Source organism: Schistocerca gregaria, chromosome 4 (assembly GCF_023897955.1).
Source record: "Schistocerca gregaria isolate iqSchGreg1 chromosome 4, iqSchGreg1.2, whole genome shotgun sequence".
NCBI lineage: Eukaryota > Metazoa > Arthropoda > Insecta > Orthoptera > Acrididae > Schistocerca > Schistocerca gregaria.
This window is the reverse complement of record NC_064923.1, coordinates 382,631,521-382,775,699: the sequence shown is the minus strand read 5'-3', so window position 1 is coordinate 382,775,699 and position 144,179 is coordinate 382,631,521.

Here is a 144,179-nt window from a genome sequence, read left to right as displayed (position 1 = left end):
TGAATGTCGTACACGCCGCAGTACATCTGGTGTAATGGCACCGCAGGCTGCCACAATACGTTGTTTCATATCCTCTGGGGTAGTAGGAACATCACGGTACACATTCTCCTTTAACGTACCCCACAGAAAGAAGTCCTGAGATGTACGATCAGGAGTACGGACTGGCCAATTTATGCGTCCTCCACGTCCTATGAAACGCCCGTCGAACATCCTGTTAAGGGTTAGCCTAGTGTTAATAGCGGAATGTGCAGGTGCACCATCATGCTGATACCACATACGTCGACCCGTTCCCAGTGGGACATTTTCGAGCATCGTTGGCAGATCATTCTGTAGAAACGCGATGTATGTAGCAGCTGTTTGGGCCCCTGCAGTGAAGTGAGGACCAACGAGGTGGTCGCCAATGATTCCGCACCATACATATACAGTCCACGGTCGCTGTCGCTCTACCTGTCTGAGCCAGCGAGGATTGTTCACGGACCAGTAATGCATGTTCCGTAGATTCACTGCGCCGTGGTTTGTGAAACCCGCTTAATCGGTAAACGGGTAGAACTGCAACGCATTCTCTTTTAATTCCCACTGACAGAATCGCACTCGATGATTAAAGTCATCACCATGTAATTGCTGATGTAGCGACACATGAAACGGGTGAAAGCGGTGACGATGCAGTATGCGCATGACACTGCTCGCCGACCGTGGCCCGTGTTTGTTACAACACGCAACTGAACGTCGGAGGTTTCAAGCGTCAACTTTAGGTTACAATATCTCCGGATGTATTTAACATTTTACAATGCAACAAACGGAACTGATTACGTATTTGTTTATATGATCAGATGTGCTAACAAAACTAACGTGGTTCCATTTAGAAAAACGTAGGTTTGTGTTAAAAAACATACTTCCGTGCATTTTTGTATGGTTTGTATTAAACAATTACACTAGCCCCTCTCCTCACGTTCGGTCTGTGGAATCTGTTCGTCAGTGTTTGATGTGGTTTACGAAATATATCCAGCGGTAACGTTAGGTGACTCACTCTGTATATTTATAGAGCGATCTATTTTCACGATCTACTGCACATCTTAATTCTTCCTCCTCTGAATTAATGCTGAACATCATGCAGTATATCCAAAAATGCAACCTATCACTAATGAGTTGTTCCATGGATTATGGTTACATTTACATCTTCGTTTAGCTGTATCATAATTTTACCAAATTGTATCCATTAGATTTCATTGATCCACTTATTGGACACTCACAATATCCGGTAATTGCATTTTACACATTATTTCACTATCTGACTACAATCTCTCCTAATCGCCCATATTTCGTCGAACAATCCTTTTTCACAGCTATTAGCGCAACAGCTATGATATGCTTTTCAATGGACACTTTTCCCTATCCATGTACATAAAGTAAAAAGCCTTGAACTGCTGTCTCTCTCTCCCTCTGTCCAAGAACAGTTTACAAACAGAAACACAAGGTTAACATTTGCATTGAAATTTTCTATTTAATTTTGTACACATTTTCATAATAGTCATACCTGGAAACGATAAATTACTTTAGTGGTTCCGAGCTACATAGTCTATCCAGATGACTACTTCATTTATGCTTTGGCATCTTGATATATTAAGTCAAGAACAAGAACATTGGGACGGCCAGCGGAAATCTGTTGACAGAAAGAAATAATTAGCGTTTTGTAACTGGTGGTGCTATCGCCGATTTCTTTCACCTGTAGCAGATATAGAGGCATCTCTCAACGAAACTCACGCTACACAGTTCTAGCAGCACTGCACTTGTTTGAAAGCGGGACATAAAACACCTTTTTCTGTGTTATGGCCATCTTGACGTGAAGCAGTCGAATTAACTACACTTGAGAGACCTCTTTCGGCAGGCTCATAAGCCCCAGACTAGGGCCATAGTAAGCTTCTAATTTCGACGAGTAAGTTGAAGGTTATTCTAGGTGTGTCTGTCCATGCTAAAGATACAGTGATGCGCTAAAACACTATCGCTATCTGCTTATTGCCGTGTTAATCCACATTTCGAAGTATGTGCAGCAGTAATTCCGAGTCGTACGAATACGATACCTTCTTAGAGCTATACCGGAGGGCAATGACACCTGATGTTTACGCCATTCCGGTAAATTACTGTATTGCTGGTCTTGGGTTTCAGCATCTAGAGACGGATATCGTACCAGACAGAGCCGGTCATCTCAGTCTTCCCACTCTCTTATAGTCTTGTTGCCGCTGTGTGGCAGACTCAGAACTATGAAGCCCATTCGTGCAGGAGCCGGCGCTGTGAGCTTACAAGTATCCGCTGCTCGAGACTCGATGACACTCGGGTGCCGTTCCTCACAATGCTAGTAGGGGTCAGTGAAATTAAATGGAAAGAACACAAGGATTTCTGGTCAGATGAGTATGGAATAGTATCAACAGCCGCAGAAAATAGTGTGACAGGAGTAAGATTCGTTATGAATAGGAAGGTACAGCAGTGAGTGTGTTGCTGCGAACAGTTCAGTGATATAGCTATTCTTATCATAACTGACAGCAAACCAGCACCGACAACGGTAGTTCAGGTATAAATGCGACGTCGCAAGCTGAAAACGAAGAGCTAGAAAAGTATATCAGGATATTGAAAAAGTATCACAGTACGTAAAGGAGAAGATAGTCATGTGGCACTGAAATGCAGTTGTGGGAAAGTATGGGCTTAGTAGTAGCAACGAAAGAGGAGAAAAACTAGTTTTCTTCTGTAATAAATTGCAGCTATCAGTAGCTAATACTCTATTCAAGAATCACGAGAGGCGAAGGTGTACTCGCAAAGGCCGGGTGCTACGGAAAAATTTCAGTTAGATTACATCATGGTCAGACAGTTTCAGGAATCAGATTCTGGACTGCAAAGTGTGCCCAGGAGCAGATACAGACTCAGATCAAAGCATGGTGTTGATGAAGAGCAGGCTGCAGTTTAAGAGATTAGCCACCAAAAATCAGTATACAAAGAAGTGGGATATGGAAGTGCGAGGTGTAAGTAGGCTGTTTAGGTTTTCTTATTAGTAACACCACGTAGCGCTCTGTATGAAAATCACTGGCTGTGCCGTGTGCAGTCTGTGGCTGGTTTGCATTGTTGTCTGCCATTATAGCGTTGGGCAGTTGGCTGTCAACGGCGCGTAGCGTTGCGCAGTTGGAGGTGAGCCGCCAGTAGTGGTGGACGTGGGGAGAGAAGTGGCGGAGTTTTGAAATTTGTAACACTGGATGTCATGAACTGCTATATATATTTTGACTATTAAGGTAAATACATTGTTTGTTCTGTATTAAAATCTTTCATTTGCTGACTATGCCTATCAGTAGTTACTGCCTTCAGTAGTTTGAATCTTTTATTTAGCTGGCAGTAGTGGCGCTCGCTGTATTGTAGTAGCTTGAGTAACGAAGATTTTTGTGAGGTAAGTGATTTGTGAAACGTATAGGTTAATGTTAGTCAGGGCCATTCTTTCGTAGGGATGTTTGGAAGTCAGACTGCGTTGCGCTAAAAATATTGTGTGTCAGTCTTGTATAATTTTTCTAAGGGGACGTCTCAGAGGGAATGACGAGATACTCTTGATGCTCTGTAAAGCTATACATACAGCATAAGGAATAGCTCAACAGACAGATAGTTGAAGAAATCGCTAAAAAGACATCACTAATAAGGGCTCTCACAGAAGTTGGAAAGAAAAAACAGTTACAAGGAAGTTAACTGCAAAGGAACCATCAGTAATAGACAAAATAATTCAGTTGACCGACGAAAGAAGAAAGTACAAAAATTCTCAGGTAAATTGAGGAATACAGAAATATAAGTCACGAAGGAATGAAATAAATATGAAGTGCAGGGAAGCTAAGACGAAATAGCTGTAGTATGAAGAAATCGAAAAAGAATTGATTGTCGGAAGTACTGACTCAACATATAGGAAAGTCAAAACAAATTTTGGTGAAATTAAAAGCAAGGTTGGTAACATAACGAGTCCAAAGGGAATTCCACTGTTAAATGCAGAGAAGAGAACAGGTAGGTGGATAGAGCACATTGAAGGCCTCTATGATGGAGAAGATTTTTCTTATTGCGGATATTGAAACGAATCCAATGAAGTGTAACAGTAAAGTGTTTGAATGTCAGCAAAGGTCACAAACGTGTCGTGAAAATCCATTTACAGAATGTGTTAGAAGTGATGACCATTGATATCAATGCAGTGCGGCAATCTTCTTATTACGGATTGGGTGGTATTCCTTATCACATCAGCACTTATCGAAGTACATGCTCTGACAATTCTCTCTCACATATCTTCTGTTGTAGTTGGAACGTCTTTATAAACAATGTCTTTTACGAATTCCCACAAGAAAAAATCCATGGGCATCAAGTCTGACGAATGAGGCGGTCACGACCCATCTCCTCCGCGTCCAATCCAACGATTTGAGAATCGTCTCTGTAACTCATTTCTAGCCAGCAGCGAAAAACGTGCCGGTCACCCACCGTGTTGATACCACATTTTGTTCCTTGTTCCTAGAGGTATTTCTTTCAGTAGGCGACCTAATGTTTCTTGCAGGAATGTGGTGTACTTCCTACCATTAAGATTTCCCTGGATGAAATAGGGGCCTATAATTCTGTCCTTCAGAATCGCACACCATACATTCACCGCCCACGGTTTTTGGAGTCCAACGTGCCGCAGCCAAAATGAATTTTTAGTTGCCGAGCAAGGGATGTTATGCCAATTAACATTTCAATGTTTCTTGAATGTAGCCTTGGCAGTGAATAAAATCAAATTAATAAATGTATCATCCGTCTGAATCTGAAGTTCAGTTCATTGGCAGAACGCAATGCAACCCATATAATCCGTACCATATATTTCTTGGTAGAAACTGAGAGGATATGGATGATATTTATGGCGATGCAGAACACGTACAACAATAACCTAGCTCATGCCCGATTTGCTTGCGATTTGACGCGAACTAACACAAGGATCTCGAACCACGGTGGTAAGAGTACCAATTTCTGTTTCCTCGTTGGTAACTTTCCTTTGCCGAATATGTTTCCGATACGTGAAAGATCCAGATGTTCTCAGTTTATCATACACATATTTAAATATATGACGTGTTAGGTGAGTACGTTGAGGATACCTTTCAGCGTATAAGTCTCTAGGTCTCGCTGAATTTTGATGGCAATGAGAAACGTATCAACTTGTTCTTCGAAGGAATACATCATTCACATTCGCTTGATTCGCGATACTAGTCTTATCATTTCTACTGGTGTTACATTGCGAAACCATCGAATGGTGTTTACGTGTAAGGGCACGTTAGATGGATACGTCTATTCGGCCAATATATACTATTTGTACGATATACTATATCTTTATTATCCAATGTTTTAATATACTATATCTACCATATGTAATGTTTTAATCATGTCACCTGAAGATGTGGCTTTAACGCCACTAAATGTATTTCAATTAATAATACTGAAGATGATTAGTAACCCCTGTTTGCTGGAGAGGAGAGGGAAGAACAGGGAAGAGAGAACAGGAGGAGAGTGTGAAGGTAGGGCTACAATGACGTCATTCAAGCAAAGCCCAGTCCCACAAGAAAGGCAGGCCGCGGCCCGTTTCCGTGACGTCAGCAATTCGGGCAGGCCTCGTGGCTGACTGGATGGGCATTGCAGAGACTTGTCATTATGGTTGCGATTCACGTTGGCCGATAACAGTCTTTCTGCGCTAGTCTTCAGTGAACTGCGCTGTATGGTGTGAGTTACTTCTACTAAATACTAAATTTCTTACTGTTTATGGAACGAAGTCATCCAACGATCACACGAAATATTATATGCAAAATTCGTGCTAACCATGATACGAAGCACGCATATTAAACTCACAGATTTCACGTAGCCATTTATTTTATTTCAATAAAATTTGGAATTCCCTGCTTATACAGTTCTGTGGTTACAGTCGTCGCGAGGAAGCAGTAAAATAAGCCTTGATCAAACATTGTGGTAGTTGCTTGCAAGAGATGTTAATATACGTTTCGTTTATTTATAGATTTTGATAAATTTCGATACGCAACGAAACTGTAATGACATTAGGTGCAGATTCAATAACAAAAGGGAAACTGAAAGGACATCAGTATTTTCATTGCCGTCGGATGAAAAGCGTCGTAATGTTTGGCTTACACTCACTCCAACTGACTCTTCCAAAGTGAAACCACGAGGTGTTCGGATAAAACATTTCGATCAGTCACATGTAATTAGAATGCACAAAGTTATGGACAATGAAGAGTTTTCCAAGAGTAATTTCTAAACTAACAGATGATGCTGTGCCCACAATATTTCCAAACACACCATCATAGTGTTCGAAATCTGTTCCTAGAGTAAAACGTCGTGATATGCAGAAGACAACAACATGCAAAAGGCAATTTAGGAGAGCAATGAAATCCATAAATGTTATCTTTACCAGAATTCACTGGAAAGTCTTGGTGACATAACTTCACTTTTAGAAATCAGAAAAAGATACGTGGTCTGTGATCAAGGAAGATAATAAAATGCCTGTTTGTCCCTTTGGATTTGACAGTGGAGTTCCGTGTGTCACTTCTGTCATCACAATAAATTCTGATTTGAATAACAGTGTCAATGTAAATGCTGACACCAGTAAACTTGTTGTCAAGTTCTTTTCAGATAATCCACAGATACTTAACTCTGTAAACACCTTAGAAACTGTAATGTAAGGAAATGAAAAAAAGGAAATAGTTGCAAGTGTAAAAAATAAGTTAGAATTTGCTACCCTCTGTCTGAAACGTATATCCAATAATGAAGAAAATTAATCCTTAACATTTTGTGAAGAACAACTTAAACCGTCACAGATGCCAAAAAACCATTATACTTGCTTGCTGATAGTACATTCATTCAGTTTCTACTAATAATTCTCTCTGAAAATGTGATGTTAGTTTTCTTCCGCATCCACGCACCCTTCAGAAGCTTATTTGCAATTACCAGCTAGTCAACTCACCATTAGAAACACGTCAGTACCTGAAAAACAGAATTAATTATTTAAAGCCACGTGAATTGTCTCTCTGTTAAGGCATGAGGTTTATGTTCAGCGACAGATTTTCTTTAAATGTGTTGAAAAATATGGAAACAGTGTTTTTGATGCTCAGATATGTGCTAATGGAGTGCAAGTACTTATGGTTTCCTCTCTTTTGTCAAAATATGTTACTGCTGTAGCTATTTACCATGGTAGGATGTACAGGATTCAGAGTTCTCAGCTTTGTAGCAGATAATAATAATGTTAACAGAAAAGCTTATGTACTCTTCAGTCCAAACAATCTTGCTACCAAGCGTTTTATATACTGTGGATGCTTCAAATCAGCTTGTTTTTATGTTTGACACCACGCATATCCTGAAATCCATCAGAAATAACTGGGAAACAAAAAGTAGTGTGAACAAGACACTGTATTTTCCTGACACGACTAACCGATCTGTCATGTTTTCAGTACAGTACAAGCATAAGGAAATTCTATATGAGAAAAAAAAAACATTGGTCACTTGTGGTCACACAGCTCCAACCAAGGATTTGTGTACTTCATCTATGCAAAAGCTAAATCTGAAAATAGCTCTGAAACTTTTCAATGTTAATAATGTAATAGCTTTGAAACATGTAGTTAAAGACCCCTCTAACATTTCTGAAAAGAAAGTAGACTGTTATCTTCCTTCAAATCATTGTAAACTAGTCGTAAATTTGTAACGTTAAAAGTGTATTTGAAGCCCAAAGGCTCAATTATCCAAACAGAGAATCTTTAAAAATCACCTCTGTTAATAAGTTGGAGTTTTTTAATGCTAACCATCATTGGCTTAAAATTTGCAGACAGTCTGTCCCATTAAATGCTGCTTTAACAGCACAAAAATTTCAGTTTTTTATTTTGGTTACAGAATCCTTCCTGGAAGTAATTCCCTACTTATTTGACTAATATCAGACGGATTATATCCTGGTCACCAAATTTTAGTCTGGTAATTTAGAGAGTCGTTTTGGATCCTACTGAAAACTGAGTCGTGTTCATTATTACATTAGTTATGTTCAGATTTTAAAAAATGAGAGGAAACTTAGATTCAAGAATGATGTACTCTGCCAACAGTGGAAAGGTGCTTCTTATAATCTTAATTCCTGTCAACAGTGTAAAGATGAGAATGTTGATTTAGATGTTTTCAGATTTCAAGAATTTAAGCTGTACACTGGATGACATACCCTCTGATTCTCCGCCTATTGCAGGATATGCAGCTGTGAAAGCTTTACAGAAGTAGAAGTCTGATACATGCTCTACATGGGCGCAGTTTGATGAAGAAATCAAAGTAGATCCTTGTTATGATTTTGTAAAAGTGTTGAACAGAGGTCGACTAACCTTACCCTCTCAGAAGGCAGTCTTTACTATAGCATGTGAGAAGCAGCTTTCAGTTGCTTATAGTTTAAGTTTCGGAAGATTAGTTAACTCTGCAATCATTGATATTAAGTGTAAATAAGTTTTATATAACACTCCATTATGTAAATTAGAATACACTCCTGGAAATTGAAATAAGAACACCGTGAATTCATTGTCCCAGGAAGGGGAAACTTTATTGACACATTCCTGGAGTCAGATACATCACATGATCACACTGACAGAAACACAGGCACATAGACACAGGCAACAGAGCATGCACAATGTCGGCACTAGTACAGTGTATATCCACCTTTCGCAGCAATGCAGGCTGCTATTCTCCCATGGAGACGATCGTAGAGATGCTGGATGTAGTCCTGTGGAACGGCTTGCCATGCCATTTCCACCTGGCGCCTCAGTTGGACCAGCATTCGTGCTGGACGTGCAGACCGCGTGAGACGACGCTTCATCCAGTCCCAAACATGCTCAATGGGGGACAGAACCGGAGATCTTGCTGGCCAGGGTAGTTGACTTACACCTTCTAGAGCACGTTGGGTGAAACAGGATACATGCGGACGTGCATTGTCCTGTTGGAACAGCAAGTTCCCTTTCCGGTCTAGGAATGGTAGAACGAAGGGTTCGATGACGGTTTGGATGTACCGTGCACTATTCAGTGTCCCCTCGACGATCACCAGAGGTGTACGGGCAGTGTAGGAGATCGCTCCCCACACCATGGTGCCGGGTGTTGGCCCTGTGTGCCTCGGTCGTATGCAATCCTGATTGTGGCGCTCACCTGCACGGCGCCAAACACGCATACGACCATAATTCGCACCAAGGCAGAAGCGACTCTCATCGCTGAAGACGACACGTCTCCATTCGTCCCTCCATTCACGCCTGTCGCGACACCACTGGAGGCGGGCTGCACGATGTTGGGGCGTGAGCGGAAGACGGCCTAATGGTGTGCGGGACCGTAGCCCAGCTTCATGGAGACGGTTGCGAATGGTCCTCGCCGATACCCCAGGAGCAACAGTGTCCCTAATTTGCTGGGAAGTGGCGGTGCGGTCCCCTACGGCCCTGCGTAGGATCCTACGGTCTTGGCGTGCATCTGTGCTTCGCTGCGGTCCGGTCGCAGGTCGATGGGCACGTGCACCTTCCGCCGACCACTGGCGACAACATCGATGTACTGTGGAGACCTCACGCCCCACGTGTTGAGCAATTCGGTGGTACGTCCACCCGGCCTCCCGCATGCCCACTATACGCCCTCGCTCCTAGTCCGTCGACTGCACATACGGTTCACGTCCACGCTGTCGCGGCATGCTACCAGTGTTAAAGACTGCGATGGAGCTCCATATGCCACGGCAAACTGGCTGACACTGACGGCGGCGGTGCACAAATGCTGCGCAGCTAGCGCCATTCGACGGCCAACACCGCGGTTCCTGGTGTGTCCGCTGTGCCGTGCGTGTGATCATTGCTTGTACAGCCCTCTCGCAGTGTCTGGAGCAAGTATGGTGGGTCTGACACACTGGTGTCAATGTGTTCTTTTTTCCATTTCCAGGAGTGTATATATATGAATGTACATACAAAATTCTCTTAAATAATTTTGAGAAAATGTGCGATGACAAAGACACACATATTAAAGGCAACCAATAAAAGTGAAAAGATTTAGGATATGTATCCACATAGGAAGTTATAAAATTGTGTACTCATACTGTATGTATAACCCCCCCCCCTCCCACACACACACACACACACACACACACACTTTCTCATGCAAGGAATGCTAAACATTGTATACTGTCTCCTGTTCAGGAATACATACAGTATGAGTTGTGCAGTTAAAATTATTTTATTTCCTTAGAGGCATCACTTATTTAGGCCACTGTTTTACACTATTTAACACATACCGCCTGTTTTGGCTCTTTTTGTCATTATTTACTAACGGATTTTGGTAGATGCAGAAGAGCATTAGCAACTAAAGTCACAGTTTCTGCGTCCATACAACTCTGTCTAAATTGCTTCAATTGTTGGCTTCTTAATCAAGGTCAGTTTATGGCTCGTATGATCCTGAAGTGAAATTATGTTGGATAACTTTACTATTTTGAGTTTTGAGGAACTGTAGTTAATAGGCTACTACATTATGCAGGAAGAGCTACAATACTGTCGTAGATTCGCCCAGTAGTAACAGGATAGGTGCAAACTACAGAAGATGCTTTATAGAAAGGATTGAAATTAAAAAGTACAGAATTATGCAGATATCTGGTTGGTTATGTCTGTTCCCTAGTGAGAAGGAAGATGAAGATTAACATAAGAAATGATGTATAATTTTTGTTAAACAAGTGTAAGTAACAACAGTGGCCTCATGCTCAGGAAACAAATGGACGCTGACCTGCCATGTTACCGACAACTCCTCCTCTTGTGACTATCGGTGTACTGATCCTTAACTCCATTTGGTGGTTACTGTTGCTCACGAATATGGTTTAATTTATTTAGTGGTCTGCTACTACCGTAATGTGTTAACCCAACAAAGAATCTCCCGAAATGTTGGTTAGTTTGCTTTATTTTGACTAAGAGCTCTCTCACCCTCTGTGTGTGTGTGTGTGTGTGTGTGTGTGTGTGTGTGTGTGTGTGTGTGAGCTTGTGTATGTTGTGTATGATAAGAGAGAGAGAGAGAGAGAGAGAGAGAGAGAGAGGGGGGGGGGGGTGAGAGAGAAGGCGAGGAGGAGGAATTGCTGTTATTATATAATTGTGGCAGGTTTTACAGTGATTCATTTCATGTAATGGGGCGATTTTAATTTATCTCGTTCGTAGCTTAATATAGTAAGTAGTAGTAAAGGTGAGAATGTCATAAATGTAATATACATCTTAAATACGTCCTACATTGAACATCTTGTATGAAATAAAAGACTGTGTAGCAGAACAGCTCCTCTCCACCTAAGCCCAAGTAAAATGAGCGTTTATCTGACATTTCCCTCCGAACTTTCGCGTGTAACTGCGGTATAATTGTAAGCTACATTTAAGTTTTATTAATTTGGAAAACTATCTTGGTACACATTTACGAATGCTAGTAGAAGATACAGTTCGTAAACTTGTATTAATAGCCGATAGCAAAATGTTGACTCAGCCAGAAATGCACTCTGTCTTGAAGACGGTTCGTAGGTCTTGTAGCTAAGACGCACTGGCGGAGTTCTGTACTCGGCTTTTCCCGGTCAGCAGATGACGTATGAGGCTCGGCCTGTCTTTCTCGTCGGCTTCAACGGAAGCATAGCTTTTCATGTGACTATGATGACGTCACAGTCAAGGAGGGCCTCGTTTATGATATTATTCCCCTACATGTAAGTAACCAGCGAGACTTTTGAAATCGTAATTTTATTTCTGCTAAAGTATTTGAACAAATCAATGACAATCCTGCAGCCGACAGTACTGATCTTAAAGAGATTCTACAGCTTTAAAGAAACTACTTACTATGCATGGGTTACAAGCCTAATACAGCAACCTCTCCATGCAACTTGATACAAATGAAATCTTTAAAGGGCGTTATATACCTGTAGAGTAATCCGTCACGATTTCAAAATTTCAGTGTATATCGTGAGTCACATATTGAATTGTAAAGATTTATTTCAATTACATTGTTTATGCATTGGAATTATTATTATCTGTAAACTGTTGTCACTGAAAAGTTGAAAGTGAGAAGCTCTTAATCATTGTATTCGTGTCACTCCATTTGTACTAGTGCGTGACAGGAGATGCAAGCAGTATTCATGTCCGATTGTGATATCCTGCACTGCTCTTATCTGAAAGATGCATAGAAAAGTTTTTAATGGTAATTGAAAGTGTCATTAGATGGTGACAACCAATATCTGTTCTGTGTCAAGAACCATAACTTTTAAACTGTGGATAATCTATGTGATCACCGTCTAAAGTGGTTAGGAACTAGTTTTACACATGCAACCTTATTTATTGTTTAAACAGAACTGTCATACTTTTAAGTCTTTATTTCTATTGGGTTGTGGTCAACGAGTTCAAAGTCAATGGTGGTGCAAGTTGGCTTCTTATCTGGGCTGCGCGTGCCTCGCTGAATCCTCCATTAACCAACCAATTTTTTTATCGGAATTTCGTTCCTGAACGAACTTGATGCACTTTCCAGCTCATTACACGCGATCCACATTTCATCACATCAGGTCCGGTACACAGGACACATATTTTTATGTAAACAACACGATAATTACAGGATGTGCTGAATATCGGTCATATCCAGATTGCTAAGTTATCGAAAACCAATATGTTGCATACTTCTACAAAATTATCATACACAATGTCTTATAAATTGCATAGTAAATTGTTTCATGAGAAAAGCTGATTATGTGTTATGATTTAAACTTAAATAATGAAAAAAGTTGAGTACCCGCCAGTATTCAACGCATTACAAAAATTAGCTGGAAAAGAAAACACAATGCTATCTAAGAGACTGAAATTTAACCTGACTTGTCTGTCTTCTTTTTGGACATGAAACGTCGCAAAAGGGTTAAACCTTCCTGCACTGATTTATACACACACATAAAAAAATGTTTTACATCACCCCAGTTCCCAGAACTCCTGAAGATAGACGTCGATTGTGGATATTGAAACACAGACACAGTCCCTTTGACTGTACAGAGATGGCACCAAACCTTCTCAAAGATGTAAACAACCATGTATGATCAGCGCCTATTAGACGGATGGGTTCCGACTGCTGATCAGTTCCAGACATTCCAAAGGAAGGAGGTATTGCCTGTAGTTCTAGCATGCCTAGACGGTCAATACCGCGTTTCTATCGCGTCCGCATTGTTACTGTGTGCCAGAAAGGGCTCCCAACAAGGGAAGTGTCTAGGCGTCTGGGAGTGAACCAAAGTGATATGGTTCGGACATGGAGGAGATACGGAGAGTCATGAACTACCGATGACATGTTTCACTCATCTTGTGGTCACACCTTACCTTATAAATACCACATAAAAAGAAATCGGGACATGTTAAATTCGACGACATAGGGGGCCCATTAATAGGGCCACCTCGACTCATCCAATGACCAGTGTAAATGCGGTCTAAAACCTCCCGTGATTCACTTGCGTAATGCGCTGAAACTTTTATGCTGAAATCAGATACGTTGTCGAATTCCAGGGCAACATCTTTCTGTAGTACCGGTGGTTCCTGTTCCAAAGTGGCTTCCCCCGTCGGAGGGACCGATGACCGCCGCAGTTAGTTCCGATAAGACCTCACCACAAATTTTCAGTTTTTTCCTCGTTCACATGGCTCTGAGCACTATGGGACTTAAACACCTGAGGTCATCAATTCCCTAGACTTAGAACTACTTGAACATAACTAACCTAAGGGCATCACACACATCCAGAACCAAGACAGGATTCGAACCTTCGACCGTAGCAGCAGCGCGGTTCCAGTCTGATGCGCCTACAACCGCTTGGGCACAACAGCTGGCCTTTTTTTGTTACAAAAACATTCGATATTTGCGTCCATTCAAGATATCGTCGATAAAATACGGACCGATGAGATTGTTCCCAATGATGCCACACCATACACTCCACACTGCAGTAATGCACGTTACGTTAGTTAACGCTACCACGGTTAGTGAATGTAGACTCATCGGAAAATTATACCTCGGCGAAGAATGTAGGGGTCGTTTGCATTTCTTGACTTGACTATTCAGAAACCACTGCGCTGTTATGGAAATCGGCGCCAAGAACATGTTGATGCAGTGACACGGAATATGGATCATACTTATGACGATGCAGTATCGTTACAATACTACCTCCTTATAAGCCGGAATTGCAGTGGAACTGCCTTGCACGTATCTGTGGGTTGCGTTGCACTGCCGCTAATACTGTTCTTTCATTAGCTTCTCCCGTGACACCTATTCTTTGTTTCCCTTTGCCGGTCCGTACGCTGCCATCAGACATAAAGGCGTTCAGAACATTGTAAAAGAACAATCTAGAACAAGCTTTATCTGGGAAACACTCGCTTACAAGGCAACAACAGCCTCAAAATTTCTTCTACATTCTCCTTAAATCAGGCTCTGAGGCGTAATAGTTTGCTACACGGCCAGGGCGAAACGACGAATAGTCCTCTGTTCGATATGTCGGAGGAACGCAACTTTGACAACGTTGTTTCCAATTAGTAATTATGCAATACTGGCCTGTCCTAGCCTCGCAGCATGGAGGTGGGGTCCCACATGCCATTGGATATTCAAGAACCATTGAGTAGCTTGTCGTAAATTACTATTGTGTATCTATTACTATTCCCCCGATTACAGTGCCATCTGTGACGAAACGAGGAAAATGTTTCATACAACCTCTCTGTAGATTTTTGCCCTATAATAGTAATCGGCAATGAAAAACGAGGAATCCCAACCACGCACGGGATGGGGAGATGAGTCATATATGATATCGCTTGATGCCGGCCTCCGAGAGAGTCATATTGTATTTCTACCTTTTTTGATTCGATGTGTGATACTCGAGGTATTTAATTGTCTTATGTCAATCTGAACACGAATATATCTTTCAGTGCAAAGTTGCAGAAACATTAATATACTTTTCAGCTTAGCTACTACTCATAGTTGTTCACTTCTCTTACACTTTGGTTATATGTAATACATTATTTAAAGTATGTTGTGTGTGTTTCATTATACCATACAGCTGTGACACTAAATGTGCTTTTCCTGAAACGAAATAAAATTATGAATACAACTGCCGAGTATCAAATGAGGCGGAGTCGTTTCAGTTCCTATAATATTCAAGTATATTACGTACAATTTGATAGGTATATAGCGACTCGTCATCCTTTCCGAATGTATAACAGTTTCTTGAGAGTCGCACTGTGGCCATGATAGAGCTTACATAGCCCAGTAATTAGCTGATAATAATACTTTTGTGTATCATGGGACCTTTTTGAAGTGAGATTTGCGTTCCTTGGACCAATCACCAATCAGACTCCATGGGGTTTAGGAGGCATTTGAGCGGTTATGACCGGGAATAGTTCCTCTAAGCCTCCGATGTCGCACGGAGTCCATGCACAAGAAGTTCCCGCCGTTATCAGGGTGTGTATACGCTGAAACATAAACAGAGACTATGTAATTCTCTGAGAACCGGTTTCACTAAGGAAAGATAAGCTCAAATGTTCTTTGAAAGGTGATGCACTTGGGGCATCGTATTACAGTATTAGCTGAGTACTTGGTGGTGTTACCCTGGTACGTATTTCCATTCTATTAGTCCACCATCTGTCTCTCCTTCTCTCTGTCAATATCCTCTGCCCCCTCTCTGCCCATCTCCTACCACCCCTTCTCTCTGTCCAAGCCCTCCACCCTCCACTCTCTGTCTGTGGCCTCCTGTCTCTATCTGCCCTTCAGCTACTCTCCCCACACCCTATCTCCTCCTACCCTTCTCTCCGTTGTCCATTTCTTCCTTTCCCTTATCTCTGTTCATATTCTCCGCACCCCTCACACTCTCTGTTCATTACTTCCTTCCCAAATGTCTTCTTAGTTAGGGGTCGTACAACGATACAGTTTTGTAGGTGCATTCAGCAGCATATGTGGATACAGTCTGTGGTGTCACCGCCAGTCATCACACTTGCTAGGTGGTAGCCTCTAGATCGGTAGCGGTCCGTTAGTATTCGTCGGACCCGCGTGTCGCCACTATCAGTGAACTGCATACCGAGCGCCGCCACACGGCAGGTCTAGTCTAGAGAGAGACTCCCTAGCAATCGTCCCAGTTGTACAGCCGGCTTTGCTAGCAATGGTTCACTGACTACATACGCTCTGATTTGCAGAGACGACAGTTTAGGACAGCCTTCAGCTAAGTCATTTGCTACGACCTAGCAAGGCGCCATATTCAGTTACTATAATGTATTCTGAATTGATAATATTGTGAATCGTTTACCCTCGAGAGCGACTTTCATCATTGATGGATTAAAGTTAAGTATCAAACTAATTGCGTCCGCTTTCTGAATTCTAATTCCTTGTCATGTCTCAGACGTCACGTCAGTATAGTCCTTCCCTCCTCACGCCAAACTGCGTGAGCTAAAACGCGAGCATTTCGGCGTCCTAAAGTAACACTGTGTTGGTTCTTCAGCCAACACAACACAGTCTGCTTAATGCGTTGTGAACAGTGTAAGTAGCAAAAGAACAATAAATGTAAATATCATGGCATCATGCCTGATGCGGCAGTATTACTACATGAACAGCAAAAATGTAATAAGCGATTAGCTTTTTCCCTTTCATCATTCTTAAAATTGTAAAGGTTTGAAATTACGTGTAAAGTTTGTTGCAATTCACGGAGTGCTCTCGATCTCAAGTACGGGATAAATGGAATCAGGGTATTCGAGCGTTGTGGCCAACACTTCTCTTTCATTACCCCAACAGCGTTTCTTTCCAGACCGTAAGTGATATGTGTACCATGTTTGGCTGAAATCGGTCCAGTGGCACCGGAGAAGATGTGGAACTTGCATACGTACTTGTCTACATATGTATACACTTTTATAATATGCATGAATGTTTTTTCTTCTTCCGTGATCAGATTTTGGTGGATTATGGCCTATACGGTGCGCCTAAATGATCTGAATTACCGGTGGAAACTCCATAAAAATCGTCTAGTAGTTTTTGAGGTCAGCGTGTTCAGATTGACAGACAAGCAACTTTTAGCCAAACTTTAAACCAAGATGTGCTGCGCTTCAGTTACTTACGAAATTCCATGAAACTTCGTCCGGTAGTTTTGAGTATAAGCGAGTTTAAAGATAGATAGACACGACGGTTTTACAGATTTATTATTAGTGTAGACATAGATTTAGAGCTTACAAAAACGTTACAATAGTTGGATGTCGATACGTTCATTTCATGGGCAGTTTTAGAAACGGAAGCGATTATGATGCTGTAAGCACTGATATATACATGTTTGCTGCCTATAACACTGGCGTAGTCCATTTACAATTACAATGAGCAGCTATAATTCATGGGGATCACTAGATGTGATGTCCAGTCATCGGTTGTGAGAGCCCTTACCATGCATTTTTCAGCGTACAGCCCTCGCAAAAATGGATTTCCCAGTGCCTCTCACCCATATCGATGACGACCTGACATCAAACGAAATGAAAATCCTTTCAGATAATACTACACTGCTTTGATACGAAAAAACGTCGTGAAATTAATTCTTGGAGGAGTCATAACGATATGGTTCTCGGCAATCTCATCCAGCTAATGAAACATAATCTCCCCCGAGGGAGCATGAGGCAGGCACTTTATTTCCGCTCAAAGAGCAGCTAGCTATGTTTTATAAAACACAGTGCCATTAGAAAGTATACTAATTAGAATTTAATTTCTTCATTTTTGTGGCCATAGTGTCCTTAGTTGCTTTATAATTCTTTAGGGTATTTCTGTTCTGTCGTTGCAACTACAAAATGGGTGAAATTTTTCACCACACGCATTTCGCTTCGTTGTGGTAAAGCAACATCAGTGGTCTATAATTAAGTTATTTGCATTCTGATTTGCTTTTAGATCGAAAAAGAGTTCGTTAACAATAAACTGATTTGTACTTACGGTGATTTTTGGATAATTTCTCGCTTACATCTGCAAATGCCGTCGGCTACCACACCGTGGTTTCTCTTCTTTAGACACTGATAACTTTGGTCTAATTTTTAGATGTTTACAGCACACTGCATTTCTTATGTTTTACACAACACACTTTTATGCACACAGCTGTATTCAGTTTGTTTTTGTACTTTTGTATTTAAATGCGGTACAAATCATTCAACATTTGCGGATCATCTGAAACAAAAACACCATAGACCAAGCAATATTGAAAACAATATGAATATCATAAAACTCAGTAAAGACATACACTTCCTCCATTTCCAACAAAAATTTCTACATACAAAAAGCATTATCACAAAATAAACAGTTGCTCAATGATTAAATAAAAATTGGAAACCAGACTCTATGTAGAATAACTGATGAAATTACGTGATTAACAGCTGGTGCTGGCGGAGGTTCGAATCCTCCCTCGGGCATAGGTGTGTGTGTTTGTCCTTAGGATAATTTAGGTTAAGTAGTTTGTAAGCTTAGGGACTGATGACCTTAGCAGTTAAGTCCCATAAGATTTCACGCACATTTGAAAATTTTTTTACGTGAAAAAGAAAAGAGCCTTTGAGCCTTTTCCATCCTTCACCACCTCCCACTCTCCTCCCCCCCCCCCCCCCTCCCACCATTCACAGATTCATTTCACTTCTCGCTCCTCACCTTCTCCTCTGACTCACACTCCATCACACTGTTGTATACCATGTCCACTCATCACGGTTTCCCCCTCCCCTAAAGAAAAGAAAACGAAAAGTTCCTCCATTGCTATTCCTTCTCTACTCTTACACAGTACATAACTACACAGAAATATTATCAAATAGAATCACACACATACAATAATCTAATTTAATAAGAAAATGTAGGCTATAGACAAAGTAGTGGAAAGATTATTTGTTGGTAACACTACAAAACACAGACCGCAAGACATGGTTGAAGTACAAAAGCAAACAGAATATAGTAGTGTCCATAAAAGTTGTTGTGAAAAACATAAGAAATGCATACTGTTGCAGAACATCTAAAAATTGGACCTAAATTATGAGTGTCTTACCCAGAAAAACAACGATGTGCTAGAAGACGGCATTTCCCGGTGTAAGCGAGAAATCAACCGAAAATCACCGTAAGTACAAGTCAGTTTATTCTTAACGAACTGTTTTTCGATCTAAAAGCAAATGAGAACGTAACCAACTTAATTAGAGACCACTGATGATGCTTTACCTCAATAAACCGAAGCGCGTCTGGTGAAAAAAAAAATCACTCATAATTGGAATTTGAATAAACGTCATCTTATTAAAAAACATTTGTCAGCTGTTAAGAAAGGTTGCTATAAAATTAAGTCGTTTATAAAAATTAACTACGTAACTCTTAACTGATTCATGTACTTCGAGACATAATGTTAACACCGCATTTGACTTTTATCGAATAGATTCAGCGACAACACTAAGGGCCTTGCCGCAGTGGTAACACCTGTTCCCGTCAGTTCACCAGAGTTAAGCGCTGTCTGGCTGAGCTAGCACTTGGATGGGTGACCATCCGATCTGCCTAGCGCTGTTGGCAAGCGGGGTGCACTCAGCCTTTGTGAGGCTAACTGAGGGGCTGCTTGATTGAGAAATAGAGGCTCCGGTCTCGGAAACTGACATACGGCGGGGAGAGCGGTGTGCTGACCACATGCCCCTGCGTATCCGCATCCAGTGCCACCTGTGATCTGAGGATGACAGGGCGGCCGGTCGGTACCGTTGGGCCTTCGTGGCCTGTTCGGGAGGAGTTAAGTTTGCCAGAGACAGCAGGTAGATGACTAACTTTCTTTTATAGATAGTTCATAACCTTCAGACCGTATTAAGCTACAAAAGAGCACTACAGACAGAACTTTACCGAAATGAAATCATAATCTGAAAATGACCAAACTGTGATAATATTTTTGGCTTGAAGTGGGTCTCAAAGGGAAAATCATTTGTAAAATGAAAATAAAATCATAAAAAATGTCGGTACGTTAAAGCGAGTTTCTAATAGTGTTTATGTTATGGATTCCATATCGCAAAAATATATATTTAATATTTTTACTATTGCATTAGGCAATATTAGGGGAAATGCTGCAAATTTTGCTAGAGTAAGACCTCTCCAATTATTTGTTCATTATTCAATTTCAAAAATATGTGCTCCCCTTGCTGTTACGAAAGATTAAAATTTTCAATTATAAGTGACTAATTAATATCTTCGATTATATGGTCAAACACTTCCCGTGTGTCATTAATGGACTGCCTCAAATGCATTGGCAAATAAACATATCTATTAAGTTTTATATATATGTGATCCGCTTTTGGAACGAGGCGTTATTTTCGATTGGCCAACTATCGGTTAACTACTCAATCGCCGTCGATAATTTCCTTTCCTTTTCACATAAAAGGTAATTTTAGTTGTGCAATTACTGTATAACAAGATAACAGTTCAAACATAGGAAACTAAAGATGAGATTCTTAAAATACCTTTCTTTATGCTTTGAGTCCATACACCAATATTCATAATGGCAAGGGCATCCGGCCACCCATTCGAAATTAACCATGCGAAACCCGTTAACAACCTTGCCGACCCTGCGTCGAAGCGGAACTAAGGCAAAAGAAAAAGGAGAAGGCGATACGTCAAGCATACAGCTGCATCATTTACACACGAATATAATAATAAAAATATTGTTTCGCGCTTACAGCTTTTAATGTGTCATGTGAATAAAGATACTGGTTTTTATCGGCAGAGTAATTATTAATCAAGACAGATAATATCAATCAAAAATTAAAATTTGGCTACACAGTGGACAAGAACGTGGCATAAAGTGAATAACTGCAAACTGGATCATGCAGCGTTAGCATGCAGAATTCACGTCAGAGCGAAACGCATTAATTGTACACCACACCATATAGATTTTCCCATTAGTCTTGACACCCGGAAATTTCTTTTTGTCCAGAAGCAAAAAAAAGTGTATAGAGGAAATGATATTTTTCTATCGAGAAGGACATTAGCCAGCATAACTGCTTGTCTGGTTTCTTCCTTCGTTGTGAATATATGAACAGCAGCTTGGCTCAAATGGTTTAAATGGCTCTGAGCACTATGGGATTTAACATCAGAGGTCAGCAGTCCCCTAGAACTTAGAACTACATAAAACTAACTAACCTAAAGACAGCACACACATCCACGCCCGAGGCAGGATTCGAACCTGCGACCGTAGCGGTCGCGCGGCTCCAGACTGAAGTGCCCACATCGGTCGGCGAACAGCAGCATGTCTTTTTTAAATAGCCCCACGTATTATTGTATATGGTAACTCACTTTCTTTCTTCAAGACATTGTTAAAAACGTATCAACATCCACAGAAAGGTAGCAATGAACTTAATAAGAAACAAAAACTGGGCTGTTTAGTACCAATTTGTAGTACTGTATACCACTGCGGGTGGAGAAATGGGGTACAACTTGCAAATATGCTTGAAGTGGTAACCATGGACATGATCGGCTGATCCACGTCCTATGAAGGAGTTTACCATTGCTTCCAGCTTTGCCTGTTATGGTGTACATGGTAATAATAGTTCTGGCAAAGGTGTTAGGTTGCGATGTGTACTGGTTTTAGGATAGTCAGTCTCTTGTTCAAGTTATTGTGTGTTCAAGTGCGTATTCATTGGAACTGAAACGACAAGAGCAACTCTGACGGCTTCGCCCGTGTGAGTTCTGTGGCAAATGTGTTTCCTTCTGTTGTAACTTCCCGTTTCCTGAAGTATAACAACAAGACATGAAAACATCTACCAGGACGGTGCAACCTTGTCAGGATATCCCTGTGCATAAAACTCCTATCCCAGAAAACATGCCCTTTCGTCGACCATAATAACAAAACAGTAATAACGATACAATTTTTATTCAAGGACTGCCTTTGCTGCTCACCTCGTTTAAAAGTATTGCACTACCGCATTGCATGTAAATGTATTGAAAATAAGAAGACACTAATGCAATTACTTGTGTGATAACTTGCAGTCTCCATACCTTACCATCGTTGGTTTGCGTTATACTCACACAAACCTTCAACTGATTAATGTTGCTTGAATGAACGGTGTGCAACATACTTGAGTTTCCACTGGTTCACTTTCAATTCCACCGTGTTCAAACTGAGGAGAGGCGAAGTCAGTTTTGGGTTATGTTTCTAAAAACGTCATGTTGACGTGAATGCTACATTGTGATACATTTTTGAACAGGTCCTTAAGCGGAGAAGTGGATTACGTAATTTTAAAAAAATGAAGACGTACCGCTGTCCTTATACGCGTAAAGAACATATATGCAAAAAAAGGTAAACCTGTTGGTTAATTGGCCACGCGGGATTAGCCTAGCGGTCTAAGGCGCTGCAGTCATGGACAGTGCGGTTTATCCCGGCGGAGATTAGCGTCCTCCTTCGGGCATGGGTGTGTGTGTTTGTCCGCATGATAATTTGGGATAAGTATTGTGTAAACGTGGGGACTGATGACCTTAGCAGTTAAGTCCCATGAGATTTCATACACATTTAACAATTTTTTTGTTGGTTAATTACCCAGTGGTAGATTAATTGCGCACATATTTTTTAAATTTTTTATCTTGTTAAAACGTTATTTTGGGTGATCAAGATAATTGGCACACTCCGTGTCCCTAATTAGAGCATTATTTGTGTATTTGCAGTAAAGAAAGACCTTAGAATTCTACTTGTGAGAAGACGATCGGAACTTTGTTGCAGAAACTAGAGACCGACACGGCAGTTTGCTGCTTTCTGCGACCCCGAGACGCGGTACGGTGACAGAAGCCTCGAAATATCCGTGGCTGCCATACGAATTACCAGAGTCGGTTCCGAACATCTCCCGGAGAAATATATTTCGCGCAGGCCACCGGAATAGAATTCGGCACGGCCGGCGCGCCGCATCCCTCGCGATCGAAATATTACTTTGTTACGCGCGAGGGGCGTGCGGCGGCGGCGGCGGCGGCGGCGTCTTATGAATATATGCATGGCGGTATCGGCGGGCCGCTGTGCACGTGCGGCCGATTCGTCAGGTCGCCGCGTCCCGCCTAGACAAGCTGGCTGGCCTGGTACTCGCCGCGACCACGGCGGCTGCAGCGGGCCAGGCGGGCAGCCTACTACGAGGCGCCTGCAGGGTTACCACTAGAGTTGTACAAATACCGCAGGCTTCCGAAGACTACCACGGGGAAGCGTGCCCTACGGTAGTTTTCCTAGTAGCTTTGGTCACTATCGTACCCGCGTTACCTGTACGCCGGGTACTCGCCGCGACCACGGCGGCTGTAGCGGGTCAGGCGGGCAGCCTACTACAAGGCTACTGCAGGGTTACCACTAGAGTTGTGCAAATACCGTAGGCTTCCGCAGGCTACCACAGGGAAGCGTGCCCTACGGTACTTTTCCTAGTAGCTTTGGTCACTATCGTACCCGCGTTACCTGTACGTTGGATGTGTTGCGTACCACTCTGGCGGCAGATGATAACGATCGCTTTCTTTACGTATGCGATCAGTGACTTCCTAGGCTCCTTTAAAAACCGGAAGCGATGAACCATCTAGACACTGGATTAGGATATATAAGGAAGAGGGTAACATACGGAACATTTTGTTCTACATAGATATCTTCTGGTCTGTTACTTAAGAACGAACAGTTTATATAGCACAACTGAAATTGTCAATGTTTAAGTTTTATTCGAAAATTGTTAATTTGTAACGTGGAACAGAGGGATTTTGTAGGAAAAATAAAAGAAAGCAATACAGATTTTTCATACACTTGTAAGGAGTGTGTCAAAACTCACCATTACAATGATTAATATTACATTGAATATCGAAAACAATATGGCCAACTTACGGCGTTTCTTTGCTTTGTGTAAGATTAGCAATAAATAAGCACGCACATATCAACAGTAACAGTCTGAGGCCGAAACATCGGAGCGCGATTCTAAGAATTTTGGTGAGACGTGTCGATAGTGTTGGACGAGAGCTCAGAGACAGAAGACGTGTCACGCTGCCCTCACGTCGGTGATGGCAGATCTTACCACATTCATGGAATAGCCTTAAGTTGGCTATATTGTTTTCGATACTCAGTGTAATAATTAATCAATGTAATGGCGAGTTCTGACACACTGGCTATATTGTTTTAGATGCTCAATGTAATATTTAATCAATGTAATTGAGAGCTCTGACACACTCCTTACGCAGTACTACTTGCATTCTCCATATATGGGAACTATTTCCACCTTATCTTTGTTGGTTTATGTTATACTCACACAAACCTTCGACTGAAGATTGTTGATTAAATGAATGGTGTCCGATATCCTTGTGTTTCCGTTTGTTTACTGTCAATTACAAGAAGTGGTCGATTTTGCTCCATCTACCTGCACCATGTGCAAATCAGGAGAGCCGAAATCAGTTTTGGATTATGTTTCTAGAAACGTCATGTTAACGTTTTTGAAGAGGTCGTTAGGGGAGGAAGTAGATTACTCAATAAAAAAATATGTTGGGTAATATGTAGTAAAGACTAACTTTTTCTCATATTCGTAAAGAACACAAATGCATGAAAGGTAATCATGTTGGTTAATAACCCAGAGGTAGATCAACTTCGCACTAAAACATATCAGACATCACTTCAATACTTCGTCCTTAAATATATTAAATATATTTTTATTATTCATATATAACTTTAAAATTTGCGAAAATTAAAATATTAATAAAATAAAAACAACAGTCATACAGATCATTCTGTTTTTCTGAATGTAGACTGTGTAACAAAGAAAATGCCTATAAAACACCTTCTGCACCATCCAAAATTTTTAGGCGTTTAATATCCGTTGAGAACTTGTACTGTACTTCTTAATTCTGAATATACAAGCTTTGTTACAGAAAATATAGTTAATATGTAATAGATGTAATAGTGTATTTATTTCTGACCCTATATAATTGACTGTAATTATAATTTAAATGCTGTAAATTGCTCGGTAATAGCCAAGAGACTTTATTTTAATTGCATCGATAGGGATGACAAAGTGGCCGTAGCTGTGCCGTTTTTTATCTTTGCGTATGGAGAGTATCTGTCGCGCTGCGAGCAGAGAGGAAAGAAGTGCAGCTTTAGCGACGAAAGAGTGCGGGAGCGTTTGGTGGGCGCTCCCGCAGACGCGGTGTGCAGCTGAGACCGTGCCAGTTTATGCTCACGTAATTCGTTAATCCGCGAGTATAGCGAGCATGGTTGTAGTGGACAGGCGGAGGAAGCCGCAAGTCTGTTGGCTATCCTATAAATATTCGTGGCTCGGGAGATGAGTCATGGTTCTCAACCATCGGCAGCAGCTCAGCATTGCAGTCGGGTACATTCTTCATCCTCCGCAAAGCTAAAACATGTAAGACTGTTAAGTGAAAAAAAGATATATAACCTTATAATAACCTTATGGACGAATTATCCTGTGGGGTTTCTCTCACAAAGCATGAATAACTCTAACAATAACTTGCAACAGTTAAAACTTGCAGGGCATCTGTGTTGCCATTGTCCTCACATTTTTGCAAATGAGCACTTTCGGTCTAAATTTTCAGCCTCGGTAACTCTTCATTCTTATACAGCTTAACAGAGGCTTAACTAATTTGCAATTTTGAGTATTAATTTCGTTCACTTAAAGTAACGTAAGATTTCACTATCGAAACTAACAACTAAAGATACAGCACAAATTAAAAGTATGAGTTTTCATTCATGCTGTACTTACTTTCGTGAGTAGCCTCTGCTAGGTTGGTATGTATTTTTTGTTGTTTATTAAAAGTAAAGTCAATTGCTCATTTGCTTGAAGTACATTCAATTCAGTCTCTCAGTAATTAAAAGTAAATTGGTTTCCTTTGTCCAAATTTTAAATTTTCATTACGCTGAGGACACTGAAAGTCATTTCTTTGCATAACAGAAGTTTAGTTAGATTTATTGAACCAGTAATTTCATTTAACTTTACTGTCAAAATTTAGTATTTCGGTATAGTTAACTACAAACTCAGTGCTTTCTGTTTCATTTTTTTCTCATGTACTGTTGTGTTGTGGGAAAGCGTAACAAACGTCTGTAGCACGTCAGTGATTATTTCCTTAAATATAATTGCCATTACCTTTCTTAATATTCTGGAGATTCGTTAACCCAGTGGGCTGGCGATCGTTTGGTTATCCCGTTTTTAGCTAATCAATATTTATTTGTAGTAACAGTTTTTTTTTGTTTTAAATATTACGTCGTACCCTTTCCTCCCGGTGTGCTTCATAAGGGATTGCACTATATTCCACCCATTTCAAAATTATCACCACTTTCCACGGTATTATTTTCCTTCGGTAACGATAGCCTTACTCAGTGTAAAATTTCATTACGCATACACTATAATGGTCAATTATATCGCAGTCCAGTAGGGCGATTAGGAAGGGGAAGGTTACAGCTATATTTACATCAAAAGTAATTGCTTCCGTGACATAAAAACGTATATGTTACCCCATCAAGAAACTTTTATTATTTGCAAAATGCAATATGTATTATGTAAGGATATAAAATACATAACGGACTAACACTAAATGAAGTCGGTACTAATTATGTGCAAAACAAACAACCGAATAAACACAAAAAACAAAGCGAAGTCATTGGCTCCTTGTTCCTGTCTTACATATTCAGTTGAATTTCGTTCCCTGCCAGTGCCACAGATACTACCGGTAATCCTATCATTTACTCCGTCATTTACTTACTGCGCCAGTACTATCGAACCGTAGTGATGTTAGAGCGCTAATATAGCTGCATCTAAAGTTCAGGAGCGCCTACGTGAGCGACAGCAGAGCCTTGTTAAAATGTCGAAGTCATGGTGATTCGAAACGATGACTTTGTTGCTGTATTGAACGATTCTCTCACTCCCTACAGTTGATTCTGTGGTGTAGTTCAAACAGAAGAATCAGATTTCAGGAACAAAGCAGTCCTAAAGCGACAAACGGTCGAAACACAATTCCAATACTCCTAAACAAAGAAGAGTTCTTAGCGCAAGATCTGGGTGGACTGGGGTTCGGGCTGCCGGTTTTAAGGACGAAGGGCTAAATTTCACAATTATTCTATTAAACATACAATACTTTTAGATAACCAGGTATTAATACAGTGACAGTATAATTCCTTCAGCAGGGCTCAAACAAGGAACACATCTATTACGAAATATCTTACATATCTTGGTCCAGCGTACATAACAGGGGTAAAATAGTGACAGTTACAACACATAACCCGAGTCATTGACAGGATATGTAACATATACAATTTCTGCAATGAAATATAAGATGGCAAAAGCATTCTCAGACTTAAAATCATTTATGAAGGTCAGTCAAATTGAAACGAGGCAGATGGAGAAAGGGAGTAAACTGTTTATCATTCCGAAAGTATTCGCCATAACTGATAATACGTTTATCCTACTGTGAGACAATATGGTCATTGCCTTCATGGAAATGTGTTTGCGATTGCCTACGAAATCATGAACGTCCCCAGGCGTGCCCGTCTTCATCAGAAGCAAGTCGACGAGTACGAATGACTTTCTTCAGGGTTCCAAAAATATGGAAATGGCATGGCGAGACATTGGGATTGTATGGAGCATGTGGACGCGTCTAAAGTTGACAAATTCCTTTCGAGTACGCTGCAGAAGTTTTGCTAGGGAGCACTTAACCACCTACCATATAGTCCCGGTTTCTCCCAATGGGATTTCCATACTTTTGGAACTCTGAAGAAAGACTTTCATGGCCGTCGTTTTATTAAAAAAGTGCTCGGTAGGGTTCCGTAGGCAACTGCTAACATTTTTACACGAATGCACTGACAGCACAATGAGAAAATGTATAACAGTTTTGGGGATTACGTTTGGAATAAAAAACAATATGCATAGTGTTTTCCATCTGCCACGTTTTCATTCGACTACGCCTTATACGTAGAAGAAAACAGCATATTGGTCTACTACTACACCTATCACCAAGTACGAGGGCGTATTTAAAAGTATCACCTCCCAATTTTTTATGTGAAAACCCTGTAGCTGTTTAAATAAAATCCCCCCTATTAACATTCTACATCTTTATTCGTGAAGTCTACATATTTGCTGCCTTCGGCGGCAAGAAGGCTCCGAATTTTAGAGTGTAACATGATGATGTGCAATGTATCTATCTCGGGTCGTAAGAAACAGTGTTCTGTAATCGACATTCAACGTACGGAACACCCTCTCCTCCAGCATGCCAATGCCAGGCTACACACAAACACTGCGATATCTGCAACAGTCCGACGTCTTGGGCTCAGTGTCATCGATCGTACTCCATACAGTCCTCACTTGGCCACTTCCAAGTTTCGTCTCCTTCCAAAACTTAAAGAACACATTCGGCCTTCACTTTGATAGTGATGAAACCGTGCAATCACAGGTAAGGCTGTGTCTCCGCCAACCGAGTAAGACATTCTATAGCGATTTTATCAACAACGTGGCCAATCATTTGGAGAAATGTGTTCCTCGCCAAGGTGACTACACTGAAAAATAAATATATAGAAGGAAAGGATAAATATCGTAAATTCAAAACGTTTGAATTATTTAAAAATCTTTAAACGTTTTTGGATAAAATATTCGCAGGCATTACTACTCAGCACGTCCTAGTAATCACTACAACAAGCTACCATCATCATTGCTTCACTAAACTGTTTACGGAATAACTCCTACACAATAAGATGTCCAGATTGATTCCTAACACAGAACGTATAACAAGGTGATATTACTATTAGAAATAACGTCAATACATCAGTTACGAACACAGTGAAGATCAAACGAAATCACTTCGTGTATAAAGCAATTTAACAATCTGACGACGTATAATTTAACAACTAAAATGGTTCTCTCTCACGGAGAACACGCCGCTACACCCAGTGTGCCATCAGTCAACAGCCACACATTTTCATGCTATTCCCATGGACTTCAATGCGTAAAATGTTTTTTGCCAGTCAGTACACCCAAAGCACCACTCAAGCCCAAACTGCTGCACTATACCATCAAGGTGTAACCATCAGCGCTGAGATGCTTCGTCAGCGCTGGTATGTTACTGAAGATCAGATACGTGTCTCTTACCCTCCCCAAGGAAAAAGGCGGTCTCGGCCTGGTTAACGTCCATGATAGGGCTATTGCCCTCTTTGTTAGCTCACAGTTATGTCTGCTGCGCCGTTGTCCTACAAGCCTCACGAGTCTGCTTCTGAGGGCGCTACGACCTGCTTCACTAAGATCGCCAGTGCCATTGCAGGACATTCCAGCGCCCCTCTTTTATATAGGACGTTTCTATTTAGGACAAAGCTATTGCTGTGTAGCGCTTACTACACTGCGAATGGACTCAACTCGACGCCTATATCACGACATGCTGCTTCGCCGCCCCGAAAATGTGGTAGAACTAAAATATCCTCACGTACGCTGGCGCGTGGTGTGGAAGACTGTACACGATGCCACGCTTGATTCCGATGTTGTTTCCCAATGGTACGTAGTCGTTAATGGGAAGCTGGTGACGCAAGAACGTCTCTACTATATCCACATGGCAGAACCTCCCAATTGTGTGGGTTGCAATACAGTAGATTCTGACGAGCACCGCCTCAGCTGTGGAGAGGCGGACCCGGTTTGGCACCTTGTGCGGCAGATGCTGGCTTATCTCTTGCGAGTTAGGCCGGAGCATATATCTGCACGCACGTTATTGTTTCCGGATGAGACATTTTACCTTACGACTCGAACCAACTCGTCACCTGGATACGTGGACATGCGGTCAATTACCTCTGTCCCGACGGACACAAGAACTTACTTGACTTCTGGCTCTGTTTGCAAGAAAGACATCATGCTATTTCCGGGCATACCAGATATCGACAATGCTTCGCAAACTACCTCTGGAGTGCCTTTCACATCCCGCCGTGTAACTGGAATGTTCCAGGTAGTGTTAGATGAGGTCAGACCGAACTGCAAACGATCATCTATTGAACAGTCCTTATCAGTGGGCGCAGTCGCTGGGAATCCTAACTACGAAGTGGTGGTTTTATTTTCATGTTATTTATGTTTACTATCTTCAATGGTGTCTTCATTCTGATTTAGTTTCCCAGGCTTCATTAACTATGACTGATCGCACATTGATATCTATATATATATAAAAAATGAAATAAATTAAAATAAAACTAAAAAACAATAAAAATAAATTTTTAAAAATACCTTCCGCACCCTACTCGAAATACCCTACCCCCATTCCTTTCATCGTGCTTTTGTGAGTTTATGGACACAGGTTAGTCCCGTATAGTGCAGTTTCTTCACAGTTTCGGTGCGGGGGGAGGGGGGGTGGTTACATATAGTTAGGAAGGCAACGCCAGAAGAGGTAAGAGTTCATTTTTGTCTGGCAGGGACACAAGTGGCGGTGGCCCGTAGGGATGACTATGATTTTGTTTTATTCCTTTTGTTAGGAAAAACAATTTAGAAAAGAGGTTTAGCGGTAAAAAAGCGGTAAAAAAAGTGGTAATCGTCGTGCATTCTATACTTGTAGTCGCCTATTTGCGTCCACCTGTATTCATTTTTTTATTTTTTTTTCTACATTTCAGCCTTCGTCTCAGGTTATCAGTCTGATTGAACATCGAAGATAATTCGCTTGACATTCTACCCACCAGCAATAGTAAGTATTCCAGAAACAATTCCGCAGGACAACTCGTGCCAACGTCGCTATCAAAACATACACTCCTGGAAATTGAAATAAGAACACCGTGAATTCATTGTCACAGGAAGGGGAAACTTTATTGACACATTCCTGGGGTCAGATACATCACATGATCACACTGACAGAACCACAGGCACATAGACACAGGCAACAGAGCATGCACAATGTCGGCACCAGTACAGTGAATATCCACGTTTCGCAGCAATGCAGGCTGCTATTCTCCCATGGAGACGATCGTAGAGATGCTGTATGTAATCCTGTGGAGCGGCTTGCCATGCCATTTCCACCAGGCGCCTCAGTTGGACCAGCGTTCGTGCTGGACGTGCACACCGCGTGAGACGACGCTTCATCCAGTCCCAAACATGCTCAATGGGGGACAGATCCGGAGATCTTGCTGGCCAGGGTAGTTGACTTGCACCTTCTAGAGGACGTTAGGTGGCACGGGATACATGCGGACGTGCATTGTCCTGTTGGAACAGCAAGTTCCCTTGCCGGTATAGGAATGGTAGAACGATGGGTTCATTGACGGTTTGGATGTACCGTGCACTATTCAGTGTCCCCTCGACGAACACCAGAGGTGTACGGCCAGTGTAGGAGATCGCTCCCCACACCATGATGCCGGGTGTTGGCCCTCTGTGCCTCGGTCGTATGCAGTCCTGATTGTGGCGCTCACCTGCACGGCGCCAAACACGCATACGACCATCATTGGCACCAAGGCAGAAGCGACTCTCATCGCTGAAGACGACACGTCTCCATTCGTCCCTCCATTCACGCCTGTAGCGACACTACTGGAGGCGGGCTGCACGATGTTGGGGCGTGAGCGGAAGACGGCCTAACGGTGTGCGGGACCGTAGCCCTGCTTCATGGAGACGGTTGCGAATGGTCCTCGCCGATACCCCAGGTGCAACAGTGTCCCTAATTTGCTGGGAAGTGGCGGTGCGGTCCCCTACGGCACTGCGTAGGATCCTACGGTCTTGGCGTGCATCCGTGCGTCGCTGCTGTCCGGCCCCAGGTCGACGGGCACGTGCACCTTCCGCCGACCACTGGCGACAACATCGATGTACTGTGGAGACCTCACGCCCCACGTGTTGAGCAATTCGGCGGTACGTCCACCCGGCCTCCCGCATGCCCACTATACGCCCTCGCTCAAAGTCCGTCAACTGCACATACGGTTCACGTCCACGCTGTCGCGGCATGCTACCAGTGTTAAAGACTGCGATGGAGCTCCGTATGCCACGGCAAACTGGCTGACACTGACGGCGGCGGTGCACAAATGCTGCGCAGCTAGCGCCATTCGACGGCCAACACCGCGGTTCCTGGTGTGTCCGCTGTGCCGTGCGTGTGATCATTGCTTGTACAGCCCTCTCGCAGCGTCCGGAGCAAGTATGGTGGGTCTGACACACCGGTGTCAATGTGTTCTTTTTTCTATTTCCAGGAGTATATTACGCTGTAGCGTTTCCTGGCGCTGCAGCGGCTACCGGGCACCGGCCAGACGCTACCCGCCGCCTGAAATCCGGTGCCGCCCATGTGAACGCGGAGCGACGTTGTCAGTGTATGTGTCAACTGTCATTTTCGGATTTGAAGTTCTAGTTACCATCTTGCAGTTAAGCATTGCATTTTGCATACTTGAAAATCATGAACTACGGTTAATCATTGTAAAATTTAGTCGCAATTGGAAAAAGGTGTAACATCTGCAACACAACGTTTGCTTTTGGTATAACAAAGGGGTAAATGCAGAGGAGGCTGCTAGAAAGATTTGAACTGTATGTGGAGCGAGTGCTTTTGGGCAAAATACACCAGAAAAAGATATTCTTATATCAACAAAGATCATTCTGGCATAAATGATTTTCCACATTAAAAAAGTCTCGACTACTGATATATGTGATAGATTACCATTTCACCATCATGCGAAATTTGCATTCAACAGGCCAAGTTCAGAAGTCTGGCTTAGGAGTACTGCATGCTCTAATTCGAAACAACAAAAATCATGGAGTGACTACTATTGAACGTCATGAGGTCACTCATTGAGCATTCGTATGCAGTACTGTTATTGGTGACGTATTATGATGCCTTTATCGTTAACTTCCTAAGAAGAAATGAAAGGCTGAGGCCCTCAGAAAGACATAAACTCGAGCAAAGAGTAGTGTGAACATAATATTTTACATTTGATAGCTCCAAAAGTGTGTTTTGGGCTACGAATTCTGCCCCAAGGGGTGTGTGCAACACAGCTGGAATTTGTTGCCAACAACTGAGACACCTCTCGGTTGCAGTGTAAGAAAATCGAGCAACAAAACTACATAACCTGTGCTACTGCATGATAACGCCCTGTGTTCATTTGAGAAACAAAACTATCCAGGAGATTGACAGGAAAGTCGTCTCTAAATGATCTGTATGTAACGCAGTAATTACACAACCAGGAAGAAAAAGGCATCTTGTGACACCTAGTTGTAGAAGCCTGAGAGCAAACAGTGGTAAAAAAAATTACCGGCACACCTTGATCAGTGCATAAGCGTGGAAGGAGAATGATATTAGTTGATATGATCAGCCACAGGTTCTGAAGCATGGTTCTCAGCATTTATCAAGTCAACATTTTTCATTACGTTTGATATGACAGCCACACTTCGAAAACAAACACTGGTGTACACCAAGATGATGGCCTACCACAATTCTCTTTAAATGTGTTGCAGGAAAATCAGTGAGAACTTTGGATTAATACTGAATGAATATAAGATTTGACTAATAAGTTAGGGAAGAGGAGACGAGAAGAGTGGAACGAAATGTTTCGCATTTGTGATGGTTTTTCTATACTTTTTGAAAATATAACGTACGTGTAATACGAGTAAAGATTTCAGAAGAAACGAGGAAGAGTACTGGTTTAACAATTTATGCAGAAAAAAGCAAACCTTTAACAGACATTACAAACGCACCGAAAATCCTGGAAGCAGATGTTGGGTAAATAGAAAAGGTTACAAAAACTCAGTATCTAGGGGAAACAACCCAAGGAAATGACTTGGAAAGAATTGCTGTAGAAGGAAAATTATAGAACAATTGGGACATATGGTCCAATTAAAGACCATTTTAATAAAGAAATTCCTGTCTTAATGAAAACGTAAATCATTAAAATGCAGCAGTAAGGCCAGAATGCCTATGTTCAAGCGAATGTCTAGCATTAAACTACAGTGAAGGCAAACTGAATATAGAAGATCAGCGATTCATGAAAATATTACGATCAAGGAAAGCTAAGGAACGTTGGAAATTATGAAGTAACGATGAAAATTACTGACAGAGGGAAAACATACCAGGAGTAGTGAGAAAAATAAGACGTATGTTTTTGTACATTAATACCGAATCCAATAATGTAGATTAATCAAAATAATCTTCAAGTATACGAGAGATAAGAATCAAAAACAAGCTTGATTCACGAAGTAGAAAGTATTTAGAAAAAAATGATGTAAACGCTGAAGAATAAATAAGGCTGTGAATGAACAGTTGAAAGAGTACTGGAAGGAAAGAAGAGAACAACGAATCAGAAACTGAAACTGAGCTAACTTACGGATAATAATTCATACGATGTCACGGTAATACTTAGGTATTATGTACTGCATTTTGTTGTGGGATTCGTACAATGCATATTTATTTATTTAGCGTACTGCGCACTACATTAAGAGAATTAATGGAATATAAATAGTCTAATATTTATACATTAAATATGCATACAAAGCGTACAGATCGTACAAAAGAACGAGAGGAACAATAATAAAATATTTATAGAACGACAAAATTTACCGAAACACTACAGCCGAATGTCCATTTTGCTGATACATTCCACCACCTCTCCGTAAGCATGCAGGAATTAACAGCGGTTACCAATGCTGAATGTCAATGAGCAATTTTCGACTATTTGTTTAACAGTGTGCGTGCCCTGGCAGTTCCATAGTCGCTTTTGGGTGAAACTATATAACTGTTGTATCATATGTTCCCAGTGCCGAATGACGAATACTCACAATTAGAGTTGCAAACAATGTTAGTTAGCACAGCTTTAAATAGTTCGTACCACGTGTGATAACTTTTTGTAGTAATGCTTTTGTCTAATGCAAAAATTTTAATATCATTGTTCTAATCTCGTGTTGGCGTTTTCACGTACTTCGGGCGCTGAAAAATTCTCAACGAAAGGAGACAGTGTAATCACTGTAACACACAATAAAAATTCGAATAGAAGTAATCATGTTACCATGTGTACTCCTTAATATCAATATGTGCTCATTCGCGACTTCATTAACTGTGGATCTGTGTCCCGGGCATATATTTCTATTGCCCCCAAAAATCTATTTCTGCAGTCCTCTGATGGAGGGATGAAGATTTGGTTTAACGTCCCGTCGACATCAAGGTCATTAGAGATGGAGCACAGGCTCGGATCGTGGTAAGTTTTGGGAAGAAAATCGGCCGTGACCTCACAAAGATGCCATTATGGAATTTGCCTTGAACGATTAAAGGAATTCACGGGAAACCCAAATCTGGATGGCCGGACGTGTGTTGAACTGTCCCCCCCCCCCCCCCCCCCCCCCGAATGTGAGTCCTGTGTGCTCCAATTGTTCCACTTCGCTCTGTAGTTCTCTGATGGTCAACACTTAGTTCTACTTGGGACGTAATTACTGATTGCACTACATCTGTTACATGTCAGTTTCGGTAGCAAAAAATTGACGGGATGGTGTCGTTCTCCATGTCAGATTAACTGCTGAAGATTCTGTCGTAATGTTCCCTCATAAGGGAACTCTAATGTCACCATAGAATTATGAAAATATGTATGTGTGCTACATATTTCTATCGTTAATATGAGATATCTAATACCGTGCTGAATAATACTAAGAATTAATGTGTGTTGGTCTACTACTCCTGATTTGAAAGCAGAATGAAACGACAAATGTGATATGGTTCATTTTTATACCTTTAGGTAAATTCCTAGCTTATTTATAAAACGCGTGTATATTGCCTATATTGCCTATGAATCACAATAACATTCAATTTACCAAGTCATTGTTCGTGAATACGTTGCAGCTAATGCCTTATCATTCAAAGGATTTAGCTATATTTACGGACGTGCTCTATCACCTACGTTTCGTAACATTAGATTACCACTTTGGAGCCCAAAATATATTAACTGTTTAGAAATATAATAGCGAAAGTATGAAATACAAACATAGTTCCTACGGCATGTGTGTAGTTCATTGACGGCCTAATTTCTCGCCGCTTGGAGTGCTGATTTCGCTTCAGCTGCCAAATTTCACAGCAGCAAATGTCGTGGGCATATGATGTAAGACTGTGATAACAAATTATAATACCAGTACGTTCTTTTCAGAGATTATAGGAAGACAAAGATCGCTTTAAAGATCTCTGCTTTGCTCACTATTTTTAGCAGCCAGTGTTAAGTGCTGTAGCTTGTCTTAATGTTTTATCTGCCGTAAATACTTAGTGTAAATGTTTATGGTGGGATACGAACCAAACGTGACACAACGTTTCAGGCAAGGAAGGCCTTGAGGCTAATGGTCCGTGTTTTGTACGGGAACATTCAGTTCCGGGATACCTGAAACTTGAGAGCATTCTTCCCCCATTTCCGCTCTCTTCAGATGCGAGCGTGCTCCAAGGCCGGAGCGTTTTTACTGGACGATTTGCGGAAGACGGAACATAAGAAATGTCCTACATGACAAGTCCTTGATATAAAACGCACGTAAAGTATCTCAGTAATTGGAGAGATGCAATTTTGAGCGAGGGGAATGGCTGGCATTGTCCTCGAAGTTTAACAGCACCGACTATAAGTGTGCTACTTCCAGTCGGGTTTCGAAACGCCGTATGCTCTCTTCTTCTTCCCTATATGACTTAAAACATATACTCCTACGTCAATGAATATAGACTACAAGTGTCTGGTTTAACCTGCACTATTATAAGTTCGTAGGCTCACAATGTGAAATTAGTACATTGAAGGACGAATCTGAAATACTGACATGAGCCACAATCGAGCACTGAAGTAAAATTCAATGACGACAACTGAAAATTTGGGTCGGATCGGGAGTTGGACCCGGGTATGCCACTTTACACAGGCAGCCACTTTAACGGCTTCGACTGTCCGAGAAAAATTCCCAAAGTGACACACACTACATACGTAGCTTCCAGTGCCTGTTACCCTCACGGCTAGCACCCTCACGCTGATTCACGCAAGAGGTTGGATGAAGAGTGCATCCGCACTGAATGATCATTAATTGCCGCCACGATATATGTATTTATATATGTGTGGGGTCTGTTCTTTTCAACATGTCCTAAAGAACAGGCAGCACGTATATAAAATACTTCAAATGACTGAACTATTTGTCTACTTCGTTGTACGGCCTCTCCTTTCCGCAGTTGCAGATGCACAAATTATATATACTGATACCGCCTCCTGTGAGTGTAATAAAAGTATTATTGAGACCAAATGGATTTCAGTTTATTTCAAAGCTTCTTCAATGGTAAGGGTTTCTGCTTCGTACGTCATTCTTCACATTCTTCCAGGTATACACGGTAGATTTTAGCATATAGCACTTTCACTAACGATAGATGTCTTGATTTTTTTATGTTGCTTTGAATGACCACTGCTATCTAGCAGATCCATGCACATAAAATGGCGAGACGGAAACGGAACTTCACAGAGGTAGGGAAGATATGTAGCGTTAGTGAAAGTGCTAAAATCTACAACATACTTGTAGAATAACGTGAAAAATAATGTAAAAGAAAAAATTATCTGACTACTGAAGATGCTTTCAAACAAAGCGAAACTCTTAGTCTTAATTACATTTCTATTACCATCACAAAAAACTGTGTTAATTTTCTATCTTGGGTTGAAATAGTCGCTTGTAATATTCTTAGCTCACATACTCTTTACAAAGCTACTTATTATTCATGAGGAATCAATAAAATATGAATATTTCTCTAAACTTTTATTTAAATTTATCCATTGACATATTATGAAGTAAGAATCGAATGGTTTGGTTTTGATTGTTGCTTTTGAGTAATTACGATATTCTATCATTTATCTTTTAACCGTCATATGAATTAAAAATGAACTGTATGCAACAGCTGCATTTATGTATTATATTTTCCGTTCGTTTTGTTAGATGTGAAACGTCCCCTTAGAAAAATTATAAATGACTGTGCTTAAAATGACACACAATATTTTTAGCGCAATCTGACTTTCAATAATCCCTACAAAAGAATGGCCCTGACTAACAATGACCTATACCTTTCATGAATCACTTACCTCACAAAAATCTTCGTTACTCGAACTACTGCAAAACAGCTAGCGCCAATACTGCCAGTTAAATAAAAGATTCTACTAAAGCCACTAACTACCGATAGGCATCGTTAGCAAATGAAAGATTTTGATAAAGAACAAACAATGTATTTACCTCAAAATTGTTCAAAAGTCATAATATATATATATTAGTTCATGATATCCAGTATTACAAATTTACTGACTCTGATGGACATATATCCAGATCATCCGCTCTCAAAACTCCGCCATCTCTCTCCCCACATCCACCACTGCTAACGGCTCACCTCCAACTGCGCAACGCTACTCTCTGTTAACATCCAGCTGTCCAACGCTACAATGGCGAATATTACAACAGTGCTAACCAGCCACAGACTGCACACAGAACAGCCACTGATTTTCATACAGAGAGCTACGTGGCGTTACCAATAAAAAAAAACCTAAACAGCCTACTTACAGATGCTTTAACTTGTCAAACGTGAGATTATAAGAATACGTAACTCTTCATATGTGAGCATAGATCACCAAACGCCAAAGCTAAAGTATTACTATATCTTCGTGAAGTATACTCAGCGAGAACGTTGTTTTTAATCAATCGGAAGGGAATAATAGCGTATGGCAATGCGTATAATTCCATCATCATACGTATAACTGTCTATTTGTCGGTAGCTCCCGTCATTTATAACTATCAAAAGTAGCTGCTTGCTGGAACCTTATAAAACGCTGTCTTGTAGGAACTTCGAGCGAATATATACTGCTCACAATCCAGCTATAAGAGAAGTTTGTTATTAAGGGTCATCTAATCTCGAAAACAAAAACGTTTAAAAGTTGCTACCTGAGTCGAAAGGATGAATGGAACAAAAAGCAAAACACAGTCGCGCTGTGTACGAAGAAATATGTAGGTCGAATGTTCTACACCTAACAAATGCTTCTACCCGCTGAGTAAAAAAAATATGAAGTAAACAGCAGTAGTGATTTCTGCTGCCAGTCGTAACCCACAGTAAAACTGTGTAGGTACTATGATTCTAAGTTCACGAATCGTTTAATTTCTTGCTGCTTAGTGGTATTTGACAAAACCAACACCGTTAACGGATCTGATAGTGACAATGGAGGTTTCCTGGAAGCTGTATAAATTGTCAGAACATTGGAGTTATTACTCGTAGAAGGTGTCAATGGCTCTTACATTGATAGACTTATTTCTGCAGTATGATATCCTCCGCTGTGTTACCGACTTGGGTTTGTTGCAACTACTATATTGGAAAAATTGTTTTCCCTTGTGGTTGTAACCCGTAAAATGATTCACATTGGTGCTTCATGGGATCTGATATGGCATCACCTCTGACGTGACTAATATATTTCAACTAAAGTTTAATTGCTTCCACTATCACCAGATTCTTTCGGGCTGTAGAATCCCTCTGCGGTCAGCTTCAAATGACGGTTCTCACTAGTGTTCCTAGAAAAGAACATCGTCTTCCGTCTCCGGATTCCCATTTGACCTACCTGGTGAATGTAATCCGACAACTGAAAAAAAGTCCCGCCATGCAAACTGCCTCTAATGATCAGTTTCTTTACGTAGCCTATCAAATTGATATCAATGAAGTGCCGCCTGGTATCTGGAGGATATGGCTAGGAGAACACAGAGTAATTATTGACAGGCATCTCTATCTTTTTTTCTTCTTCATTGTGGCAGAATCTTTTCAACGAAATTTCAATCTCACACCTACACAGGGCGAGACAGGCTCTCACGATTTGTTTCGTAAATGCTAGTATGATATAGCATTGTATTGGTAAATGGGGGTCTGTCATAGTATACAAAACAGCTACTTTCTCTTAAATTATAGATTGTTGTTTCTAACGTAACATGAACGTGTTTTTTAAGATATATGAGCCAATGTGTGAAAGATTATCTGAAATGTTTGTAAAACGCACGTTCATTGCGGTTTATTTACAGACAACGTACGTGTGAGACTCTCTCAGGTCGTTTAATTTGTTCAACAAGCTGAAAGAAATTGCTTAATATAGATTATTATTTTATTCTTTGCCGTTTAAATTCTCGCTTTTTCTTTACCCTGATAACGGTTTCGAGATAGTGAGGAGATTTACGGTTATCAGTAATTTCCGTAGTAAAGCAATCGATGTATTTTTCCTGTTTTTAAACATTGTGGAAATGTCTCTGCTGATCATTGGTGATCGGTGCAAAGCACTTCATTGGATATCACAAAATAATGATATGCGAATTGTATCCTGCAAACAAATGTAGAAACTATATCGAATTTGTTCATAAAACTAAAAGAAAATGGACTTTGAATATTTTCGTGGTAAGGGTACATTTATTACCGTCGCGATCGTGCTTTCCTTTTTTAATAGTTGTCAGACGCCCGCTGAACCCGATGGGCAGAACAAGTAACAGGATTGTGGAAACGGCCAAGAGTTGAGGTCAGTTTCTGCTTCTAATTGTCATTTATTGTAATGTAGCAACTCTTTCACGGCTGAAGGCCTCCAACAAGAAATCTTCACGAGATAAATTAAAATGGCAACAGAATAAATCAAAAACAACGTAAGCAAAGTGCAATACAAATGGCTGAGGGTCACAATTAATTTACAAAATTTTAGAATATGTTACAATAGACCTTTAAAGGCTGGAGGCCAACAAGCAATCTTTAAAAAATCAAAATTCAATTAAGATAGCAATAAAATAATTTAAAACTCAAAGGCAACATATGCAAGGTGCAACAAAAGTGGCTGACAGCCACAATTAATCTTCAAAATTTCAAAACATATTACCATAATCTTTAAAGGCAGAAGGCCGCAGTGTTTAAGCTTGAAAGATAAAGATAAAAATTAATATATTAAATTTTTAGGAAACAAACAAATCACCATAAGTCTAAAATTGAAAATAGCTGACAACAGATAACTCAACACCGGTGGCACTCAGAAGGCCTCCAGGGAGGTCCGTCTTCCCTCGTTCACTTAGGTCAGACAGGTGGTGAGCTCAACTATACTAGATCCGTTGGAACCCACGCAGGGGGCAGCCACGGACCGACCGACAAAACTTGGTGGTGGTGGTTGTTGGGATGTTTAAGGGGGACTAAACGACACAACTTGCCCTCCGTCAATCAGTACATGAGAACCCCAACCGGCAATGTTACAAACGTGATAATCCACAGTGGAGTACGTATTAGCTGTCAAAATTACACACCATGTTTGACAGCGACAACAGGAGAGGGAAGGACGCTGAATGAAATTACGTTAGTGGCCAAGTCAGGTAACCGGAACACTAACGGCCACAAGACAAAAAAATTCCACTGGTGCACTCACATCGTAATCGACCAAAATAGTTAACTGCACCACATGGCGGCTAAATTTCAGCAGTAGAACGACTCGGTGTTGCTCACCGTATAACCTCCACAACAGCAAACCACCAAAGTGAACCACCAGAACATGAAGACGTGGCTTGGGTAGTTGAAACCACTACTGAACTCTGACGCTCTGAATCGGTGAACCACGACGCTCGTAGCGATCGGACAGCTCCACACATGCTCCGACACCGCACATGGACTGCCAACGGCCCCAGCCGACTGCACCGCGCGGAGAACTTACCTCGTCCTCAACATCTAAAATAGTCGTCAGTGTAAATAACGCTCTCTACACACACAACCCGACAACACTTGCAGGAAGACCTGAACGGAAGGTCTGGACTGCGCTCCAACCACGTTCCAACTGAAAGGGAGACAAACTCGCGACACGAACTCCCGACGCCGAGCTCGCGACGCCGAACACACTATCCGAACTGTCTTACAACAGACAACGCCCGGGAATTAATAGCAGTCAAGCAAAGATACTACGAGAGGGAATATATCGATACGCGCTGCTAGCGCCGGTCACGGTCAGGCAAACCAGCAACTCAGTGAGAGTAATTTAAATTAACGTAGTGAGGAGGAAGTACGATAAAAACAGGGTGTAAAAAACATGATGGCGGGAACACGAGCCACATACGACTCAAGTTGCTTTATTATACGAGTCACGTTGATGTTAAATAGTCCAGCGTGGAACGGAGAGGTGAGAGCTCCATGAGACTTCGGGGCTGGCCCCTTAGACCTACAACCCGCAGTCATTTATCAGAGTTTTGTTCTGATGAATTCCATCATCACCCTTTTTTCTGAAGATATTGCGGTGCGCGGTTGCACTCAGTTTAGGCGGAAGGGGCTTCCTGTTCTACAAGCAGCAGACTTTTGAAAAAGCCATCTGGAGGGTTCTCCAGATGGACGCAGTTGTGCTAACTTCCCCTTTTGTATTGTCTAGGACCGCCGCCTCAATGCATGCCATGCAAGTGACCGCAGAGATCCTGGGATGAGTCCTGCGGCCATAGAGGTGTCGTCAGTTGAGCCACAAAGAAACAGCTTCGTGCACGCGCTGCGAGGCGGTCTGCCAAGCAGCTTGCTATTTGAAAACGCATGTGTCTTCCCCATAGGTGGAGGGAGGGCTGGAGGCAGGGGCGAGGGCCTCAGTTTTCGGCAGATTGTGATTGTACATTGAGGAGGATGCACGTTCAACTACCGTCCACTATGCTGTCCTTTAGGTTGCTGAGTTTCCCAAGTACATATGCTGCATCATGATCTTTTCATATGATTTGGTGATTGCCATACAACTTCATTCGCCTTTGGTTATCGAAATTTTCCCTGATAGATATTAATCTGATGGACTGTTAGGGTCAGTGTAAATCTCTGATTGATCTCACAGTGCTTCCATGACTTGAGTAGCATTAGTAAAACTCTGCTATAGAGACAGAATTTTAAATCCAGGAGTTTTGCCATAGCATTAGGGCAGCTTTAGAACCTTCCCAGAGCAGCAAGCCAGTCCGCAGATTCCTTTGGAGTCTCCGAAACGGGCCGTGGGCAATGGTTTAAGGGTCCGCCTTTCTAGTCAAATGGCACTGAGCACTATGGGACTTAACATCTAAGGCCATTAGTCCCCAAGAATATAGAACTACTTAAACCTAACTAACCTAAGGACATCACACATATAGATGCCCTAGGCAGGATTTGAACCTGCGACCGTAGCGGTCGCGCGGTTCCAGACTGAAGCGCCTAGAACCGCTCGGCCACACCTGCCGGCCCGCCATTCTGGCGGCCGGCCTTGTTCCACTAGTGGCTAAGCAAGAGGATGGCGACGCCGTGACTGCGAAATGACATTTCTTTAGAAACTGGAGGCGCCGAGTATCTTGGCGCTTTCCTAACTGCTTTATTAGCGAGTGAACATGGTGTGGGAGCCTGGTCTCCTTACCCCATGTGTAGGTCCAAGTAAAGCAACGTCGTGCTGGTGCCCGGCTAATGTGTTTATTACAGTGTGGGATGAGATAACGAATTTCTCCGGACGTCGCGCCCCACGAAAACGACACCCACTAAATTGTTTCATGGACGAGATGGAGCTTCTTTCCATTAGAAAGCTGCCTTCGGGTTGTGAATTGTGGCGGGCTCTTGGCTACAGGTCCTAAAGGCACTGTGTGCTGCTCTTTTGGAGAACAGAGTGTGTACTGCACTGGAGTGATTCGTTGATGAAGTTCGTGCCTCCCTGCTAGAAAACGTGATTCCATAACTGGCACGGCAACCACTCCTGTGCCATGATAGGTTTATTCGAGAACATGGGGGGGGGGGGGGCAAGCTGTTTTTCGGAAGGTTTTGAGCAAAAGGGAGAGGGAGGACTTTCTTCTCGACCGTCACCGTGTAGAGTAACTAGAGCTCTTCCGTTTACGCGAAGAGTGCAGTTAGTTGTAAAGACGTCCCGACACCCTGGCGAAACTTTATATTTTCGCGAACGTGAGACAATCACCGCAGAGGTGGTGTCATCTCCTGCGGTACGACACTTCAGCAGCGCCCGAATGCAGGCGACAGCATCTCGTCTTTCACCAGCTATATCGGTAACGTTGCGCAGCTTTGGCAAATTCAGACGCCTGTCAATCGTGCTCAAGACCATCTTTTTTCATAACAGCCTTGTACACGTAGTAATCACTCGCAGTGTCCATTTCCTGCTTAATTGTATCATGACGTGAGCGACCAATCAGGGAAACGATACAGAAGAGAGTGTGCTTGCCTATACTGGCATCCTTCCACAAACAGTATCAAGTCTCCTTTTACACGTATATTCCAGTTAGGTTCCCCAAGCCTATGGCCAACCAACCTGAGTTCGTGGTAATAAAATGTTACACTGTCGAAGTTTCAGTTTATATGTTTGTTTTCTCTTGACCTTGACATTAGTTAGTATATCTCTTTGTGATGCCGTAGGTCCTTGTTATTAATTTTTCAACGGCACCCATTCTCTTTCCCTACTATGTAATTTATATTGTTGTGGGTTTGAAGCAATTAAATTAATTTTATGTCTAGTTATCCAACTCAGTCATGATCCACACAGGGGTCACTGTTTAATGTCAGATTTCCTTGCACTGTCGATAAACGTGGCACCTCTTGGGGATGGTGGCTACGACTTATTATTCGTTTGGCAGACGGAAAACTGCTGACACCATAGGCTAGCTTGCACAATTTAATTAATTTAAATATAAATTTGATATCAAAACTGCACTCATGGCGCCAGCACCCAACTACTACAGTTATTATGGTGAGGAAAAGTGTTTAAGTGCTATGGTGGGTTTAAAAGAGCAAATTACTTCCGTTCAAATTTATGGGTTAACTTTCCTGCCGTTTATGCCAGTAAGGTTGGTTGGTTGGTATGGGGAAGGAGACCAGACAGCGTGGTCATCGGTCTCATCGGATTAGGGAAGGATGGGGAAGGAAATCGGCCGTGCCCTTTCAGAGGAACCATCGCGGCATTTGCCTGTAGTGATTAAGGGAAATCACGGAAAACTTAAATCAGGATGTCCGGATGCGGGATTGAACCGCCGTCCTCCCGAATGCGAGTACAGTGTCTAACCACTGCGCCACCTCGCTCGGTGCCAGTAAGCGAAGTACTATTTAATCTTCTATTTCCCTGTAAACTGCTTCATCTCTCATGGTTTGACTTATTCGTTTAAGGCTAAGCTTCACAATGATCATTGGAGGAAACTAGTAACGAATTGTGCAAAAGAAATAAGAGCTGAAGGTTTGACCATGAATTTTAACAATTATTTGGTGGCTGAAAATCCCCACCTGCAAGCATAGATGGACTTGCTTTCTGCGCCCCTTTGATTTGTAGGTCCCGGCGCTTTTTAAGGCGAAGGAGTACGAAGCGACTGTGCGTGAGACATCGCAGGGGATCAGTTGGCGCTCGGCGTACTGCTGTGTGACGCTGGTGCAGTCACTGCTGCGCCGGTGGCTGTTGGCCAGCGGAGCTGCGGTGTGGCTGCAGTGACCAGTAAACACAGGCTGTGTTGAAGAGGAGTTCCACCTTTACGCTCTAACAAGAGCCCCGGAGTTTGGCCTGATTCGTAAATCTAAAGCAGCTCACTGGATTAATATTCAACATGAGCTATTTGTCTGGCGAATCGTTTGAAAACATTCCGTGTGGCAACTCTGTTAGTTCGATGGGTGCTCTCCTGTATCACTTGAGTATTGAGTTTGTATGACCGTTAATCGTGAGTCAAGGTAACTGACTCGTGCGTCGATTGATTTTTCCGTCAGTTCATTATTGTTTTCAGTTGTGGCCCATATTCGGTGAATTTTATGCTATCTGAGTGAACTGCTACTATCACAATTTATCAATAAATTCCTCGCCTTCGTTTTAAAGGTTTACATGTTGAAAATATTTGGGCTGCGGGTGGTTTTAGCTTGTTGAAAAGGGCGGTATTCTTAGTATTTAAAACAGTTTGCAAGTTTTCGTTCATTCAGGATGTCTTAACTGCAAAATGAACATAAACTAAAGCTGCAGTTTATTATGCAGTATCGAATTTAAGAAGCTTTCAGCCGACTCTTATCTCCTTTTGTTTTCTACTCTGATGATCGTGTATTTTACCGTTGTGGTGATTTGTTTAAGAGAATAGTGTTTATGCTGGTTTTGTGTGTATTATAGAAGCTGTTGTCAGTGTATAGTTGGTTGTTGTTTCTGGTCAGGATTCGTGCACGAAATTTAGACGCGTGGCCGATGATGAACGGTAACCGTCAGTAATGTGCTAAATTGTGTTTACTCTTTTCAGGCTACTGCATTACGTAATGATCACCGAACATTTGTTGTGTTGCTTTTCTCTCTAAGATGCAGATTCTTTGCTTATTAATCATGTTGCTCAATTTTGATAGAGTTTTGTTGTTAAGACAATTCACATTTGAATAGTTTGAAATCTAGATTACTATAAACCATGTTACCGTACTGACAGCGGTAACGGGCTATTATTGTGTCGAGGTAAAACTTCGTTCGTTCAACTTACATCAGTATTTAAATTTTATTTTTATTTTAAATGTCCATTTAATTCTGTGTAGCAGTAATATTGGGTTACTGAAGTTCTGGCCAGTTAGGAAGTTTACCTAGCACCTCATTCAGAATTGTTTGCTGAAGTCGGTGGTAATTTTTTTAAAAATTTTACTTTAATTAATTCAGCATGCATAAGTGTACTACCGGTTGCTTAGAATAGTATTATTCTGTCGCTGTGTTGTTGCGAGTGTTTGCATCTTCGTTTTGTCAATTAAATATCTTTCTTTTTTACTGTATCTTCAAATTGTGGCTCAACATTCCACTCCAGCAGCATTCTGCCATGCTCCCTACCTTACCGCTCGTAAGTTTTTAGGAGCCTGTGTCATTTCTGGAGGGAAGGAAACGATGGAGTGTAGGATATACAGCTGTGAGGACGAGTTGTGAGTCGTGCTTGGGTAGCTCAGTCGATGGAATACTTGCCCACGAAAGGCAAGGCCCGGAGTTAACCTCGGTCTGGCACACAGCATTTGTCTTCCAGGGAGTTTCATATAAGCGCATATTCCACTGAGGAGCAAAATTTTCATACTGGTTATAGAACCCTTGATTTGCAAATTGAACAATCAGGGGATACTACCTGAAACATTCAATCAGCAGTACAACAGTAGGCTCATGATGATAGCTTTTTTTTAAAAAAAAAATTTGCCTATAAAGTCCATGCTTGGCAAGCTATTGAAGATTATTCACGCGATAGTGGTGAGGCCTGAATGTCTGAAAATAGTCAAATCTGGTAGTCGGGAAGCAGCCGCATCTCTTTCAAACATCTAGACAGCCCTAAGTTTCTACTGTGACTTCGTATCTTACAATTGGTGCTAGAATATGTCTCTAGTTGACGCATTCCTTCACAGCTGGAAATGAGAGATCAGTGCACGGAATATGGAGAGTGTTCTTAGTCCATGGTCATATTTTTCTGAGGCTGCACCACACTGCCGCCGTTTTATCAGCACTTTGTACGACAAGTTTATAACTGCTCGAAGCCACAGCAAGGCACACATATTTTTCGTGGTCCTTTCCATTCCAAGCTACTCCTTGTATGAAAGGCGGCTTGGGTATTAGTTACTATCGTCGAACGTGACAGAATTATGAAATATTTTCTTCATCATTTCTAATGGCACTCCACTCGATCTTCGCAGGGCAGCACCTACTCATTTCTAGGTCGCTATTCTCATTTCAGATTTGATCTGCATAGGCGAGAAGTGGCTAAAGCAAATCTTTTGATATATGCATTGACAGCCCCCGGTAGCGGAGTGGTCAGCACGAAAGACTGTCAATCCTAAAGGCTTGCGTTCGATTCCCGGCTGGGTCGAAGAATTTCTCCGCTCAGGGACTGGGTGTTGTGTTGTCCTAATCATCATCATTTCATCCCCATCGATACCCAAGTCGCCGAAGTGGCGTCGAATCGAAAGACTTTCACGAGGCGAGCGGTCTACCTCACGGGAGGCCCTCGTCACAAGCCATTATTATTATTATTATTATTACTGACAGAAAAGAGCAACAAGAAGTGGAGCGACATAAACGAAAGTTGGTAGGTGTGTTTCTTCATCTGAAAGATAATGTTTGCTCAAATGTCGCTCCTGACTCAAGTCAGTGGCGCCGACAATGCCACCATGAGAATGCAAATCCGGCTAGCCTTAAATATACGCTATAGCGGCCTTGAGTGTTAGTTACCTTTGAGAGTGGACGTGGTGACCTAGTGCTAGTAAAGAATGTCTTTAGGCGACGAGCACCTTATCAACACGTCTCTGAGTTAGAATGTAATAGGGTTACGAGAAGCTGGATGTTACTTATGAGACAGCGATAATGCAGAAAGACAGATGAAATTTAACCACTTGATTGGTGGCAGCGGTGGTCATGAGAATGTGCGGTTGCAAGATAACTGAGCTATGGACGGCCATGTCTTATTACCGACCATCGTGTTCCGCGCAATAAATCAATTATTTTACGGAACAGAACATGAATCCATTTAAAACCATTTGCTTGCCTGTGAACATCAGATACGAGAAACTAATGTTAGGTTCTATAAGGCAATATTAAGGCAACTGAGCTCACACCATCAGAAATCAAATTGCTCCTACGACTTTTTGGGCAGCGGTAGAAAATGGGGACTGATACTAGTAGCAAATTTCGATAAAGTTGATATAGCAGGTGGTGTCATTAGACACATTACAACAGTGGAGGACCACCTAGCAGAATGATAATGGAACACACTAATAACGCCGCGAGAGAAGTCAATACGTCATGATCTGCAGAATAAATTTAAACATCCAACGAGAGTATAATCGTATTTTAGCAGTTCTTAGTTATACTACTCAGAGGTCATCATTAATAAAGAGTGAGATTAATTTCTACAAATATACCATTAGTGTGTCATAGGACTGATAAACGGGGTTTTTCGTGTTCGTCAAGCCCACGATACGTTAGTAAGGTAATAGACACGAAATAACTGATCTCCAGATGGGTTTCGACTTCAGTATTTGGCGCCTAAATTATTTCCACACATTCAGATTGTCGCAGACACAGGTCACTAACAAGAGAGGAATGGAGAAGTTATCTTTTTATAAAATAGTTCATCAATGGTTGTTTTCCAAAGCATTGGGTCATATTTCGGTCTGAAAAATGATTACATTTTATGAGGCAAACTGTTCAAAGGTTCAGATGAAGCACTACGAATATTCCCATCACTCGCTGCTCTTCATTGGAGCATACGCCCGGTAGTAATCGTTACACATTAGTCCAATGTAAATGAAGACGTTTCTAATATTTAACGTGCTATGATTCAGTCTGTATTCGTGTTAACTACCTAGTGCATCATTGCTGAAATTATTAGACACGTGAATGCTTTGTGTTTATTGCTTATTCAACGTAGCGGCAGATACAACTAGTTTATCATTCATGAGACACACTGGTTTCCTTACGCTACGCCACATCATGCTGTAGGAAATTCTGTCTGGCAGCAAGCTTTTTATTTTTCTCTGACTGATGTGTTGCTCGATTAACAGGCTGAGCTCATCTGTCTGAAACACTCACATGTATTATTTGAAACGCAGAACCAATTAAACGAATTGTGTTGTGGGTATCGTGCAGATGCTATTAGCTGTATACCTGCAAGTTACTTTCGAGGTTTGTTTCCTCAAGTAGCGGTTCACAGTGTCGCATCAATATCAATGTCAATGTATCTGTGAGTGTCCGTTTCACATAAAACATATAATGACACTGATGATTAAATGTTAGGATATCCAGTATCGTCAGAGAAGGTATTATTCGTTGGCACCTATGTAATAGAGGGTCCGGTTGCATTTTGTAGGTTGTAATTAATGTGTCACTCAGACCAGCTTCGCTTCAGTTTATCTATAAACGATTTTTTTTTCATTCAATGTCTTATCTTTGGTTGCCCATCTTCATTTTCTCATAGACGCGTGATATCATAGGCCTACGACTATAAATCATAGTTTAGCTAAGTGTGTGCACTAATACTACTAGCAAATTGAAAGTAATACAAGTACATTTGTAAGTAGGCTGTTTAGGTTTTTTATATTGGTAACGCCACGTAGCGCTCTGTATGAAAATCGCTGGCTGTGCTGTGTGCAGTCAGTGGCTGGTTGGCATTGTTGTAATACTCGCCATTGTAGTGTTGGGGCAGCTGGATGTTAAGAGCCCGTAGCGTTGCGCAGTTTGAGGTGAGCCGCCAGCAGTGGTGGATGTGGGGAGAGAGAGGGCGGAGTTTTGAAATTTGTAAGAATGGATGTCATGAACTGCTATATATATTAATACTATTAAGGTAAATACATAGTTTGTTCTCTATCAAAATCTTTCATTTGCTAACTATGCCTATCAGTGGTTAGTGCCTTCAGTAGTTTGAATCTTTTATTTAGTTGGCAGTAGTGGCGCTCGCTGTATTGCAATAGTTCGAGTAACGAAGATTTTTGGTGAGGTAAGTGATTTGTGAAAGGTATAGGTTAATGGTAGTCAGGGCCATTCTTTTGTAGGGAATGTTGAAAGTCAGATTGCGTTGCGCTAAAAATATTGTGTGTCAGTTTAAGCACAGTCTTGCACAATTTTTCTAAGGGGCGTTTCATATGTCGACCCTTAGCCAAGGATACCTCACTGGAATCTTCTGATTTTTTCCTGTAGTTTGTGTAATTAGTGTAGATATTGTTTATTGCTAGCGCGTAATTGTAGAGAGAATCTCCTTTGTAGTTGTAGTCTTTCATTGTTGTACAGTAAAACAGTTGTGGCATGCATGTAGATTTGCACCATGTATTTCGCAGCTGCGCTTGCAATTAACTAGATATTATTTTCAGTGCTATGTTGATGTGTTCTCTTATTTTTGCCCTTCAAATTGTGCTTTTATGTGTTATGGTGTGAAATATTGTGACAATAATGGCGTGTGAAAAACGCAACAGTAGGCTCCAAAGTATACTGAGAAATAATAGTGACGACGAGCGTCGCTTATCAGCACCACTGTGTAGTGGATTAACAGACATTCGAAGTAGTAATTTGGTAATTGTGCATAGTGAAATGGAGCGGGCTGCAAATAATGGTGTAGTCTGTGAAACAATAAGTGAACAGGAAGCGTTATCGATCGATCGGTCGGCAACAGTTCGCCTCAGGATTCCGAAATGACAGGACACAATATTGGAAATACTGTAGATTCAGGTTTCGCGCCCTCGCCGTTTTCTCATATGAGTCAAGAGACATTTTCTGCTTGCGAAAATGTGAATGTTGCCGGTGCAAATTCACTGCCGTAAAGCACTGGGGAACATCTTTCAGACACCAGTGCATTGTTATTTCAATTAATGCAACAAATGGGAGAAAAGCTTCAAAAGTTAGACACAATGGAACAAAATCTTCAAAAGTTAGAAACAGTGGAACAAAATCTTAAAAAGTTAGACACAATGGAACAAAAGCTTCAAAAGTTAGACTCAGTGGAACATATGCTTGAACAAACACGTGAAGATTTAACTACTGAGTTGCATAAAATCGAATCAAAATGTCAGAAAGTCTGTAATGACGTAAAAACAGAAATTTGTGAGCATATCGAACCTATTTTTTCACGGTATGAAAATACATTACAGAATCACGAATCAGCCATAAAAGAACTCCAAATCATGCTTCATGAAAATCATGAGACGTTGCAAGCTAAAATTTACTCAGTTGCATCTACCGATTCGGTTACGCAACTTGCAAAAACTCAGCAAAATTTAAAGGACAGAGCAGATACGATTTCAACACAAATGGACACTCTGAAATTTGTTTCAGAAAAACACACTGAGGAAATAAGTACACTATCAGAGAAAGTAGCCGAACTTTCGGATCAGTTCATTAACTTATCTGCAAAGATCGAAGATGATCTGAATGATACAGAAGAGTGCGAACAAATTAGGAAATTTAAACAAAATCAGAATCAAATTAATACGCAACACCAAAGAGAAATCCGGGAAGTACAAGATCAGCTGACACAGGTAATTCAAGAATTACGTATTTCAGAGGACACTCGCACTCCAACACGGGAAGAAGGACTTAGAAATACGAAAAGCCACAAAATAATAACACAGGGCATTTCGGAAATTATGAAAGAAATTGCCAAGGTGCACCGAATTTTGAGATGGAATCGCCGACACGACGTAACAATGACCGATATGCTACCCGCCCACACGATGATTTTGACTATAAGCTGTTCATTACTACACGTAAATTCAAAACATTTAAGAATTCTGGCAACGACATTCATCCACAAGCGTGGCTCCATCAATTCTCTCATTGGTTTCCTCCTAACTGGACATTAGAGCACAGATTAAAATTTATGTGTGGCTACTTGGAGAATGAACCAACTGTAAGAATGCGATCGGTCATTCACGATTGTCACAGTGAAGGAGAATTTTATCATGCCTTCCTCTCAGCATATTGGTCTCAATCTACACAAGTCCGAGTAAAACATAGCATCATGATGATGAAACAGTTTGAACAATCTGAATTTTCCAGTCTTGTCAAATATTTTGAAGACATGTTGCATAAGAATCAATATCTTTCAAACCCATATAGCACTTCAGAACTCATCCGCATTTGCTTAATGAAATTACCGGAACATTTAAGGAATATTATTTTGCCAGGGCGTTGCAAAGACGACATTGAAGCTTTTCAGAGACTCTTACAAGAATTAGAAATTGACACAGACAGTCGCGGGATGCAAAAACATAAAAACAATCACTACAGGTGAAATCCGTCGCAATTCCGCGATGAAAGAAACAATAACTGGACACGACAAGGCTATTCTTACAACGCAAATCGTGACCAAAACAGACACCACCCATATGACAACCACTGGAAGAGTAATAATAGTTACAGAGAAAGATCGCATTTCCGTAGTAATGAATATGTCAGAGATAACCATAGAAACAGACAATATGGGAACATAAACAATTATTGTCAAGGGAGACAGAATAACTTCAGACGCAACGGTCCAGCGCGAAGGTACGATTCAGGGAGACATTCTCCACCACATGACCGACAAACAAGAAACCATGTAAACTACCGACAAAACGACAGAGCTGAATTCCATCAGAACTGGCGAGCTTCAAACAGGGCAGGGGCTTCTCATCAAGGTGAATTTGTTGTAGTTAGGTCTCCTAATCCCAATAACAGCGCGCGCCAACAAAGAGACAGACAGTGACTCGCACCGCAGGCAGCCGCGTGCGCCGGCTGGCTCAGAGAAAAATAACATAAGCTAACCTTGAGCAAAATTCCAGCGTTACTTACTGACGTAAACACATGATAATTGCGTTGAAACTGAAACTCTGCGTACTTTGAAGAGTAAAAGATTCCACCACATTTCACATGCAAAACCGTTTATTGAAAGATAATCTGCTTTTTAACATTGTCTTTCCCATATAACTTTTCACTTTACATTACTAGTAAGCTTTGTCAGATTTAAGAAATTGTTAACATGCAACAATGATTGAAGTTAAATATCCAGTCAACAACCAAGAGAAATTATTTAAACATAAATTACGAATTCATTGTTATAGTGAACAGACGACACAGTGTCATTGTGTGTGTGTGTACATTGTTGCTTGTTAATTGCACGATTATGTAACTACCATAAGGCTCACCTGCTTAGAACATTTACCAATACTGTTAATGAGATTTTAATGCAACATTTTGGTTTACTTGAAAATACATTCTGGATTTAAAGTACTTTGTGTGATCTACCAGATGACACAGTGGTTAGTTTATGTGACAGCTACACGATTTTATCAAGACGCTACTAATAAGTGACAATTTACAATGTTGCTTTTGCGGTTTATCTGTTTTATACCTGCATAGTTTTTCTGAATTCTTCTGGAAAAGAAAACATGTTTTAGTATTAACTTTTGTGGTATAGCTACAATGAGACAGCCTTTTCTGTAGCACAACAATACGTTACAGTACAATAATTACTTCATCATGGCAATAAGCGTAGTAACTACGATATCTATACGCAAAGCATTTCACTTTTGTTTATCATGAGGTAAGTACATTGACTTCTGCAGAACTTAGCTTTCGGAGGACGATAACTACGACACTTCCACAGAGATTATCTTACAACATGATGCACAGTTTAGAGCTACAGTACTCGTATTTGAGTGATTAATTTTGTACTTAAAACATTTATTTTTAAAGATATTTGAAGTACAATGATACAAAGGTTTTCCGTGATACATTTCATTCCATTGCTGTAATCTGTAACACCTGAGGATATAATTACATTAATCCTCAGGGGGGTACACGCTTACTTTGTGTACCATGTGTGTGGCAGGTACAAGGAGCCCTAGCTAATATGGTATTTGCTTATACAACTTTACACATCTTTGCCATATATCTCCAACACAGAATTACACAGCTAACTGATTATTTAACAGAGAAACAAACATTTATTTTACTACATCAGTGACTTGTTTACTTAATTACAGGGTTGGATAACTTCACACTTATGAAATTGTATTTTGTCTGTACTTTGTGAAATTTTCATATTTTTTCGGAACCATTGTGATACTATGAGAGCTTTGAATGATGTATTCGGTATGGCATCATGATTGTTAAAGTACGTTTGAGGCAGATGACACTTTTGACATGAGCAGAGAATTTTTTTTAGGTGTTGAAATTATTGGAGGAAACTACGACGATTTTCAGAGTTGACTGAGGTGTTATGATGTTATTATTACGATGAGTATTTGTATAATGCTGTTACGGTATGTTTATGATGAATAGGCTGATGCTCAGTGAGGAATTTGATTATGCTACATATTTATTACGATGAAATATTGAAGAAGTGTCTACGAATATGTATATGTATAATAAGGTAAGGAATAATGAGTAGTGGTTAGGGACTCTGATTTGTGGAAAAGATGTTGGAAACCAAGAATCGTACTTTAAGAATTATGAAATGTGTGTACATGTGTGAATGTATTACAATGTTGTCGAAAATGTTTTGGAAACTGTTATATTTATAGGATTTTATTTTCTACATATTTGTAACGTAAATTCTCAACGTGTGAAAATATTTTTACATGAGATTGTCACTGTAGCGGAAACTGCTGTCGTAAATATTTCGGTAAGAAAGGTAAGTAACCGTGACGTAATGCGTTGCGGGCGGTCAGGTGTGCCAGCCGCCTTGAGAAAAAGTCATTAGTGTGTGTCTTTCAGAGGCACAGGTGGAGAAAAAAGGAGGCCATTAACCTCGCTATTGACGTTCCTTTGTTGAAAGCATCGCAAATACGACACGCCCAAACTTGAAAACATATGATTACAATGTGAAGCTCTCAATTTATGATATTTACTGAAATGAAATGATGAGACACATTTCACTTCTATTGTCTTGCTAGTTGAAAGCTTGTTTACAGCACTATGATACGCCATATGGATAGTGAATGACGTTTCGAGCCTTGCTTTGCCTATTTTGTTTGATATCTAGTTTCTAGCTGCACTGTAGCATTGGTTAAAATAAAATTTTATAGATGTACTAATATAAATATTTTCTGTCTACAGATCCAGTATATAATAATAATGTGATATACTTCCAAAAAATGAGGGAGCACAAAGAGACATTTCCCTTCACAGGAACTGCATACATAATTTTCTTTTCAACTTCTAGGTAATTTATTTCATAGAATAAGTTTTTGTGGTGCACCACTTTAATTATATAGACATTAAGATGGGAATATACATTTCCCTTATCTGCGTTGTTGTTTTTAGTGTACTATTTATTCTGCTTGTGGGTTTGTCATGTTTAGGTATAAGTTACTACATTTATTGGTGCTTGCTTTGCTTACTTGCATGATTTTGTCATTGCTGTTTGTATTAATTGTTTTGTGCTGCTACATTGCCTCATCCCTTAGTTAAGCATCTGAGCTCAGTAGATTTAAGTTATCTTAAGAGGGGGTAGACTATATAACAGAATGAGTTGCGATGAATTGGAAGGAATGCATTGAGAAGCTATAAGAAAATTGTTTGGCCAAAAAAGTATTTTGAAAGAGGATACGAACAAAAAAAGTAGGGTTCAGGGACAACATGTTTAGGTAGGATTTTCTTGGAAATAAGTGATGAGGTAAAATAATGGAAAATAAATAATGAGGTAAGAAGTATGTGAACATATAAATACAGAAAGCGTGCTTGGATAGGGTTCTTTTTTTTTTTTTTTTGGTGGAACAAAAGTTGAAATAATACGAAAGATCTATGGAATGAAGTTTTGGGTTGGACTGTAGTACCAACTGTTACACTGAAAACAAACTCTGTCCTTTCCTCCTGTGTTATTCTGCTATGTTTTTGTGTACTCTTGTCCTTTTTTGTGTTTCCTGTCTTTATGTGTTTAGCTAATAAGAGTTATGTTGTAGAATTTTTCTAATAATATGTTATTTACTTTGTAAAGATGTTTAGACATTATTTATTCTGTTTTGTTTTAATGCTCATGTGTGAAGTTGATGTTTCAAAAGTTATTCTGATCTTTTATGTATGTACTTATGTCATAATTCTTCACCACTGATGTTTATGTATATTTCTATTCTTTTGTAAAGCCTGTACTACTGTAAATTTTTCTGTATTGTTATGTCCTTTTATGATGTATTTTGTTCCTTTGTTATTGTATTCTTATGTTATAAAATTGTAATTGACACCAGTTCATCAAATTAAATAACTTGTAAGTTACATTCAACTGCACACGTTTCTGTTGGTCATAGTATATGGACAATATGTGAGAAGTAGGGACTGATAATGTTTACACGTGTGTTAATAATTCAGCAAGGGATTGGATAACAGCATTGCTCATTCTAAGGACATTTAAAAAAAAAACTTGTGAGTGCACAAGTGCTGGTTTATGGAATTGCTGTATTCTCCACAAGACTCTTCGATGGTGAATGTGCAACTGCACAGTCGCAACAGATGGCTGCTGGCTATCTCTACAAGGACTACAGTGGGTCTGCATCTTTGATGGCCCACCAATAACATTATTTCTACAAGGACTACAGTGGGTCTGCATCTCCGTAATCTCTACCGGGACTACAGTGGGTCTGTTCTATGATGCCCTACCTACCAATAGTCTCAAAACTTCGACTGACTCTGCTGTGGGTTTGCTCTGTTGTGGCCCATTACCTGTCTGCATGCCAAGAGTAAGCACTGACTTTCCGTTGGAAGGACAACACTACTTCTTCAAGACTGCTTAGAAATCCACTAATTCCGAGTGCATTTTCATTTATTGCTCAGTCTTTGAGAAAAACACTGCTATTTTACTGTGATCAATGATCAGGACTGTCTTTATGGACTGTGAGAAAGTTTTAGCTTTTGACCAACATTGTATCAATAAGTGTGTGCATTTTATTTCTTTGTTATTGTAATCATAATTATGAAAAAAAATCAAGTCTTATTGGATAGTGCACAAAACAGTTTTTAAAATTTTTTGTGGGGAGCATGGGGGCTATGTAAGTAGGCTGTTTAGGTTTTTTATATTGGTAACGCCACGTAGCGCTCTGTATGAAAATCGCTGGCTGTGCTGTGTGCAGTCAGTGGCTGGTTGGCATTGTTGTAATACTCGCCGTTGTAGTGTTGGGGCAGCTGGATGTTAACAGCCTGTAGCGTTGCGCAGTTTGAGGTGAGCCGCCAGCAGTGGTGGATGTGGGGAGAGACAGGGCGGAGTTTTGAAATTTGTAAGAATGGATGTCATGAACTGCTATATATATTATGACTATTAAGGTAAATACATTGTTTGTTCTCTATCAAAATCTTTCATTTGCTAACTATGTCGGTCAGTGGTTACTGCCTTCAGTAGTTTGAATCTTATTTAGTTGGTAGTAGTGGCGCTCGCTGTATTGCAGTAGTTCGAGTAACGAAGATTTTTGGTGAGGTAAGTGATTTGTGAAAGGTATAGGTTAATGTTAGTCAGGGCCATTCATTTTTAGGGATTATTGAAAGTCAGATTGCGTTGCGCTAAATATATTGTGTGTCAGTTTAAGCACAGTCATGTATAGTTTTTCTAAGGGGACGTTTCACATTATTAAAAATCTGGAAGGATTGATAAGCGAAGGAAACCAATTTAATACTACATAAATGTTTGTAAGAGTTAAAATAATAGAATAAGGTAATGGCTTCGCGTCCTTAGTACATGAAAAGAAACAAACAGATCTCGAATGATGCCCCTGTATACCTGAAGAGCTAATTTATTTAGAAATCTGTAAAGTAAGTGCTGTTTTCACGAGATTATATTGAACCGAATATTGTCTTCCGACAAATGACGATGGTTCCACTCTAATAAATCAAACGTGACAGAAGGAATTTCAGTCAGCATTTTGATATTAATCACTAGTCATAAAGTATACTCCATAATTAATATATGACAAGGATATGTAGACGTTCACAGTATTACATTTCTTTTCATAACGGGTACTAAAATAAGAAATTTCTTAATAGAAAGTGTAATCTTAACTTCTTCCCTATTTATTTAATTGGTACTAGGTCCCATCTTTCAGGCCACTTACTAGTGATCTTCTGCAGAGTAAAACGACTCGCCCATTAAAAGGCATGCTTTTAAACTGCGTAATCTATTTATTTTGGAGCATAGATAGGCTGTCGTATTGCATACCGGTTTAGATAAGATAAATGTATGGTGTAAACATTGCAAATTGATCTTAATAATGAAAAGTGAGATGTCATTCACACGAGTACTGAAAGGAATGCGTTAACCTTCGGTTATAAGATACATCAATTAAATTGAAAGGCAGTAAATTCTAATAAATATCTAGGAATAACAATTAAGCACAACTTAAATTGGAAAGAAATCTTAGGAAACACTGTGCGGAAGGCGATCCAAAGACTTCGATTTATTGTCAGATTTGAAGATGTAACAGATCAACTAAAGAGACAGCCTACACCACGCTTGTCCGTCCTCTTTTGGAATACTGCTGCGCACTGTGGGACCCTTTGCAGATAGGATAAACGAAGTACATAGAGAAAGCTGAAAGAAGGGCAGCACGTTTTCTATTATCGAGAAATAGGGGAGAGAGTGTCACGAAGACGATACAGTATTTGGGGTGGACATCACTGAAACAAATGCGTTACTCGTTGCGGTGGGATATTTTCACGAAATTTCAATCACCAACACCCTCCTCCGAATGCGAAAATATGCAGTTGACAGCGACCTACATTTAGAGAAACGATAACCATAAAAAATAAGGAAAATCACAGCTCGCACGGTTTTTTCCGCGCACTATTCGAGAGAGGAATAACAGAGGATTATTGAGGAAATGGTTCAACGAACGCTCTGCCAGTCACTTAAGTGTGGTTTGCAGCTTAGCCATCTAGATGTAGATGTAGACGGATGCCGTTTGGTACCCATTTGATAGATACAACTACAATGGAATACATTTTAAACTTTAAAGGTACTTGTATTGTGCATGCTAAACGTTATATCACCTCAATCTAACACTGGGGAGGTCTTTGGTAACTTAAATTATATTTATAGGTTCGATTGGCAATGCAAAACAATTGGTGACAAACCAATACAATGTGACGATTAACACCACTTAAAAATGGAATCCATTTGCCTTCAACGTATAAGTAAAGCAGTATATTCACATTGTAAATCAAACCTGAACGGTTCTTGTGGAAACCGAGACATATCTATGCAGTGTGTTTTATTTATGATAAAAGTTGTAATTTACATTCGACTTTTTCAATATAGTAAGGTCTGGAATGAAACGATGGTACACTATTCTGATAGAGCGGTACTTGCAAAATTAATTCATTCGGAACAGTGACGTCTAGTATTGCTGTCTTGGGGAACTATTGGCGACAAGCTATGTGGACGTCTTCGCAGGGTGAGGGGGGGGGGGGGGGGGACAAAATGAAAGTGGTGAATTATTAACATGTTGATAATATACTGACAGGTTGAGCTAAATGAATCCTGCGCGTAAGTACGGTGGTGGATGGGGGACTACTCGAGCCTTTGCTGTTTGATTTCTGTAACTATTAAGTTCAAGAGTCGCTACATGTATGAACATGAAAGATTAAAACAAAATTGAAGTAATATTTCCCACGTCCCGTAGGCTGGTCGCAAGCTGTAGAATAAAATAATCACCATTTAATTGTCATAGGAAAGCAGGCGCTTCGCGTGTATGTATCACGTTGGCCCTTGGATAATCCATATTTAAATGAAGTGGGATGAATTAATTATGGAAGTGGTATTCGGAGGGATTGGATTAATACATTTTTTTAGACATGACTCCACACATGGGACACACTGAACATGGCGAATATCTTCGTTCAAAACTTACGTGAAATATAATTAAATTTCATATTACTTCAATTACAATTAATTCACATGATGTTGGGACCGCAAGTCACCGGGAAGCACTGTGTAAAAGAGGCGTTATTTTCATAGTTCACCGATGAATATGTTTTGATTTGGCAGGTTTTATCACGTTCCCCATGGCATTAAGATGAGTTTACATGCACCAGAATTAATAAATGCTTCGGACAAGTCAATGAGCAGGTCAGTAGGCACTTAAAATTCACTGTAATAAAAACTTCAAGTCCTGAATGATGACACAGTTTAAGGAAAGGTTAAAAATCACTACTTAGGCTGTGAGTCCACTCTAACGACAGGGTTTCTAAATTCATCACGATGTTAAACTCGATTAAATTCCTTAAAGAACAATGACAACATTCAGCATCTTTGGTTGCCGTCTCGGATCTCAAACAATTACCGACCGCTCCCTTACACTGTCCCTCTTCAGAGCAGCGTCGGCCTTACTCAACAACATTCTTCTTACTATACGACTCTCCAAAATAGAATGTCTTCGTTACTGTTCCCTTCTCTATGTCCTTATGTCCTGCAGTTCCAGAACTCGTGCTAGCCAAGCAGGTCTTGCAGAAAGAGAGGATTTTCCCCAAGAATCCCCCTCTCTTGTCCCACAAGAGGTAGAACGAATTATCGTCATATTTTAGCGCCAAATGAGAGCTCTATTGCTGGAGTTAGCCTATGAGACATGAGTAAATTCTCGTTCTCCTCCACCATTTTAATTTCAAAAGCATCTTAACTCTTCTCACTTTTCAAGTAAATACGTCTGGTTCCAGTATGTCTGCTGGGGACGTCAATTTCATCTTAGTCAGCAAGGTGTCAACTCTTTTCTGGCGCCAGTATGTTGTATAGGGTCGTGAAATGGTAATAAGTTTCAGAGCTGTCTGGTGCTGGAACCACTAAGTCCACACAGGCGTGTAAAGGAACTTAATTTTTTCTTATTGATAAATGTATAGCCTATTATTCGACTCTCATACCAAAGATTCATTTGAAAAGTGCTGATGCACAAAAGAAGATTTGCGCTCTTCGTTTATTAGTTTAGTAATAGTTACCTTTCGTTGTTCCCATGTTCTGGCGATAAAACGTGGTGTGTAATTTTAAAGCGGAGTTGTGTTTACAATACCAGTCCTGTAACGCTGGAAAGATTATTATTATTTTAATTTTGTATGGAGTATTTAGATGGAGGAAACGAACTTCAAGATGGCGCTGCTCAACAATAGAGGTACGTGAATGTGTTCTTCTCTTCACCATCGGGGCCGCCAATGTCAGTTTCAATGTTTGGACCATAGGCCTATTTGCCGCAATATACAGAACGTGCAGTCTTCTTTTCATTTAAGTAGGAAGTCCGATAATTTTCTTTCTTAGATGAGTAAATTCATTTTAATCACAATTGTTTTTACGTAGCTCATGGCGAATGATAGTACTAGAACGTATGTGCCTCTATCCCGACCGTAAGTTCGCATAGAACTGGGCGTGTACGGACGTAATTATACTTATGACCCATTTCCTTTACAGTATTAATTCTCGTCTTTAACCACTCACTCGCAAACGTACGTGCCCTAGTCGGTCGGGGGTCTTCTTTAGTAACGTTACTTATCATATTCGCCGGCCGTAGTGGCCGTGCGGTTCTAGGCGCTACAGTCTGGAGCCGAGCGATCGCTACAGTCGCAGGTTCGAATCCTGTCTCGGGCTTGGATGTGTGTGATGTCCTTAGGTTAGTTAGGTTTAATTAGTTCTAAGTTCTAGGCGACTGGTGACACCAGAAGTTAAGTCACATAGTGCTCAGAGCCATTTGAACCATGTTGAACTTATCATAATCCGTGGCTTAGTTTCCACAATTGACCTTTGCCTGTATCACAACAGTGGTTCACGTGGAGTACTTATTACGCGACATTCATGATAACTCTAGTTTCAGAATCGCGACACCGGCTGAAGAGGCCTCTAACATTTTAACAGAGCGGTTACAGACACATCAGAGCCGTTAATCAAAGATGTGTCGTCCCCAATGCGTACGGCGTTCAAGACGGTGTGATAAACCTCTGCCGAACAGGAAATGCGAAGTGCAAACCACCAGTTCTGCTGAATACTTAAATTACGGCACCATTGTCGACAACGAACCCACAGTGCTGCTTTGCTGCAAGGGCCACAGGGCATGCGTGTGATATTTAGGGCATCGGAATACTACCTTTTAAGAAATAGAACTATTATTTCACTCAGATGTGACTTGGCTATATCTCGATCTGTTGCTACGAGTACCAACTGTGTGCCTAGAATTAACAGAAACATGTAATTACGATCATGACGGCCATTGTTTCTGCTCTGTTCACAGTGAAATTACGGCTCGAAAACAATCTTAATTGACTTTTAATCACTAAAAATCAGTCTTAACCGAATTTTAAGTCAAACTACATTTATTAATTCACCACTTTGTCCTCTGGTTTCAGACTGTTTTCACATATTCGTGGGATCTGGATAGAAATGAGGACTGTGGGACCTGATTGACATTTATAAAAGGTTGTAAAACCTAAAAAACTTATTTCCAAGAGGTTGGTGATGTTTGCAGATAATTAACCCGTACCAAATCCCAGTGTATAATTCAAAGAAGCAAAGGATACGAGGGAAGTCTTACAGTCTCATCAACAGATATATCTCACAATGAGAACTTCACTCCGTCACTGTGCTGTAAATTTGTGTACTTTAATAGTTCCTTTGGACACTCCACAGACAAGGCTGAAAGAACAAAGAAGTCTCACGTTCGACACCTGTAATCTTTATACTGACATGTTGTATATAACGCCACGCATACAAACTTCTTAAATGTTTCTTCACTTCTCACAACATCCAGTAAACAACACAAGGTAGGACACCAGGAGCAGAAGAAACATGCTAGACACACACATAAAAAATGTTGCTCAGTGATGTCATAACTTCCCAAAAGCTGTTTCTACAGCTGCCAGAATGTTTATTTCTGTATCATGAACTATAAGCCCAAGTGACCTTTTACTTTGACATGGTTAACCAGGAAATGAAGATTCTTTTAGGAATGATCCGTGGATGTGGCTTTACACTCATCTTCTTATATTTCGTTTAATGGCAGTCAGGCCAATTGCATAAGCCAAGATAATGTTCCACTTATCAGAATGCACTGATGAAGAGCGGTACCACAACACCCTTTTAAGCGATCGGTACATAGTTGAAAATTTTATAAAATATAATGGTAGATATCTATATTTATTTCTCTCTTTAACAGAAATCAAAAATAAGATTCATTTAAAGAATCATAGCGTTTTTAATGCTACTCAGTTTATACCTTTCATTTGGTTGCCGTTTAACACTAATACATTCCTTTGATGTGATGCTTTATAGGCGAAGGTTTCGGTTTCCGAAAAACGCAAGAACATAGCCGTTTACAAGTTACATTGGTGCATCACAAAACAGGAATTACTGATAACATCACAGAACTTTCGTGAGATGATTATATGGCCATCCATGTGATTCTATCTTTTATCGGTGAATGAAAACATTGCAATGGAAGTCTAGGAGTTAATAACGCATTTTCCATAACAATCTTACTGAAGATGGAACACCATTTCCTATTACGTATAAATGGGGGAAGAAACGTTAAATAGCATTTCGTCGCTTCTTTCCGCCGTGGTAACTTTGCTAATCCTGGCATCTGTTAAACAGTATACATCGTGGTAAGTTTACTAGTCCTGACATTTTTGAAACACCATATGTGCCGCTATGGTAGCTTTACCAGTCCTGTCATTTGTCAGACACAATGTTGAAAAACCAGGCTGTACAAACGTTTGAACCTGGCTGCTCAGTGCAAAGAAGTACAACGTCTTAGGTATTATAGACTTCCCTTATTGTTTCGATGACAAGGAGGTTTGTGTACTCTTCGTTATGCATTGTGAAACGTATACTTTTTGCTATATTCAAGGTGTAGGTGAGGCTACTTGCGAATCATCTCTGATTCATGGTATGGGTAAGTTGCTGAAGCATTTTTTCTAGGAGCAACTGTTAAATATAGCTTTTGAGCATAAACGTGATTTAACAAGTGACAAGAAACGAGTCAATGGTACACATCGTCAGTGAAATATGACTGAAGACGACATGAAATTCTCCCTAATACTGATCTCCGAAAATTCAAAAGTATTTATACCTGTTGTAAAATTAAACAAGTGCTTCATAGATATCAAAGGACAGAAGATGAATTATTACTCAGACTGCTGATGCAGATGTCAGGGGCAAAGGCTAAACACAGGGCTTGATCTGCTTGTGGGAAAAGTTATGAAATTGACAGACTGTGTGAACATGTGATTAGTATGAGGTATTCATACTATTAAATATTCATACAATTATTCTATCACATTATGTGTTTAAAGAAGCACCGTGGTCTGGGGGTAGTGTCTTTTACAGAAAATCAAAAACACAGTCGATCCTTGGTTCGAATCTCGCCACTGATTAAAATTTGAAGAAAAAATCATCATCAGTGGTGGCCGAAGACTTCTGACAAAAAGCAGCCTACCTGGTTCAGCGAACGGCCATATCAGAGAGGGCGGAGTAGCGGAATGAGGTTTGGTGCGTTCTCCTGCCTTTGGGTTGAGAAAGTGCCACTAAAAGGTGGAAGAATCCCAGTGTTCAACGCAGACCATGCAGAAAGCAATGTAAATCACTGCATTAAAGACACATAATGTGTATCCACAGAACATGTGGCCTGTAATACTGAAACGTTGTCACTACAGACTCTCTATTGGCAAAGTTTGCGAACTGCACCCCTACTCGGATCTCCGGGAGAGGACTGTCAAGGGGGAGGTAACAATGAGAAAAGGGTTCAATAACCAACGAATGGATAACGTTCTACACCTCGGGGCGTGCAATTTCAGAAGTTTGAACGTGATAGGAAAGAGAAAAAGTCTGAAAACTGAAAATCAGAGGCTCAGTCTAAATATAGCGGGAGTCAACGAAGAGAAATGGAAAGAAGACGAGGATTTCTGCTGAAACAAGTAGGGGTTAATATCAGCAGTAGCAGCAATTTGTGTAAAGGGAGTAGGATACGTTATCAATAAGATGGTAGGGCAGAGAACAAGTTACCGTCAACACTTAAGTGACAGGTTTTTTCTCATCAGAATCGACCGAAAACTAACATCGATAGCAATATTTCACGTATACATGCCAAGATCACTAGCAGAGGATGAACACACAGGGAAAGTAGATGAGGAAACTGAACGGGTACTTCAGTAAAAACAGGAGGGAAAGATGTAATAGCCATGAGGGTTGGAATGCAATTGCTGCGGAGAGAGTAGAAGAGAGAGTTATAAAAGAATATGTGCTTCGTAGTAGGAATGAGAGAGAGACAGAGAGGCTAATTGAGTTCTGCATTGAACATCAGTTAGATATACGAATTCTCTGTCAATAATCACACGTGTAGGGCATATACTTACGAAAGACTGCGAGATGCGGAGAGATACCAATTAGATTACATCACAGTCAGGCAGAGATTCCGAAATTAGGTATAGGATTATAAGGCTTACCCAGGAGCTGATACAGACTCAGATCACAATTTAGTACTAATGAAGAGTAGGCTTTAGTTTAAGAGACTAGTCAGGAAGAACCAATTCACAAAGAAGTGGGATACGAAAATACCAAGGAATGAAGGGTTATGATTGAATTTCTCTGAGGCTACAGATACTGCGATAATGAACAGCTTAGTAGGAAAAATCAGTTGCAGATATATGGACACTTCTAAAAAAGACAATCGCAGAACTTGGAAAGAAATACACAGGTACGGGGATGGCAATTACAATGAAACCATGGATAACAGACAAAACACGTCAGTTGATCGACGAAAGAAGGAATACAAGCAAGGTTCACGGAAATTTAGGAATAAAGAAATACAAGTCACTTAGGAATGATATTAACTGCAGGGGAGCTAAGGCGAAATAGACGCATGAAAAATGCGAAGAAAAACGAAACAGAAATGATTATCAAAAAACCGACTCAGCATATAGAAAACTCAAAATAACCTTCGGTGAAATTAAAGACAATAGCGATAACATTAAGATTTCAATTGGATTTATATTGTTAAACACAGAGGAGCGAACATATAGGTGGAAAGAGAACACTGGAAGCCTCCATGATTAGGAGGATTTGTTTGATGACATGATAGACGAAGAACAGGAGTCGATATAGAAGAGAAAGAGGACACAGTGTTAGAATGAGAGTTTGAAAGAGCTATGGAAGACTTAAGAATGTATAAGGCAGAGAGGATGGATTGCATTCCATTGGAGTTTCTAAAATCAGTGGGGGAAGTGGCAATCAAACTGCTATTCACGTTGGTGTGCAAAATGTGTAGGATTGGCGGTATAGCATATGAATTTAGAAAAAACGTCATCCACACAATCACGGAAATAGCAAGTGCCAAGCCGGCCAGAGTGGCCGAGCGGTTCTAGGCGCTGCAGTCTGGAACCACGCTACCGCTACGGTCGCAGGTTCGAATCGTGCCTAAGGCATGGATGTGTGTGATGTCCTTAGGTTAGTTACGTTTAAGTAGTTCAAAGTTCTAGGGGACCGATGACCTCAGAAGTTAAGTCCCATAATCCTCAGAGCCATTTGAACCATCTGAACCACAGCAATTGCCGACCCTTGCGGGAATTGTTAACAGCTCATACACCTTAGTTCCTGTCAAGAATTATGTACCGAGGAATAGAAAAGAAAATTAAGGATGTGTTAAATGACGATCAAAATTATCCTCCAAAAGGAAAAGGCAGCAAAAAGCAGTTCTGTCTTTGTGGTTGATAATGGAAGCAAGACCGAAGAAAAATCAAGACACGTACATAGGATTTGTCGCCCTGCAAAAAGCTTTATAATGTGAAATGGTACAAGTAATTAGAAATTCTGAGAAAAGCATATTAAAGTTGCATGGAAAGGTGGGTAACAAACAATATGTAAAAGAATCTAGAGGGAACAATAAGAGTGGAAGATGAAGAACGGAGAGCTCAGATTGAGAAGGGTGTAAGACAAAGGTGTAGTCTTTCATTCTTACTGTTCAATCTGTACTTCTAAGAAGCAATGAGGGAAATAATAGAAAAGTTCAAGAGAGGAACTGAAATTCAAGGTGGGAGGATATCAATGGTAAGATTCGCTGATGACATTGCTATTGAATGTGAAGAAGAATAGCAGGAGCTGTCGAATGGAATCAGCAGAATAATGAGGCTCCAGCTCGACGGCAAGTTGTTTATCTTTTCTCCGTTTTACTCGTAGTATATCTGACAAATTGCGTGCGTGTTTTCTGTTTAAAAAGTTCAATGTCTCGGTTTTGTAAGAGTGATTTCATTCAGTCTGTAGCACAGTAGTTATTCACTGATCAGCCAGCTACATAGCTCATCTACTCATCAGTGTCCACTGGTGACATATCAGAGAGCAGCTAGTTGCATGATCGGCATTGAGTCTGCTGTTATAGTTTGCTTCTTCAGCTTGTTTTTCTAGGTTGATTGAGGTGTTGCATGCTGTGTGTGGGTGCCGGAGGAGCTGGCTGCATTTTGTGAACAGCTGAAAGCGGTTTAGGCTGCGGTCAATCACATTCAGGCTGCTACCTTGGCGTGTAGCCATGGCTACATGGGACATCTAAGGTGTTGCTTGTTTTGCCCATGAGCCTCTGCTTCCAAGGCACATTCTGATGGACCCGACGCCATGCATCCACTCTGACCGCAGGCTGAGTGGCGGATGGCAACGCTTTCGGCGCAGCCACTCACCCTGCGATTTGACAGGTGACCACTCTTTTAGCAAGGTCTGGGCAGGCACACGGGGATAGGGTCTTACTAGTAATCCAGCGCATTGTGAAGGTCCTTAGGCAGATAGCGCTCAGGGCTGGAAAGAAAGCCAATGTGCAATCGGCATGTCTGTCGGGGGTGGGGGGGGGGGGGGGTGGGGGGGAGCGGCTCTTGGCGAAAGCGACATGTGGAGCTGCTACCGAGCGTGCAGCGTGCGGCGTCTGCAAGATGTGGCTCACGTCGATACCAGCGACTCCTATCACGTTGGCTGTGATGCCATACTCAGTTCATAAACGAAGCTGTTGGAGGCGGTGAAGACTGCTAGCCTCGTGCGCGGGGTGAATACAGAACTGTAATTTGCAGCACTGTTCCCAGATCTGATCGTGGTGCTTTGGTTCGGAGCCGAGCGGAGGATAACCAAAGGCTCTGCGACGAACTTGGCTGCAGATATGTAGACCTGCGTAATCATGTGGGGACTTGTAGGACTCTCCTTGATAGGTCAAGGGAGCACCACACAAAGGAAGCAGATACTCGTGGAGTGCACATGAGGATCTTTTAGGCTAGACGGTAGTTTGTGCTCCGATTAAATCTCGCCAGTCCACAGGCAACAAGAGAAGTCAGATGGCGTGCAGATTAAAGACACTCGACTGGCAAAATTTTATCAGTAAACAGTAGTCCTAATAAACTTCCAGAATTTATTGCCTTCCAGGAAAGTTCTCACGCTCAAATTATCCTTGGGACCGAGAGCCGGTTGAAACCCAAAGTGGACCGAAAATTGGAAGAACTAATTAGAGGACATAGGAGAGGGAGTGTACATTGCAGTTCCGAAAGAATATTGTCTATTGGCGCCGAAGTTGAGTATGAGAGACAAGTAATGTGGTCAAGTATAAGATGAGTAAGTGAAACCAAGTTAACTTTTCGATGCTTTTACCGGTCATTCGATTCCGCTGTGACAGTTCTAGACTCAGTCACAGGTGGTCCACGATTAGTAGCGAATAAAGACCCAGATCATGCAACACTAGATGGAGGGAATTTTAACCTACCGAATATACACTCCTGGAAATGGAAAAAAGAACACATTGACACCGGTGTGTCAGACCCACCATACTTTCTCCGGACACTGCGAGAGGGCTGTACAAGCAACGATCACAATCACGGCACAGCGGACACGCCAGGAACCGCGGTGTTGGACGTCGAATGGCGCTAGCTGCGTAGCATTTGCGCACCGCCGCCGTCAGTGTCAGCCAATTTGCCGTGGCATACGGAGCTCCATCGCAGTCTTTAACACTGGTAGCATGCCGCGACAGCGTGGACGTGAACCGTATGTGCAGTTGACGGACTTTGAGCGAGGGCGTATAGTGGGCATGCGGGAGGCCGGGTGGACGTACCCCCGAATTGCTCAACACGTTGGGCGTGAGGTCTCCACAGTACATCGATGTTGTCGCCAGTGGTCGGTGGAAGGTGCACGTGCCCGTCGACATGGGACCGGACCGCAGCGACGCACAGATGCACGCCAAGACCGTAGGATCCTACGCAGTGCCGTAGGGGACCGCATCGCCACTTCCCAGCAAATTAGGGACACTGTTGCTCCTGGGGTATCGGCGAGGACAATTCGCAACCGTCTCCATGAAGCTGGGCTACGGTCCCGCACACCGTTAGGCCGTCTTCCGCTCACGCCCCAACATCGTGCAGCCCACCTCCAGTGGTTTGGCGACAGGCGTGAATGGAGGGACGAATGGAGACGTGTCGTCTTCAGTGATGAGAGTCGCTTCTGCCTTGGTGCCAATGATGGTCGTATGCGTGTTTGGCGCCGTGCAGGTGAGCGCCACAATCAGGACTGCATACGACCGAGGCACACAGGGCCAACACCCGGCATCATGGTGTGGAGAGCAATCTCCTACACTGGCCGTACAGCTCTGGTGATCGTCGAGGGGACACTGAATAGTGCACGGAACATCCAAACCGTCATCGAACCCGTCGTTCTACTATTCCTAGACCGGCAAGGGAACTTGCTGTTCCAACAGGACAATGCACGTCCGCATGTATCCCGTGCCACCCAACGTGCTCTAGAAGGAGTAAGTCAACTACCCTGGCCAGCAAGATCTCGGGATCTGTCCCCCATTGAGCATGTTTGGGACTGGATGAAGCGTCGTCCAGCACGAACGCTGGTCCAACTGAGGCGCCAGGTGGAAATGGCATGGCAAGCCGTTCCACAGGACTACATCCAGCATCTCTACGATCGTCTCCATGGGAGAATAGCAGCCTGCATTGCTGTAAAAGGTGGATATACACTGCACTAGTGCCGACATTGTGCATGCTCTGTTGCCTGTGTCTATGTGCCTGTGGTTCTGGAGGTGTGATCATGTGATGTATCTGACCCCAGGAATGTGTCAATAAAGTTTCCCCTTCCTGGGACAATGAATTCACGGTGTTCTTATTTCAATTTCCAGGAGTGTAGACTGGAATGTCTATCGGTCGTTTTCGAGGGGTACAGACAGAAGTTATGCGAAATACTTTTGAATACACTTTTCCGAAAATTGTCGTGAACAGCTGCCTCGGCAGCCCAGACGCAATGGATATATCTGACAACTTTTAGCTACAGCCAGCCGCAGTGGCCCTGCGGTTGTAGGTGGTTCAGTCCGGAATCGTGCGACTGCTGCGGTCTCCGATTCGAATCCTGCCTCGGCCATGAATGTTTGTGATGTCTTTAGGTCAGTTAGGTTTAAGTAGTAGTAAGTTCTAGGGGACTGATGACCTCAGATGTTAAGTCCCATAGTGCTCAGAGCCTTTTGAACCTGTTTTTTTTTTACCTACCCGTAGGAAGGACCCTATCAAAAGTGTCAGCATAGAAACGGGGATTAGAGTCATGACGTCATTATAGCACTATGGTTGCGGAAGTTAGTAAATCAGTCAAGAAGGCTACGAGAGAGTTTCAACTAGATAGAGGAGATAAGCAGTTGTTGGTGTCTCACTTGGACGGTAAACTGATATCACTTACTTCCAGTAAGATACAAGTAGAGGATTCTCGGAAAAGTTTAAGCAGATTGTAAATCATGGTTGGAGAATTATGTGCCTAGTAAGTGAATAAAGGATGGGAACGACCCACATAGTTAATAAAGAAATTCGTAATATGCTGAGAAAGTAGAGTCTACTGCTCTCTCGGTTCAAAAGGGAAGCTAGAGATTGCGAGAAACAAATGTTAGTACACATTCGTGCTTCTGTGCAAAGGTATGTGCGCGACGAGTCCAACAGTTACCACCGTCATACGAGAAAATTCTGGTCCTACGTAAAGTCGTAAAGCGGGTCTAAGGCTTCCATCCAGTCCATTGTTGACATGTCTAGTGAGGTAATTGAAGATAGCAAAACGAATGCTGAAGATTTAAATTTCACTTTCAAGAAATTTCACGCTGGAGGATCGTACAACCATGCCGTCATTTGAACTACATACAGAATCCCATATGGGTAACATAGTAATACGCATCCGTGGCGGAGAGGAACAACTGAAAGATTTGAATACAAATAAATTACGACTTCTGGATGGAACCCCAATCTGTTTTACAAAGGATTATCTACTGCATTAGCCCCTAATCTCGCCTGCATTTATAGTAAATCTCTCGCCCAACACAAGGTCCCAAGTGAGAGGAAAAAATTGAAGATCAGTCCAGAATGTAAGAAAGGCAGAAGAACTGATCCGAAAAAGTACAGACGAATATCCCTAACTTCGGTTTCCTGTAGATTCCTTGAACATGTCTTCAGGTTCTTGAGACTGAAAAGCTTATGTAGACGAACCAGCATGGTTTTAGAAAGCAGCGCTCATTCGGAACTCAGCTTGCCCTTTCTGGCACTATTTCCTGCGGACTATGGATGAAGGGCAACAAGCAAATGGATTATTTCTAGATTTTCGGAAGGCCCATTGCATGCTGTCAACGAAGGTACGGTTCAAATGGTTCAAATGGCTCTGAGCACTATGGGACTCAACTGCTGTGGTCATTAGTCCCCTAGAACTTAGAACTACTTAAACCTAACTAACCTAAGGACATCACACACATCCATGCCCGAGGCAGGATTCGAACCTGCAACCGTAGCAGCAACGAAGGTACGAACATATGGAGTAAGTCGAAGAATTCTTAAGTATGAGAACCCAGTACGTGGTCCTCGATGATGATCGTTCATCAGAGACAAGGGTATCGGCAGGAGTGCCCCAGGGATGTGTAGCAATACCGCTGTTCTCTATAACGTAAATGATTTGGCACAGAGGGTCGGCAGCAACCTGTGGTTGTTTGCTGACGATGCTGTGTCGTGCGGTAAGGTCTCGAAGTTGAGTGACTGTAGGAACATACAGGACGACTTAGACAAAATTTCTGGTTGGGTGATTAACGGCAACCTGATCTAAATGTGGACAAATGTAAGTTAGTGAGGATGAGTAATGTGAACAAACCCGTAATTTTCTGTAACTGTATCACTGGTGTCCTACTTGACGCAGGCAAGTCTTTTAAATATCTGAGTATAGCGTTGAATAGCGACATGAAATGGAACAAGCATGTCATAACTGTAATATGGGAAGGCGAATGGTCGGCTACTGTTTGTTGTGAGAATTTTAGGAAAATGTGGTTCATCTGTAAAGGAGACCGCATACAGGACGCTACTGCGACCTATTGTAGAGTACAGCTCATGTTTTTGGGATCTGTACCAGGTCGGATTAAACGAAGACATCGAAGCAATTCAGAACTGGGTTCCCTGATTCGTTACAGGTAGGTTCGAACAACACGCGTTACGGAGATGTTTCGGGAACTCAAATGGGAATATCTGGAGGGAAAGTGACTACCTTTTCGAGAAACACTATTGAAAATATTTAGAGAACCGGCATTAGAAGGTGTCTGCCGAACGACTCTACTACCGCCACCATACAGTGCGAGTAAGGACCTTGAAGATAAGATAAGACAAATTAAGGCTCAGGACGCATACAGACAATTGTTTTTTCCTATCTCTATTTGCGACAGGAATAGGAAAGGAAATGAGTAGCAGTGGAGCAGGGTACCATCCGCCACGAACCGTGGGATGGTTTGTGGATTCTCTGTGTAGGTTTAGGTGTAGTGTACAGAATGTGGATTGAGAGTCAATCGAAGAAAGACGAAAGTAATGACTACCACAAATGAGAATGGAGAGAAACATAACAATAAAATTGATCATCACAGAGTAGAAAAAGTTAAGGATATCTGCTACCTAGGAGAAAAATAACCCATGATGCACGGAGCAACGAGGACATAAAAAGCAGACTAGCCTTCCAAAATGGGCATCCTGGCCAAGTAAAGTCTCACCGTATTAAACGTAGGCCTTAATGTGAGGAAGAAGTTTTTGACAATGTTCATTTGGAGCACAGCATTGTATGGCAGGAAAACATGGAGTGTGGAATAACCACAGTGGAAGAGACTGTAAGAATTTGAGATGGATGCCATGGTAAAATGTTTAAAATTAGGCGGACTGGTAAGGCAATGAAAAAGGAGGTTCCCAACAAAATCGACAAGGAAAGGAACCTATGGAAAACATGACAAGGAAGGGCCGAATGATAGCACTTCAATTAAGTCATTACGGACCAACTCCCGTGGAGTTAGAGGTTGCTGTGGAGCGTAAAAACAGTATAGGAAGACTGAGATTAGCGTACATCCAGTAATAATTCAGGGCGTAGGTTGCAAGTGCTATTCTGAGATGAAGATCATGGTACAGGAGAGTAATGAATGGATGGGTGGCTACGTGCAGATGATTCTTCGTTTAAATAAAAAAAAATTTTTCGAACTAAGCAAAAAATTCGTTTAGTCCTCTCCTATTTTGATTAGGGCAGAAGACGGTACAAAGCAAGTTTCCAAGTGTCAATCCTATAGTCGTCAAATGTGGATCTAAGCTGAATTTTAGAATTTCACTGATGCCTATTAACGAGTATTCGTAAACTTTAAAAAGCCCTCTGAGTACGCGGACTAGTGTATTCTATATTAAAAGTAAATCACAGACAGTCGAAAAATGAGTTTAACGACGAACTTAGGAAGGTTTTGGTCCAAATTGTAGAAGAAATGAAATAGTATTCCTCGCCTGGAAGGAAAATCACGTGTGATGGACAAAGCAAGAAGGACACAAGAAGCTGACTAAAACTGTAAGAAGTGAGCACTCCTCCACAGTAGACGTCTACTGGTATCGAACACAAGCCTCATTTGGAGAATAACATGTACGTATGAAGTGCAGAATCTTAAGAACTTGGATTACAGACTGTGGGAAAAACGGAAAATAAGAGAACTGCTAGGTTTTGTTACAAAAAGATGCAAAATGTTAAGTAGGCTGATAAGGATATGGAGGTTCAGTTCAAAATCCGCATTTAAAGGAATATATCAAGCAAACGAGCACCACGATAGGGCAAGCGTTATCACGTCGAAGGAATTTCCCAGGGTACCAGGAAGACCTGTGTCAATTGAAATTGCTACGACAGACAGAAATTACGGTGTACACGACAAATGTGAGCGTTGGGAGTAGGTGCGGTTCAGATAAGAGAGTGGCAGAGGATCGTACATGATTGCAGGCTGCATAAAACCAGTTAGCTACCTAATGGCTTAAAAAAGATACTCAGCCTCTACCAATCCAGAGTGTACAGGATAACCACAGAAATAACCCATGAGACTATCATACACCCACCTATACTAAAATTGCGTACTGAAATCTCGGAGCATTTCAATGTAAGCACGTTAACTTCACAAACAGAAGGTAACTCACGTCTTTATGTTTACTTGACAATATTATCAGAGCGCATTTAAACAGTAAACATTTAAAATATTCGCTATAAGTCATCATTAAGGGCAAAGGAGGAACTAAATATGCTTTAGGATCTTAAAGTCTAATGTGGGCATCCGGATATCACAAAAGAAAACCCACTGCAAGGAAAATCTGCTTAATACGGTACAAAAAATTCCACTACAGAAGAAAAAGTGGAATGATTTTTTATTATTATTCTTAAATACCTCGAAATATTGGTAAAACTATACGTTTAAGGCCGGTGGCATGCATTAAACGTCATCCGAAATTGTACTAAACTCTCTCTCAGAAAATTATTTTGAATAATTTTTTGATGAGCCCACTTGAAGCGCAAATCGTTGCGAAAGCGTATTTAACCTCTTAGCAACAAATAATCCTGGACAAACAGTGAGTATCGTGACGAATACCGGCATAAGGGACGAAAAGGAGTTGCTGCTAGGCTGAATACCGTAACACCTACAATCACCAAAAAGAAAGGCATAGCTTAGCTATTTAAAAAAAGCTGATAAAATTGCTCTTAACGCCTTTTTAAGAGACAGTCTTTTCTCCTTCCAATCTGATCATGTAAGTGTAGAAAAGTTGTGGAATGATCTCAAAGAGATAATAACGACAACAATTTGAGAGATATGTACCACATAATAAGTGATTGTACTGATCCCCTATGGTACATAAAATTGGCCAGATCCCTGTCGCAGTAGCAACGAAAAAAGCGTGCCAAATTTAAAAGAACGCAAAATCCCCAAGACTAGCAAAGTTTTGCAGGAGTTCAAAATATAGAGCGTGCTTCATTGCGACATGCTTTTAATAATTTCCACAACAAAACGCAGTCTCGAAACCTCGCAGAAAACCCAAAGAGATTCTGGTCATACATAAAGCACACAGGTGGCAATACGCATTCAACACGTTCACTGCGCGATAACAACGGTGACGTCACTCATGACAGTGCCACTAAAGCAGAGAGATTAAATACGGTTATCCAAAAGTATTTCACCAAAGGAGAGGAAGTAAATATTCCTGCAAAGATGAGAAACATAGAAGCAGACATCCTCAGTGTAACAAAGCAGCTTAAATCACTTAATCCGGTCCAGATTTATACCAGTCAGTTTCCTCTCATAGTATGCTGATACAATAGCTCCATATTTAGCAATTATAAACAACCGCTAGCTCACAGAAGGATCCATACCTAAAGACTGGAAAATCGATCAAGTCAAACCATTACCCAAAAAGGGAAGTAGGAGAAATACGTTGTATTGCAGGTCCATATCGCTAACGTCAACTTTTAGCAGCATTTTAGACCATGTACTGTATTCTAACATTATGAAGTACCACGAAGAAAACGATTTGTTGACATTTAGACAGATTCAGAAAATATTGTTCTTGTTAAATACAACTACACTCCTGGAAATTGAAATAAGAACACCGTGAATTCATTGTCCCAGGAAGGGGAAACTTTATTGACACGTTCCTGGGGTCAGATACATCACAAGATCACACTGACAGAACCACAGGCACATCGACACAGGCAACAGAGCATGCACAATGTCGGCACTAGTACAGTGTATATCCACCTTTCGCAGCAAGCAGGCTGCTATTCACCCATGGAGACGATTGTAGAGATGCTGGATGTAGTCCTGTGGAACGGCTTGCCATGCCATTTCCAACTGGCGCCTCAGTTGGACCAGCGTTCGTGCTGGACGTGCAGACCGCGTGAGACGACGCTTCATCCAGTCCCAAGCATGCTCAATGGGGGACAGATCCGGAGATCTTGCTGGCCAGGGTTGTTGACTTACACTTTCTAGAGCACGTTGGGTGGCACGGTATACATGCGGACGTGCATTGTCCTGTTGGAACAGCAAGTTCCCTTGCCGGTCTAGGAATGGTAGAACGATGGGTTCGATGACGGTTTGGATGTACCGTGCACTATTCAGTGTCCCCTCGACGATCACCAGAGGTGTACGGCCAGTGTAGGAGATCGCTCCCCACACCATGATGCCGGGTGTTGGCCCTGTGTGCCTCGGTCGTATGAAGTCCTGATTGTGGCGCTCACCTGCACGGCGCCAAACACTCATACGACCATCATTGGCAGCAAGGCAGAAGCGACTCTCATCGCTGAAGACGACACGTCTCCATTCGTCCCTCCATTCACGCCTGTTGCGACACCACTGAAGGCGGGCTACACGATGTTGGGGCGTGAGCGGAAGACGGCCTAACGGTGTGCGGGACCGTAGCCCAGCTTCATGGAGACGGTTGCGAATGGTCCTCGCCGATACCCCAGGAGCAACAGTGTCCCTAATTTGCTGGGAAGTGGCGGTGCGGTCCCCTACAGCACTGCGTAGGATCCTACGGTCTTGGCGTGCATCCGTGCGTCGCTGCGGTCCGGTCCCAGGTCGACGGGCACGTGCACCTTCCGCCGACCACTGGCGACAACATCGATGTACTGTGGAGACCTCACGCCACACGTGTTGAGCAATTCGGCGGTACGTCCACCCGGCCTCCCGCATGCCCACTATACGCCCTCGCTCAAAGTCCGTCAACTGCACATACGGTTCACGGTTCACGTCCACGCTGTCGCGGCATGCTACCAGTGTTAAAGACTACGATGGAGCTCCGTATGGCACGGCAAACTGGCTGACACTGACGGCGGCGGTGCACAAATGCTGCGCAGCTAGCGCCATTCGACGGCCAACACCGCGGTTCCTGGTGTGTCCACTGTGCCGTGCGTGTGATCATTGCTTGTACAGCCCTCTCGCAGTGTCCGGAGCAAGTATGGTGGGTCTGACACACCGGTGTCACTGTGTTCCTTTTTCCATTTCCAGGAGTGTAGCTCTTTATACCCATGAAGTAATGAGAGCTATCGACAGGGTGTATCAAATTGATTCATATTTTTAGATTTCCAGAAGTCATTCGACACCGTTCCTCACAAGCATCTTCAAACCAAACTGCGTGCTTATGGAGTATCGCCTCAGTTGTGCGACTGGATTCGTGAATACCTGTCAAAGAGGTCACAGTTCGTAGTAATCGATGGACAATCATCGAGTAAAACAGAAGTAATATCTGGCATTCATCAAGGAAGTGTTATAGGCCCTCTACTGATCTTGATCAATATTAACGACACAGGAGACAATCTGAGTAGCTGTCTTAGAATGTTTGCAGATAATGCTGTCATTTACAGTCTTTTAAAGTCAAAAGATGACCAAAACGAATTGCAATACGACTTAGATAAGACATATGTATCGTTCGAAAAGTGGCAATTGACCCTGAATAAAGAAAAGTTTGAAGTTATTCACATGAGTACTGAAAGAAATCCGTTAAATTTCGATTACGCGATAAGTCACAAAACATCGGAAGGCTGTAAATTCAGATAAATACTTAGGGATTACAATCACAAATAACCTAAATTGGAACGATCACATAGACAATATTGTGGGTAGAGCAAACCAAAGTCTGTGGTTTATTGGCAGAACAGTTAGAACGTGCAACAGGTCTACTAAAGAGACTGCCTGCACCATGCTTGTCCGTCCTATTCTGGAGTATTGCTGTGCGGTGTGGGATCCGCGTCGGGTGGGACTGACGGATTGCAACGAGAAAGTACAAGAGGGGCAGCTCGTTTTGTATTATCGCGAAATACTGGAGATAGTGCCACAGATATGATACGTGATTTGGAGTGGTGATCATTAAAACAAAGGCGTTTTTCTTTTCGACGGGATCTTTTCGTGAAATTTCAATCACCAGTTTTCTCCTTCTTTTGGCACTCACCTACATAGGGAGAAATGAACATCACGATAAAATAAGAGAAATCAGGGCTCGCACAGCAAAATACAAGTGCTCGTTTTCCCCCCGTGCTGTTCGAGAGTGGAACAGTAGAGAGACAACCTGAAGGTGGTTTATTGACCCTCTCCCAGGCACTTTATTGTGAATAGCAGAGTAATCACGTAGATGTTACGGCTAAAAGGGGTGGAAAATGATACCAACTACGAAACCTAACAGAAAAACAGTGTCATCTTAAAAAATGTCACACAGCGCTAAAAAGCCCCAAATGACAGTTTTCTTATAGCTATGTATTCATTAGAAAAAATTACTATGGATGGTCACTTGGTTGGTGTTGGTGGTCTGCACAAGTTTCAGACATTGTGGGTATTAAAATACTAATGCAACTGTTGTTTTACCTATGTTGAACATCATGCTTCCTAGAATCGCTGAACATAGAATTACCTAGGTTTGTCGGAGATACTGATTATTAAAGATCTGTCTGACGAAGAGACTGCCTATTTTAAAGGCCGTAGACTTCAAAAAATGATGAAGTGCAAAAGTAGGATCGCGTAGCCATGATTTTCCTATTTTAGTTCTAGTCTCGTTTTGCATAGTTACAATTTCCCAATATATTCGGATCTCTAACATATGATCCCACACAAGATCCGTAGGAATTTTCCAGTTCTCACTCAAAGCTGAAGCGATATAACATCTTAGAAAATGTATCCCAGAATTGTGCCACAAGAAGACAGATCTCCAAACTTTATACTAAATCTTACAGGTGTGAGTGACACAGAAGTCTTATTCTAGGTCGTGATGGCCTCAGATGGTATTGATTTTCTAACAATGACGAGGACGTGTTCATTCTGTCTTCGTTGCGAACAACATATCAAACAAATATACAGACATTGATTAAATACTATAAAGAGTACAATTTTTACGACTACTTACCGTAATTTGGCTAAATCAGTAACGATAACCTAAACTTTCCTCTTTAATGATAGAAAACGAAAAGAAAAAGAGATATTTTTAGATACTTTCTGAGGTCTGCTTAGTCCCATATTCATAAAACTCCGCCCTCACTGTGAACGTTTGTATCTCACGGTTCTGTCTACTGCTTCTCGTCAAACGTAAGGAAGAAATATTAGAGCAAGACAGTAAAACGCCTTGAAAACCATGGACAGTACACAGCAAACGGTTGGGCATTTCCTAGTGACAGCTACAGACGTCGCTTTGGTACGGCAGGATCTGCAGCACACTTGTCCCGCGCAGGCAGAGTAGCTCCAAGACGTGCGGCAGTCCTCGTCGTTCCTTCCTCAGTGCTTCGAGCTGTTCTTCTCAATTTACGTGCGTTATTTCTGGAATCCAGTTTCTACTTAGTATCTAATCATGCACAAACCACTCGATTCCATACAAAACTACCATTAATTTTTTTGATGTTGGCACAGTCTTCCATTGTTGTTCCTTCCCAGGACAGATTTAGTCTTACCAGGGTCAAAATGGTAACTGGCTTGAGGTGGTCTCACACTGAGCTGGTTTTTTCATTGTGTATAGTGATGACTCAAACCGTTACCGTAAGGGTCCGATTGCCTTTGTAGTCTGTCCCCTTCTACCCCCACAACCAACCAAGATAGCGTAAACTCATTTAACTTCTTAAATTTCTTTCCTTTGGCAATGGTAGCATTTGAGATGTAGTAGTATTTGTAATTGTTAAAATTAAGTAATAAGGCGACTACGAAATGAAGGACTAATGAAAATAACAGATCAGGAAAGACGTTCATGGAAAATTATAATGATAAAAGGTACCTGTTCAATTTCACTTTCATTTTTGTCCACAACATTGGTTTCCTAAAAACGCGAATTAAGCGAAGTTCTGCAGGATCATCCTTTGGTCAGCACTTTGGATTATATCTGTTGGCTTATCGAGCAAACTGTATCTTTGAAGTGTACTGTGGCCCTCAGCCAGTGACATTCGTATTTAGCTGGCCACAAGGCCAAGTACATTCGAATGCAGTCTCGGCATCTTGTTACCTACTTTCGGCGCGCCGCGTTCCGTTTCTTGCTTAGTTGTCGTGGTGCAGCGCTGAGTCCTGCGATGGTTGGAGATTTGGCTTGCCGTGGTCATTAACAGGCGATGTGCTGGTCATTTCAGGCATATGATAAACACGTAAGCACCGTTATTTTGCTATCATTCTGCGTACAGAACTTCGTTGCCTTTGAATTGTAAAGTGAAGTAGTATCCTTCCTCTTGGTGACACTATGGCTAGTAGATAACTCTTTTTTGATACACTTGAAGTCGATTTCTAGGATCGAGTAAAATCCACACAGTTCGTTAGATTAAAAATTCAATTAGACCACACTCTTTTGTAGTATAAATACTGTTGGTGGAAGATATTCTCAAAAATATGTGATTTCGTTAATTTTTCTAGAATTTATTTCATGTTACTTATAGTAACGATTCATGCGGTCTTTGTGATGTTTCTGCACAGTTTTGAGAACAATATCTAATGTATCTGTAAAATTTCTGTTGCTTATTACGCTCAATGTAATTCATTCCTTTATTGTATTCAACGCCCTGATGGCCTTGCAAGTGACAGTTGTGAGCAGGAAAATGTTATGTACAGCTGCGAATTCATTATGTCGGAGCTAAGCGAATTCGAACTTGGGCAAAACGTTGGAGCTCCTATGGTAGGTACTTCAGTAAAGAAGGTAGCCGAAGTTTTTGGTGTTTCAAGAGACAGCATAATTAAGATTTATACTGCAAAAACGTGAAGCGGAGAAACGTCACCCACTAATTTGCAACGTGGACGATAGCGTGTGTTGAGTGATCGTGACATATGGTCATGGAAGAGCATTCTGATGAAAAATAAGAGAAGGACAGCTGCAAACATCACTGAAGTAATGAACGTCGCCCTCGTGAACCCTGCCAGCACCAACAGAACTCCACAAGCAGGGAACTTCTGGGCGAGTATGAATTCAAAAGACACATACCAATAATACAAATCCCCAACGTAGAAAAGGTGCAGCTGAAACCATAAAACTTGGACTGTGAAACTATGGAAGAGGGTCATTTGGTATGACTGTTTTCAACTTCTGGTCGCGTTTACGTCTTCCGTACGATGTCTCAAATCTACCGTGCAGACTGCTTGCTGCCATGTGTGAAATATGGCGGGGGTTCCGTGATGAATTAGGGAGCCATATCGTAGTATTCCATGGGCACCATGGTTAATATGCAAAGCATTATTCGATCATTTTGGCTGATCAAGTCAATCCAGAAGTACAGAATTTGTTTCCTAACAGTGACTATGTGCTGTAAGATGACATGGCCACTGTTAACATAGATTGCGTCATCTAGGATTGATTTCGAGAGCACGAGGATGACTTGTTGCACTCGCCCACTTACCATGGTCAGCAAGTCTAAACGTTGTTGAGCCTTTGAGGTCTACTCTGAAGGAACGTGCGCATCATCAACTTCACCGCCATCGCCGCTACCTGCCTGGCCACTATTAGGCAGGAGTATTGGTATGGTTCCCTTACAGAAATAGCATTTATCCATTCCGCGGCGTCTGTAAGTTGTTTTTGACGCCAACGGTTCTCCTACACTGTATGAGTCATGGCGAAGTGTTGTGTTTTCGTTGTTTCCATACTTTTGTCCACACCCTGTACGTGTTAGTAGGCCGCCATCTTGTCACTACCTGCTGTTACAGTCATTGTCGTACCAGTAGCCAATAAGTGCGCGAATACGCAAGTAACTCAGTCGTAAACAGCTATTTCAGCTCATTAATAACTAATGCCGCGTACTTTGACATCAGTCTCCTTCATAAGAAAAAAATTTGGGTCGTTGGATGCGATTTTGTAATGCGGATGACGATGGGACAATGCACAGAGCTTTAGTATAATACTGTAGTAATTTAATTCGTGGAACATTTGACAGTGAGATGTTCCTTGTTTCCAACAATATGTGCAGATTTTAATTTTAAAAAACGTCATCATCTCAATGGCTTGGTAAAATATTCCAGTAACCAATTTTTTGGACTCTAAATTCAGTGACTTCAGAAAGGAACATCATAACGCCACTGCGTTTGGCTGCAAGTTGAAAGCAAACACGTTATGTAACTTTTGGATAGGATTTGAGAAGTGATTATATTTTGGTGTGTGTTCGAGTACACCTCTACCCTTATTTATTCCCACTGCCAGTTTATTAAGCAAGTGTGTGTGTTCTCTGCTTATTTCTTCAATAATCTACGTTGAGGTTATGTTTGAAATTCTATACATGGGTACAAACATTTTACAGAAAATTGCTTAATATAGCAGTGCTTCACTCCACTCATGGTAGTTGCTAGAACTGCATCCAGGAATAGTCATTTAGAAGAGAGATGGAGCAGCAGAGAGAAGTACAGGCTAACATAGACTTGAATCTTCAAACACACTACAGTATAGAGCCTTAGGTGTATAATAGCTATGTGTGGATGAAAAGATTAGCACTGCGAAGGAGACGGTGGAAAACAGCTTTAGTTCCAGTCGAAAGGCAAGATTTATTGCTCCAGAATAGCTTTACATTTATTTATAGTGATACTTTAAGATAACTCGGGTTTCTGCATAGTCTGCATTCTATGCTAGTAATCTTATAGTGATACTTTAAGATAACTCGGATTTCTGCATAGTCTGCGTTCTATGCTAGTAAACCCTTCGCATCGTGCACAACAGGATGCTCTTCTCGTTTTGTGACACAGTGAAAAGTCAGTTACTGAACCAGTGAATAGTAGCTCTCAAATTTAAAGATTAACAAGACTTGAACTGAAACAACCGAAGCAGCATATATAAGTAACCTATTTCATTTTTTGGTCGACGATGTTCCAGCCGCTATCTCACTGTTTCCGACAGAAGGAGGACGAACAATGAAGTCAAACGCACCCCTCGATCAGGCGTTCTTCGCAGGAAGTCTCACATAACTTAAATAATGATTTGGGGACAATATGTTCTTCGATAACGTGTTTCAGTAGCTAATAATTATCAAAAGAAAGAGTATTCAATTGTGACGTTAACTACTCGATATCTCTCTTGATTACTGTGATTTTGAATCAACAATCGATGTTTTAAATGGCAACTCCGCTAGTTTTTGTTGGCATGTCATTGACCTTAAATAGATAATCAGACTAAATAATGTACGTTTCATTCTTTAGTAACAAAATTCCAAGTGTGATGGAGATAACCGAAATGTTGATGGCATTCTCATATTTCACCTCTATTCTCATGTTAAAGTTTTCCATGTTTATGTCATAAGATATGCAAAACCTTAAATTGAGACAATACTCTAGTTTCTTACTTAATGGGAACCGGTAGTAGCGCCTCGAGAAGATGTTAACTCACAAGAGGATAACTTCGGTGACAGACTCAAATTTATATCATATCAAGTAATTCCGTAGAAATTATAGAATTTTCGTAGGACTACTGTGGTCACCTACATAAAATCAGTTTTTGTATCGAAGGCCAGTAGAATGATTGTAGAGTTTCTGTTGATTGAAAGATTTCTTATTGAAATGTTTCATAATTAATCTTAGCTACCTTTAGCTGAATACATCTCTTCTTTAGTTACTTATTATAGAGCGTATTATGTGTCTTACGAAAAAGAGTTTTAAGATGATTGTTTTGATTTATATTGTTTCACTAAGTTCTTAATATTACTTAAATTTTCATTTTACATTTTATATAACATGGGATTAGTTTGCCATTACTTATATGTTTAATACCAGAACGTTATAGTGCAGGAATAAAATTTTTTTTTGTCTACTCATATGGGTGATGGTATTTCAGATTCTTTTCTTGTGAGTATTAAATATTGGCAGATAAAGTTATATCCATAATTATGGCACCATTTTTACTGGGACAAGTGAGAGAAACTTTTAAGAACACGTGTATACGAGCTCTAGTGAGCTTTCTTCTGTAAGAAGTTTCTATTCCCTTATTCTGTGAACCATTTATCATCCGTGTTTCACATTCATGCATGACTATATTTAATTAAAATACTTTCAGAAAAACCCTCTGAACACTTTAATCAGTATTCAATCTTATCAAATTTCGTTTTCTTCAGAAACGCTTGTCTTGCCATTGCCAGTCTATATTTTATATCGTCTCTTCTTCGGCCACCATCTGTTGCTTTGGTGCCAGTTCATCTAATTACCCTAGTGTCACCAGATGTAAACCGATTACATTCCATTACACCTCTTATCGTTTTGCTGATGTTCATCTTATATCCTCCTTACATGACACTGTCCATTCCGTTCGATTGCTCTTCCAAGTCCTTTGCTGTCTCTGGCTGAATTGCAATGTTACCTGCAAGCCCCAAGGATTTTGTTTCTTATCTTTAAACTTCAGGTCTTACTAAATTTTTTTCTTTTGCTTCTCTTACTTTCTGTTCATTGTACAAATAACGTACGTGACAGGATACAAGTCTGTCTCCCTGCCTCCAAAACCACTGCTTCACTTTCATACCCCTCGACTGTTATAACTGCCGTCTCAAAACTGGATTGATTATAAGTAGCCTCTTCTTTCTTGTATTTGACCCCTGTTACCTTCAGAATTTCAAAGACATTATTGCAGTCAACATTGTGAAAATTTTTGTCGAATTCTTTCTCTTGTGTGCGTCATCAGTCTCCTGACTGATTTGATGCGGCCTACTACGAATTGCTCTTCTGTGCCAACCTCTCCATCTCAGAGTGGGACTTGGAACCTACATACCTAATTACTTGTTGGATGTATTCCAGTCTCTGCCTTCCTGTATAGTTATTGCCCTCTACAACTCCCTCTAGCATCATGGAAGCCTTTCGTAACAGATGTCCTATTATCCTGTTCTTTATCCTTTTTCACATATTCCTTTCCTCTCAGATTCCGCGCAGAACCTCTTCATCCCTTATCAGTCCACCTGATTTCCAACAATCGTCTGTAGCACCACATCTCAGATTCTTCGATTCCCTTCTGTTCCGATTTTCCCTCAGTCCATGTTTCACCAACATACAATTCTGGGCTCCAAAGGCACATTCTCAGAAATGTGTTACTCAAATTAAGGCTTATGTTTGACATTAGTAGAGTTCTCTAGTGCGGGAATGCCCTCTTGGCCAGTGCTAGTCTGCTTTTGATGTCCCCCCTTGATTCAGGTTATTTTGCTGTTTAGGTAGTAGAATTCCTTAACTTCAGCTGCTTCTTGACCATCAATCCTGATATTAAGTTGCTCGCCGTTCTCATTTCTGCTACTTCTTGTTACATTCGTCTTTTTTCGATTTACTCTCAGTCCATATTCTGTGCTCACCAGACTGTTGATTCCACTGAGCAGATCATGTAATTCTTATTCACTTTCACTCACGATAGCAATGTCATTAGCGATTCGGATCATTGACATCCTTTAACTTTAATTTAATCTCTCTACAAGTTCTATAAATGTAGATTTTCTTTTTGTTAACGTATCTTGCAACTTAAGTCGTAGCGTCAGCGTTGCCTCTCCTGCTTCTGCAGACTTGAACCTAATCTTTCCCGAAGTCGGCTTCTACCAGCTTTTTCGTTCTTCACTAAAGAATTTGTGTATTTTGCAACGACGACATATTAAACTGATAGTTTGGTAAGATTCCCAACTTTCAGCACCTTTGTTCATTTTGAAATCTAAGGATATTTCGTCTGTCTCATACATCTTGCACACGAGGTACCGAGTTTAGTCGTGGCTGGCTCTCCCACGGCTACGTTACTTCTTGTGGAATGTCGTCTACTCGGGAGTCTTGTTTCGACTTCAGTCTTTAAATGCTCTGTCAAATTACTCTCAAATGTCGTATCTACTATCTCATCTTCATCTGTCCTCTTCCATTTCATTAATACTGCGTTAATCTCCATTTATGGACCCTCTATAGATTCGTTCCAACTTCCTGCTTTCCCTTCTTTGCATAGAATTGGTTTTTCATCTCAGCTCTTGATGTTCATGCATCTGGTTCTTTTCTACAAACGCTTCCTTTCCTTTCTTATAGGCGGTGTATAGCTTTCCCGTAGTGAAATATGCTTAGAAACAGTTGCATGTGTATTCTAACCATTTCCGCTTAATCATTTTCAACTTCCTTTCAATCTCACTTTTTTAACGTTTGTATTCCATTTCCCCTGCTTCCTATGCAAAGATTTTATATTTTCTCGTTTCATCAAATTACTTCAACATCACCTGTGTTATCCATGATCTTCTATTGTGGTTTGTCTTTTCCCTTATTGGATCCTCTACTATCTTTCCTATTTCGTCTGTCAACGCTGCCAGTCCGTCTTCTGCTGTATCCGTTTCCCCTGTTCTATTCAATCGTTGTCTAATGCTCCCTCTGAAACTCTCAGCAACCTCACATTCTTTCGAACTATCTAGGTCCTATTCCCTTAATTTCCTAACTTTTTGCAATTTCTTTTGTTTTAATTTAGAGTTTGCATCGAATAAATAGTGGGCATAGTCCACGTATGCCCCTAGAAATGTCTTACAACTTCAAATCTGGTTTCGACATCTCTGTCTTACCATTGTATAATAAATCTGAAACCTACCGGTGTCTCCATGTCTCTTCCATGTATACAACCTTTTTTCATGATTCTTAAACTATTAGCTTGCAAAAGTCTACCAGGTTGCTTTCTGTTTCATTCTTTCCCCAGACCATATTCAACTACAATTCTTCCTTCCCTCTCTTTTCCTACTGTCTAATTCCCGTCACAATTATATTTTCGCTCAATTAACTACAGGGATAATTTCTTTTATCTGATTTCTTCAAATTCGTCATCATCTGTGGAGCTAGTATCATATAAACTTTTAATGGAGTGGTGGAAGTGGACTTTGTGCCACTCCTGGTTACTATAATGAACTCACTATGCTGTTCATAGTATCTTACTCTCATTCCTGTTTTCTTATTCATTATCAAAGCTACTCCGGCATTACCCCAATTTGATTTCGCATTTATATCTCTGTATCCCGTGGCCAGAAGTCCGTTTCCTCCTGCCACCTAACTTCAATAATTCCCACATCTGCCTTGAACCTATCCATTTCTCTTTTAACTTTGCCACGCTCCGATCAGTAGAATACCAGTTTTGTTTCTCCCAGTAACGACGCCCTCCTTATTTCTCCCCGTCGGAAGATCCGAAGGGGAGGGCTATTTTACTTTCGGAATATGTTACTCAAAGGGATGACATTATCACGTAACCACGCTGCATGGCTGCATGCCCTCTGGGATAATTATGACCTTATTTCCCCTTCATTTCAATTGTTCTCAGATCAGCAAGACGATTTTGGTTAATGTTACAAGGCCATATAACTCAATCACTCAGACTCTTATCCGTAAAACTATGGAAAATCTGCTAACCCTCTTCAGAAACCACACCTTGGTCTGGCCTCTCAACAGATACCTCTACATTGTGGTTGCATCTGCGATACAGGAAACTGTACTACTGAGGCATGCAATCCAACCAGACAATGGTAAGTTAAAGGGTTTAAGCAGGATGGCTGGAGCAGCATATGTATTGGAAAACGTACCAATGTAAAAGAAGAAAGAAAATTACTTGAGATTTTGAGACATGGTGCCTCTGGAGAAAAAATTCAAAATCGGGTGGATAGACGAAGAAGCACTAAAAACAACGGATCAGAGCGGAGATGAAAGACACTTGCCAGAAGTAGGGTCAGATTAGTTGAACGGTTTCCTGCTTCTCTGAGGGATATATAACATATCTCTGGAGTAGATAGTAGAAACGATCGAAAGTTGGTTCACATTGGCTAGAATCAGCCTAACAAATTATATGTTGGGTATAGTACCCACCTAGAGATAAAAAGATTGTCAAAAGGTAATAAAAGTTGAAGTATAGCATCAACCTGTCACAATACTAGTAAGACAACGAAGGAAGTCCCCTAATTTCTTCATAAATTTGTTGCCTAGTGGGGTAGACAGTTTACTATCGTTCCCATTATTCACTCAGTTGCGTTATGTCGCTGTTTTGAAATAGATTACGAAGATTCATCATAAGACTATCATGGTCTAAAGGTGTCAAATATATCTTTAAGGTCTTAGGCAAATCCTACACCTTCCATGAAAACCCTGACATGATAAGCAAATCCAGTAGTATGTCACATAGCTCCGAATAAATCGTGACATTAAATTAACCAAAGTAATACGAGTAACGAGTGAGCAAATGGAATACCACAGACTAACACAATAATGCCTAAATACATGTCATACCTTCCCACCGTGAGACAGACACAGTTCCGAGGGGAGAAACGAAAACAGAAGCCGAGAGCAAAACCGTGTTAAGCTAGAAGGCCCTACGATAAGGGACGGACTGGACTCCCACGTCTCCAGCTAACCACTAGGACAACCCCAGCTGCAAGTTTCAGCGTGAGACTTTTTCTCTGTTAGATTGGGACTACCCTCCAGCCCATTTTAAAAGATAGAGCCCTCCAGAAAACAGTATAGATCTTACGAAAACGCTAAAAGGACCACACCAGCTGTAAGTTTTGGCGTGAGACTTTGCAAACTTTAAAAACATTCCCCCACCACGAAAAGTATAACGTTTCTCATTGGATAGACAGAATTTTTGTAGGCGGAGCTTAAGGTTAACATTCGAGACCCTGATTGGTCACATGAAAGAAAACACAGCCAGATAGTTTTTTTTAAACCAACTTCGGTAAATTGTAGTAAGAAGAAATTAGGAGAGAGAGAGTTGCTTGCGAGACGGCTATGTGAGCGGAGCTGTGCTGCCCGTCGCCGTCTGACGAACACCGACAAGGTAATGAACGCACACGATGCCACATAACAGCGCAAAAAACTTCACTCAGAACTGCAGAGGTCTTATCTGTTACACCCCCTTTTTGGGTAATACTAGTGTCGATCGTCAATTAAAGCTCATGGTGTTTACATTTGCCACTTGAAGTAAAAATCAGAAACGCGATGATTTTTCTGTTATATAGTTATTAAGAAGCCACATTAGCCACACTAGTTAGATAAGTAATTAAAGATAATTGTGGGTCACTGTAGACCATTTTGATAGTTTCTCTTTTGTGAAACTTAATTTCAACCTAGATTATAGATGTGATATGGCATAGGTCATCATTCGATCCATTGTAGAACTTGGAAACCCATTCAGGGAATATTCGTTCACATTTTTGTTGAACGCAGTTGGTTTTTATCATCCTGTATTAAAACTTTTACTTTTATCAATAGTGCAATTTATAGACGACGTTTTGTGAGTAGAATAAAATTTCCAATGGTAAACGTAACTGCTTTTTCGACGTTATTTTACCAGCTAACTAAAAACAGGAAAGCCTTGAACCCCTTCCACTAAATTTAGTTAGTATTAAGATTTTTTTACAGGGAGTGCAGTGGAGCTGACGCTGAAATCATTAAGTATTAGGTTATATCATCGCTAGTGTCACTGAACTCTTCTGAATTCTACATGTCATGTGTGGTCTGGCGTCTCATTACCAGCAACAGGTCTTGGTTCCAACTAGTCAATTCCCTAAAAAACACGCTCAGAGCGTCGTTGCGCGAAAGTGGTAGGGAGACACGATATAGAACAAACAGACACTACACAAAATGTTAGACATCCTGCAGCTGTACAAGAGCAACCTTTAGTATAGTGAATGTAAAACTGTCATTTCGTGCTAAACTGTCAAGTTGTTGTAGCGATATTCTTGCGAGTGTGTTTAAAGTTGATATCTGTGTCTATATTGTTAAGATGAATCCACTTTAAGTTAAGTAAACAACGAAGACAGCTGAGTGAAAAACTACGTCAAATAGAGTTGTGTGCTCCTGTTTACAGCTAACACATAAAGTAAGCCACTAAATTTGAAGGTGGAAGTAGAGGTAACGGAGAGAGGGAAGCTATGGGTGGAGGGACCTTGAGTCACGCCCGAACAGCTCAATGGGTAACGGACTAGCCAGCGAAACCAATGCTCTCAAGTTCAAGATACGGACGGACATTCATTTTTTAATCTGCATAAAGTTTCAACATGAGTAAAAGTTTTAATTACGACAACAGTAGGCGGCTTTACGAGAAGACGCAAAGCGATGCACAGCGGGTTGCTGCCCTACCGGAGGAGCGCAGTCCGGGGCGCAGGTGTCGGCGGCGGCCGCAGGCGGCTCGCAGCGACCGCACAGTGTCCGGGCGTGGCCGCGCGCCGCTGTGGGCCGTGTCCGCCGGGCCGGCGCCACCTGCTACCGCCGGGGCTGCCTTCCCTGCCCTGCTGGCCTGCTGCGCGGCGCTCCACTATATTGGCGTCCCTTCCGCCCCGGCCGCCCCAACCCGGGCCGGCACGGCCGCCGCTGTTGGGGGATGTAATTTGAGGGCGCGGACGTGTTCAGAATGCCACCGGCGACCACTTGCCAGCCTGGTTAACCGGCAAGCTGCGGACTGCGTGCTGTCCACGACCGAAGGAGCGGCCATTGTTGTAGCGGCTGTGATGTCACGTAGGTACCAAGTTTTTGCTAACTGGTTGCGTGTAGAAGCAAAGGAGATAACACTCCGGCGGGAGAGAGTAACCATCATTGGATTTTTAAAGGAATGAGATATTGAACTGTTTATTCCAACATACACTCTAAGGGAATCGATGGAAAATACTGAAGCATCATGGGTGACCAAGACACACTGGGAACATGTATTCACATACTACAGATTACGGTGTAACATTCAACTGATCTCAGAAGAAATGGAATCCGTAAGTCGTTATCAGAGCGCAGGCATTGTCCCCGTGAAAGCAGCAATTGAGGAGTCTAAAAAACTCGCTGGACCGATACTATTCTCGATATGTGCAAATAATCTATTAGGTAACGTCACGCCTCTTGTTACCAGTTTGTGGACAGATATATACATACAAGCATCTTTTTAAAAAAGTAGTGTAGTCATAGTAAATTAGTATCTGGCACATGAACTAGCTGCTGGTGTGCACAGACACACAAACAGACCTGATGTAGATTGGAGGTTGAATACCTATATCAAAATCGACATTTAAAGTGTGCTCCACAATTCTCTAAGTCACGAGGGAGCTATAACTGTTTTTCAGTGTTTACCTCCACAATTTTTATTCGTTGAACTGTGCTGAATTTTCTCATGGCCGTCCTTCCTCCGCCAGAATCTGAAACAAAAGAAAGCAGAAAGGCATAAATAAAAATGTTAATCACAGTTACATTCGCTTCGTTATGTTTGGCACACCCAGTCTACCTCCCTCAATACATGCAGATTCTCTCCAAGTCACTGTATAGATGAAGGTAGAAGTTACAGTCAAACCATTGCTAAACTTACTTTTGAAATGATTCTCACAGGACATACGAAGAACATTTTGTTGTTAATTTACGTGTGTAGTCATTATTCTGGGTTGAACTGCAAGTACACCAGACGTCTACCAACACTGGTTTATAAGGAGACGAAGGACTGGCAGAACTGAAGCTGTGAGGAGGGGTTGTTAGCCGTTCTTGAGTAGTTCAAATGGCAGTCGCCTTACGACACGCTACTGGCACGGACGTCTTGTTTATGTCCTCGCCGCGCAGCTAGCTCGCGTCATTCTGCCGTCTTAGCGCGCGATATTTCCTTCGAAAGAAAATGGCTTATGCTCACAGATAATCGACAATGAATAAAAGCTCTGCACCTGAATATGCCCGACCAAAGACATTTTAAATCGAAGAGTTTATTAGAGATGAAGTCAAAATTGATTGCAACGATGTTGTGGCGTCCGCCTGTCTATAGTGAGCAGTGTGGTTCACGAGAAATTGGCTAACGAAGACACATGTGACAAAATTCTAACTGCAACTCTAAGTGGTCTTAAGTTCCGTCACTCAGATGGATACATCGATGACGTACGTGTGGAACATGCGGGACTTGGACTGCGGACGATACGTGTGTTTTAACTCCCGTTCAAGGTGCATTCAGAGGTAGTGGCGCCTGCATTCCACCCATATGGAAAGGTGATTAGTCATACAGCTGAAAATTGGGTTCAGTTCACCACATACACGGTTCTCAATGGAGTACGACAGAACCGCATAGAGCTATCCAAACATGTGCCTTCCTCCTTACATATTGGTGACTGCCGTGCGATTATAATTTATGCTCCGGATGTTGCTGATAAATACACCTCCGTTCCAGCTGTCTGCAACGCAGAATCATACAGTTACCGCCTGGGGACCTGCTTGCCGCGACCGCTCCGACGGCGCTTTCGGTGACTTGTCGAAGTTCTCCATAACGACACCCGACCGCGATCACCACTGGCTTCTACTACTGTCACATCGTCGGTCCGGTAATGCCTCAGGCTGTTGCGGAGAGACTGACGCCCTTGCCTGCTCTTCCGACGTGCAATGGCGGGCAATCTCTAGGGCAGGGGATGGCCCCTGACTCCTACGGATGGTTTGTGCCTGACAATCTGGATCTTCGGGTGACATCGGACACTGAATATAACGTGCGCAAGCAACAGTCGCCGAAGAGACGTCGGAATCGGCGGGTCACCCCGTCTGACACCTGCAGGCCACAGTCTCTGAACTGTGAGGATCACAGCTATCAAGATGTTCCCCCGATGGACAATTCAGTAGAGGAAGCACCAGTTTGCACCCCGTCGGAGGTACAACCATCTTTGCATGCACCAGGCGCTGTACCTATGGACGTTGAACAGCTGCAGAGCCACCACCAGTGTTCCACCGACAACATGCCGCCACCCTCGGACTCTCCAGGTACTTCACTGGGCGCACACCATCCATGCACCTTTGCGTAGACGATGTAGACGAAACGCCCAGTGTCGAGACAGCAGCGAGTGCTGCTATTCCAACCCACGACTGCTAATCGTTACTGGATGCTGATGTGCAGGATACTGGGTCGAAGTTCCTGTAGGCTGCTGCTCTTCGTGCCTCCATGAGCGTCCTAGTAGCCCCGATTCCACGACAAGCTTGCTAGAATGGCTCCATCAATGTCAACACCATTGGCACCCCTGTAAAACTACAATTACTCGGTGAAATGCTGAGGGCTTGGGACCTCAAGGTTGCCCTTCTGTAGAAAGTTCGCCTGGGGACGTTTCCTAACATCTGTGCCTTTGTTTCCAACTTCACTCCATGTGCTGACGGTGGCAGTGGGACTGGTATTCTTTTGTACGAAGGCCTTGAGATAGACGACTTGATTTACCTGCCATCGGCTATGAGTCTTGCTGTGACCTTCCACGGTGTCGGATCATCCATGTTTACACTCCCTCTGGTACGGCCAAGCGACGATGGTCGCTATTCTATTCAGTACAGGTCGCTCCTTTGTTTGTATGCCGCTACGATTATATTATTCTTGGCGGCGACTTCAATTGTGTGTTCACCCAGAAGGACTAACATTCCCATTTCACCACATGTCGGGAACTCAAGCTGCTCGTGCATGAACGGAACCTCACCTATACTTGGGGCCGCGTGTATGGTTATCGACCTCGATATACGTACGTCACCAGCCATTCAGCGAAGTCGTCTCAACCATGTCTACGTATCCCAAGGAATCGTAACTGCCATGGTTGACGCTGAGTTGTGGCCTACCGCCTTCTCCGACCGTGAGACGCCTTCCAGTGTATCTGCCAACACTCGGTGGTTGATCGACTGCACCAAGCCTGCTTTATGTCGTTCGATGATGAATTATGGTCGCGACAAAATGCTGTGGCAACGACATGCCATGGAATACTATTTCACAATTCTCTAGGAACTCTCTAACCATGCCCCCTCCTTCTACGAAAGGTTGAAAGTCAACGGATTAAGGCGAAGATAAATTCTCTTTTGCGTCACCGCCTGGATGGCAGAATGTTACGCGGAAGATGCGACGATTATGTACAAGGAGAACGCCCGTCCATGCATCATATTATCCGAGAGAAGCAGCGGTGTTAAATGCTGGTCATCGCCTTCGATATGCCAGATGGTTGTCGACTGAAGTCTCAGAATGACATCTTAAAAGGCTTTGTCGATCACTGCAATCAGCTCTATGCAGAGGACCAGAACATGGTGGTACCGACTGACGTCCTCCGTACCCTCCACGGGGCTGTTGTGGAGATTCTCACAGCGACTATTACGGCTGATGCCGTTGATGCTCTTCATAAGGGTGCGACAAACAAAGCCCCAGGTCCAGATGGGTTTCCTCTAGAGTTTTACAGAACATTCCACGACATGATGGGCTCACGGTGGACTGCGATGTGTGAAGAACTGATGAATCCGGACTTTCCCATCCACCCGAATTCGTAGAATTCTTGCTTATACCGTTCCCCAAGCCATCGAGACGTCGGGGAGTTGCACATTATCGGCCGTTGACCATGTTAAATGGTGACTTCAAGACTTTTACCTGGATTCTTGCCGTTCGCCTACGGCGCGGCTTCCCTCAAGTCATTTCTCAGGATCAAACAAGCTTTCGTGGTGACAGTAAGATTCAGAGGGCACTCAGCGTCTACCGTGACCTGCCTTAGTGACAGTCGACTTCGACCACTCCTTTGATAGAGTGAGTCATGACTTGTAGAAAACGTACTCCGACGGATGGCCTTTCTTCACAGGTTTATACACATCATCTTGCAGCTCCTTCGAGGTACCACGTCACGAGTGCTGGTCGATGCTGTCGATCCCACTTCAGCCACTGTTACACTGTTTGAGGAGGCGGCTGACAGGGATAAGAATGATGGGCCATGCTTTCATCTGCCTCGCCTATGTAGTTGACGTGGTGTTCTTGTTTCTATCGGGGGATGAAGTGAGAGAGGCTCTGGCATGGATAAAACAGTACGGGACTGCTTATGGCAGCCGTGTGAACCTGACGAAATCTAGTGCTACGTCCGTCGGTAGAGCTCTTCCAGCAGAGAGTGTGACTCCGTGACCATTAGGGGACAAGCTCAAACGTTTGGGACTAACCTTCAAGCGTGATATACAGTGCACGATCTCATTTAACGACAAGCTCCTGCTTCAAGCTAACCGCACGAATGTTCGTGGCAAACTCCTGAGAGCATTGGACATGCTACAAAGTGTGGATTTTACTAACACTCATCTAGTCTCGCAACTACCCTATTTAGCACAGATTTTACCGACGCCAAAGGCAAAGGCACATAGACTTCAAGCGGCGTTCGGCTACTTTGTAAGCGCGGGTCTTATCTTCGAAGTCCGCTAAGACACACTAATATTTCCTCTTCGAGACCGCCGTTTCCTCGGTCTTGTCAGCGTCCAAATGAGAGCAGCTGTCCTTTGATGGTATGATGATTTCTTCCTCTCTCACACGTGTGAGGACCTTTTTCATCGAACACAGTAAGTCCATGCCAACTTGCCCAGTACCAGGAACTCTTCGTCACGTGATGTTTAGCGCCTAATGGAGAGAAACCATACTCGGAATGTTGTGGAAAGCCTATACCCTAAGATCGCATGGCCTGTGGTTTGGCGTTCAGTGCACCATATTCTCCTCGACACTAGCGCTCGTGCGACCTCGTATCTGGTCGTTAATGGAAAATGCATGACACAACTTCGTCTACATGCCATAAAAATGACAAATTCGCCGCTTTGTCCTCGTTCTCACACGCTTGATACGGACGAACGTCGACTGATGTGTGGATCTTCTGCAATGGTATGGCAGACGATTCAGGAGATGCTTGCCTTTCTTCTACGTACCGCTCCCCATGCCATTACACCGAAATGTCTTCTGTTCTCAAATGAGACATATTTCCCACGTAAGAAGACCAATCCTGGGATCTGGATAAATGGCCTTTCGATCTCTTATTTGTTCCATGAAGGTGAAAGAGTGTTCTTGATTATTGGACGCTCCTACAACATCGCTTTACTTTTCTCGTGCATCATCCGCGATACCGTCAGTACTAAGTCAACGTTTTGGGTAGTACCTTCTTCGATCCCCTCTGCAGCAGGGGTGTCCCAGGTATGAGAAGGTGATATTTCAGTGAGATTATGTAATACCAGGACTCAGTCCAATGTGCCGGATAAATGCCATATTCTTCGTGAAGACGTGCCTGGAACATGCCTGACTGCCTTGGAATTCAGTGTGCGTCTTACCACAAGTTGGCGGGACGCGGATGCCATTTTGTTTGTTCTGCCAGGAGGGCGTTTTCTTTAATTTCCTTAGTTCCCTTTATATTTTGTTTGTTACTGATGGTAATTACACATCATTATTTTTCGCCTGGAAGGCGTCCTATGTGATCTCAACAAATGAAAAGATAAAGATAAAAATAAATTGGAATGATACATGAGGTGAAAAAAACCTGTTATCGATAAAGTATACTTATTTAGATATTCGACAAATATCTTTTTATTTTATGAAGAAGAACGTCATTTATTTTAGAGTACGAGAGGTTTTTATTTGCTTTGTCATTATGTACGACATTTTAAAAACTCCATTTAACATATATTAACATATTTTTTCACCACTGGTCTCATTATATAATTTACATGACAAAAAAATTAAAAGATGGTAGAGCAATTGCCTGCAAAAGGCAAAGGTCCCGAGTTCGAGTCTCGGTCGGGCACACTGTTTTAATCTGCCATTAAGTTTCACCGTTTTATAATTTATTATTCTGTTAACAGTACGATTTTAGAATATACTACCGGTGAGTGTTCTGTGTTTCATTTTCGTCGTGTTTACTCGTTTTCGTGTACTCTGATTGTAAATCTTATATTATGTCGAATCAGTTCTGTCTTAATCCTATGCTAAAGCGTGCCAGCACATGACTTAAATGACATAAAACATGAATAGTGTTAACATTAAGGTTTTATAATATACTACCGGTGAGTATCCTGTGTTTCATTTTCGTCATGTTTACTCGTTTTCGTATACTCTGATTGTAAATCTTATATTATGTCGAATCAGTTCTGTCTTAATCCTATGCTACAGCGTGCTATGGTATGACTTAAATGACATATAACATGAATAGTTAAAACCGATTGTTATATGACTTTTCCTGTAGTTTTGGCTGAATGGGCAATTTCTGGAAGCGAATAAATTTTAAAAAAATATTGCAAATTTTCTGTTCTGTTTCACTCGTGTACTGAGCAAGGGAAACCGGACTATATGCCATTGTACGTGCTCCAATCCCGCTTATCGTGTTATAATTAATCCTTCGCATGTTATGACAGTGACAACGTAATTATAGTACTGTGTTTGCCGATCCCAGTTCTGTCTAGCTGATAATTACTCCGAACACGGAATTAATAGTACTGGTCGGACTAGCGTCTTCGATGCATTCGATTTCCGTTACGGACACATTCCATTTCCTCCGAACCTCTGCAAAAAACCTGCATCTTCCATTTGCCTTGCTAATATTGATTTTGACTGTCCTATTTTAAGTCGCTTTCCACTATTACTCATAAAAATTAAAACGATACCCCCAGCTCGGGACGTTCGCCATTGATCTCATCATATAATGTTGATTTTTTTTTACTTTGTCAAAGGCTTTGTGTATAGGCAGCATCCTTCATTGACGCCCGGGATCAGAGGTTAGAACCTTGCCACTGCGTAAATTTTGAATACAAATCATCAGCAACTGCGACCCAAGACTTCCAGGCATCAGAAGTCAATTACATACGGATGCAGAATGCAATGGGAACCACTGCATTAAAGACACACAATATATATCCTAAGGATATGTGATCTGTGAACCAAACAGTGTCATGATCTTCCTTCCATTGCCAAAAGACTACGAAGCATTCCCCATTCGGATCTCCGGGACGTGAATTCTTAGGAAGAGGTGATTATAAAAAAATGACTCGAAAACCAACGAAAGGGCAATGTTACGAATCAAAGCGTGGAATGTCAATAGTTACTATGTGTTAAGGAAGAAAGAATACCTGAAAAACGAAAGTCTAAGACTCAATCTAGATATGCTGGGGGCCAGTGAAGTAGAATAGAAAAGAACGAGAGTAGGGTAATATTACCTGAAGCAGAAAATAGTACAACGGAAGTAGGATTCGTTATCAATAGGAAAGTAGGGCAGAATGTGAGGTACTGTGAGCAGTTCAGTGACAGGATTTTTCTCATCAGAGTCGATAACAAACCAAAGCTGATAACGACAGTACTGACATATGCTGCTGGCAGAAGATACAGAGATAAAATTATATAACAGTATTGAACGGATAATTCAGTGCTTAAATAGAACGTAAAGAGAGCTGCAATAAATTTCAGCTAGTAATAAAGATTTCTCTGTTCAAGAATCCCAAGAGGAGCAGGTACACTTAGAAAAAGGAAGTTGATGTGAGAAGATTCCATTTAGATTTCATCATGGTCAGGCACAGATTCCGAAATCAGATTTTGGGTTTTAAGGCGTATCCAGAAGCAGCTATAGATTCAGATCACTATTTAGTAATGATGAAGAGTAAGCTTAGTTTAAGAGACCGGTGAGGAAGAATCAGTGTGCAATTCAGTGGTATGAAAATACTAAGAAATGAAGAGATATGCTTGAAGTTCTCTAGTCTAAAGATATTCCGATTACAAATAGTTCAGTACTCGGTTCAGGTTAAGAGGGATGGACATGTCCAAAAAAGGCAACCACACCAGTTGCAAAGAAAAACACAGATAAAAGGAAGGTAACTGCGAAAAATCCATATGTAACAGAAGAAATACTCCTGTTGACCGACGAAAGAAAGAAGCACAAGATTGCCTAGGGATATTCAGGAATACAGAATTATAAGTGACTTAGGAACGAAACGTATATGAAGTCTGGAAGGCCAAGGCGAAACGGCTGCACGAAAAATGTGAAGAAATAAAAAACAGAAATGGCTATCGGAAGGACTGGCACAGCAGACAAAACAGCCGAAACTGCCTTCGGTGAAATTAAAAGCAAAGGCGGTAACGTTAAGAGTGCAATAGTAACTCCCGTATCAAATGGAGATGAGAAAGCGAATATCTGGATAGATTACATTGCAGGCCTACGAGGAGGAGGACTTCTATCATGACGTGATAGAAAACGAGCCAGTAGTCGACAGGGGGAAGATAGGGAATCCATATTAGAATCGGAATTTAAAAGAGCTTCGGACCACTTAAAATCAATTAAGCCCGATAACATAGATAACACTCAATTGAAATTTTTAAAGAAATTAGAGTAAGTGGCAACACAATAACTATAGATGTCTCTGTGTAGAATGGGTGAGACTGGCGACATACCATTAGACTTTGTGGGGCGGCGAAGAAATCGTCGAATGAGTTGTTTGAATGTTCATTTCACGTAACAGACTATTGCCGATGCAACATATGTGGGACGGCGAAGAAGTCGTTTAATGTTGAATGAAAGTTGAACATTGCCACCTTAAATCACGCGAGCCTGGCAACTAATTTGGTGGCCAGTCAGAAAGCGAAGGGAAACTTACTGACCTTAGTTCCCAGTCTGCACGGCCACATTCCTGTACAGCCCAGCTAAACGAAAAATATCCATAGTTCTTCACGGGATTAGGGCTGCTTCAATAAAATTTAAAGTTCCAAACAAGATTTTATTATCTTAAAGGCTCACACAAATTACTCGAAACTTCTGAAAATGCTAAAGACATTAAATATTGTTAATTCAGCCAATCGTTTAATAGTTCAGAGGCGACTTCTACAGCAAGTTCCTCCCGAATAGTTCATTACTCTAACTAACGGTACTCTATTAATAGTTCGCAATAATGTTAAAAAAAATTAATGCTCGCCTTAAAAGTGGAGTTAGTCACCACTTGCCACGCGGAATTATACTTCACACGGACGGCACAATAACAGTTTGTTACCGAAGTCTAAACGATCCAGGACGGTGTACAGTCCTCGCGATTTTCAATGTCCGTTTACATTGCTAAGTACGCACATGTCACAGCCCGCTATGACGTCACCCGAGGCTAGGCGCGATCGGACGTTAAGCTCGCGTGGACTAGGCGTTGGTCAAATGCGGAGTGAGCTTACTACTGCCTCTGCCGCTCTTTTTATATAGCTCCGGCGCGTACCGCCAAGAGAGCATCTGTTCTTTCCGTTCGTATGCAGATGCCTGCGGCCTCCAAATGACCGCTATCTCAGGCACATAATCTTAAATATCACATTTAATAATAGCTTTACAAACTTCTCAATTTTTGTATACATACATCTGAGCAGTACAGAAGCACGTAGAAAATCTCAGCCCGCTAAAATTAAAACTTTACTCTCTAGAATTTTTACAATGGAACTAACGGTAGATTGTTACCTCTGAACCATAGCTTTATCAAGACTTGTATCAGCTGTTAATTATGCTACAAGACTAAAACTTGGTGTAGCTTTGTTAATTGTCCTATCTGATCATTGGTCTTAAAGAATTTGTTTTATCATTAAAATTTAAAGTACTTAATCTATAATGCTTATGTACATTTTACTCACAAAAGTAGTTTTTACTAAATTACTAAAAAACTAGAAGAGGTAACTGATTGTGGTATTTCCATTATTATTATTAGGGTGAACTGAAGCATCCTACCAATTTTCAATATTGTAGCTCTATTATTTCGCGCCTCTGATTTTTCCGAAAAACGCGGATTCTGGAGTCAATTTTAGTTTTATGGTTTTGGAAACCAGCACCACTCATTAATGACTTCTTACTGCACCTTCTCACCAAATTTTGGCTTCCTAGCGTCATTATTTAGCGCCTCCTATTTTTCTTTCAAAACGTGAATTTTACGTAAACTACTAATTTTATAACATTAAGATTTGTTACCTGAAACATTATTACATAGAACTATACTTTAACAAAGTTTTACACACAAATCTTAATTTTTACTTTTATGTTAAATTTGGTGCAATACTATATGCAGGCGCGTTACGATGACGTGACGCTACTAGCAGTGAACTAGGGTAAGTCCCGTGCACTCGCTCGCCTCTGTATCTTATACATGATACAGCGCTTGCTTTGCTTCAACTTTCTCAAAAACATCATCCACTTAGTTACGAAGATAGTAAGAGACGACAGGTGCGAAAATTATCGCACAATACGTTTAACAGCTCATACATACAAGTTGACGATACGAATAATATATAGAAGAATGTAAAAGAAAATTGAAGATGTTACATGACAATCAGTTTGGCCTTAGAGAAAGTAAAGGCACCAGAGAGACAATTCTGACGTTGTGGTTGACAATTGGAGCTGGGCTAAGAAGAAATCAAGACATCTTTATAGGATCCGTTGCTCTGGAAAAGGCGTTGGACAATACAAGATGGTGAAAAGTGTTCTAAATTCTAAGAAAAGTAGTGGTTAGCTGTAGGGAAACCAGAGTAATATACAAACTGCATAAAGACGAAGATGGAACAATGTGATTAGAAAAGCAAGAACGAAGTACTCAGATTACAATGGTCGTAAGGCAGGTATGTAGTCTTTCCCCAACTATTGGGGTGCTCAGCGCGACGTAATGTCAATCCTAAGGGCCCGGTTTCGATTCCCCGCTGGGTCGGAGATTTTCTCCTCTCAGGGACTGGGTGTTGTGTTGTCCTAATCATCATCATTTCATTCATTTCATCCTCATCGGCACGCAATTCGCCGAAGTGGCGTCTAATCAAAAGACCCGGTGAACGATTTACCCGACGAGAGGCCCTAGCCACACGACAAGGACAAAAATGAGTGTAAGAAACAAACATAAATACATGTAAAAGGGAGTAGAAATAGCTAAACAAAGTGCAAAACAATCGCTACAAATATTGCATGAAAACATGAATAATTAAATAATATGATATTTGTATGATAGATTACTGAAGATGACTAACATGAATAGACGAGACGTTTCTTGTACTCAGGTTTAAATTTCAGTTACAAAAGACGGAACTTTTCCTACCTTTACTATAGAACGTAATTGTAGTTATAGTCAGCAACTGAGGTAAATCACTGTAGATATTAACAATAATATGATACTCGGTTAGCGCATCTACGTGCTACCTAGGAGTTGTTTCAGGACTGACTAGTTCGTCAGAAACCGTTTTATTAAATTCTTCGTTGAATTTGATGCGACACATCATGCGGTAGGCGTCTAATTTGCTAACAGATGAACTTTAGAGAGGTGCGTCACATGCAGAAGTATAGGTCGCAATGGTGAGTTCCATTACGGATATAAGTGTGCTAGGAAAGCCGGCCGGAGTGGCCGTACGGTTCTAGGGGCTACAGTCTGGAGCCGAGCTCCCGCTACGGCCACAGATTTGATTTCTGCTGTGACGTCCTTAGGTTAGTTAGGTTTAATTAGTTCTTAAGTTCTAGGAGACTGATGACCTCAGAAGTTAAGTCACATAGTGCTCAGAGCCATTTGAACCATTTTGTGCTAGGAAAACAGACCCGAAGATCATTTGGTAGGATGAGCTAGGAACGCACTACGACATGATAGGTTTCATCGGGAACGTGCCGCCGTCGTCGCAAGAGCCCCACCGTCGTGTGCGCTAGCCGCCTCCGGAGCAGCTGTTTAGGGACAATGTATCGGTCACTCCTGCGGATTCGCTAGCGCGCGGAATCCAGCACAGTTGTTCACGCTACAGAATCCGCAGAATCCGTCGCCAGTATGCCACGCATTGGTCGTCTACACGCCAGTTCACTGTTGCAGCCCAGGCAAAGGTGGTCGCAAATAGAAAATGTCAGCAGTGTTGTCCATAACTTCGTACACAATAAACAGAAGATTTATTTAACTTGTATTTCTCTAAGCGTATTAGGACTGACTACAAATAATGCAGAAAGGAATAGTGACAAACAATCAACATCAACAAGGAACAGGCACGTTGTACTAAAAACGAACGGCGGCTGAAGTGGCCGAGCGGTTCAGGCGCTTCACTCTGGATCTACGCGAACGCTACGGTCGCAGGTTCGAATCCTGCCTCCGGCGTGGATGTGTGTGATGTCCTTATGTGAGTTAGGCATAGGAATTCTAAGTTCTAGGAGACTGATACTGGTGACCTCAGATGTTATGTCCCAAAGGCTCAGAGCCTTTTGAACCATTTAAAGCACGAACGAAGGTTTTGTAGCGAAGAGGCTCCAGGTGGGCTGAGTGGCTGCCTTGAGCCGTCCTTTATCTTGGGGGTAGAAAGCGTAGTCCAGAGACGCATGAGGCGTGGCTCAGCAGGCGTGCACCGTTGGATCTGCCAGATCCTTCACTGCCGCTATCGGCACTTGACAGGAACTTCCAATTTCGTCACACCACAACCAGCGTTTGCCTTTTCGTCGTTGCAGGTTGTTCGTCGTGGCTGACAGGATCAATCAGCCAGCGAGTGAGTGTGGATTTACCCAGACAATACAATTCCAAGTAGGCCTGGGGTGACAAACCAATGATTTTGATAAATTGAAGTTTTCAAGAGCATATAAGTTTTATCAAACAAAAACTGGGGAAGTGGGATAATCAGTTTGAGGGAATCAGTCATCAAATCAAAAATGAAACAGAGAAAACCCACAATATTTTAAGGAGGTAATAATGAAAAAGTGAATGAGGTAGAGAAGGAACTAGCAGACCGAATTAGCGTCGTGCCGAAAGATTTGGGAGAGAAGATCGAAGCTGTGCAAATGTGAAGCGAAAGCAAGGCTGCGAAACGGAGTCTGCGCTGAAAACAATGCCTCAGAGTCGAGGCTGTAGAAAGAGATAAATATATTCCTTTTGTTGGGGACACTGAAAATAGTTTTGTGATGAATCATATTGCACTAGTTATCACTCAGTTTACAAACATCAGAAAGAAGTTTTGCATCACTTCGCTTCCAAGAGTTCCGGAACCTGTACAGAAAATTGGAATAGAGATCAACATAAACATTATTTTCCCCCCTTTCTATTGCTCATGAGAACCACACATTGCATGTTGTACCACCACACAGCGAGACCTTCATAGGTGGTGGTCCAAACTTTGTTTACACACCGCTACCTGTAATACCCAGTAGCACGTCATCTTGCATTGATGCATGCCTGTATCCGTCGTGGCATACTATCCACACGTTCATCAAGGCACTGTTGATCCAGATTCTCCCACTCCTCATCGACGATTCGGTGTAGATCCCTCAGACTGGTAGGTGGGTCACGTCGTCCATAAACAGCCCGTTTCAATCTATCCTAGGCATGTTCAATAGGGTTCATGACTGGAGAACGTGCTCGCAACTCTAGTCGAGAGATGTCGTTACGCAGAAGAAGTCTTCCGCAAGATTGGCACGTTGGTATCGCGAATTATCGTCCATGAAGACGAATGCCTCGCTAATATGCTGCCGGTATGGTTGCACTATCGGTCGGAGGATGGCATTCACGTATCGTACTGCCGTTACGGCGCCTTCGATGACCACCAGCGGCGTAAATCGGCCCCACATCATGCCACCCGAAAACAGCATGGACAGTGTGTCTAAGGCGTTCAGCCTGACTGGGTTCCCTCCAAACACGTCTCCGACGATTGTCTGTTTGAAGGCGTATGCGACAGTGATCGGTAAAGAGAACGTGAGGCCAATCCCGAGTGGTCCATTCGGCATGTTGTTGGGCCCATCTGTACTGCGCGGCATGGAGTCGGGGTTGCAAAGAGGGACCTCGCCGTCAACGTCGGGAGTGAAGGTGCCCATCATACAGCCTATTGTGCACAGTTTCAGTCGTAACGTCCTTGGCTGCACGAAAAACATTATTCAACATGGTGGTGATGCTATCAGGGTTACTCCGAGCCATAATCCGTAGTAGCGGTCATCCACTGTAGTAGCAGCCGTTGGGTGACCTGAGTGAGGCCTGTCATCGAAAGTTGCTGTCTCTCTGTATATTCTCAATTTCCGAACAACATCGCATTGGTTCACTCCGAAACGCCTGGATACTTCCCTTGTTGAGAGCGATTCCTGGCACAAAGTAACAATGCGGAGACGATTGAAACGCGGGGGTTGACCATCTCGGCATGGTTGAACTACAGACAACACGAGCCGTGTACATCCTAATTGGTGGAATGACTGGAACTGACCGGCTATCTGACCACGTCTGTCTAATAGGCGCTGCTCACGCATGGCAATTTACAACTTGGGCGGGTTTAGTGACATCTCTGAACAGTCAAAGCGACTGTGTCTGTGATACAATATCCACAGTCAACGTCTATATTCAGGACTTCAGGGAACCGGAGTGATGCAAAACTTTTTTTGATGTCAATATTATGAGGCCAAGCTTATGTATTCAATAGGGTAAGTAAGTACCACATGGTGTACTTTCTCGCCTCATGCAAAGATTGCTTCGTTGAAACTATGAAAGACGAGACTAAGTTAAAGTTTATTAAGCGCCAGATCGACAGAAACTCCCAGACGCCAGACGCGGACAAACGAAAATGCAGTAGCGTTTTGCGACTACGCTACGTTTGAGGCACTTCTGCTCTACAAATACTGAGGAGTTTTCAAGCAAATACAACTGCAGAATACCTTTCTAAACTACAGTAACGAACGGGGTTTTATACGTGTTATTTGGGAAGCTGAAATGGAGAAGTTAGTCCACCTTGGTATCTCAGTGGCCACTCTTACGGAGATTTCCATTTTTAAGATACGGCTCCTTACATATTTCAGAAGGATTTGGTACACAGTCCCAGGGAAGCAACTGACGGTTTTCTTAATATAGATTGTCGCTGGTAATCAGGGATGTTGCGCAAATGTTAGGGGATAAAGATATTGGTCGGAGGTGCAAAACACAGGTCGGGATCACTTCTTTCGAGGTACCAATATGCGCACAATCGTGACAGGCAGCTGAAGAGCGATAGGCAAGATAATGGTAGACAAGGCGAAAATGTGTAGCCGAATGAAAATCGGCATTGGCAACAGTCAGGAAATTATGCTCGCGGTCCGAGAAGGGAGAGTGCAGTATAACAAAAATGGGTTATGGAATAGAATGCATTAATGTTTATGATATAAGAGAAGGCTGCAGTGATCCAGATGGAGGCAGTGTTGGCAATGAAGAAATGTGGGGAAGGTGGACGCAGCATGAAACGAGTTCTAAGATACTTCGAACGCATATTAGTTATCGATAGGCGTTCATTTATATTGTTTACCTGAAAGAGTATGAGGTGGATGACTGCATCGGTTTCGCGTCACTGAGCCTAAACGGTCATAATGTAAGATCAGAGTGAATCGCTAACGGCGAAAGTAATCTTATTTTTCGTGTGGCACGCGCTGAAGCAGTTCAAGAGATAGTTTTTGTGGCTACCATGCAGGAAATGCAAGCTGACGGCTGATTTAAAGATCAGACACGCAGAGAGTCTTGTGTGTGAGGACAAATGTTTCACTGCCCAGTAGGAGGCTGCCGTTTATGTTACTGCAGACACAGTTAGCAGCACAATGGGGTCTGAGCAATGTGATGATTTTGTAGACATAGTAAACATAGGATGGGGAGAGGACGTTCTTTGCTGTAAATCGTAAACATCATTTGGCTGATGATGATTTAAACTCTAAGTAGAGCAGTGAAAAGGAGAGTGAATTCAAGTCAAATGATCATGTTGCGCAAGCCAGGTTCAAAAGTAAATTGTTGACAAAAATGTTGTCAAATGAAAAATCTAAGACGGCCACGAAGCTCTGTAGCTTATATGAAAGCCAGCCTACATTTTATACCCTCTTAACTGAGATTTTCAGTGAAGATGTTGATTTTGAACCTCCAGGAGACAAACATATAAATACTTCATGTATGATAGCTACAAAGAGATAGAAAGGAAATTGTTCGCCGAATGTGAGATGTAGAAAGAATTTTTAGAGAGTGGCAGCCATTTGTAAACGTAAATAATATGTTGACTGCCTTGTTGATTCAGAGAGCGATATAAATTGCATTTTTTCCGGATCACTTTTTTAACAATGTGAAGTGTAATGGTTAAAATGGCTAGTGGGAGTTATAGTAGACTAATTATCGGTTTGGGGAAGGGTTGTTTATTTGTTTGTGTGTTATATGTTATCATCATTGGGTGATTTTGTTGAGGCCATTAATTCTGCCAATTAATTTTGGTTTACGGAAATGGTACTTGTGTTATACGTTTATGTTTTGAGATCGTGTAGTAGGACTAGGGGAAGCTGGACAGAGCTTGTGCGATAATGCAGGAGGAGCTGGCAGGAATGTAGCCACTATGAATGATGGCAAAAGTGGTTGCGAGAGTGTACAGTCTCGAGAAGATAGGCCTTCGAACGGCGTCGTGGCACTGTCGAAAGGGACGATCACCGTGTTCTGCATTGGGCTCTGGTGCATCGTACTGCATCCGCAGCAGCAATTTCATCCGCAGTTGACACCACATTGACACAACGAACTGTTAACAAATGGGTTACTTCAAGGACAGCTCCGAGCCAGACACTCTGCAATATGTATTCCATTGAATCCGAACCACTGCCATTCGCGACTTCAGTGGTGTCAACCGAAAGCTCAAAGGAAGTAGAGTGGAGGTTTGTCGCGTTTTCCGGTTAAAGCTGGTTCAGTCACGGTGTAGATTGATGGTCGTGTCTTGATTACAATGGTGCCAGCTGTGGGCGTACAACCAAACTGTTTGAGTGCTAGTCACACTGGACCTACACCTGAATTTATGGTCTTTAGTGGTTATCTCACACATTCTGACCGCAAATTAGTATGTCAGTCTGGTGATTTGACCTGTAGTGCTTTCACTTATTAAAAGCAGTTTGAAGGGAGGTTTCCAACAGGATAACGCTCGTCCAAATAGTGCTGTAGAAACCAACGTGCTCTACAAAGAGTTGACATGTTACCTTGGCCTGCTCCATCACCAAATCTGCCTCAAATCGAGCGCATATGGGACTTCATTAGACAACAACTCCCGCGTCATCGACAAATAGCTTTAACCGTCCCTGTATTTGTCGACTAAGTTAGGCAAGATTGGAACTCCATCCCACACACTGACATCCTGCACCTGCACAGCACAACAAGTGCACGTTTGGACTATTGGATTCAACATTCTGGTGGTTACACCGGTTATTAATGTACCATCATTTCACGTCTGCCACAGCTCATCGCTTGTTTACATTAACATGTAATCCTGCAATGTTAATTACTTAATTATATTACGTAGACAATTTTATTCCTGAAATCTCATTACTTTACGTGGTTTATTTTATGGTGTTGAGATTGTTTTCCATCAGCGTATTTCTGGTTGGACTTACGTTTAGGGTGTAACAATTGCCAAATTTAAACATATTAAGGTGTCAAGGACGCTCCGCGTACACTGTCCCTGTCAATGCGAAAGTTGTTACACATTTAAGAGTGTGTTGGTATATTTTAATTTATTGCTGATTTCTATACGAAACCCATTTAGTGGAACAAGTTAACTTTGGTGATGCTTTCCGTATCTCGTAACTGTTTGGGTGGTAATGTAACAGGGCATATCTGTTAATTGGAATTGAATTCAGTAGAGCGCGGCGTTTGAATTACACGCGCGCACTGTTTCATAGGTACAGAATGGCACGCAAACACTCTGGGCCACTGGCTAATGCGTCTTCTGCTCTGCAAGAAGCTATGGCGGACGCTGACTAAAATGGTCACCGTGAGATCCACCTGTGTGGTCTTTGACAAAGCGCCCCGCACTCAGTAGTGATGCCAGAATGCCGTTGACGGCTGTAAAGTGTGAAAGTATTGTTATTGTTTCCACATATACAGTGTAAATCATGCTGTGTACATTCGAGCACGATGTTTCTTGGAAAGATGGCGACGACATCAGGCCAACAATATACAGATACGATGAGGGAATTAAGTCTGTGGAGAGATAAAGAACCGAATAGATCCGATATATGTAACTGACTAAATAATTTATAACTTAACACAGTTTATCGCAACAAAGAAACGAAGAATAACTCTCATCAATGTATGTCTACGGAACTATCAACATATTTTATAACATTATTATTTATTCTTCTGAATACATTTTAATCCTACATTTAACTGTTTCACAATATATTTCGATAGAAGAGAAATATTTAAGGGCAGTGTATGTTGACACGCGTTATTACACACCATCAGCAGTATTTAGATATTAAGAGGTATTACATTTACTGTCGATTTTTATTCTTAACAGTTAAATTTACATAGCCTTGCTCATAATTAGAATTTGATTAGAGATAAAGAAAAGCTGAAAAAGTCAGAGGGAGGGGGAGCCTATTTATAATTGGTATGAGATATTGTTCATGTGTGTACGATAATTATTAAAGATTCTGGGGAGATAAACTATTTTCGGCATTTCAAGTTCAAAGTGGTAAATGTTTAAAATTAATCTGAGGGCAAAATATGGCCCATACAGTTTAAGGTAAGACATGAATCTTAAGTAGAATTTCAGTGCGCAGGGAATGGCGCATCCAGATTTTAGTTTAAATAAGTAGATAAAAAGTTGTGGAAAAGACTGGTGGTCACACAGTATCACAATGTGACGTCAATGCATGCACGTTTCATCTTCATAGAGACCGAAGTATGGTGGAGGTGGGCCGAGGATTTGTAAGGTCGTGGCCCATACTGGCTGAGGTCTGTCGGCGTTGGGATCTTTTGGAGGGCCGTTTCAGTTGCTTCGTACTGGATGTAGTTGAACGTTCATGTGTGGCGACTTGGACACACGAGTTTCGGAGATGGAAATATTTTGCCGTGAGTTCACTGGATCTTAAAACTATTAGACAGCTGTAGGATGTCCGATTATATTTCGATCAGGATTCAGAAGGAGATGTGATTTTTTCATGAGCGGATGTTTAGGGCTATGATTTATTTGGCTAGAATTGGAATTTATCTCACATTACCGTTAGGGAACTTAGATTATTTTTAAGACAGATAAGCTCTTAAGACCATTTGTAGACGAGGCAGTTATTTAGAGGAGACGTATGCAGTTATATTTCAGTAATCTGTAGCTGTGAAGACTGCCTTTTGTTTTCCTGCAGATTTTATTTGTTTATTTTATACAGTCTGTTGCTATCATCTAAACTGGGGGCTCGAGCCATTATTACCTATCTAAATAACTACTTTTGTGCTGTTAAGTAGCTGACGGTTTATGGTGATGGGTAATAAACATGTTATTGAAACTTAAATGCCCGTAGCTGACGTACGTTATTTACTTTGAGCACCTAAGGCTAACTTGCAGTTGTCTGAATCAGTAATTGTTTTATTGTGTTCTACAACTATGCCAACTTTTCTTCTTAGGATCCTAGATACTGGTGGATCTACTCTGGTCCTCTACGCAGAAACGGGAAGACTTGGCGCCAGTACTATGTTTAGTGTTGTCGCCGCGTACACCACTTTCCGGCGGCAAACCTCTCTCGCTGTCACGTCAAGGGAAGCGGCAGCAACGATTGTGCCGACAGTGTGCAATCCTTCAGAAGTCATTTCACTGTCAGGGCCTAGAACCGCTCGGTCATTCCGGCCGGGTCCGCAGATCGTGGTCGTGCGGTAGCGTTCTCGCTTCCCGGGTTCGATTCCCGGCGGGGTCAGGATTTTCTCTGCCTCGTGATGACTAGGTGTTGTCTGATGTCGTTAGGTTAGTTAGGTTTAAGTAGCTCTACGTTGTAGGGGACTGATGACCATAGATGTTAAGTCCCATAGTGCTCAGAGCCATTTGAACCACTCCGGCCGGCCGTGGGATCTCAATCAACAAGAGTAGCAATATCGCGGACTGATAAAACGAAGCCTCGATCGGCTACGATACTCCCGTTTTTAATATCGTTAATTGCTCGTGGACGGTTTCCACTCTTACACAGGAACATCTTCATCCTGCCGCAAATAAACAACGTTCAAGAACTATTTTTTGCTGAGGAAACTGTTGCGTAGCCGTACATGCAGAATATGGATGAAAATATCAGGAACACCACAAATAAAACGCATTACTACGCCTTATACGCAAGAAAACCGTTGGCATTGAAACTACAGACCACTAGTTTCTGAGTAGATAATGCAAGTCCTGACTGATTTTCAAAGGGATCATGTACTGTTCTTCTTGCAAAGTGGAAATTTCAGATAACGATGAAGGATGTAGATAGCGAAGTCGTTCCTTTCTGTCCAAAGTTGACCAGAAAGGCCCAATAATACTGCGATCTGGAGAGTGTGGTGGCCAGGAAGGTGCAACAATTCATCCTTGTGCTCACGTAACAATATTGGACGATGAGAGCTTTGTGAATACAGGCCCTCTCGTCTTGGAACGCAGCGTCAACAAAGGGGAACAAACAGTCACGGGACGCAGTTGATCAGTCAAAATGTTCACATAATCCTTGGCAGCAATGCGGCTTTGCAGAGAAATGATGGGCCCCATGGAATACCACGATATGGCTGCCCATATGACCACCAATCTTGGGATTTAGACTCGCCCGTATGTAGGAAACTCTGTCAAACAACACTCATCCGATCAAACGACCCTCTTCCATAGTTCCACGGTCGTGGGGTTATGGCCTCGGCACCACGTTTTCCTGTTACGGGCGTTTGCGTCACCGATGGGTGGCTTTCGAACTCCACCTTGCCCTGCAATTTCCTACTTATGAAGCTCCCTTCGTCTTCTTGTGGTGCCGACGGATTGGCGAGTGTGACATTCAGGTCTGCATGGACACTTGCAGCTGCCATCCTCTTACTCTTCGGCACAATCCTCTTCAGTGGCCGTCTGAAAGTATCACTGAACTCATACTTTTGTCCGCATTGTGACTCGGTGGATGATGTTTTCAGCCGCTTTACCTGTACGTGGCGTAGGTCGTCTGTACAGTGCCTCTTGAAAAACCAAACACTTCGACTGTTTTGTTTATTTCTTCAGGGAAGCATCCCTCGTACGACCACCAACAACGTGCGGCGTTCTAATTCAATTAACACAGACATAATGCACTCACATCTACACAGAGCACTGTTTTGCATGAATGACAGTTGCTTCATGTTAAGGACATTACACAGATGTCGTTCATAGTCAGATACAACAGATCAACCTCTAGGTTTGGCTAGCATCTGCATTTATGTTCAAGCACGCATTTCTTGTGGTGTTTCCCTACTTTTCCAAATCCCATGTAAGCAGAAAGAGGCTGCGTACTTCGTGCAGTTTCACTAGACGAAGTAGTACGTCAAACGGGCCGACTTGGAGCAGGACAGGCACCACATCACATTTTAATTTCCACTGTCTGTAGTTTTACATATAAATTTATAAAACTTTGTCAGTATGACCAGGATGAATTCAGGATTCACACACATAGCAGTGGGAGTTCAAAAACATAACAAAATAATTTTTTTATTGTGAAATTTCATCGTTTTCTTCGCTTACTACTGGCTGCATTTCTTGCTATACGTAGACTTTTCTTCATAAGTAAGAGTTTTATCTGTTAATTTTGCACAGCATACAAATCATAATTACAGATGTATGAAACTCTACAATTTAATTAATTTGTGAAACATTGAATGAGCTGTTACATTTCTAATTCCGTGTTTAAAAAATCTCAAATTTTAGAGATAATTATCTAAATTTTTATCACGGTTTTTCGTATATTTGGAAGATTCTAGAGTTTCATACACCGATTAGTATCGTTTGTATGATGTGAAAAATGGTTCAAATGGCCCTAAGCACTATGGGACTTAACACCGGATGCCATCTGTCCCGTAGACCTAGAACTACTGAAACCTAACTAACCTAAGAACATCACACACTTCCATATCCGAGGCAGGATTCGAAACTGCAACCGTAGCAGCAAAGTGGTTCCGGACTGAAACTTCTAGAACCGCTCTGCCTGCTGTGTAAAATTCATCGAAAAATCTCTCTCACTTATGAAGAAAAGTGTACCTATAACAACAAATGCAGCCAATAGCAAGTAAAAAAGATAGTGAAATTTCACATATAAAAAATTATTTTGTTACGTTTTTTAACTTTCACTGCTCTGAGTGTGAATCGTGAATAGTTCCTGGTCTTACTGACAAAGTTTTATGAACTTATTTGTAAAAGTATAGACAGTAGAAAATAAAATGTCCTGTGGTGCTTCTCCTGCTCCAAGTCGGCCCGTTTGACGTCCTACCCTCTCACGTGCTAATCATTTTCGTAGCTGAGCCTACACTGTATTCTAAATTAATTTTTAGTGTGCTGTTGGTGTTGAAATGTCAGCGTCTAACAGTGTATATGCACATAACGTCGATAACAGTTGATGCGGCAACATGAATCCCCATCAGTCTCGCTCCAGCAGAATATCCGAATCCATAATCACATCGTGCTCAGGCTTACCTCACAATATATCCATTCATTTGGACCTCTCCTATTTGTGTCCAAATAAGGTATACGCGGCAATATAGAGCTGTTTGCTATTCCTCATAAGCTCAGTTATCTTCTGTTACGTAATAATCGTGTCAGCAGTAACGCAACACATACTGGCAACAGCAACGACCACATGTAACACACATGTGGCGGTGATCCCTTCTCACTGTAACGATTTTACTCACAGACCTCCTTGATTTTCTGTGAAAGCGTATTATTACGTTACGGTATGATACGCACTTTTATTTGTTTGAAACGCCATGATACTTGTACAATGAATAAATAAGTAATGGCAAATATGTATGGTATTTTCTTTTAACTTGAAAATAACCTGCAAGCGTAACAAGAATATAGCCGATGTATGTCATACTTGGTAACACACTGCGCCCCAAACGGGTATTTCACAAACAGGCATTTAGTAACAGCATCAGCGTACGCAGCCGATGAGAGATAGTGTCACGGCACTCGTCCAGTGTGTTGGTTGGAGTACGCATGAAGCGGCAGCTAAGTGTGTCCTACAACCTGACTGTGGTCTGAAGAGGATGAAGCATGGTGAGAGAGGGGCTATTAGTTTTCTTCAGGATCGGGTTTGAGAAAGTTGTCGAAAGTGTGTTACTATATGGAACGTACATTTATGATCGATTCACGAATGAGACCAATTCCCTGGGTTCTCCAAACCGTTAAGGGATGCTATAACGTTAGAGCTCGTAGCGCTTGTAATAGATGGCCTCTCCGATGATGGCAGACCTTACAGGCTTGTCGTCGCAGGACTGTATGTAGACCGACATTAGCACCACGTCATCTTCTAAGATGAGTCAATTATGATCTCAGTGTGTGAGGTTCAAAAATGGTTCAAATGGCTCTGAGCACTATGGGACTTAACATCTATGGTCATCAGTCCCCTAGAACTTAGAACTATTTAAACCTAACTAACCGAAGGACATCACACAACACCCAGCCCTCACGAGGGAGAGAAAATTCCTGACCGCGCCGGGAATCGAACCTGGGAACCCGGGCGTGGGAAGCGAGAACGCTACCGCACGACCACGAGATGCGGGCTGTGTGAGGTTCCTGTGTGGATTACAAGCGACGAGGAATAGGTTAACACCAACAGTATATGGCACAACATTCGTGTTTAGACCGCATTACAGTCTCGCGCTGAAAGTGGATGTCATCAAAGTGTTAAGCGATACTTCCCCATAGTGCTGCGCCACAGATCACTAAAGGCTTGGATCTTTGGACCTCTTGTAAATTTCGTGCGAGTATGGCTTGAAGGCAGTACTTGAGGGAACGATTGGCACATCGAAGCGGGCTGAGGAAAGCTTAAGTTATGATTATCAAAGAGCTTTCCATTTGTCCTCTCCAAAGGGACTACGTCAGAGGCGTAGGGAAAAGACGTGTAAATAAGCGATCCCGGAGGCCCAAAGAGAACAGTTGTGTCGTTCTTTTGTCCGCGCCTCGAACAGTGAGAAAGACAATGTCTTAAATTGCAGACCAACCACAACAACTTTTTTTAATGCAAACCGGCTGCCAAAGATCCCGCTGAAACTGCCTCCAACCTATGCTGCACAGACACGGCAGTACTGTAGTGGGGCGCGTTACACATTCGAGCTACACCAGCGCGAGGAGTGAGAGCGCTGCTGCCCTCCCCTCTCTGGGTGATACCGTCCTTCTGACCGCAAGCTGCTGTCCGCAACGGTGGAGCCGGGGTGCGAACTCGCAGCCTCCTGGGTGCAGAACTGTCTGCGGGCAGTGAACGAGCTGCCCCGGGTGGACGGCCGGAGTTGCCGAGGTTCACTACAACGACGGCGGTCGGCTGCTTCCCTTCGGCGCTCTACGTGGGGTCCACGAGTCGCACTTGAGGGAGCAGTTAGCCGCGTTCGGGGCTATCGGCGCAACCAACGCACGCGGCGGCCACTTGACTCAAGCATGTGTAGGAGCGCTACGTCCGAAGGTGTGTAGGAGCTCTACGTCCGAAGGCTAGGCAACTTGACACCGACGCTGCAGGTTCCGGCATTTCAAGTTGGTGCTGACCCACGCACGCTGCGCGGCGCCATCGCCTAGTTCAGCAGAAGAAGGTCCGCTGTGTCTCTTCTATGTAATAAAGTCAACGACACACTTACCTGCGTTTCTCTGCACGCTTCGGCGTGAGCCATCCCTCTCTCCCGAACCATACCTCTTGGTTGTTCTGAAATATTACAACCCCGGAGCTGGGGGTGGGGGTGGGGGTGGGGAAATGTAACGGTAGTTACTGTTATCTCGTCAAAGAACAGTACTCCGACGAGTCAAAATATTATGACCACGTGTTCAACCGTATTTTGTTCCACTTTTCAAACACAGTACAACAGAGATTCTGCTTGGCGCGGATTTTACAAGTCTTTAACAGGATTCCAGGAAGTATGTGGCACCGCATGTCTACTCACAGGTCAACATTCACGCAAATTACGGAATGGTGGTTTACGGGCACGCAGCCGGCGCCAGATATGTGCTCCATTGCGTACAGATAAGGCGATTTTGCCGGCGAAAACAGTAACATTATAAGCGTATTGTCATATCGCTGGCTTGGTTGAAGCGGGCAGCACGTTTGCAGAGTCGAGCGCGGGACACGGAACTGTTCTGCTGTGTTGTGGGTAGTTCTGCATGTGACAGACATTCTCACTATGGATGTTGAAGTGTTGCTCAAAGTGCAATTACAAGTGCGTACTGATGTAATTCAAAGCGAACGGTGCCGCCGATAACGTATTTGTGTATCCTCTCGTTGCGTGTAGCACAGCATCAATCATCCGCGCCGTGTTCGGTCTCTCAGAATGAACTGATGTGAATCAGTAAGAAATTACCTACCATAAAATAGTGCAATCATGTGCCAGAGTCTTGTAGCGAGCGTGAGAACATGCGTTCGGTCATCCCGTTTCTGCATCATCAACAATCTACCACACGGCGACGGTTACGTACAACTGAGAACTGTGCACTGTAAATTTACTTTATGAGCAGTGTTATACTATTACTAGTGTCAAGGAGGCCTGGCACCAGATATCTGTATATGTGACGAGCGTAGGAACTTTCGTGCAATCATTCGGCTTCCGCATCATCAACAATGACCCGCCTCGTGTCTGTTACGTGTACGCTCGTCCAAGTGACACTGTGGACAGATATTCATCTAGAAGTTGGCATAAAAACTCATGCAACCTGTGATTTCTTATCTTCTCAGAATACATATGTTCATAACAGACGTAGGACAGTATTGTGCTTGACGCTGAGTGGCTCCCCTAAACCCGCTTGGATAGGTACATTCATAATTTCAGGCAAGCCAGCAGCGGTGTGGAGCGGCAGTATCAGGTACGTGGGGTAGACAGGGCGCACGGTGAATAAAAGCAGATACGGGAAGCCAGTTAAAAGGACCCCCACCCATTTGTAACCTCGAGCGTGTTACAACGTGGGTTCACTATAATGCCCCTATAAAGCACTGTATCTCAGTTCTGACGTTTCAACGAGGTCAGTTATCCCGTTGGAAGATGTCATCGCCGTAAGGGTAGACTTACAGCGTGAACCGCTGCAGCTGTTCTCAAATAATGTTCATATAGCTCTCTGGTGTGACGATGTTCTTGATTACCATGACATATCCCATGGACACCCAGCTCAATGTACCCCGTATCAGAAGTCTGCACTCACCGGCCTGCATCTGTGGCGCGTTGTATGTTTTTGCAGAAATGCTGTGCCTACTACAGTCATAACTGACAATGTTGTTGGATCAACGTAAGAGGACGTAGAGGTTGTGTGATGCGGAGCCTCGTGTTAACAGTGGTCTTGTGCCTGCACCAGCATTGTACTGTCTCGTCACATCTTCCCCTATCCTGGATTACACAGTGGTAGATACCCTGTCATCTACGTTTTGTGATGAGACGTGTTCGACCAATACTATACGCTGACGATAGTAGTACCCCAACAGACGATCAGCTTCGCCATTTCAGAAGTTTCCGTTTCCAGCCGCAGGGCAATAACTGTGCCCCATTTGTCAAAACCTCTTATATCAGTGGATTTCCACATTTGCTGCCCGTATCTTCGCTACAACTATGCTCGTAAGTATTTCTTCCGTTTACATTCTTTCCATTCTGCGTCACGTGCCCTTAACACCTCCGGGAGGCTCTCAGCCTGGCGGTGAGCAGTGGCCATAATGCTTTTGCTCATCAGTTTATGTGCATATCATGAAAAGTACTAGGGTGTTGAGTGTGAGGATGCGCTGTCAACATGGGGTGACCCAGTTCCTGCGACACAATTAACTGGTTTCTACTAGCCGACTCGCTCAGCGATGGTTCCCACAGAGTGCTGATATCGACCTGATCGACTGGCCTCACCGAGCGCCGGACTTCAGTGTCACTGAAAGTTTGTGGGTAGAGCAGATGCGTCACATGAATTCTGGAAATCCGAGAAATATCCAGAGGCTGACATTATCCATGCCTTGCGGGATGAAACAGGCAGTCGATTAAAACGATGGTTAAACTTTCCTTGTAAGTAGGCTGTTTAGGTTTTTTATTGGTAACGCCACCGCCACGTAGCGCTCTGTATGAAAATCACTGGCTGTGCCGTGTGCAGTCTGTGGATGGTTTGCATTGTTGTCTGCCATTGTACTGTTGGGCAGCGGCAGCTGGATGCTAACAGCGCGTAGCGTTGCGCAGTTGGAGGTGAGCCGCCAGCAGTGGTCGACGTGGGGGGAGAGATGGCGGAGTTTTGAAATATGTAAAACTGGATGTCATGATATGCTATATGTATTATGACTATTAAGGTAAATAAATTGTTTGTTCTGTATTAAAATCTTTCATTTGCTAACTATGCCTATCAGTAGTTAGTGCCTTCAGTAGTTTGAATCTCTTATTTAGCTGGCAGTAGTGGCGCTTGCTGTATTGCAGTAGTTCGAGTAACCAAGATTTTTGTGAGGTAAATGATTTGTGAAAGGTATAGGTTAATGTTAGTCAGGGCCATTCTTTTGTAGGGATTTTTGAAAGTCAGATTGCGTTGCTCTAAAAATATTGTGTGTCAGTTTAAGCACAGTCTTGTATAATTGTTCGAAGGGGACGTTTCATCCTTGTCTCGCACTACTTCACTTTATGTTGCAATATTGGATATAACTGAACGTTCGTTAATGGGAAATCCAAACGAAACCACTTTAATTTCAACCTCATTTACTAAAGTAGTGCTACTTGGTACTTAAAACTTCCAAATTTGAACAAAAGAACGAACAAGTGAATATGAATAGAAAGAGAAACGATATCCTCATAAGAGACAACAGCAGAAAACACTCAGTATCGACCAGTAGAAGAACAAGTATACCCTAAAATATTAATATTCTCTTCCTTAGAGCTTCTCCAAGATTTACTGATTTTATTGTGCAAAAGAAGTGCTTTCAGTGCAGACGAATGCTCTTTTTCAAGCTAACACTCTTCGGGAGCCCTAGGTAGCATTCCATGTGCAGTGTACAATTCTTTACGTTATTCTTCAGATAAATGACCACTGCATGGTATCCATTCGGTGTCTTCTTTTTCAGATTCCACATCTGAAGCATCGCTCTCAGTTACATTTTTACCAGACTGCTAATTACTGTTTTTCTAACGTTTTCTTTTTGAATAACGGAGCTTATGTTTGTCTCCTTTGATTCTGCTACAGATTTCTTTGGGCTGAATTATTGCAAACGTTCCCTCTGTCTAGACGATGTTAGGTACTTAACAGATTAAGAACATGTTGATTTTACTAGAGCTGGTAACTCTTGATGGGGCTTGCAGATTTTGGAAGCTGGTTGTATAACATTTGAATTCACATTTATTCTGTTGCTTCATCTTGGATGTTAAACTCATGATATATTGCAAATTCATTGCTTCTCAGTATGTTTATGATTCATGGAAAGAGTGCTGTTCTCCAGAGGCCGTTTACATCATCTTCCGCTGTTACTGCTCTAAAGTTGGCTGCTATGAATAACCGCATAACCAAAAGTGAGATTACTACTTTACCTGGGTTATTTGCCCTCCCAGTTTCCATTTATAAAATTCATTTTAAACGTTCCTACCATTTCACACAAGAGGCTCCATTTTATCCGTGTATTGGAGTGATAAGTAGATGATGTGGATACAATTTCATTCTGCTTTGTCTAGCACACAAATGTGGAATATAGTCCATCACCACATGGCATCACAAAATTAACAAAATTGTCAAATTACGTAATAAAAACATATGTCACAGTCCAGCTACTAGGGAGGCCAGCTGTACCTTTGACCATTGTTGCAATAGTTACTCGACTTTAGGTATTGAATGCCTACAAGCACAAACACTCAAAATTCTTTGCATTCAACACCTATGTACTGATCCTCCGAACAAAGGGGAACACTTAATATAGCCAGAATCTAGCAGTCTCAGTTTAGCGAACTGCCGCGCAAGAAGCATCTTCACTTTCAAAATCATTTTAGTAATGTTAGTATAGTTTGCTTAAATTAAAAATAATGCCAAATCAGAAAGTAAATGCTCTTTTTTTAATTATATTCTAATTTCTGTGATGAAAAACGTAGTGCATTTTGTCATCTGACGTCTATAATTTCATATCCGCAGACCACTGGAATTATTGTGTCCTATTTTCAATGAAAAGTAGAGGGGACACGAAGCATAATTTGCGTTTGGAAACCATGTTCTACTCTCGCTCTGTCAATTGGAAGGTTGTGGAATTTCGCACCTGTTTGTCTCTTTTGGATCATTATAAACGTCCAACAGGATTTTAATAAATATTGTAGGGCAAAATTGGTACGTGGTACTGAGACCCATTACGGTGAATAGTTGAACTTATTTTTACCACAATATACGTAATTTTACGTCGAGATCTAAATTTGTGAGCTCATCGTGAACATTTATCCTCTCTTCCTCATTTTCATCGTGAATAATTTTTCTGCTGCATCTGCTTTCCCTTCCTGTCCGCTACTTCTGTAAATAGTTTTATACACAGAAACAAAATTTAATTTAGCCCTGAATGTCTGTGATATTGAGGATGATAGCGGATTTTAGCGTTCCCAAAAAAAGAGGATTCCTGGTTCCATTTGAGTGCACAAATTGAAAAAATGTACACCGTTACTCGTTTAATTCATATCAAAGAACTAAATAATAATTATTCGATTAGTTACTGTCTACTACATTTGAAATACGAGTTTCGTAAAAGATAAAAGATAAAATCTCGTCCCACTCAAAAGAATTAAATTCCCTCGCGGCTACAAAACTAATGTCTACAAAACAACTTGGATGAATTTGTTTCAATTTTGTGAGTATTGTGATACAGTTTTACGTTTACCTCGTACTAATGTAGTTCTTAAAGGCTAGAAGTAAACACAGCAGTTTTCCATTCATCGAGGCAAGAGAAAAGATCGTAGAAAGGCCGTTGACAACCACCAAGTCGGAGCCGTAAAATGTAGGTAACAATGCGGAAAGAACTCCGATTTAACTGGTGACGACCAGGCACATTGACCGTAAATACTTCGGAACACTTACGGAAGAGCAGGCCAGATCACAACGTATTTCCCGACCGCTGTCGATATTTTATAATCCCATGTATAATGTTTAATTAATGTTAATTTCTAACGTTACGCATGCTGCGTTCCGATGGAACGATAATATGTTGTCGCTATAACCAAACCTCGGATTTAAATAGGCAGAAATTTCGCCACAGTTTGTGATTCGATTGTACACACCGAGAGTGCCTGACTTGAGACTTAGCCGTTTCCCATGCGAAAAGCTTTGTTTTGTAGACTATACAATGTAGTAAATAGCTCATCGACCGAGGTTAGTGGAGGAAGCTCCCTAAACCAACAGCTACCAGTTGCGCCGTTGATCATCAGCAGTATATACACAGTCCCGTCCCATTAATGGGACTGCCACTATGTTAGACGTCAACGTGCAATAACCACTCACAGATGGCAGGTAGCTGCACCAGTACTGGAAGAGAGTCAGAGGTATGTGGCAAACAGTGGAGTCGTTATTCTAATGCGGAAGTGAAGCTATTTCCCTGACTTCCAAAAAGGGCATCATCATTGGCTTTCGGGAAAAGGGCGGAAGCATTTTCGAAACGGGTAATTGCGTGAACTTTTCGGATGCTGCCGTGGTTAAAGAATATTTTGCACAGCAAAGTGGCGCTATCCAGAACCGGTGCCGAGTCAACTGTGGTGAAAGAAAGGCCATAGTTGGCTGATTGACGACGGCTGTATAGATGTCTACAGGCGAAAAGATGTGATAGTGCTGAGCAACTGACTGCCTGCATGAACCTAGGGCCTGCCAACAGATGTTGGTGTGTACTGGAGTCCGCAGTAGGCGCCTGGATTATGCACCGATACATCCATGCTTACTGCTGTTATCGGTGACAAAGGCTGCAAGCTGCACGGCAGTAAAGCAACTGGACGTCCACTAAGTGCCGACACGTGGCATTTTCAGAACAATAATGTTTTACACACCATCGGACATAATTCCGCTTACGTGTACGGTGCTGAAACAATCGTCGGAAAGTTCCAAGTCGACGGCGGGTGCATTATGGTCTGGGAAATGTTTTCGTGCCATTTCCTGGGTGATCCCATCTTTTTGGGATGCACAGTGGATCAAAGCAAGTATGCATCTATCCTAGGTGACCATGACCACTCCTATATGAAGTATCCTTTTCTTTGGCACAATGGCTCTAACAGCAGCACTAAGTAACGAGACGTTCAACTAGCAGTCACGTTCGTGGTTTGAAAAGCACCAGGGTGAGTTTACCGTATTCCCCTGACCACCAAACCTCCAGGATATAACCCCAGTCGGTCGGGCTGGATCTTCAGCCTAGAAACTTAGCACAGCTTGCCACAGCACTGGAATCGTCATGGCTCCACAGCCCTTTCGTTACATTCCACAGTCACACTGACTCTCTCCCCACACGTCCATGCTGCAAAAGATCGTTATTCAGGCTTTTGACAGGTGGTGACATTAACATGACTAGACAGTCTACATTCATTATGACCTTCACTGGTCAGGATATCAGAGCACCTGGCCGTTAGTTGTAGTAGTGGGCAGCTCTAGGAGTAAAAGCTCAAAGAGAACTCATAATACTGAAATTTACATCTCATGAAATCCCTCGATATTCTGAAATTTTCACGGTCGAAGCTCGCCAGATTCCTTTCCGATATATTGTTATCAATAAAAACAAAAAAAAATTATAGCCATATCCAAAAGGTAGTAATCACAAAAGCTATCTTCACATTGCCCTACTAAGCAAAATCTACAAACGTTACAAGTAATCGCCCTCACCATGAGTAGATGCAAAATATAGGAATCAAATCTACCTAAACAAGCAGCATTCCAGCTAGGCAGAAGCAGCACACCTGGCTCTCTGTTTTTATTTATACTGAAAGTGTATTTGAAAGGCAGCTGCAATGAGCTGTGGTACTTTCAGATTTAATGGCAGCACATGACACTGTATCGAGGTAAGGAATAATATGTCAGTTCCTACGTATTATTCTCTATCTCCTTATTGCAAGGCAAGCGATTAGAACAACATGACTAAGAGTTGAATGCGCTAACGAGTGGATACTAGGTACGTAACACAAGCAACTTACGAAGTAAAATAATATCCAACAAATGACTTACTTGGAATGGTTACTAATTTCAGCAGATAGAGGCTCCAGCGCAGTTCAAGAAAGACGGGCATGTCATGTTTTCACCTGAACAATAAACTTAGCAAATATGGCACTTACAATTCCTAGGTATCTTTGGAGTTACTTGAGACAGAATATTTGGCGTGTCAGTGACAGATGCAAAACACAGTTCAAAGAATGTCACACAGAGGTTGTGTGTCACCACATGAGGTTCTTCGGCACCTTACGAACGACACATTTAGCTATGGTTTATTCAGTATCAGAAATCTGCTGCCCCATCTCATTTGACAGTCCCCACGCCAGGAAAACAGACATTGAAAGAAACGTCTGGCTACCAGTCGTAAGGCCATATACCTATTTCACAACTACGAAACAATCACTCCATTTCATTTGCTCTCTGAGTATAACACTATTTGATCAAAAGTACCCGGACACTTGGCTGAAAATGACTTACAAGTTCGTGGCGTCCCGCATCGGTAATACTGGAATTCCATATGGTGTTGGCCCACCCTTAGCCTTCATGACAGCGTCCACTCTCGCTGGCATACGTTCAGTCAGGCTCTGGAAGGTTTCTTGGGGAATGGGAGCCCGTTGTTCACGGACTGCTGCACTGGCGAGAGGTATCGATGTCGGTCGGTGAGGCCTAGCACGAAGTCGGCGTTTCCAAAAATCCCAAATGTGTTCTATGGGTATCAGGTCAGGACGCGATGCAGCCAGCCCATTACAGCGATGATACTGTCGTGTAACCACTCCGCCACAAGCCGTGCATCATGAACAGGTGCACGGTCTTGTTGAAAGATGTAATAGCCATAATCGAATGGCTCTTCAATAGACGGAAGTAAGAAGGTGCTTAAAACATCAATCTACGCCTGTGCTGTGAGAGTGCCACGCAATACAACAAGGATGCTACACCCTCCATGGAAAACACGATTACACCGTAACACTACTGCCTCAGAATTTTACTGTTGGTAGATGACGTTCACCGGGCATTCGCCATACCCACAACCTGCCATCGGATCACCACAACGGTTTGCCACTGTTCTATCGCCCTATGTTTACGCTCCATACACCAATCGAGACGTCGTTTGGTATTTAGCGGCGTGATGGGTGGCTCAAGAGCAGCCGCTCGAACATAAAATCCAAGTTTTCTAACCTGCCGCCTAACTGTCATAGTACTTGCAGTGATCCTGATGGAATTTGGAATTCCTGTATGACGGTCTGGATTGATGTCTGCCTATTACACATTACGGCTCTCTTCAACAGTCGATGGTCTCTATCGGTAAACAGACGAGGTCTGCCTGTACGCTTTTGTGCCGTACGTGGCCCTTCATGTTTACACTTCACTACCATATCGGAAGCAGTGGATCTAGGGACGTTTAGAAGTGTGGAAATCTCGCGTACAGACGTATGACACAAGTGACTCCCAATCGAAGTCCGTGAGTTCCGAGGACGGCCCCATTTTGCTCTTTCACTATGTCTAATGTATACTGATGCCGCTGATATGGAGTACCTGGCAGCAGGTGGAAGCAAATGCACCTCATATGAAAAATACTGTTTTTGGGGGTGTCCGGTTACAATTGATTATATAGTGTAAAAATATTAAAGCTTCAGAAATATATATCAAAGCTTTAGAAATAAATGTTAGAGCTCTATAACAGCACTGTTTGTGAAAACTAACGGTTATAAAAATAACAACTTCGATATTGTGGAATATAGAGAGAAAACCTAGCAAGATACTGTAACAGCCGCTATAAAAAAATTCCGAGGTATCTCTGAGCTTTGGCCTCCCAAAGAAATCCTGGATAGTTGTAAACTGAATTACAACTGACCGTCTCACATTTGCGCACTCACTGTACACCTGAAAACTAAGTACATCCCCGAAGTGAGAATGAGGAGCAGAAAGACACAAAATGCACCTTATAGAGCACACCAAAAGCCTTCACAGGGCAATTACAATATTTATGAACACGAGTGACAGTTCAGTTAACTGTGTTTGTAACACTTACGTTTCTTTATGAATGTTATTCGCATTCTATGTTCATTTGTCGGATTTGGAATAATGCCTTATGACAAATAAATACATATCTCTCCAAGGCTCCACTAACTAAATATCATTAATTATTATGTGAAAATTAATGATAATGCGGAGGCATGTTTCTAGAGGTCTTCCGATCCTGCACAGTAAGGTAGACGACAAATAGCATGATATCAGCGAGACTATAGCGCCAAATGTGTCTGGCACCACAACACGAAGCAAGGAATAAGACAGTGTGTGTCAGTCATGGAGCACTGTTATGTTCTTCATTACAACATTACCCGAAGACATTTGGATAACGAAGAGCACGCGAAAGAATCATAGGAAAACCGAAGAAGGACGAAGCCTGGAGTTTGGTACTGCTCGAAGTACTTCCTCGCGGGCATCTGGAGCGCTTCGAGCCATAGGAACAACCTTTTGAGGTAGAGGACGAGGTTGAATGCGGTAATCTACAGCAGCAAATGATCACTGCACTGCGCAACAGATAGCAGTGGACCAGAGGCAAACAGCGGCTTCAGTCGCAAACATGTTTAATAGGAATCTCAGGCACGCAAACTCACGCTCCACAGCGATTTCATGGATGTGACCTCTTTGCCAATGAATAGTACTTTGTATCCCTTTGAAAAACGCACATCTGCGGCGCCGTTCCCGATGGTACCTAGAGGATAGAAAGTATACCATCAAAGAGTGGGGTCCCGTGCTCTTCTCGCGTGATACAAGAATCTGAGGCGTGATTCTGGACATACCGTCGTATGGGGAGAGGCGTGAACACTAATGCACCCAGTAACATTGTTGGCCACGATTGTTGTGGTGCATCAGATGGGGAGACATCATGTTTCAGGGGTGTACTGGTCTCCAAATCATTGAATACGGAACACTCTCCAGGCGATTTTATTGTGACACTCTACTCCTTCCCCATGCCCGTTCAGAGGTGCTTTCGTACCTTACTCCAGTTTTGTAGAAGAAGCACGACCGCATCGAACAACGTAGGGGCTCTTGAAGCGAGAATACATGCGTCGAATGGACTGGCCTGACCGTTTCCCCGGCTTACATCCCGTCGAGCACGCGTGGGGAGACTTACTGCATTACGTCCATACGCGCTATCGACCATCCAGCAGTAGACAACCACACTGTTGGAGGAGTGGAATGTCATACCGCAAAGACTTCTTACCAACCTTGTGGCCAGTATCAGAACTGCAGAGCAAGCATTGTCGTCCATGGTGTTCACACACTCTGTTAAGAACCATCTCCAGCCGTTTATAATGTGCAGGGCGCCATCACGATTCGCGGTGACTTCAGTGTAATTACTGTCTTTCAATAAAAGTATCAGCTCTCTTCGAGTCATTCCATATTTCTTTCCGTTAGCTCCTGTACTATACTGTAACAGTTCATTGCGTGTATAGTCGAAGTTCCATCGAGCAACGTTACTTGGAAGACACAGATGACGGAAAATTTACTTTCTTCCTTGCGTTTTGAACTACACTGTATTACAATAGACATATGTACGCAGCGCTCCTTGATGTTAAAGACTGATATAAATATGTAATCTCTCGCGGCCAGATTCAGTTGACGTAAACGTTTTCTAAGTATCACACGGCGTCATCGTGTAAAACAACCATACTGGAGAAACCAAAGTTTCGGCCGTGGTTACAGTCAAATTCTTGTTGGTTTTACTGATGAATTATTGACCCAGAAGAAGACCCCTGTCACAGAAGACCGTTGTTTTGTACATTGTTATTGTTGTTGATATTGTGGTCTTCAGTCCGAAGATGATGGAGCTCTGCATGCTACTCTATCCCTTATAATCCTCTTAATCACCGAATAACAGCTGCAACTTCTATCCTTCTGAAACTGCTTAATGGCTTCATCTTTTCGTCTTCCTCTACTATTTTTACCCCTCATACGTACCTCAAATACAACATTGGTGATCCCTTGATGTCTCAGAATGTGTCCTATGAACCGATCTGTGCTTCTAGACAACTTGTGCCACAAGTTTCTTTTCTCCCCTCTTATACTCAGTACCTCCTCAATCGTTACATGACCTGCCCACTTAATCCCCAAAATTCTTCTGTAGCGTCACACTTCCAAAGCTTGTATTCTCTTCTTGTTTCAAATGTTTAGTGCTAATATTCCACTTCCATATACGACTTCACTCCATACAAATACTTTCATAAAATGCATGCCAACAATTAAACCTATTTTCGACGTTAACAAATTACTTTTCTTCAGAGAAACTTTTCTTGTCATTGCATCCTCTCTACTTGTCCATAATCAGTTATTGTGCTGTGCAAGTAACACAACTTAATCTAATTCCTTTAGCAACACATGATTTAATTCGACTACTTTCCACTGTCGTGGTTTTTCTTTTGTTATTATTCATCTTACATCCTCCTTCCAAGACACTGTCCAATCCGTTCAAGTGCTCTTGCAAGTCCTTTGTTGTCTCTGATAGAATTACAATGTCATTGGCTAACCTCAGAGTTTCCTTAGCTCCTACTCCAAATTTTTCTTTGGTTTCGCTTACTGCTTGCTAAATGTACAGACTGAATGACGTCGTTGATAGCCTACATTTCTTTCTCACTCCCTCAACCGTTGCTTATCTTTCATGTCCATCGACTTTTGTAACTGCAGTCTGGTTTCTATACAGTTAGTACATAGCCTTTCACTCCCTATATTTTACCCCTGTTACCTCCAGAATTTTATGATTGTATTCCAGTGAACAACGTTACATCATTCACTGAATGTACAGATGCTGTAAACATAGGATTCCCTTTCTTTAACCTATCTTCTAAGATAACTCATAGGATCAGTACTGCCTCTCGCATTCCAACATTTCTCCAAAATCCAAACTGATCTTCTCCGAGGTGGGCTTCTACCAGCTTCCCATTCTTTTGTAAAGAATTGGAGTCAAAGTTTAGCAGCCCTGACTTATTAAAATTATCGTTCAGTCATATTCACACACGGCAGCATCAGTTTATTTGGAATTGGAATTATTATGTTTTTTTTTTTTTTTTTTTTTTTTTTTTTTAAAAGTCTGGGGATATTTCGCGTGTCTCACGCATCTTGCACAGCAGAGGGAAGGGTTTTGCCATGTCTGACTCTCCCAAGGCTGTCAGAAGTTCTGATGGAATGTTGTCTGTTCCTGGGGCCTTGTTTCGCCTAAGGTCTTTTAGAGCTCTGTCTAATTCTTCTCGCAGTTTCATAGCTCTCATCTCATCTCCATCTACTTCGTCTTCTATTTCCATGTTCAAATGTGCGTGAAATCTTATGGGACTTAACTGCTAGGATCATCAGTCCCTAAGCTTACACACTACTTAACCTAAATTATCATAAGGACAAACACATACACCCATGACCGAGGGATGACTCGAACCTCCGCCGGCACCAGCCGCTCAGTCCATGACTGCAGCTCCTTAGACCGCTCGGCTAATCCAGCGGCTTCTATTTCTATAATATTGCCTTCATTTCCCTTGTACAGATCCTCTTTATTTCCTCCACCTTTCAGCTTTTCCTTCTTTGCTTAGGACAGGTTTCCCATCTGAGTTTCTGACGCTGATACAGTTACTTCTCTTTTCTCCAAAGGTCACTGCAATTCCGCTATAGGCGGTATCTGTCTGTGCCCTATTGAAATATGCTTGTAAATCTTTACATTTGTCTTCTAGCCTTTTCAGCTTAGTCATTTAATACTTCCTGTCAGTCTCATTTTTTAGACGTATTCCCTTTTGCCTTCTTCATGTGCTGCATTTCTTCATTCATCAGTTCAATAACTCCATTTTTATCCATGGATTACAACTAGACCTTGTCCTTTTACCTATTTCATCATCTGATGTCTTCACTATTTCCTCTCTCAGAGTTACTCTTTCGTCGTCCCTTTAATCTTTTCTCCATTCCAAACGATCGTTGCCTAAAGCTCTCTCTTTAACACTCATCACACTCTGGTGCTTTCAACTTATCCAGGTCCCAGAGGTACCACCACTTTCATTTTCTACCTCGTTGCAATTTCTTTAGTTTTAATCTACAGTTCATAACCAATATATTGGTGTAAGATTCCACATCTGCCCCGTGAAATATCTTAAAATTTAAAATCTGGTTCTTAAGTTTCTGTCTTACCATTATATAAACAGTCTGAAACTTTCCACTCTCTCCAGGCCTCTTCCACTTATATACCCTTCTTTCATGAGTCTCAAACCAAGTGTGTAAAATTCTACCGAGTGGCCTTCTCTTTCATTCCTCTTCTCCACTCCATATTCACGTACAGTTTTTCGTTCTCTTCCTTTTCCAGCTATCGAATGCCTGTGCACCATCACAGTTAAATTTTCGTCTGCGTAAAAATTCTTACATTGAGATGCGTAATAAATTACAATGGAGAAAGCAACATGTCTGCCACGGTTACGATGGCGTTTCTTTTGGATCTACTGGTAATCAGCAGACCCAATAAGAGGCCGCTGCAATCATGGCCGAAACTGTGGTTTCTCCTGTATGGCTTTGTTTTTACACTATGATACTGTACGGTACTTAGAAAACTTTAGTGTCAGTTAATGCCTGATATGACAAAAACGTCCATATGCAGCTAGTGAGTAAGCCTCACGAGTGTAAGAATACCCTTTTCCTGTTCGCCTAGATAGGAAAATTGTTTCAGATGAACTGGGTTACCTATTTAGAAGCCATACACGCAGACGGTCTATATATACAGCTGCTTTAGGTAACACAGCTATTTCGGACCCAATTATGTCGATCCTTCCGGAGAGAGTGGTAGGGCAGCCTGGAAGGGAGGCGACCCGGGGTGGGTCTCGGCGTGCCTCCACTGCGTGGGAAGCTCCCAGGCTGCGACAGGGCTGTCTGCCGCGGATTTGGCGGCGAACGGCGACGGCGAAGTCGTCACGCGGCTCGCGGGCCAATTTTCCTGCGCATTACGCGACGCAGTCCGGAAGCAGGCGCGTCACGGGCTCCCTCCCCTGACAGCCAATTACCAGCCGACAGCCGCCACTGTCTATCGTGAGTTATGACTCGGCTCCACACGTCGCCGGCTCCGCGACTGTATCACCGCCGTGAGTTGCTTTCAAAATCATGCTCCGTAGCTTGGAGAGTGCCCTACGAGATCATGCTACTCCTTATATATTTACAAATGTTTTTAATTGGCCTCCATTGCTCATTCCAAAACATGGACTACGTCAACAGAGATAGGGAACACCTAATGAGCAAATCATCGAAATTGCTCTGCATACACATAAACAATAACGAAGTCTCATTGCTGGAGTTTCCAATATTTCTGTGTGTGACGTGTCTTACTTTTTAATTTAAGACAGTTTGGTTTACAGCAAGGTTTTCTGCAAGTTTCAGATGTCTGTAATAAATAGCCCTACAACCAGTTCATCTAGTATCGGACTGTGAAGTTGCCAGACCGTAAAGAAACTGGTCTATTACTCTATTTTCACCACAGAGCGGAACATACGATACTTACAAACAACTGGAGTACTCGATACACACGAATCCCGGAGTACCCGATATACTCTGACAATCACATTAAACAGTACACGAAAATAGTTCAGCTAGCATATAAATGGTGATAAAATAATTATTTTACTTACGTTCGACTATAGTAAAATGTATAATAAGAGCCGGCTGGAGTGGCCGAGCGGTTCTAGGCTCTACAGTCTGGAACCGCGCGATCGCTACGGTCGCCGGTTCGAATCGCGCCTCGGGCATGGATGTGTGTGATATCCTTAGGTTAGTTAGGTTTAAGTAGGTCTAAGTTCTAGGGGACTTGTGACCTCAGACGTTAAGTCCCATAGTGCTCAGAGCCATTTGAACCATTTTTGTATAATCAGAAAATATTTCAAATTTGTAACTTTCTTTCACTTTAATTTTGAGAGAAACTTGTGGAATGAGTGAAACCTTATTTTCTTACTAGTAAATCGGGTATGCTTTAGCCTAGGTATTAAGTGCCCTTTTGTGTGTGGAAACAAAACGAAATATAGTGTCTGAGGGTAAATTCAAAATACATTTTCCTACACATATCAAAAGCTTGTGTCATCAGGTAAAATGATATTGAACACTGCACGTAACATCTGTAGCTGCGGTACCATAAAAAAGATGATCTAATATTATCTGCACTAGGGAGGGGGGCTACTTACTTTGGCCTAGACGCTCCTTTCTTCATACAAACGTGGTAATATAATGTTGGTGGAAATAAAACGCAATGAGGTAGCTATAACGGATCATAGGTAACAATTAAAACACTAAATTGTGAAGGTCTTACCTGAATTTACCTGATTTTTATTCAGATAGTGCCACAGTGAATATGGAAGTGTAGGATATTTCAGCAATCGACTGATACACTATGGTAACTGTTTGCAGAGGAAGTATATCATATGTTAATATACCATATGTTAATGATTCGGTGCAGTATGTACAAGAGCGTTATTGTACAATTAAAGGAAGCTCTTTCACTTGAAAATGGACTGATAATTCTTATAAAACAGATTATCTTTTCGTTATGGCCATTTGCAGTAAGGTTTTGTCTTTAGCATATGCATTACTTTAGCACCAACATCAGTAATCACACTTCCCGAATTTTCTTCTCTGTCGCATAAAACATAGCGTATTGCTGAAATGAAATTTATGTATCAACATTATTTACTGCTGGACATAATCTTGCACATCAGGGAAGCTTCCAAAATCGCCATCAGATTCCAGCACTATTTCATCCTTATTTTGAGGATAGTTTTTTCTCGGCTAAATCTCAGTTTTGAAAAATGTGCACCATTTTACAAATGTTTTAAATACAATACCTAAATTTTACTTCACATAAACGACCATTTCTCACTGTATAACGTAATACTGACAGAATGCAAAATTACGCTCACTTCTTTTCAGCTTAACTGAACTGACGTAACAGCTGTTAAAATACTGGCGATCAACATCCAGCCCAGTGGTGTTTACACAATGTTAATGTGTGCAACTTACATCCTTCTAACCATTATTTGCAGACTGTTAATGCGCAATCCACTCTAATGACACAGCTATCACGCTAAAAAAGGCTTCAAACTTTTTCCGAACAGTGGCCCAAAGCTACCCCCAAAGTGTCGAAGTAACCCCAGCTGACGGTAATTAAAAATATTACTTACTAATTTGAGGAAATTATGGAGTTTAGATGTCATAAAATACCACTGACTTGAGGATATTATTTTTCAATATAAACAATCGCTATGAAATTGTAGCATCTTTGAGTTGAGACATGGCATGAGCACCGCTATTCAATTTGTATCTGAGTTGATTTTGGCGCATGTTAATGATGATCAGTAATCTGGAATCTGTCGTGTTCTGATGAAAGGCGTAGCATGTTCTGGTTTTTTTTTTTTTTTTTGTGATTTATGTTTGGAAGGATACGTGTGTGGATTTCTGCTAGTTATAATACAAATATTAATATGTAGCATAAATAGGAATCTGTTCATCCTACTGTAGCCAACTACATGCAGTTATTTCTCTTAGGAAATCGAGGCTAGGTGAAGAACAAAAAATTAGGTCATGGCCCATTGTTATTTACATACCAAGGGCGGGCACCCTCAGGAGGCTTTTTGTCGCGTAACTATCTCGTCTGTACAGTCATATGTAAGAGCGCTCACGGAGCGACGCGACAACGACACGACTCTTGAGTTGCTCTGGCCGCAGACAGAAGAAGTCTCCGTCCTGTCTCCCCTCCCACAGGTTGTATGTACGCGCGGACGCGGGCGACAATGTAGTTGCCGTCTCTATTGTCTGCAGTTGGAAACTTTGAAGTTTGTAAAATGGCTGTTGTGAGGGATGAAGACGCCGAAAGCGAATTGCTCATAAACGATGTAGAAAAGAAGCCTGCATTGTTCAATAAAACTTTAAAAGTTTAGTCTGACGCTAATTTGAAAAGCAAACTATGAGAAGAAGTGTGAGTAAACGCGTGGAGTACGATCTGGGGACAACTCCGTGCAGAACACACAAAAAAGGAGGTAAGTTCTTATTTTACAAAGCTGCTTTTATTGACATATTTTTAATATTGTCATTGTATTATACTTCTTAATATTTTGTTTTGTTTAAACAAGTAAGTTTTTCAATGTTGTTGAGTCGTAGTGAACTCGGAGGCCATCGCGCTGCCACGGAACAGATCCTCCTGGGGACGTATAATAGGTTGCAAAATAGTTGCGTATATAGACATCCGATACAGTTCTAGCCTGGTGCTCACTGTTTATACTCTGCAATGGTCATTCTTAAGCCGTATCTGTAAAGGTGATTCCATCTCTTTTGTGCACAAAATTATGGAGCACACAACAAGCTTTGATTACTGTAATGCAAAAATCGATGATAACATCAACAGGACTATGGAATGGGCGCTATTTGTTCCCCAGTGTGGTAAATGTGCATTCAACCATAAGATAAGTGGTTGTATGCCTGTGGTTGAAACTTTTCTTTAATGGGGTTAGCGTGGTTTTAGAAAATGGGCGCAAAATGTGCCTCAATAAACCAAAATCTTCATCAGAAACCAAACAAAAATGCATTGGTTGGCCTTCTGGATCGTTAGGCAATGTTCGGTCGTTCGGTATGTTCAGAAGGTTACGCTGCAGCTTTTTTCCCCTATTCGAATTATTAAAAACGGAGGAGTCACCTGTTGCTCCATTTGCACCTACATCTATGAAGACAAATTGATATTCAGCATCGACCAGTGGCATCAGCATCACAAAAAATTATTAGAATAGAAAAATTCTGAGCCAGAACTTTGCGTTTGTATTATTCGAATACGTTTTCCGTCTATACCACCTAAGATATTGGGGAAATGGGTATTTTTATAGAACTGTTCAGCATGTGCAATACCTGTTCTTCATATTTCTCTGGCATAACCAAAGGTTGCAAAACATTCCATATTTCAGTACATACTGCTCTCCCTATTTAGTGGATTGTGCTAGCACCAATCATGTAGTTGTATGAAAGATCGATGAAACTTGATCCAGTTGCTAGATACCTGAACAGAAGTTATAATAATTACGACGTTTCGTACATGATTTAAAGTAACTGAATTATAATAGTTTTCATTTTATTTCACTAAAATATATTATTGTCTTTGTTTCCTAGGAACGCTGCTACAACGAAAATGGAAAAATCTAAGGACGTGCTTTACTAGAGAACTGCGTGAGCAAACATCGGCCAAGTCAGGACAACGAGCCAGAAAGCACCGAAAGTACAAATTTTACGATCAACTTTTATTTCATCTACCAACCGTAGAAGTCCGTGAAACAAGTGGAAATGATGGAGCAGTAATATGCGACGAGGAACCTGAGTAACCAGAGAACATTCAAAGACCATCAGTTGTTAGTTCTCCACATACCTTCTACAATCGTAAGAAGAAGAAGAAGAAGAAGAAGAAGAAGGAGAGTTATGATGAACCTTTACTCGATATTCTTCGAGAGAAGATAGAAACTATTTCATCAGTGGATGACCCTGCACTTGTACCTATGCTCAAAGCCATAGCCACATACCGAGTGATTGATGCCGAAGCTGAGATTCTTCAGGTAATAAGACGTTTGCAGAACACATGTCTACCAAATGACACACGTGATAGTTGCAGTGGTGGCGTTCGTTATTCTAGTTTCCCCACCCCTGCGCAAGTTTTTACTACAAAATCTATGTCTCACAATCAACCTACCGCTGGAAATAGCTCGTAAAACGCCCTTACTTCTCCTCGTCATTGCTACAGTGTAAACGCATACCTGACTAACGTTTCTGTGCCTTCAGATGGATGAGAAACTATGTACGATGTCACCACACGCAACAGTGTTTAAACTTCATGCCTGCACCCATTTTCTGCCGTTTCAGTCAGTTGCTTTGGACATATTTTATACAAAATGTAACGAGTGCTGTTATTAACCGGTTTTCCCTAATAATAAATAATATCAACTGAATAAAAAATGTGTAATTTCAAGCAACCTACCTTAAAGTAACATCGAACCCCTCTTCTGGTGGAATCGCCAGTCGCATATCTGTATTTTGGTAAGTGACAGCGGGTACCAGAGTTGTGACTACCTCGTCAAATGACTTTACACACGCGGAAATAACTGAAGAATTTCTCTGAGTAACATCTTAGCTCTTGAAATACTAAAGTGAATTTCCCTTTATTTAGTCTTTCAAAAATAAGCGGTCCTTTGCCGAATGATAAGAGCACAAACCATCGCAGTCTCAAAAACGCCATCTGTGTACACTGGTCAGCTGCACTACAAAAACTCTTGAAAATGGTCCGATGTCAGGAAACAGTTGTTCATCGTGTGCGAGCTCTCAAAAACAGAAGCAACAGAAAAGCAACAAAGACGAAATAAATTGCTCGACAGCAGGTGTCCCGTGTGCGTCCGTCCTAATGTTCCCCCTTTAAGGCCCCGGTTGTTCACAATACTGCAGAATTACAGAGCAAACCAACTCATCGCTCAAACAAAGTTTATGACTTCATTCTTATAAATAAATGAACTTCAATAGCAGTACATATAGGAACCATTAGAGGACTCATTACTTGAACAGCCCGCTTTTCTTTTAGAGGCAGGGAATGAAAAGCGTTAAAAAAACTAGCAGAAATATTTTACGTTGTCTCACTGAAACTGCTCGAAAATTTCTTCAAGGAACCTGGTATCACAGTGTATGTCGCTCTAGCCACTTTCGTCATCGTCACATAAAACCTGTAGAGTATTCCCGCAAGGTATTTTCTGTAAACAGTACTGCAGATAAAAAATGTTGTAAGGGGTTCATTACTATTCGCTAGCGCACTTGAGCAGATGTAATTTCGACGACTTGCTCACGCGCTGCGTGCGACATTGGATATCTATGCTACAATAGAATCACACGTCAGAGCAGTGCTGGCAGTATGTCTAGTTTAGTAGCTCCAGTTCGCAGAGAGCAGTCGTGTTTTGTAGCTCGTACAGAGCACATGAGTTATGGAGTTCGGACCGGGCAGTGCAGCGGTTGACTTGACTTGTGTTCGCGCGGTCGTGCTGAACGATGGCGGTGCCCTATCGATGTAGTAAAAATAAAAGTTCTTTTCTGCCGCGCGCGTAGGTTATTTGCCACAACTGATTTAACCATAATTTTAATGTTAAAGTCCCATGTAATTACTTGCTGAAATGTTTAAATAATAACTTTGGTTCTGAAGAAAACTTTTGCCAGTCATTTATCAGCGTTTAAAGATTTTAAGAATTTTTCCTGTGCACGCTCATGTTGATTAAGCAAAAGAAAATCAGTGGTTTTCCTACAAATAGAAATCTAGTGACCAGCATAACACTGGGCTGTGCCAAAAATTTCTTATAGGAGCATATATACAGATAGCGTTATCCGGCGACAACATTGTGAGGTAAGAATTTTTCAGTTTGTTCAGGTTTATTTGAGAGGACCAAGACGCAGCGCTACTGATGTCAAAACTTATTAATCTCGATATGCAGTCAGCCTTTAGTGGAAGTTCTCATTAAAACTTGAAACTTTATTATTGGAAGAAATTATTCTATTGGGAACAGGAGATTATTCTGTTGGAAGGTTACGTTATGTTTGAATATGATAGTTATTTTCCTGTTGGGAGGTTACACTTGTTGACATTCTGCAAGGATTGTATTTTGAGAATTTTCTGAGAAGTAGTCAGCTATGTATCTGCTCTTATTTATCTAGTGTTAAACGCATTTACTAATTTGTCACTTCTTTTTCACAGATCTTAGGCAGTTATTGCTCTTTGCTGTTTATATGTATTCCTTTTTTGTATCCGCTTTGTCTTGGTTTGATTTTGTGTCCGTCTCTAATTTATGAAGAATGCCGCGAAAAACTGCAAACAGTGCATCGCGAAGTGTAATGAATGAAAACACCGATCTGAAACGTTTTACTGACAATATTAGAGATACTCAGTGTCATAATTCTAATCTCCCAATTTTAGACAATCAGTGTGTGCCAACCACCAGTAACAATTCAAACAAGATGAGCAAACAAATTTAATTATGTCCATTCTAAATTTAACAATTGTTGATGCGTCTCGTTCCACCAGAACGAACGGTGCCCAGTTTGACACATCAGATGTGCAAAATTTATACAGGGAGCAGATAAATGTGAATAATGAAGATGAACAATGTACTCAAAATATGTCAGTTTTATTTAATTCCGATGTAGTGACCAACAGTGCACAACCAATCAGCAAGCATTTTCATGAATCAGACAATGACGAAATGGTTACAGAACACATATCAAATGCAGATGCACTGTCAGACAGCACAGGAAACAAAGCCGCTTATTTGACGTTGATCAAATTATGGAAATATTGCTACAAATTAATGAATCGAACAAAAAACTTATTGAAAATTTCAAACAGTCGAATGAAAAACACAACAGGTCGATCAAACAAACTAACGGAGACTTGAAACAGATTAATGAACATATTACAACAATTGCTGTGCAATGTAATGAAACTAAAAAACAATTACGTGAGTAAATTAAGGCTTGTGCCAGGAAGAGCAGTGAGGAAATTAGATCCGTTGCACAAGAGATATGCAATGTACACGAAGCCATAACAAAATTACTTACAGATGAAATCAGCGCAGTCGCTAAACAATGTTAAGAAAACACAGCTCCGTTACACGATGAGCTTAAAGCGGTAGCAGCAGAATTGTCACGCACCTTGCATGCGAAAGTTGACGAAAAATTTGTACAACAGAACACCAAAATTGACGAACGTTTTAATCACCACCTGCAAAACAACGAAACGTTACCGAAAATTCATACAGGAACTGAATAAAGTAAACAAACAAGTCATGGAAACAGTTACTACACAGAGACAGGAAGACAATCGTAAATTCTCCGCGAAATTAAAAACATATACAGACCCAAATATTGCTACAGTGTCAGATGAAATTAACACAAACAATCGAACACAGAACTACAGAATGAATTTACCGATCTTAAAACAGAAACAGACACTAGTATTCAGACCTTGGAAGTTAAATACACAGAAGACTTTCAGACAGCTAGCAACAGACTTGAACAACTTAGTACAGGATCCCGATACCATTAGAGCAGATTTTAAGAAATTAAGCAAAACCACACGTAAGGTACAAAAAAGAAATTGATGCTTGTGACAGCGAAAATGACGATCAGGTTAAAGCACTGATTGAAAAATTTGATGAATTGGCCAGTCGAATTAACGTTATCGAAAACAATACTGATACTAAATCAGGTGATGCGTCACTAGTTTCCTTCAATCAGACACACGAATTCCAAAATATACAGCAAACAATCGGTGAGTTGGCACATCAAATAATATACTACAAAAAAAAATGCCATCTTTACAGCATGAACTGACAGAAATAAGAAATGTTTCAGCCTCTAAACACGTCACAGTATACGCCACGTTCTGAACATTTGTCACACTCCCACAGCCAATACAACTTAGGCAAATTACAAAGAGTACTTGACTTAGATTCCGATCAGACACAAACAAACAGATTTTTACACAACCATGATCTTGGTCAGAGATTTAGAGACGGTAATTTTGATTGCAAGCACTTTCTGCCCGTGAGGAAATTTAAGGTATTTCATAATGACAGAACACAGATTCACCCTTTGGACTGGATACAACAATTTACTATCACGCAAGCTTTTGAACATATGGTACAGTAAAACCAATATTTATGCGAACCATCAGCATTAATCCAACTATGTATTTCAAAATTACCACAATCGTTGGTTTCCCTCTTAACTGAACAACAGGAAGAAAACATTTCGGCTTTTAAAGATTTATTACAGCTTTTGGAAGTCCGGCTCTCAGATTATTATTTCATCAATAAACATTTTCACAACATAACCACGGTCAACAGGTATACGGCAACTACGACCAGCCACCCTATTTTAATAGCAAAGGAGATAGACACTCAAGAAATGGAAACTACCACAACTTAAATAACAAAAAAAATTTTATCATCAGTATCCTTAAAATTATCAGCAGCCACACCACAGTTTGGCAACAATCGAGGCTTTTTCACACGTTGTTGTTGTCCTCAGTCCTGAGACTGGTTTGATACAGCTCTCCATGCTACTCTATCCTGTGCAAGCTTCTTCATCTCCCAGTACCTACTGCAACCTACATCCTTCTGAATCTGCTTAGTGTACTCATCTCTCGGTCTCTCTCTACGATTTTACCCTCCGCACTGCCCTCCAATGCTAAATTTGTGATCCCTTGATGCCTCAAAACATGTCCTACCAACCGATCCCTTCTTCTAGTCAAGTTGTGCCACAAACTTCTCTTCTCCCCAATCCTATTCAATACCTCCTCATTAGTTACGTGATCTATCCACCTTATCTTCAGTATTCTTCTGTAGCACCACATTTCGAAAGCTTCTATTCTCTTCTTGTCCAAACTAGTTATAGTCCATGCTTCACTTCCATACATGGCTACAATCCAAACAAATACTTTCAGAAACGACTTCCTGATACATAAATCTATATTCGATGTTAACAAATTTCTCTTCTTCAGAAAGGCTTTCCTTGCCATTGCCAGTCTACATTTTATATCCTCTCTACTTCGACCATCATCAGTTATTTTACTTCCTAAATAGCAAAATTCCTTTACTACTTTAAGTGTCTCATTTCCTAATCTAATTCCCTCAGCATCACCCGCTTTAATTTGACTACATTCCATTATCCTCGTTTTGCTTCTGTTGATGTTCATCTTATATCATCCTTTCAATACACTGCCCATTCCGTTCAACTGCTCTTCCATGTCCTTTGCCGTCTCTGACAGAATTAGAATGTCATCGGCGAACCTCAAAGTTTTTACTTCTTCTCCATGAATTTTAATACCTACTCCAAATTTTTCTTTTGTTTCCTTTACTGCTTGCTCAATATAGAGATTGAATAACATCGGGGAGAGGCAACAACCCTGTCTCACTCCTTTCCCAACCACTGCTTCCCTTTCATGCCCCTCGACTCTTATGACTGCCATCTGGTTTCTGTACAAATTGTAAATAGCCTTTCGCTCCCTGTATTTTACCCCTGCCACCTTTAGATTTTGAAAAAGACTATTCCAGTCAACATTGTCAAAAGCGTTCTCTAAGTCTACAAATGCTAGAAACGTAGGTTTGCCTTTTCTTAATCTTTCTTCTAAGATAAGTCGTAAGATCAGTATTGCCTCACGTGTTCCAACATTTCTACGGAATCCAAACTGATCCTCCCCGAGGTCCGCATCTACCAGTTTTTCCATTCGTCTGTAAAGAATTCGCGTTAGTATTTTGCAGCTGTGACTTATTAAACTGATAGTTCGGTAATTTTCACATCTGTCAGCACCTGCTTTCTTTGGGATTGGAATTATTATATTCTTCTTGAAGTCTGAGGGTATTTCGCCTGTCTCATACATCTTGCTCACCAGGTGGTAGAGTTTTGTCAGGACTGGCTCTCCCAAGGCCGTCAGTAGTTCAAATGCAATGTTGTCTACTCCGGGGGCCTTGTTTCGACTCAGGTCTTTCAGTGCTCTGTCAAACTCTTCACGCAGTATCGAATCTCCCATTTCGTCTTCATCTACATCCTCTTCCATTTCCATAATATTGTCCTCAAGTACATCGCTCTTGTATAAACCTTCTATATACTCCTTCCACCTTTCTGCCTTCCCTTCTTTGCTTAGAACTGGGTTGCCATCTGAGCTCTTGATATTCATACACTTGGTTCTCTTCTCTCCAAAAGTCTCTTTAATTTTCCTGTAGGCAGTATCTATCTTACCCCTAGTGAGATAAGCCTCTACATCCTTACATTTGTTCTCTAGCCATCCCTGCTTAGCCATTTTGTACTTCCTGTCGATCTCATTTTTGAGACGTTTGTATTCCTTTTTGCCTGCTTCATTTACTGCATTTTTATATTTTCTCCTTTCATCAATTAAATTCAATATTTCTTCTGTTACCCAAGGATTTCTAGCAGCCCTCGTCTTTTTACCTACTTTATCCTCTGCTGCCTTCACTACTTCATCCCTCAGAGCTACCCATTCTTCTTCTACTGTATTTCTTTCCCCTATTCCTGTTAATTGTTCCCTTATGCTCTCCCTGAATCTCTGTACAACCTCTGGTTCTCTCAGTTTATCCATGTCCCATCTCCTTAATTTCCCACATTTTTGCAGTTTCTTCAGTTTTAATCTACAGGTCATAACCAATAGATTGTGGTCAGAGTCCACGTCTGCCCCTGGAAATGTCTTACAACTTAAAACCTGGTTCCTAAATCTCTGTCTTACCATTATATAATCTATTTGATACCTTTTAGTATCTCCAGGGTTCTTCCATGTATACAACCTTCTTTCATGATTCTTAAAACAAGTGTTAGCTATGATTAAGTTGTGCTCTGTGCAAAATTCTACTAGGTGGCTTCCTCTTTCATTTCATAGCCCCAATCCATATTTACCTACTATGTTTCCTTCTCTCCATTTTCCTACACTCGAATTCCAGTCACCCATTACTATAAAATTTTCGTCTCCCTTCACTATCTGAATAATTTCTTTTATTTCATCGTACATTTCTTTAATTTCTTCGTCATCTGCAGAGCTAGTTGGCATATAAACTTGTGCTACTGTAGTAGGTGTGGGCTTCGTATCTATCTTGGCCACAATAATGCGTTCACAATGCTGTTTGTAGTAGCTTACCCGCATTCTTATTTTCCTATTCATTATTAAAACTACTCCAGCATTACCCCTATTTGCTTTTGTATTTATAACCCTGTATTCGCCTGACCAAAAGTCTTGTTCCTCCTGCCAACGAATTTCACTAATTCCCACTATATCTAAGTTTAACCTATCCATTTCCCTATTTAAATTTTCTAACCTACCTGCCCGATTAAGGGATCTGACATTCCACGCTCCGAGCCGTAGAACGCCAGTTTTCTTTCTCCTGATAACGACATCCTCTTGAGTAGTCCCCGCCCGGAGATCCGAATGGGGGACTATTTTACCTCCGGAATATTTTGCCCAAGAGGACGCCATCATCATTTAATCATACAGTAAAGCTGCATGTCCTCGGGAAAAATTACGGCTGTAGTTTCCCCTTGCTTTCAGCCGTTCGCAGTACCAGCACAGCAAGGCCGTTTTGGTTAATGTTGCAAGGCCAGATCAGTCAATCATCCAGACTGTTGCCCCTGCAACTACTGAAAAGGCTGCTGCCCCTCTTCTGGAACCACACGTTTGTCTGGCCTCTCAACAGATACCCCTCCGTTGTGGTTGCACCTACGGTACGGCCATCTGTATCGCTGAGGCACGCAAGCCTCCCCACCAACGGCAAGGTCCATGGTTCAACAGCAACAAAACCAGCCAGGTGTCATACCTACAATGTGGTTTATAAGGTCTGGCACGCATTAATGTTTCGCCGCCTGCTTGTACAGCATCGGCTCCGCTAAATAATAACGCTCGGCAACAAGGAAGCCAGTACGTACAGGAAACTCATTATTTCAACTCCCATCGCAAAGCGCCGTATAGTAGCGACGTTCATGGCAGACGTAAAAGTAATGAGCACAGTTTTCAGCGCACGTTTAATCACAGTAGGTTTCATCAGCAGCAGAATCATCCACAACCACGGTTAATCAAGAATAAACCAGAGAGTCGGTATCATCCTCTGCCAAATACGTCAGAACAGTACAAATAGTAGAAATGCCACAGCGTCCCCCTGCAAATAGCAGTGCGTCAGAAGAAACTTGACTAGATACAGTACAGGTTACATCTTCCAGCAACGTAGACAATACTTTTGGCACACAGGATTTTGTTCACGAAAATATTATTACTTTTGACGATATCCGAGACACGCTTTACATGAAAAACCAGTTATCCAAAAAAACATTGCCCACCCTGTTACTGAAGTAAAAATTGGATCATTTTCAGCAGTAATCGATTCTGGATCACCTATGTCAGTAGTAAATGAAGAGCATTTCAACAAATGTAGCAAAGAGAATAATTATCCTACGTTATCACTAGGCAAAATTAAAGTAAGGGGGGCAGTATCCGGTAAAAGAGTGGATGTAAAATTACAGACATCCTTATCATATTTTTTTGCAGATCATGTTTCACACAAATTTTTGGATTGTTCCTTTACTGACAATAGAAGTTATTTAAGGTACGAATTTTTTGGTGCAACAAGGCGCATTTATTGACTTTCAAAGTTACTATTTGATGTTAAAGGATGAAAAAGTAAAACTGGCATTGGAATTTCAGCGGGCATTATCATCAGAAGAAAAGGAAATTAATCGAACACAAGTTAGTTCTATATCCTGTATGTTCACAGGTACGTGTGTACGTAATTACAATACACCAGGGTGAAGCCGACTGATAGGTTAAGCAAATGATTTCTGATAAAATAAAGCAGAGCAACGCAAATACAGATGATGAACGTACAGAGCAACGCAAAATTCTTTTATAGCAAGCCCCAGTGTTTGACAACATTCCTGATACTATGTCCGGTTTAATACACTCCTGGAAATTGAAATAAGAACACCGTGAATTCATTGCCCCAGGAAGGGGAAACTTTATTGACACATTCCTGTGGTCAGATACATCACATGATCACACTGACAGAACCACAGGCACATAGACACAGGCAACAGAGCATGCACAATGTCGGAATTAGTACAGTGTATATCCACCTTTCGCAGCAATGCAGGCTGCTATTCTCCCATGGAGACGATCGTAGAGATGCTGGATGTAGTCCTGCCATTTCCACCTGGCGCCTCAGTTGGACCAGCGTTCGTGCTGGACGTGCAGACCGCGTGAGACGACGCTTCATCCAGTCCCAAACATGCTCAATGGGGAACAGATCCGGAGATCTTGCTGGCCAGGGTAGTTGACTTACAGTGTCCCCTCGAC